Source organism: Spea bombifrons, chromosome 4 (assembly GCF_027358695.1).
Source record: "Spea bombifrons isolate aSpeBom1 chromosome 4, aSpeBom1.2.pri, whole genome shotgun sequence".
Taxonomy (NCBI): domain Eukaryota; kingdom Metazoa; phylum Chordata; class Amphibia; order Anura; family Pelobatidae; genus Spea; species Spea bombifrons.
Genome location: NC_071090.1, coordinates 3382663 through 3526046, shown reverse-complemented (window position 1 = coordinate 3526046; position 143384 = coordinate 3382663). Strand labels below are relative to the sequence as shown.

The following is a 143384-nucleotide window of genomic DNA, read 5'->3' as shown; positions in this document are numbered from 1 at the left end:
ACACAACATGATTCACAAAGTAGCTGATTTTATATATATATATATATACCTTATTTACATTTATTTAATTTTTAACCGGGTTTTAACCTAGTAAGTTGTTATGTGATCAGTGATTAATGACTCTGGCACTGATCATTGATCAGTTTGATCGATCATCAGGGAGTGAACTAATCTAGTGGGTGCGTATTATACACAAGTACTTCACTGGTGGTATTATACCCCAGAATGTATTATATATATCTATATATATATCTATATATATATTTATACTGTATATATATTTTGATTTATATATAAATATATACATATATATATATTTTTTTTTATTTTTATTAATTTTTTCCCATTTTTTTCATTTCTAACTGGCTGAGAAATAGTTAAATGATTTTCTGTTGGTCTGAAGTACCGAAGGGTCCGACGCGTTTCACTGTTACAAAGGGGCTCGTTGATTCTTTAACCTGATTGATGACTTCATGGCGTTCTTTGCCTAAACGTTGCTTTCACAAACATTCCCCCCTCTCGGGCGCAAACCCGGGTCGAGCATTTTACTTTTAACCAAACGCGTTCTGAAAGGGCCGTACATTCAAAAGGCAAGAGAATACGGCGCTCTAAACGTTTAATGATGCTCAGCGCACGATCCGTCTCCCACCATAAAAATTTCTCTTTGTGTTTTTGACATCGGATCCAGGCTGCCGTTCCACCTGGCCGCTTTCCCAGATGGGATCGCGCAGGACTAAGGGGTACAGACATCCGCCGAATGCCCCCCCTCCTCCGACCAAGGAATTTATCAGGTGCTCTCTATCAGAAAGGGGAAAAATGATTTATTAAAAGCTGTAATACACGAATGACAACGATTCTAACCAATGAGATAAAAAGATACGTATATGGCGGGGATTTATGGAGCGTCTGACTTTAGTTCTGTAAATCACCATGCGCAATGACTCCTTCGCCAGAATCTATGTGTTTAAAGAACAGTTTAGACAAAAAGGTTACAAGGAGACTGTTTAAAGCTCCATTTATTTAAATCATTATAAGTCATCCTTTTCCTGCTGTTACGGCAACAAAGTCTTTCAGCCAATCATTGTTTAGGATGTCAGGGTTTCATTTAGGAAACCTCTTAGAAAACATGAGCGGCTCTAAATGTTCCCCGGCTAAAGAATTCCTTTTTTTGGGGGACGGGGCGCAGGATTAAAGAATTCCAAAAACTGCTGCAGAGCCACTCAGTGCGCTGATGAGGATCAGGTCGCTCCTGACCAATAGGAGTCATCTGATCATTATGACAGCCAATCGATGCCTCCGTCCCAGCTGTCACAGAGAGACGGGTTCATCCAAGGTAAAGAACCGTATTCGAAAGGCGCTGTGTGCCTTTAAAACATGGAGTGCTGGCTTATGACATCATATGTCATTATGTCTTAAAGGCACAAGCCCCTTTTAAGAAGGTGAAGACACATCTCTGCAACTTTGTGACATAGAATGTTTTGCTCCGTTCATCCATGAAACAAAAATGGACAGAACCGTCCCTTTAAAAAAAAAATGAGCCCAATATATATAGACATTTTTTTCCGCTCCATTGATTAACGCAGGGTGCTATTAAGTGACAGATCCACTTAAGTATGACTTTCGCTTGACGTTATGGATGAATCTACCCCTAATTACCTGCTTCGATCGCCGAGCTCTCTCGTTTTCTGTTGAATGAGCAAATTGCAGAGTAAAAAACTTTCAAAGTACCTTTTTTTTTTTTTCCTCCCCGGCGTTCCCCGCAGCCTCCGGCTTCTGCCGTTTCTTCCAGGTAATTATAGCTGTAAATAATCTTATCTTTCTGATCGATGTGTTCGTCTGACATCGGATGAGATTCCTCCCCCATGGGCCCCGGCGGAATTTATCAATCGGGTGTTGAAATGTTCTACCTAAGGCAGGTGTTGAGAATTTGCCACTTAACCCCTCGATGCTCTTCAGGCGGATATTTCGAGGGGTTTTTGCTACAAAAAAAAACATTAGCTCATTTTGTTAAATAATAAATCATATAATAAATAATAAATAAATAATCAATAAATCAATAATAATCCACGATTTGGTTGGAATGTTCTGATTTGGGAATAGAATATTACCCGCTCGTTCTGTATGCCGATACTTAGATGGGGTGACAATGTTATGACCACGTGGTGACATCATACAATGCTCCTCCCACATTATGAGATGGGGTGGTGACATCACATCAAGCTGGTGTATAAGAATAATGATGGTCTTTTGGGTTTGCCAGCCAACGCATTTCGCGCTTCGGATTGTCCCGAGTCGGTATTATTGGACGGTTTGGTTTCTTTCTGTCCGTTGGAGGTTGACCTCATTTTCTGGTCATAAGTCTAGAACCTATTTTTTGAGATAAACGTATCTTTTATAGAAATAAAGTGGCTGCTAAATATCGTTTTCAGGGAATCCATGCTGTGTGTTGTGCGCATTTCGCATCATTCTGCAGCCTTGTTACAGTATCACGTCTCTCATGTCGTTAGCCCAAACTGTTATTAACCGGCGGCTTAAACAGTTTGGGGGGTCCTCAAGGAGAGGCAGGGCAATGGCATGTGGCAGAGAAAGTGGGAATTTCAGCTTTAATTATAATTCAGTCACCTGTATTCAAGCAGGGATTTTTTTACTTAACAAGAGATGTGACAACAACATCCCCTTCAGATATAAAGAGGCTGTTGGCTAGCCGACCATAACCAGAGGTCTGCTACTGTTGGGTGCCTGAGCATCATGTGAGTTGCAATTAACCAGACTAAAGGATAACAAAAAAAGGACAAAAAGGGGGGGAGAAAAACATAAAAAGGCGTAAATAAAAAAGGCAGCCTCTCCAATGATTTTGTGTTCGTAGAGTCTCCGGGGGGGGGGGGTTTCCCCGTTTTCTGTAACGTACCCCGTCCTCTCATTGCTCCGGCGACTTCTTATTACCGAAAAACCCTGATGGAAAAATATTGTTTTGCGGGTATTTCTCCCGATTTACTCAATCATTGGATTATCGGAATTTCCACGGAGCGGCTGAATAAAATATTCCTGCTGGTGGATTTCTGTGTACAGTAAAGCTTTTGAAGGCAAAGAATAAATGATTTATAAACATTCATGATGCCTGTTACAGAAATGTCAGCCGCCGCAGCCTTGACGAGCTATTTTTTTTTTTTTTTTTTTTTGTTCGAGGGCTGATTTTTCTAAATAAACCTGGATACCTGAATAGGTGATTGTTCATTAAACTGCGTGATGGCCTATGGGATGTGAGAGACGTTTAAGTTGCCTTTAAATTTATTTGGGCTCAAACATATCATTAGCCCGGTGGGCCACTGGCCATGGGCGGCCCAGAGCCGGCCCTTACACAGGTCCCGATAAGTCCATGGGACCCAGACGGCACATTGACAGGGGCGGCAATTTCCCTTCCCAAGGCATGAAAAAAGAAGATAGAAGAGCAAGAAGAAGGGAAAGCTGCGGGAAAGGAGACAGAGACACAGAAGAGAGCAGCGGAGAAAGTAGGGAGACACTGAGAGAGAGCGTGTGAATGAGTGTGTGAGAGTGAATGAGAGTGTGAGAGAGAGTGAATGAGAATGTGAGAAAGCGTGAGAGAGTGAATTTATTAATCATGTGGGCTTGGTACCCTTGAGAACATATCTTAGGGTACTGTTTCTCACCCAGGTCCTCAGGACACACCAGTGGCCCATGGTTTAAGAATAAACTCATTGTATAACCAGATGTATATCCATAAAATATGGACCACAGAACACATTTAATACATTATGGGCAAGGACGACGAAGAAAGAACCATAGGAAACTTTAGTGTCTCTCCAGGGCAAGTGGTGGTTCCCACAAGCTGTCACCTACTCAAGGACATTCTAGAGAATGAAGTCTGAGCATTGGCAGAACCCCATGGAAGAAACAGCGCATGTCTGAGGACCCTAAAGGACATGTTGGCACTATAGCTTTTAGTAGCACTCAACCATAAAACATTCCATTCCTGGTGTATACTTGAGTAGAAGTCCAAAGAGGTCCACCTCATCCCGTCACTGTCCTCTGTTGTGATCCTGCTGATGTCTTGATGTTTTGGGCTGCTTCTAAATAATATAAATCAAATTATTATGAGAATAAAGGTGGCCAGATGACAAGACAAGTGCGTCTTCCATACTTCTCGAAGGAACAAAAACTTTCATACCACCGGAATGGAGAAAAGTCATCCATCGCCTTTCGTCTTCCTCAACCAGTGCTTTAGACCCCCCCACAACACACAAGATAATCTACAGCTTACAATGTTGGGTCTTGGGCTAATAAAGCTCGTTAATGAGTTTGCTGGACTCTGTGTAGATAGAACATTTCTACTCTCGTCCGTAGACTTGGCCAAGGTGGTCCTACGACCTTCACACGGCGGGGATGGAAGGAGTCGGAGCACCGGGTAGTGAGATGAATAGGATGTAGCGGCGTTACACGCGTGATTATTTTTACTTTATTAGAATGTCGATGCGGCTTCTTAAATTTAAAGGCCAGTTCAGTTCAGTATAATAAAGACGCGGCCGCTCCGAGTGAGTTAATGAGACGTACCGGGCCATCTCTCATCTCGCCGTCCGTGGGGGATGGTTTGCGGGCCGCTGACTAGGCTCTACCCGGAGAAGATCAGAATAAAGCAGAGTTTGGACATTTGGATTAGTATACACAGCGAAACATTTGCTTCCTTCTCCCCCAAGACCTCAGCCCCTCTCCGTAAAATAAGACCTGTCAGAACGAATTACCCACAAAGTCATTTTTAGACCAAAAAAAAAAATTCAAAAAAATGTTTCTTCCCACGTCGGCTGCAAAGAGTTACAAATTGACATCGGTTGTTGGGTTTTTTTTTTTTTACATTGATCAAAAAACTTTCATCGCAGGAATCTCCCGGTAGCTTTGTGCTTTGAGAAGTAATTCTGTTAGAAAGAAGTTTTTACGTCTCCTCGGAATTCAAAATTTATGGAACGAAAAGAAAACATTCTGGCTGAACAGAAAGATAGAATCTGCCGGCAGATCGGCCCCATCCGGCCCCCGTCTAGTCTGCCGATTTTTCCAGCGGCAAAGACTCAAACCTTAATCAGTCGTTGGTCTCGCCTTAGATTCAGGAGCCGTATGCCTATCCCATGTGTATTTAAATGCCCTTAATGTATTAGCCTCTACCACTTCTGCTGGGAGGCTGTTCCACTCATCTATCACCATATAAGTAAAGCGCTTTCTGCAACTCTCTCTATACTTAGCCAGTCAAAGGATTTGTCAAAGATCATAGGGGTTTTAATTTTTTTTTGCATACCTCCCAAAGTGCCTCTATTTAGGAGCGCTGTCCCTCTTTGCTCCTCTAGGAGCTTGGAATGGAACCCAAAAGTCTTGGTTGTCCTGAGCTCAAACACCACACTGAGCTGATGCTTTATGGCAATGCTAATGAAGTCCGTTGCCCCATAGACTTTCATTAGTCAGAGAGTCCGACTGAGTGATTTAGACCGAGCCATTTTATTGCTTCCCACAGGCAGTATGATAAGGAGTCGGGGGGTTCGTCTAGTAGATTGGGGGCTCAGATAACAGAGGGAGAACTCATACAAATAACTGATATTACAACACAACTGTTTAAAATACGAACCAGCGCCATATTTGTGATTTTTAATCGCCATGACGATGAAATTATTCTTATGTTTTGTTTGTTTAGAATCCGGTATCTTTCTCCATAACCCTATTTCTATATGCATTTTTATGGACTTACCCGCCTAGTCGGAAATGAAGTTGCTTGTCACCCGCTCGTCCCCATTGCAGGCAATATGTGTTTGAGTCTGCTTTTGAAAAGACACGCTAACACGCTCCGCCGGGTACCCCCCAGCCAACCATTCCTCAGGAATCCTCAAATATTTAACCCCTTAATGACAAGGCCCGTACATGTACAGGCTCAAAAAGCATTGTTTTCGATGGGTTTAGGGACCGCCCATTGTCCTTAAGGGGTTAAACACTGAGCTTTGAAGACAACAAGGGCCCAGGGACAGCTTCTGAAGACGTGAGCTATGGCACGGAGGAGACGGCGTTTCCACCTAATGGCTTCCATCGCATGATCTATCTATTTATTATAGCGAAGCTCGAGCGGCCAGAGGCGGCCGACAAAGCAACAGTTTCCATCTTCTTCAAATTGCCATTTTTTTTTTCTCCCCCGGCTGGAAGTTTCGTATCACCTGCCTGTCCAATTGATTTCGTAAGGCAATTAAAGAGAGTGTGTGGGGTGAGACGGTGTAAAAAAACAATTAGAGGTTGGTTTTATGCCTGCCATTCCGTATTAGTAGGTCAATCGTGACATATGCTGGATAAAAAAAAAATAAAAAAAACCCAGCGCTGCAGAATTATTGCCGCGGAAGCCAATGATCCGGCAACAAAGTTTCCTTTCCCGTTTGATTGTATTTTTTTTTCGATACATTGTTATTAAAATCATTCTAAAATAGGAATAAGGAATTAGAATGTTGTTTTATGCAGTTTCGCTCCCCCCCTCCCCCCCTATTTCTTCCCTTTAAGAGATTTCAGAGACGGAGAGAAATTGCTGACGGACAGTCATAAAAATTGTAATAATTGAGTTTATAATCAGTTCGGATTGCCGGGTTTTTATTCTGCTGATTCGAGTCACATTTCAAGTGGGAAAGTCTCCACGAATTCCGGCCAAAATTAATCAATAGAGCATTAAAAAAAAGTAACTTTTTTTTTTAAAAGCAGGTCTAAAGAATATTTTTTTATTATACGCCGTAAGGGAATCGCTGATCCGTAGAAGTATAGCGGACGTATGTGTGAAAAACTCTGTTTAAAGGGACACTCCAGCCATAATGCGCACTTTAATGAATATGATAGCTGGGTGGTCCCTTTAAATACATGGAGAGCTTTGTCAGAATCCCCCCCATATGACAATGATGAAAATAACATTAATGGGGGGGGGCACAGAGTAGGAGGGGAGCTACAGCTTCTCCCTAAGGTTAAGTGATTTTAATTTAATTTAATATGAATTCTTCTTAAGTGGGGCTGTCGGGGACAGTAAACTTTTCTTGACTGCCAAGAACTTGTTACAAAAAATGAAAAATACGGCAAGATCCAGCGGTGTATTTTTTGCCGACCAATGGGGCGCCAGTCCCTCCGCCACGTCACAGCATGATTGGCACTACTCAATTTCTCGGTTTGTTTTTGGCCCATTCTTTTCAGGCAATGAATTGCGTTGCCTGCCCGTTCACTTAGTTGCTCGGCCCCCACACTCACAGCCTCACGCTTTCACTCTCTCACGCTCTCTAAATGTTTCCCTAACTCTGCAGACCACTTCTTCTTCTGCATCTTCTTCACACTCTCACTGGCTCTCTCACGCTCTCATTCTAGTTCACGCTCTCTAAATGGTTCCTTACCTCTACTGCTGACCTCTTCTGCCGCCACTTCTGCTTCCACATCTTCTTGTTCTTCATCGTCTATCTTTTATCCTCTCTCTTTTATCCTCTAAATCCATCCACCTCTTAGCCGAAATGACAGCACTTTCAGTGACGTCCTCTCCCCCGATCCTCCATTATGGCAGAGGTTTGCGCCAGGTTACATCCACAGAGATGCAGACGAAGATAAAAGAGAGTGAGTCAGACTCTGAGCTGTTTGCTTCGCTTTCGTCCGCTTCATATGGGTCTGGCCTCGTTTCATGACGTTGTACCAATCGTTGATTTTGCCCAAGTTCTATAAATTTGCACAAAAAAGTAAATCTACATCAAATAACTTGGGTATTTGTTACAAAAAGTATAACGAATCGTTATACGTGTTCTATATTGTGTTCTCTTTTGATTCTTTTTCACATTTCTTCGCTCTGCGCAGGTTTAGACAAGACGTGTGAAATGTTTAATGGGAAATAGTTAGACATTATGTAACAGCATTGAAACGCGTACATTTCACGCGTTCAAATCTCATTAACACTTCCTTTGAGCGTAGAATGCACCGTGCCCGTTTATTTGATGCTCATCAAGTGAAGTGAATTTCATTTGAGAAGCTCTGACACATAATATACGATTCTTGAAAATAGGCCGACGCGTATCCGCCGCCCACCCCTGCAGATATAAGGGGGGGATTTCATCAGGGCCGGACCGGATAACTAGGTGGCCTTGGCACGTTTCAGAATAATTCTGTGTTGTCTTCCATTATGATTTAGAGGTTTATTAACCCTGTAAAAGCCCATCACTAAGATTCTTGCAGGAGGTCAAGATATTCTGAATGAAATCACCTGTATTCAAGCAGGGTTTCCAGCAGTGGGAGAGACACTGATTAGGATGCTCAGATATCAGAGGATAATTAGCGCTGCTTCCCTGGGTCACTACAGAGAATCTCCATGTCGCTGGAGCGGTGTTGAGGCACGGCCCACTCCCCGCCCACTTCCCCTCCTACCATTTTCCTTTTTTTAGGCATTTGGGGACTAGGTCAGAGGCCCCACCCACTGATGACCGAGGACCCCCCCACTTGTAGCAGTGGGACAGCCCAGTGACATCAGTAGACCCACCAGAATGTTCCCAGGTATGGTAAAGCCCCTAAAATCTAGACATAGGGGGCTTTAGAGAAGCCACACCCATGCCAGCCCCGTCCATTTTGGGGTAATCTCCTCAAACTTCCTATTCAATTTATATTGTTTATTGCGTAGTAGTAGACCCTTACAGAGATATTAAAATATATATATTTAATTAAATTTAATAAAATATATTTTTTGAATATTGCTAAAAAAAAATTATAATAATAATAATCAAATTTTATTGAAATGCCACATTTATATAAGAAATATTAACTGTAAAGTTACCTTGTTTATACTAGAAACATGTCTGCTCCCTGTGGTTTTATTTTGGTAATTTTTCTAACGTATACATCGTACATATAAAAAAAAAAAAAAAAACATCTCCAAAACAAAAATAAAACAAAATAAAATATACACCAGCGGGGAGATCCAAGGAAGCGGAGGATTCTGGGAATGTGAAACTTTGTTTTATAATTAAAATCTTTGATTTTTTTTTTTTCGGGGGAGGGGGGGGGCGATGCTGCGTTCTTTGTTGGCAAGAAGATTCTTTGCGTACGGAGGAAAGGATCAGACGCGGAGAGAGACAAGGAGTGGGCTTGATGATTAAGCTGCTTTCATAGTAACACGGCGGAGATGCAATATCACAGATGGTCTCTTAAGAGCAATTTCATTCCCGGGCTGGGATTTTTGACACAAGAATATAATTAAAACAACCCACATAAAATCTCCCCGCCGCAGCTTGACAGTATGCGGTTTCATCCATAATTGAACAAGGGCTAATATTTTGCAATGTAAAGGTTAGTTATATCTGCTCGGCGTATTGTTTGTACAGTAGCTATCCAGTGCAGGGGAGGGGAAAAAAACGGATTTCGGGGAAAAAAGGTTAATAATACAAATAATTTGTACTCTATTTCAGACGAGATTTAATCCCCTATCATAAGAGACTCGATTTTCCGTGTCTGGTTTCGCCGTAACGGCCAAATCTTTTAACCGTCCGCGCTCTTTAATCATAGCATCGAGTAATGGGTAGAAACACAAATGTTACAGCGAACACCCCAGTCTCAGGGTGACGGGACAGATTCTGGAGGTCACACAGTCTGACTCCTTCCTATTCCTATATGTGATCATATATAAGACCCACATTTGGTGCTTTTGCTCCCAGTATGTTATGGTTGAGATCCCTGCTTGAATACAGGTGACTCGATTAAGTGTGTCTTTAAATAATAAGTCAGGGTTTCCATGACGACCGGTATTAGAGCCATTTGGCGACTCGCTACATAGAATCTTTACGTGGCAACAGAATCCACTTTGAACGTTGTGCCAGAGGAAAGGGATAAGTATAGGAGACGAGGCACGGCCCCGAGGATATATTACGTGGACTGGATCCAACGGCCATCAATCTAGCAGAAAGAAATTGGAGAAATGCGGAGCTCAGCGTTCAGCCGGGGACATCGGATACGGACTGCATTAGCAAGAGTAACATTCTGATTATATGTATCAAACCTAAAGACTCCCGGAAAGCAGCTTGTATGTTAGACGTTACCAACTGCGTTATTACGGCAAATAGAATGGTCAGCCAATCAATTTGGGGCTTGATTAGCCAAAGTCATTTTAAAGTGTAATGTCACAATTTTGTTTGGGGTTTGTTTAAATAAAGTTTAAATAAAATGAACTTTAAAAAAAAAAATTAATTCATAAAATTAACCATTTATGGTAAATAAATGGTTAATTTTATGAATTCCTTTTTTTTTTAAAGTTAAATTTATTTAAACTTTATTCTCCTCGAATATCAAGAAAACAAATGTCGGTTCTCACTGTTTTTTCTTACTTTTTTTATCTAGTGAAATTATATTAAATTAGGAAATTATACAATGCGGTATATTGTTTTTTTTCATGAAATTAGCTAATTAGTTTTGAAATAAAGAAAAATCTCAAATACCGCTAACAAAATTCCAAACGTACCCTGCAAAGATACGGTATAGATCTGTATTTTTTGCTAAAGATATACTTTGTATCATTTGTATTTAAAAAAATAATAAAAATAATTTTTTTTTTATAAAATTCAGTATTCCCTGTACATTCAACGAAGCTCCTATTGAATTTTTTTTTTTTATTTAAACCACTTTGTAAATATATTTTTTTTCTGCTTTGATGTGATTTAGGGGTTCCCAGCATCATATTAAATACAGATGAATGGAAGGTAACATATTCCCTGATCAGATTAAATTCTATGTATATTGGTTTGCGGGATAGTAATATTTGCCATGATGTTGAAACAGTATTCCCCCCCCCTCGTATTTCTCAATATATGAACTATCAAAAAGAATTATATAAAATAATGTGAATTCCCATCATGTAAGGGAAAAATAACTACATTTACGCCGGTGTCGGGGAGTGGGGTATCCAGAGAGATTTGCTTTTTTTTTTTTAATCTCACAATAGGATTATTTGCTTGGAACTTCTAAGTGGAATTAGTGGTGCCCCCGCTGGTCAGAGCTGGAACTTCACCCCTGGTGTTGCTAGCCACACATATTAGATGAGAATTTTAGATCGCGCGAAGAAAGAAGACAGCAGATTGAAGACAGAAGAGAAGATAGAAGATGAAGAAGATGCGGAAGGGGAAGTGATTGGCAAAGGAGGTCGGGAAACATTTAGAGAGCGTGAGAGAGAGTAAACGAGAATGAGAGCGTGAGAGACTGTGAATGCTTTGGATGTTAAAGATGAAGAAGAGAGGCCTTAAAAAGCTTCTGCAACTCTACATTTTAGAGCGCTATGACAACGATGAGAGAAATTCACTTACTAAAAAGGGTATCTGTATAATATTCGGATAAAAAGCAGAATTTCTCCCCGTTCCGCACGATCGCTGCAGCTCATTAATCAGGCAACCCTAAGCACACCGTGGGCTAGCGCCATTAATCAGCTCACCTCGGCATAGATTCCTCTTAATGCAGAGGCTGGGGCCTCGCTGAATTCATCAGAAAATCTCTAATTAGACGACGGTATAAAAAGCTTTCCAATTTGAGAAGTCCTTGTTACCGGAGAGCAGAACCCGGATCCTCCGCCCTGCCTCCTCCTTGTGTTTTATAAAGAGAGAGAGCATCCGAAAAAGGTTTTGGGTTTGTTTGCTGCGAATTCAGTTACAATAAGCAGATAACATGAAGTTTTCTATAAAACACGATACATGCCAACAGCTAAGGTCTCTTTTTGGGTAGAGCCTTCTTTGGACCAAAATGGCCCTCGTCAACTAAGGAGCGTGAATCAGTAGCCGCCGTCAGTTCCAAATATATATTCACAGTGCATGCATACCTTCCAACGGTCCCAGTTTTTGCAGGACAGTCCCAATTTTCAGGCACTGTGTAGCTGCTCCCCTGTCCCCAGCGGAGACCATAGGCCGCTCCAGGAGGGAGCTGTCGCAGAAAGGCCCCCATTGTAGCTCCCATGTGACCACCTAGCGGCGCAGTAGCGGGCTGGCTCTTTAAATAAGGTGGGTTGCCACTCCTCTGACCCTGCCCACTTCCTGCACCATTCCCACCTACTTCCTGGGCTAGCCTGGCCCCTCTCAGCTGCTCGTCACCTCCCAACCCCAAATAAAGATGTCCTGATTTGAACACCCGAAATCTGGGGGATGGGGAAATGGTGCAGATACTAAAGAGATATATGTAGTGATGTCATACCATAGTCAAAAGGCAAAAGCATGACATCACTACATGCTCCAGGTGACATCACACACCGCTAGGTGACATTAAAAGCCAACAGATACACAACCCTTTTTTCTCTTCCGCTCTACATTTTATTGGATTTACTTTTTTAGCGTAAAACCAGGAATTTGTCGGTAATCGTTGTCCTTTTTATGGGAATTCATTCCTGCTGCAAAGAGCTGACACTTTATTCAGCCGATTATTTATTTATAAATGTATGATGTCACCACCCCTTCCCAACATTCGCTGCCAACGCTATGATTTCGGGACGGCGTGTAATGCGCCGATTTAATCCGAAATGCTCCATAATTGATGCGGCTGTAAATATTTAATAGTTTGTTTTTCCTTCTGTATCGGGAAGGAGACTGAATCAGCATGTTTGTCATCTTCAAAACATTATGTCATACCTTTTTATTTTTTTAGACGGCTTTATCACTCGTCGGTTGGCGGACTTCTTAACTCTTTGAGTGCCAGAGCAGGCAATGGAACAAATCAGTTAAATTCTTTTTTATTATTATTATTATTATTATTATTATTTTTTTTTTTTAATTTTTAATTTCTAATTTTGTTTTCCCCCCTAAAACTTTAACTTATCTCTCTCCAGTGAAGTTGCTGATTGGTTGTAACGCGGAGGGTTAATGCCTACCCCGGCATTTCACGGCCCCTAAATTTTTAAATCCCTCCAAAGCGATTTTTAAAAACCAAACTATCCAATCTGAATGTAATTCTCATGCTGAAATTATTAATAATAAAATAATCAGAATAAATGATTAATAAAAAATAATAAAATAAAAACGACGATTCCGCTTTAAAGTTTTTTTCTCGAATAATTCTTTAAAAAAAAAATACAGAAAAAAACATTTGACTTTAGTAAAGTCGATTCTTCTGTGACCTTGGTAGTCGAGGTTATATCAGAAAACTAGCAAAGTTTTCCGAAGCTTTACTTTTTCTACCTTTTCTGCGTTCAATGAATCCCCCGGCCTGATCTGGAATTATCGTAATCTGATTGGATACGGAATTCGGGAACCTTATATCCCACTTATAATGCAAAAAAAACCTCCGAATATAAACTCATTTTTTTATCATAAACCCCCCTGGATCAATGCAAGCCCTTTCCTGGCTCAAAGAAAGAAACCTGAAATCGTTTTACACGGCGGAACGTTTTAGATTTGACTTTGGAGGAAAAAGATAAGAAATGCTTTAGAAGTTTGAAACTTTTTGGAAATTATAATTATTTGCCCCAAAAACAATAAATTAATGAAGGCAACCTAGATATGTACGTTACTAAGAGAATATTACAGCATTAAAGTATCTATAGTGTCAAAAACATTTTAAATGCTCAAAGAAGGGCACTTTTGCTTTAGGGGGTGTGGTTAGGGGCGGGGCTTTGCCCTTTTTTTATGTGAGTTTGTGCCCTATTGCGGGGTATTTGTGTAACTGGGCGGGGCATTTAGAAGAAGAATAATGTATTACATAATGTAATGTACATATTTTATTTATAAAGCCGTTTCCTGCTGTTTCTATACACATTATGGGGGCTTTTAGGGCTGTAGAACCCTGCAATACCCTCATACCCAGAAAACATTCTGAGCCCCTAGAAAAGAGGGGCATCAGGGGAGGAAAGAGGAGCATCAGGGGAGGATTCAACCCCCAGTGCTGTATCCAGTAATATAACCCCCCAGCGCTGTATACAGTAATATAACCCCCCAGCGCTGTATACAGTAATGTCGGTCGGTGACAAAAACCTGGTTTTATCTCATTTTGCCCCAATAAACTCCCTTTATCTGCAGACCTGGAGCCGCCGTCGCTGTCAGTCATGGGATATTTTGGGTGACTTTCCCGGCTCAAACACCACACTGAGCTGATGCTTTATGGCAATGCTAATGAAGTCCCTTCCTCCATAGACTTTCATTAGTCAGAGAGTCCAGCTGGGTGATTAAGACCGAGCCATTCTATTCACAGGCAGTATGATAAGGAGTCGGGGGGGGGGTTAGTAGATCGGGGGTCAGATTACAGAGCGAGAATCATACAAATGGCTGATATGCAGCTGCCTGAAAACATCATATTCTACAAAAACTAGAACTGTTTTCCAAAAATGACAATATCACAATATTTAGATGAACATGCGCTGAACTCATTCATTTGGTACACGGTGGGCAGGCCCGGACTGTATAATTATCTTCGGCAAAATTCAATAAACATGTTATGTGGGGGGGGGATGTAAAACACATTGGCCTTCAATTCCGCCCGCGGCTATCTTGACGGAATCTGACGCACCGCTTATTAAATTGGATATCAGAGATCCCCGACGCTCGTTCTTGCTGCTTGCATTTCTCCGCCGCTCATATCACTTGTCAGCCTTGATGTGCCGCGCATTTAATGAAAGGCGGGTGTCTGGCGGGGCAGAGGTTTTGTGTCTAGATGGGAGAATATGTTTTCAGGAAGGGGCTACATCAGCATTTAATTAGAACTCGCCGCGCCGTGACCTCACAGACCGGTGTAATAACATTTCATCGTCGCTTCTAGACCTCCTATCAGGGGGGGCCGAAAGGGACAGCTGGGGTAAAATGACCACTTTAAACCAATTTAAGACTTTTTTTCCTTTTACTATTTTTATTAAGTATTTCTATAACGTTCCCCGTTTATTTTTAGTATGAGATAAACTCATAATATTCAAACAGTTGGATTTCTGATTCCATTTAGAATGTTGCTATTATAATTACTTTTGGCTGAATCTAAATTTAAAATTTTTAGGCTAAATTGGTATAAAAGGTATAAAAGTTCTCAGAATGACCTATAGTTTTTGTTCGCCAAGTGGCGAACTAACATAAGTTTCTTTAGGAAATTCACTTTTTTCTTTTATCTTCTTATTTTATCTTTTATCTGTACCTATGGAGGCCGTTTCAGCTCAGGAGCACATCGCGGTGTACACTGCCGGCGTTACCATAACCAAACGTGTGACCAGAAGCAGAGGGGATCCCACTAAGGTTTGAGTAGATCAATTCCAAAGATTGAGTAATCTGCTGAGAGGACACTGGACTGGCTTAACCCAAAAAATCCCAATGTTGTTGGGTTGGGTCAAGCGTTGTTGAGTTGGATGCATGGAATCTGTCGGTCCAGTTGGGTTGAGCTGCCATTGAGTTTGGCTTCAGTCTCCCGTTGGGTCAAATTGCTGTTGAGTAGAGTTGGTTCTGGGAGTCTCGAGTCTATCAAGTGACTCTGTTAGTTAGTCGAGATTGTGGTGAAACCTGAGGTCAAGTCTGTTGTTGAGTTCAGTAGCGCTAGTGAGTTTCTTGATGGGCCTGAGGAGTTCACTTGCGGTCCTTTTTCAACCCGACCCAAAATGATGTATATATGAGCAAGTTGGACACCATAGGGTCTACTCAACAGTTTGCATCATATCAAGATGGTGGTTGAGTTGAGTTGCTCATTCCCACTCAACTCAGCTGCCAGCTTGACTCACGTTGACTTGAGTTGGTCAACAAATCGCTCAGTTTCCGTCAACTTGAGTGGCCATGATCAACTCAACGATCATCTCGACCTAACTCGAGCTTCTGAGTAGACACCATGGTGTCCAACTAACAAATGTATCCATTATTTGGGGTAGTTATTGATATATAAAGACGATCGTTTTTCTGCCCATTTAAGTTTTAACGAAAATTGAAAAGGATTATGAAAAAGTAACGATCTATAAAGGTTTTCCCCGCCTGAGTGGCTGCGTGTGAGCCGTTAAAGCCAGGCGCGTTATTTCATGCGCGCAAACAAATAAAAGCTTCTAATAATAAATAAGACTCAGGAGACGCCGCTTTGGATACTTAAAGCATCAGCAAAATTCTCTTTATCTATAAAGCTAATAATTGCGGCGCTTTAAATCGCTACGCAGAGGGTTTCTCTAACGGCCCGAGCTCCGGGAAAAGACTCGGCGTAATTGAACCTGATTTCAAGCAGAGTGGACAGGCCAACTCCGATAACTAAACAATAACGAGTTTATTTCTCCGACGGGAGCTCAAAGTGCTTTTATAAACAGAATTCCGAAGCCGACGACTTTGGGCGTCCTCATTAAGCCTTTGAGTGCCAGAGGGCAGAGCTTTGCTTTGTTCGTCGTTTTATATATATAAATATACAAAGAAATGGCTCCCTGTCCATTTAAATGACAGCCGGGGCGATTACCCTCCCCTGACGCCGAAAAACAAACAAAAAAAAGCATATTTGGGACAAATGTCCAAAAAAAAATCCACAAAAAAACAATATATTGTTTAAAAATTTCTTTAGCGGGTTTTAGGAGCATAAAATTTTTCAGCAGCAGCGTCTGCCTTCCAGCCGCGGAGCTCTACAGACACGTTTCTCCAGCAAATAATACCGGATTAAACTGCAGAGACTCGGGCTGGAAATATTAGCATGGGAAATAGAAGGCGAAAGGAGAAATAAAGATTCTGGCGGGAGATCGGCCCCCATTCGGCCCCCGTCTAGTCGCCCGTTCTTCCTGCTGTAACGACTCAAACCTTAATCAGTCGTTGGTCTCGTCTTAGATTCAGGAGCCGTATGTCTATCCCATGCGTGTTTAATCCAGCTGTATTACCCTCTACCACCTCTGCTGGGAGGCTGTTACACTTATCTACTACCATCTCAATAAAGTAACATACCTACTCTACAAACTAAAACCTTTTAACATCCAATCTAAGCCTCTGACCCTCTAGTTTTAGATTGCGGCTTCTGTTTTTACCGTTTCTCCTCATTTGAAATAAACTTCCCTGTATTATTAATATTATTATTTGTATTATTATTTTTATTATTATTATTATTATTATTATTACTATTATGATAAAAGTATTTAAACATTTCTATCCAATCGCCACTCTCTTCTCTCCTCTCCCTCCAGTAAAAAAATATTAAAATAATCTTTACAGTTATATTTAACCCCTTAATGACAAAGCCCGTACATGTACGGGCTCAAAATGCATTGTTTTCAATGGGTTTAGGGACCGCCCATTGTCCTTAAGGGGTTAAATACGCAACAATTTGACAATCTGATAAATCTGATGTATTGATTAATATTATCGCTATTATCCGATCACCATTGATCTGGCCGAGCGTTTTTATGAGAATCCAGAATCCAGGAAAGGGTTACACGTATATATTTATATATTTATATATTTATATATATATTCTGTTCGTGTTCCTTCTCATTTGGAAATGGAAGTAATGTATCATGTTTTTTTTTGTTGTTGTTTTTCCTCCCCTGGCCTTTTCTGTGTTTTGTTTGTTTAGAGTCATTTTGTCTCGGTTAGAAGAAAAATCAAAGATTAGCTGCGGGCTTCTTCCTCCGTAAAACGCGTATTTGGTTTCACCGTGAATTTCTATTATTTCTTAGCATGGGTGGCAAAAATCTGACTCATGAGACCCTGACAAGGAAAAATATATATATACAGACTTTAAATAGAGCATAGCTGCCAAGGGACCCATATTTCTCAAGACAGTCCTGTTTTCTCTGTCCCAACCAGCGATTATTAGATAAGTATTCAGTAACAAAAGGGTGTTGGTAGGCAGGGTAAGCAAGCATTTCCTAATTTGACTTAATTTTCTACTCTGATTTCATGATATCTGAGCATCCCGATTGTTGCCTTCCTCGCCGTTGTATCACAGCAGAAATCCCTGCTTGAACACAGGTGACTTCAATCAGTATATCATTACCTCTTGCCAAAGTTATGGTTTATCAGAACCGTACGGGCTTTGTCATTAAGGGGTTAAAAAAAAAAGCATTTAATGGATCCAGTAACGTGTACGAAGCGGAACGCCGGGCTCTATTACATAATGCCGCTTTTATGCGGGGAACGGGGTTATAAAAGCCTTTAATGATACATAATGTTTAATTAGCATCTGTTTATAAATACTTCGGTGAGCGGAATATGCAGAACGTAACGAAGATTATTGGCCGGTGAGCAATCAAGGGCATTAAAAAAAAAGTACTAAAGAGGGATTCTTAAACTTAAACTAATGGGGTTATTTATCAAAATAAAAATGCGCGTTTAAATGAAATTACACGGGAAAAAAAAATAATAAGTAGGGTTTAATTACCTACCTACTGCCATAAGTGGGACTTAATTATCTTAAAACCTGCGCGGATCTATTTTTTTACGAGCACAACGTAGAAAAATATAACGTAATCATATTGTATTATCATAAAATGATTTCACATAAACCGACAGCCATCATGGTCGTCGGCCGACTTTTGTGAAGGATAAGGGGGTTTTGTGTAACGGTCAGTTCTGCGTCAAAGTTCGGGTTGGCGAATGTAACCGTGGAAACCAATGGAATGCTGATTGCTACCTTTCGTACCGTTCTGGAACACAATTTTATATATAAATAATAAATATATAATAAAGAATTGAAATCACCATTTTATTTCTTAAAGATCCTTCAAAAAAACATTATTTTCTTCTATCGTCTGTCAGTTCCCGGCAGTAAAAGGAGATTTAGTGAAGATCCCCTCTATCCCCTCGCTGTCAGAGTGAGCCACTGTCGGCGACCAAATTGCTGCAGGCAGGCAGTATTGGAAAGCAGTGTGTAACTTCTAAATTGTAAGCTGTTTGTTTGTTTTTTTTTCTATAAAATTTTGGGGGACGTTGTAAAAATAACTATGCATTCTTCCAGGGAAGCCAAAGGTATTTTGAAGGTATATCGACGATTTAAAGCATAAAGAATCGTCGCCCCATTGGATTGCAGAAGAAGACTTTCATCGCAAGAAGTCACCTCTGGAGAAGGTGAGGTTTTACAACTAGCGGCCAGGAAGTTGGGAGCCATGGAATAAAATAAATTATGGGGCTCTTTTCATCGCAGGGTAAATCTCTGATACCCGCCATATTTATTTCCATATGATGTGACTGTCCCACCAAGGTGCCCCCATGTCTTGCTTCAGCGGGGACCATGGGCTGGTTGATGATGTCCCCTGATCACCAAGGGAGCCGTATGATCAATGGAGGTCTGCGCTGAAGCTCCTACTTGGCCAGCTCACGACACTCTCTAGTCGAGTAAATCAGTCCTGCCCTGGATTTATCTCCGGCCCCACCTGCCCCTTATACGATCCCTAAATCCAACCACAACCCCCAACAAAACTGATCTGTTTGGGCACCTGATATGTTGGGTTTTATGACATCTAGTCTGACTATTTGGAGCGACGTGATGTTTCTTGTCTTCCACTTCTCAGCCGCCCCTTTCCAGAACCGTTCCAGCGTTGCCCGCGGTATGACATCATAGCTGGAGTGTACATGATATCATACGTATGATTGCTTAACCGAGGAACACCAAAAAAAATGCAGAAAAGTACATTTTCTTTCGCCATTCTGATTGGAGCAGGTATGGCGCAGCAACCAGTGCGGAAACAATGTTTTTATTTTATTTTTAATTTAAAATGCATTTACTGGCAAAAAAATCTAATTTTTAGGGTTTTTTTTTTCCTGAAATGTTTCGATGCAAAGTGTTTCTTTTCATCTAAACTCCAGTTGGATTTAAAATAAATTCTTACATAACATTTTATAGAATAAAAAATTAAAATCCCCCCCAAAAAATAAGTCCATACTGAATAAATTTACGTTATTTATTTCATTGCTTTTACTATTTTTTTGCATCCCAGGACTCGGTTTATTTTCCCAGCTGAGTGCAAAAAAAAAAATGTATTTATTTTAAATATTTCATATATTAACTGTAATGCAATTTGCTGTCATTAACCCTTTATGTAATGGGACAGGAGCTATTCCAGGGCTACCGTTTGGAAATGAGTTAATCCGACGTTCTTCTAATCAAACAAATGGTAAATTCTAACAAATACACGGCTTAAAAATATTTCGTTTTCCCCGCAGTAACGGGATTTGAATAATAGATGAATGGAAGTTCATCGGTTTTAATTAATTCGGTTTGCCAATTAATTGGATCCAATGTGAAATCCTCTAAAAATGTAAGCCTCGAACAGCAGAAAGTGATCTTACAAACAGCGCTTCTATTATCTGCACGGAGGCAGAGGACGCAATTAAACCAAACTGGACGGTTTCAATAAAATTTAAAAAGCGTGGCTGGCTGCGTATTTTCTCACGCCAAGCTTTCCGCTTCTAGGAGGCTCAGCGATAATCCCGTTAAAGTAACACAACATTTAAACATCAATGCATAACAAAGTCTCAACTCCAAATGTCTTTAAATAAATAATTAAAAAAAATAATAATAAAAAATAAAAAAAATAATAATAATAATTAAAAAAAAATAATAAAAAAATGAGGGGAATGGTGAAAAAAAATGCACAGGCCACAAAACTGGTGGGTTTTTTTTTCTTCTTCTTTTTTTTTTAACATATGCTGTGAACCGGGAGCAGAGCAACCTGATGGCAACCAATTTTAGCCTAAATTATTATTTTTATAATTATTATATATATATATATATATATATATATATATATATATATATATATATGCTGTTTCCATTAATAATATGTAAACTTTACAACCATGTGAAAACAGAAGTCTCTTATCTTGCAAGGAAAGAAACTTTTTGATTTACACTAATAAAGTTAAATTTATTAAGTATTTTTTAAGTTTAAAAATCTGATATATACAGAAAATAAAATATTTTAAAAAGTTATTTTTTAACTTCAGCCCCTCAGACTGTTGCTCAATGGGCTGATCCAACGGAGCTCATCGACCGGCTCATTTACACTATGGAGGATTGCAGCATCGGCTTCCCGACGTACCGAGGGTCCTTCGGAGACGAACATCAGGATATGACATCATATTCCTCCGATGAGAAGTAATGATGGCGTCCATGGAGGGCCTGTAGGTGGAGGGCCTGTAGGTGCAGGGCTAGGGTAGCTCCTAAACGAGATGGTTTCTTCTCCGTTAATGAGGAACGATTGCTCAACATTCGGGTCTCAACCACAGCGACCGGAAATCCTTGGAACGCTTTAGACGCAGAACTCTGATAGATAGACTCGATTTTTGAAGCGCTGGGTGGTCTAAGATCCAGAAATTAAAAAAAAGAGAAAAAAATAGCAAATGGAAATCTCAATGTATTGTCGAGTGGATGTAATCGGGTGGTTGTCGGGTGGGATTTGCGATGATCGCTCGGACGAAATGGTCTTTTTCATGCTGTCATTTCCCAGTAATTGTTTGAAGTACGGCTTACGGCGAGTCTTGAAGCCAAGCCATAGATTAAGCCCGGATATATACGCCAAGCGCGGCCGGTCCCCGGAGCTTCTCTCTGGCAGTATTTATTTTCTCCGCTAACGTCTTCTTCTCGCTGACCCGATTGCCACCTGAAGCATGTTCCACTTGTGCGAACTCCTGAATTGTAAGGTCTGCCATAGCAGAAAACGGGCAGAAGCTGATGGACAGAAGCTTGATGGTGGAAAAATAATGCTGTCTACGGAAGAAAAATGTGAGATATCTGTGTCTTCATTTATCAAGATGAGTAGAACCGGGTGAGATAAAACAATCTACCTGGATGAGCAGAGGTTACCATGGCATCATTGAAGGATTGAAGGGTGTATATGATGTATACATCGGAGGCAACGCAGGAACAAGGTCTTTCCTCTAATTGTTTCTAAGGATGGAAACTTCTACCGATCCTCGGCCACTAAATAATGTCCATGTGGCTGCTGGCCGGTGCTCTACTCTACGCTCATACACTCAACTTGCCTGTGCCCTCTTCCCGGGGTTTTGCCCATGGTATCAATGGATGGCCATTGGACTAATAGCGTATAACGAGAAGTGTTCAGATCTTCTTCATTTTATTTTTTTCAGGTTTTTTTTTCCAATAAATAAAATCGGACTGTGGTCTTTGGATCTTGCCACACAGCCGATGGAGCCTTGACATACAGAACACGCTGTCCCCCCCACCCCCCATCCTTCAAACTCTTTTTATTCTCACATCCTAGAAGACCTTCGGCTCCCGTGTTCCTTCCTGGCACTTGCTCCCAGCCATACTTGAAACAATTATAAGAAAAAAATGACAAAATGAAAAAGATAATTCCCTTGGGTGAATTCCAGAGTACACCCCATGCGATCGCTGTCCTGGCTTTTAAGACAGATACAGAGAAATAAGTCACTTTAAATTTCAAACTGGCTGTTAAATTGAGGACAGGAATATATATATATTTTTTTATGTTTTATTAATTTTTTATTATTATTATTATTTTTTTTATTATTATTATCATTATTATTATTATTATTATTTTTTATTATTGTTATTATTTTATTTTTATTTTTTTTTAAGGACTTGTAAAGTTTTGAAACTAAAGAAAAGGATTAAGAAAATCTTACTTATGTGAAATGTAAGGCTCACACAATTATTGAGTACAAAAGCAGCGTTTCTTGTCATACCGCCGTAGTAATGCAGCTTTTTTTTTTTTTTTTACTGAAGCACTTAAGGTAACGATTCCACAAATGCTGCTTCTCGTCTAAGAAAGGCTGGCTTAATTGTATTCTTAAGTGGGAAATACATCCTGCCGACTTTATAGTTTACATCTAAGTGCCGAGTAAGAACCGTGGTGTGTAAAACATTAGCCATAAAACAGGATAATAACCCCCAAAAAATAAAACAATTAAAGTGACTGAAAAGCAAGAGCCACACGCTATATGTAGCTTTAATTGTTGGATTAAGTTGTATTAAAGGGACACTCCAGCCATCGTATGCATCCGGTAGCTCTGCGGTCGTATAAAATATTTTCATGCTGTCCATCTTGTGATTGGGTGGGGGGGATTCTGCAGAATGGAGGAGGAGGAGGCAGCTGCTGCAGCAGGGCTGCATCTTCTAGCTTAGATAAGTGCTTTATTGGGGGGGGGTTGTTTTTGAAGAACACAAGGTGAAATACCCAAAGAGGGTTACTCACAGACTACATTACTATTTGGTACGCACTCGTCTGTAGTGGTAGTGGGGGCATCGGGGACATTAAATTGTCCCTTTAAATGGTTCAGGGAGCCTTGGAGTGGGGTGAGAAAAGAAGAGAATTCGGGAAAAGAAACTAATTTTGTATGCTGGGTTTTCCACATATATAATAATAATATCTCCAACACAATTACACCAATCGACCCTCCATTGCAGCCCCCACATGGCCACCTAATGTTGACCTAAGCAGGCGGGTGGCCAAAAACGACCCAGGTAGCCGAAGCCTGGATTTTCCCAGGTATAGTAATAATTAGCGAACAAAATCTGAAGACATTTGCACCTCCTAAGCGTCTAGATTTAGCTCATTCCCTCCCGCAGATCAGCTCGGGGGTAACATTTTAACCAAATAAACGCTTATTACACATAATAGATCCCTCTTCTGGTTGGATTTGGTGTTTTTCACGCGCTTTAAATGAGTTCCCCCAACAGTTGATCTTTATAAAGAATTAGGAAGTTAGGATACTGCTTATTATTTTAGCGTTTTTAGCCGAGGATGCATTTTAAATGGCTTCCTAAATAAAAAGGAACATTTTCATTAGATTTTATTTAGAAATTCTTTTTGAACGTACCAGTGTGTTTCTCCTTCGAAGCAGGAAAGGTCTGCATTTAATTAACGAATGTAGTTATTTTTTTAATAATATTTATTTCAATTTTAATTGATTAATTTAATTTTTGAAATCTACCTGTTTAAAAAGGGTTAACAATTCAATTTTATAAAAAAAAAAAAAAACCTAAAAAATGGAAGATTTACAAGGCAGGGCTAATTTCCCTCTGCTGGTTTTGTTGGTTTTTTTCTTGAAATAATTTTTGGAAGTATTGAACCATTATAGGATCTAAGAAAGATGAAGTCTTTGCAGTTCCTGCCAAGTTCTGCCCCGAGGACTTTAGCGAAACTATTTTCCATTTCAAAAAAAATAAACCGGCCCGTACGACATTACTTTTTCTAGCTTAATGGAACTGCAAGGCTGTGCAGAATTTGATAATTCCTTCCTTTTCAACTATTCTCCTATTAAAAAAAGGGCACTACGTTTTAACCGTTTCTAATTTATTGTGAAGCCATAGAATTACAACTTTTTGTAAAATGCAAAAAAAAAAATACTGTTAATTTTATTGTATTTTCTTATTTTCCAATAGGCATAGAGACTGAGTGCAGAATATACACCAAGTATTGTTACATTTCATTTGTCAACATTCTAATTAGGAGGAAGAATTATATAAAGACTTTGGGTTCCATGCCGATGTTAAGATTCTATTAAAGAATGATACATTAATATTTCTCATTTTTTCTAATAAATGGTTATTTGTAGCCATCATTTCGAGTAAGAGCTGATATACTGGGACGGCCCTTTATGTGCGAGATGTTCTGAGCTTTCGGTGTCCACCACATTCAATAGGAATCTCCCAGCATTCGCTGTCAGGGCCGCCATCACGGATCTTGGAACCCAGTACAGATCTAAAGATAGGGTTCCCCTGCCCGCCTTTACCCCATGCACCCACCCCTGCCCTGCCCCATGCTTGCCATGGGGCCATCTTTGGACTAAGCAACTACCCCCCCACCCCGAGGCAAGTGCTAAACAAGCTTTGACACCCAACCGCAATCATTTATCTAGTTCTCTCCCAGTGTTTATTCATTGTTTTGAGTATTGAGAGGGCAAGTTGGGACCAAGCAGGTTAAACTAAAAAGAATTCGGTTTGTGAGGAAGGTTTTTGAGGACTTCACTGACCTGGCTCGGCTTGAACCACGCAACCGACCAGCTCACCCGCCTCTACTCGTCATAATCCCTGGCTTCATAGTTTAAATATAAAATGTTTTAGGTCCTAGACAGCCATCCGAAACTTACAGAGGCTGCATAACCCACTTACATATTTAGTACTAATTTCCCACGTAATCATCAGCGCTTGGAAACACTTTAATCAGACAGGCAACCCGTGTCTACGCGGAGCGAGAATCAGCTTCACATTCAGAGAGAGAGCGAGCGAGACAGGGATTATTGATGGCACAATTCTGCGGCCGGGCTTAAAATAGATACACGTGGTATCGGGGGAGAGCGGAGAAATAGGAAAAGAGTAAGGAGATGGGAGGAGAAGGAGACATTAAGGAGCAGGATGAAGAACAGAAAGAAAAAGTCATGTTATGGAGAAACCACAAAAAGATACAAATAATTGGTGACAAATCCATGTGTGTGAGAAGTGGTCGTCCTGAGTCATTTGTGTTGGAACCACGAAAATGATCTGATACAACGCACAGTTGATGTTGAGAGCACTGCTACTGGATCTGCCTCTGGGGCTGTCTTAGGGTCGGTCTAGGTTCTGATCCCTTTTAACCCAATTGTTTTCATGTCAGTCCCTAAGGTCCCCAGGCTCTAAACACATCTTAGATCTTAGGTCTAATTGACTGAATTTAGTGCTTCCTCATTAATAATACGCATGACTCCTCTCCTCCACCGATCGCTCCCAGAACTGTGGGCCTGAAATGTTGAGTTTTTTCATAACAGGGAACAATGGAATGGCAAGTGTGAGTGTAAGTGTGCAGATTGGATACTTTGTAGCCACATCCTTATTCGCCAGCACAGGTAAGTTCACTTTTTGAGTGCAGTGTGTAGCTGAGTGTGGTGCGTGTGCATGAATGTAATGCGAGAATGGGGCTCTGTTCCATGGGTTGCATATTAAGAAATCTTTCATTTCTTTAGTTAAAAAAAGTCATAAGAGTTTGAAATAATCAACAAAATTTTAATCATTACATGAATATTTGTCTTATTAATTCAGATAATTAATTAATTTCCGTTCAAGGATCCAGTCTCCAAAACATTTGTATGGCAGATCCATTTAAATTGTTGGGCTTTTTTTTTTTTTAGAGAGAAGGATGCAGAACGCAAGAATGGGAAAGACTTTTTAAACTAATATTTGTTTTGATCTGGGCAGCGGGGGAAAAGAAAAGCGGACTGATTATTAATGATACCTATTCTCTCTCTCATCCAGCCAGTGCCCACAGAGACATCACCTGCTCTGGGATCTTGAAAAATCACATTACGTAAGATAAATAACACGCGGCATCCGTGCGACCTTCCGAAAGTCACGGAAATCCGAGCTACAGAAGACGACGGCGCGAGAAACGCTGTCATCCATTCTCAAAAACCAATGAAAAAAGAGAATGTTAGAAATGCAGATGTGGATTAATAGATGGACAATTGGGTTGCCTCAGGGGCCCTCCATGTTGGAGCCCTGCTTCGGCATACAAAGCCAGGTAGAGAGGAACGAACCGGTGGAAACGGGGCCCTGAGATAAGATTGAGATACACCAGACTTTGGTATGGCTTCGGTACATGGATGGGGTCATCCGCCATCTTGCTTCAACCCACACTGGAGTCCAGTTGGGTCTAGTTGGCCAGAGTAAGATTGGCTCTAAATTATAAAATGAGAAGAGCCAAGTGCTAGATGTTTCATCTTCTTACCAGCCCTTCTTTGATCAGCACGGCTTAGTTTGGAACCCTCTTTGGCGTCCTCCTTCCATTAGAAGGTACATGATGAAGTGAAGTCTCTAGACAAAACACGCTTAGTAAATAGAACACTTGTAGTCTGCAGAACGCGTGATTCTTCACTCAAGCCCAGTGTCGTACTACTCGAGTACAAATGACGTCTACCATGTGAAAAAGCATTAAACCACATGTCGTATGGCCACTTCTGATGAATAGCCTCGTAATTAGACAGTCCTTACTCTAACATCTCTAAAATCTCATCGTTAAGGCGGTTCAAAGGCACTCTGTACATTCCCCTGTACTTATTACACGGCTTAATATTCTATTGAAGAACCTTCAGAACATTTAATTAACCGAACCTTGGAAGTCGCCCTTTACAAGGTAAACATCTCCATTCGAGACATTGATGTAGCTGCTACGGCGATGGTATTGCGGGTCACCGGTCACCTATTAATCCCTCTTTTCCTTAATATGTCTTGTGGGTCATTAAACGCTATAAAATGTAATAACGCGCCGGAAAACACCCGTCGGTTTCTGTCTTTTCAATTAAGTTACAAATCACTTTGACTCTGGTAGGAAAATGTACAATTCCCCCGGGGTCCTAATTACTAATAACTCCTCTGCTTACTTGACTGCTTAGGCCCAGTTGCTCTTAACAACCCAATCCAACACCTTCACCCACCCACCGTAAATAAAGACATAACTCACTGATGTGGGTAAGGGCATTGGCCACAGCTTTATTAACAGATTCCCGTAAAACACAACATTGACATAACCATTAACAACCCGCCAGCTGCTAAGCCTAAGCCTAGCAGGCGGTTACAAACCACGGGATACCAAGAGTTCTGGCCCAGCGGGTGCCATCAGCCACCCGCTGGACCCGCCTCCCCAAGCCCATTCGGGCGCAGCTTCCAGATGTCACCACTTCCAACCAAAAAGGGGGGGAATCTTCCGCGCTGTGACTAAAAGAAACCACAAAGAAAACAGAAACCAACACATGCACAATGAAAAGTACAGTACAGCAAAATAGGGAGGGAGGGTGGGACAATGCCTGACCTTAAGCTCCAGGCAGGAAAAGAGGTAGGATTGCATTTGTTCTGCACTTTTACACCCTAGCATGCAACAATGTTGCGCCCACTAACCAATGAGGCAAAAGTTAACCTGACCTCCCAGTGACCTGACCTGGGCCAGCAGTCATATTCCCCCTTTCCTTATTTTCCAGGGGGGCCCTTGACTGCTTAGGCCCAGTTGCTCTTAACAACCCAATCCAACACCTTCACCCACCCACCGTAAATAAAGACATAACTCACTGATGTGGGTAAGGGCATTGGCCACAGCTTTATTAACAGATTCCCGTAAAACACAACATTGACATAACCATTAACAACCCGCCAGCTGCTAAGCCTAAGCCTAGCAGGCGGTTACAAACCACGGGATACCAAGAGTTCTGGCCCAGCGGGTGCCATCAGCCACCCGCTGGACCCGCCTCCCCAAGCCCATTCGGGCGCAGCTTCCAGATGTCACCACTTCCAACCAAAAAGGGGGGGAATCTTCCGCCACCGCAGCCCTGGCCACTCAGCTGGCCACCGGGCTGCGCCCCCCCCCAAGAGACAGAGCCCTGTCAATGCCGTCGTGCAAGCCCGTATTAAAGATGTCTAAACCAATCGCCGAGAGGTGCACTCCATCTTTACGCATAACATCGGAGTTGTCACCTTCCAACTCCCTGTGCCTTATTGCCACACCACCTATCCTAGTTATAAACCTGGAGATGGCAACATTAAGTTTTCTTCTGCAGCGTTCCAACGCCTTAGGGTTGTTGCAATTCCTCCAAATCGGCCTAGACACCACCTCTGACCAAACTAATATGACATTTTTAAAAACTGCACATAACCTAGCCAGATCTAACTTAATTAGGTGGATCAAATCCACCGTCCGCATTTTCCCAATATCGTTACCCCCGGCATGGATTACTAGAACAATGGATGACGGGACAAACCTTGAAAGAACACAACATTCCGGATAAACTTGCTCCCATCTCATACCTCGCAGACCCCTCCATCGGACATGAACCTTTTCAAGTGGAAAACCCAGATTCCTTCCATATACCCTGGCTTCAGCCCGGAGCGCTGCCCAATGAACATAAGAATGTCCTAAAATCCAAACAAGTCGCGGAGGGCCACCTAAAACAGAATACAATTACAACAGATGAGGACGGACATAGATCTTAAAGCGGTCCGATGACCATCTACCTATCCTCTTAATCCGCTCAGAAGAAAAACCACACCTAAATGCTTCGGTTGCGGCGCCAATACGGAAGGAGTGCGTTGAAAATTGCTTAGGCTCTAAATTACACTGAACTAAACATTTCCGAAAAACACTGGAAAACTGATATCTCGTAAGTGGGAGACCATCTAGGTGAATCAACAGATAACCCACCGTTTTCGGCCTAACCTCTAAGTACTCAGAAAGGAGTTTGACTGGACACCATAGTCCACCAATCGTCCTAACGCTCAACCAAGTACCCCTGGCCATCTGGTCAGTCTTAGAACGTCTGATCCATATGTACAGCACATCACGCCTAATTCGAATGTCGGAGACCATAAGACCCCCGGAACCAGCAGAGCTAGACGCAACCACTTCTCCTATCCTAAGCGCGCCAAAAAAGGCCAAAGAAAAGGCTACCCGAAACAGCAAAGTTTCATAACTGGAGAAACACACTACCCCCACTCGTACCAGAACCTTGGTAAGCAATTCCCTAGACACCGGACGACGCTTGTCAGCAGTCTTACTTCTTTTCCAGCCCTTAACCAGTCTACGAACAACAAAATCTGATGTAACATCTTGCCACCCTATTGTTCGAAAAAGGAAAGAAATAGCAGCAAGGTTACGTTCTACTGTGGACCCTGAAACACCAGCCCTTTGGAGCTCATCTAGATAAACCCAAAGAGCCCACCTCCTATCTTCCTCACTGTCCACGCCTAATTCCCTTTCTGCCACCTGCAGCCAGTACCTCCATATCCGGGAATATGAACGCGCCGATTGCTCTGATAACGACGCCCGAAGTAATCCTAGGAGTCTTGCAAAGCGAGGCTCCACAAAAATGGGGGGCAAGGTAGACCTGTTGAATTCGCACCTGGCGCCGCCTCCCTGAAGCGGTCGAGCTGGAAACGAGACAAAGCGTCAGCTATGATGTTTTGAACACCCGGAACATGTCTAGCTTTAATCCAAATGTTATACTGTAAGCAACGAAGAATCAAGTGTCGCAACAAAGATAAAACCGGACGAGAACCCGAGGTAGAGCGATTAATGACATGAACAACACTCATGTTGTCAGTCCTGAACAGCACCCGACGATTGGATAATTCCTGACCCCAGAGTTCAACCGCTACCACTATTGGAAAGAGTTCCAAAAAGGCCAAGTTCTTACAAATATCTGATCGTAACCAATCCTGAGGCCATCTTTGCGCACACCACTGACCTCTGAAATAGGCACCCATGCCAATAGAACCAGAAGCATCAGTAAACAACTCTAGCTCCTGATTATAACATTCCGCCCGTTGCCAGCAAGTTTGGCCATTGTACTGTTCAAGAAAATTACTCCATACTCGGAGATCCTCCCGTATACCTTGCGTAATACGAATAAAATGCCTAGGAGCCCTAATGCCAACTGTGGCCAGTGACAGGCGCCTACAAAACGCTCTTCCCATCGGCATTACCTTACAAGCAAACGTCAAATGCCCTAACAAACACTGAATCTGCTTCAACTGAACTTTTTTAGAACTACCCACTGACTGTAACAACAACCTAAGTGTCTCAATTTTGGCAACAGGGAGACGAAAAACCATACCAATGGTATCAATTTCAACACCTAAGAAAGAGATCACAGTCTGCGGACCTTCTGTCTTGTCGACAGCCAAAGGAATCCCGAAATCCTGGGCTACAGCTTTAAATGTATCCAAAAGCAACTGACAATCACCCGACTCAGAAGGGCCTACAAACAAAAAGTCATCTAGATAATGCAACAAGGAGGGGCAAGCAGCCTGGCGGGACACAACCCATTCAACAAAGGTAGCAAAAACCTCAAAATAATAGCAAGAAATTGAGCACCCCATTGGTAGGCACATATCATAAAAGAATTCTCCTTTAAACTGAATACCCAACAAATGAAAGCACTCCGGATGTATAGGCAAGAGGCGAAAGGCGGACTCAATATCCGCTTTAGCCAGAAGACATGAGCTACCCGCTGCCCTAACCAACTGCAGAGCTCTATCAAAAGGCGTATAATGGACCCTGGAATACGCCTTATCAATACCATCATTTACTGAGGAGCCATTAGGGTAAGATAGATGGTGAATAAGTCTATACTTTCCCACTTCCTTCTTGGGTATTAACCCTAAAGGAGAAACTCTAAGATTAGGGAAAGGGGGAAAAACAAAGGGGCCCGCAACCCGACCGGCCCTAACCTCTTTAGTTAACTTTTCTTCAACGATACCCTCGTTATCAAGAACCGACTTCAAGTTAGCAGCAAACACCGGACTATCCGAAGGACTGTACGGTATCCAAAATCCCCTACTAAAACCATCCTCTAACAACAACGCATCACGACGCTTAGTGTAACGCTCTAGCCATGGGAGCATCCTTTGAACGCTCACTGGTGTCCTCATGTTTACCCGACTCCTCTTTTCCTGACTGCTTGGAACCAAACTGCTTTGCTTTTTTAAAACAGCGAACCGCAGGGTGCGCTCCCCCGCAATGTGAGCACTCATGCCGGAAACGGCATGAGGAATACCACCTGCAGTGGCTCTCGTTAAAGAGCCAACACAAGCCTCGTCTGTTTCCACCTGCCGTTCCACTCCCGTGGACGGCAGGGGCTCCCTGAAAGGGCGTCGGGCGGGCCGGAGTCATCAACAAAAGCCATAAATTACCGTCCTGCATATCAAATCTAAGCCCTGGTCTAATTGCCATTTTTTGGCGAAATTGCTGGTCATATTTAAACCAGCATTGGCCACCATACACTTTATAAGCACCCCAAATTAAGTCCAAGTAAGCAAACAAAGAAGGCCCTTTATCCGGAAAACGCTCGCACATAATACCAGCAAAGGCAGCAAAACCTTGAAGCCAATTACCAAACGTACGGGGCAATTGCTTGTTTTTATCGCCGTCATGAAAATCCCCTCTCTTAGGTCTGTCAACCGATTCTCTATCTGGTGATACCAGGGAGAGAACATCAACATATTCTCCCTTCCAAATTTTATCACGGACCTCAGCAGACACTTGTAAACCTACCGGTGCAAGCTCACAAGTAGCAGCAGGAGCCGCTACCGTGGCAGAAGACTGTACAACACGCGGAGGGGCTGGTGGCCCTAATCCAACTGCCCTAGCCCCCTGACCACAACCCAAAGCACCGCTGGGACTAGCAAAGCTATCTACAACCGCTCTTAACACATTTAAAATATCCCTAGAACCACTACCATCAACCATCTCTCCTGAACCATCACCCCAGGCTCTACTACCCCAGGACTCACCCACTGCAACACTGGAGCTGAGTCTCGGCATACCAGAAGAGCTGGGTCCGGGATATGCAGTTGCAGGATCATCCTCCTCACAGGACTGCGACTCTGCTGACGAATCTGTATCCTCACGGCGTCCTGCAGCCCCCCGGCGATCCGGGTGCCTCCTTGTGCCTGCCTGCTGCTCCCTCGGTCGATGTCCCGGCTCCCTGTCGGCCTCCCGGCGTCCAAGGCCCACTCCGCGACGAGAAGCGGCAGTTGCCCTTACCCGCACGGCTTCAGCTGCCCTCTCCCGCGCGGGTCGCATAATCCGTGACGTGCGCGCATGCGCGCCGCACGTCATGTCGTCAGAGGCATCACCAGGCGTGCGCGGGCTCCTGGAACGTCGCGTTGGCTCCGCCCCAGGTCTGGCAACCCGGCTTCTTGTGGTGATAGCAGATGGCGTCGCCCTGCTCGTTGCCGGACTGGAACCGCTCCCTCGTCGTGCCGGTAGGCCTCGTTCTGCGTCGGCAGTCTCCTGTCCTGCATTGACCAATGCAGACACGGGATCCCTGGTACCTGCAGCACTCCTCCGTGGTCTGGTCCCTGTTCGTCTAGAAGGGCTGGGGCTGAGCCTAGAAGGAGGCCTTGACCTCCTGGCCCTCCTCCTGCTTCTCCCTGTAGCAGCTTCTGGGTCTTCTTCAGGTGCTGTCCCTGTGGAGGTCGTCTGTGCCCTCTCCAGGAGATCCTTCAGAGAGGCACATCCATGTTTAGAGATATAATCCCTCATCATAGCTTCCATTTGGCCAGATTCAGCCATTTAGAATGAATGAAAATCTTCTTTTTTTTTTTTTTTAGGTGAAGAGAGATGTACAATGCCTGACCTTAAGCTCCAGGCAGGAAAAGAGGTAGGATTGCATTTGTTCTGCACTTTTACACCCTAGCATGCAACAATGTTGCGCCCACTAACCAATGAGGCAAAAGTTAACCTGACCTCCCAGTGACCTGACCTGGGCCAGCAGTCATATTCCCCCTTTCCTTATTTTCCAGGGGGGCCCTTTCCTAACACTCTTTCCTGTGCTAGCCACGGTGACCTCACATCCTTCTTTTGTTTTTACATCACAAATGGCATCTTCTTACATGATTGCATCATCATCATGACCTCAGAATAAAGCTGAATACCCAGCGATCTCCTTAGATCTTTTTATATCTCTTTCTTACCCAGACTCTCTTTTTTAGGAGTTGAGAATGCTGCGGTGTGTGTTGCTAAACATCCAAGTGTCCCTATTTAGGTTGACCAGTCCCAATTCGGGCCCCAAATCCCTGCCCCCCCCATGCCCCTCTAGGAGGTGGTTAGCTTCTTCTTCGGGGGTCCATGACCAGCCCTGATTAAACAGATATTGAACTATCATGGTGCCTTCTGGAGAACCCCAAAAACTGATCTAATTTGATAGAACCTATAAAAAAAAAAAAACTAAAATGTGTAGGTTTTCAATTATGGAGTGTCAAGCCCGGTTTAATTTAGTATTACATTTATAGAAAAGGTTGTCGGATTCTGTGCTTCTGCGCCTGATTGCTTCTGATAGATAACGTACTTTCATTAAAAAATTAATTAGCATTGAAATTTCCCAGTAGCCTAAATTTCTTCCACCGTGATATTTTAAGTGGGTTCATCTGGCTACCCTTCCAGTACCGGCTCCGTTTCAATTTATTGACTACAAGAGAAATTACCTTCATAGACTAGATCAGGTGTAAAAAAAAAAAAAAAACTTTGTAAGAAGAAGTTTTTTTCCTAATTTTAGAGATAACCGTTGGGTTCTAACTGCAGTTATATTAAGAGTCCACCCGTGAATAGGCAGAGTATCAAGCCAGGCCAACCATGTTTGGACCTTGGTTTTTATAGACCTAGGTAAGAATATGTGGCCAAACGAGACCAAGGTCCAAGGTCTGGCGCCATCCAGCTTGGAAGGAACAAAGAAGGAAGAAAGGGAACAAAGATTAAAGTGCTTCTTCCTCCTGAAATTTGGTCCCCATGGGTGTCCAAACCGGAGAGTACAAATGGTTCTTACATGGACTTGGTAATTCGGGTCGAGGTCTGACCCAACTTGGCTTGAGCTCTTCTACAGCCATCTTGATGACCTCTGTGCTTGGTGATGTGGTTGGCGATCTAGCTTGTCAATAGCACCAACTGGCATAACAATGGTTAAACTTGGTACAGTTAATATTGGATGTTGGATGTTGAAATATTCACAGCAAACCCTAATTTTATCTGGTAATGTATTTACTACCAGGAGCATCACTCAAATCTTCTGCGCATGAATCGTTTCATACATTGAAGAGAACATCCTCATCCCTACCCTGTAAAAAGCCGTGGATAGTAAAAATAATCAAGAAAAAAAATACAGCAAGACAAAAGCCTTATAAGTAAAATAAAAAAAATAAATAAAAAAAAATAATAATTAAAGTTAACACATATATTTATTTTAGTCTGGAGTACAATCAATAATAAAAAAAAAACAGTAAAAACAAATAAATAAAATTAGAATTTATAACAGAGCCTCATGACACTGTATACCGAATATAATTCTTGATTTTAGAAGATCTTTTTCTCCCAGAATTAAGGACATATGGAAGGTTCCCACGCTTATCCGAGTGAAGATCTTAATAGAAAATTTCCAACGCGCGCTTCGCAGTTCGAAATCTGGATGCGCCAACGTGTTAATTAAAAGTTCTAAATCCATTAACCCGCCATAAGTGGAAAACATACGACATTGATTGTACTTTTTTTTTTTGCAACTTTGTGTCCAAGAGAAATTATGTTTTTTTTAGGGGATTATCAGTCATGCGAGGGTTAATGGAATACAGAAGCCTCTAGTTTTAAAAAAAAAAAAAAAAAAAGTATTTTTCTGTTTCTGTTTTGATTTATGGACATTAAATTCTTGTGCAAAAAAAAAATAATAATAATAATTTTGGGGATATATTGATGTTTCTTGCTGTCTTCCAACCGGGGGAAGGTAGCGAGCAGATTTAATAAAAATATCTTTTTATGTTGTACGCAAATGGTAAATGAGTTTACTAAATCGTCAAATAAAGAGAAACGCGTCGGATTCTTATGTGAAATGAGACTCGGAAGAACTATAATGTGTAATAACAATAGCCTTGGGTGTTTATAAGCAAATTATTGAGGATAGAAATGCTTTAAAGGACCAGGAAGGAGGTACCCGCAAAAAAGTATCCATATTTTTTGTCCATGTGTTTTCAGCGAATAAAATTGATTATTTTTTAAAGGAAAAATAAAAAGCTTGGATTTTAACCCCTTAAGGACAATGGGCGGTCCCTAAACCCATTGAAAGCAATGCATTTTGAGCCTGTACATGTACAGGCTTTGTCATTAAGGGGTTAATAATTGTTTTTACCATGATTACCATGGTGTCAACTTTTCTTTGTAGGTCTAAAGTGTTTTATGTAGTATGAAAACGTTCAGCTTTGTAGGGGGAAGCTTTTTAGACCCCCTTTCGGTGACCCCAATGCCCGAGCAAGCGCTGAAGTTGACTGGTGGTGAGGATAGCAAAGGGGTGCTGGGGTAAGTGGAAGGGGCAAATGCCTGAGTGGGGTAGGTTCTGTGGAATCCATTTGCAATGGGGACACCATGTGAGGTTAAATGGACCCATCCGCTGCCAAGTGTATTAAAGTGCGTATGATGGCTGGAGGGTCAATTTAAGTGATAGGAGGTATCGCTTTCGTGGCTCGAAGGACTAATTACGTAAAGCAGACAGTTGCAGGCCTGTGGTAGAGAAGGGGTTAAAGCAGCAGAAGGGGCTGCTTGGTTGAACCTAAAATATGGGAAGGATTTTCAAAAACCAAGTCGAACCAAGGAAAAATGTGCCTGTGTGCACAGCTCCCCCCGGTGGTCTGAGGCCGTACTACAGGTCGGAAAACCCCACGTGGGGGAGGGTAACCCTAAACAAATGAATTAGCTTCTACATCGTTATTAAAAATTCCTTTCTTAATTATTCTCCGAGTGAGCAGCAAATGAGCTATGGAGAGGAGAGTTAATTGGAAACGAGATAGCTGAGGTGGCAGATATCTCCTACGAGTGTGAGATTAGAGGAAAGGCGCATTGAGGTGATTGGATACACGCCTCACAGTAAGGCCTAGGGGGAAAGCCCTCATCTCTCCATCTTGCCAGCCTCGCAGTATGTGGATGTTCTGATATTATCGACAGCTAAATTGTAAAGAAACGGCTGGTAATTTCTGGTATTAAAAGGACGGCAGCTCCCATTGGACTTCACTGACATTCTTGAAAGGCATGGCTTAGCGGGAAAAGGTATATAGACCAACTATTTTTCTAGCAATGTCCTGCTGTCCCGCAGAGTCGCCCCCCTGTGGGCTGGAGGGTTAATGGGTTACTCAGGGGGAGATCCTCCGATCCCAGGCTCAAGGAACTGTAACATCAATGGAGGTCTGTGCAGTTGGAGCGCGGACCTCCGCAGCCACTCCCGGGTGACCACCTTGGGATTCTAGGTGGCCATGGGCAGAGGCGAGTCCAGATGTAGACCTCCTTGCTCTCGTGTGGCCAGAGTCATATCAACCGGACCCTACTGAAGAGGCTCTGGTTATTGGTTTCCTTGGGCAAAAGAAAAAAGTTTGCCTCGTATTTCAGATCTGGACTATTCTTGTAGGCAGGTGAGATGTCGATGGAGTTTGTTCCTCTGTCATGGCACACAAGAGCCAAAATGTATCCACACGCAGCCATCCTTGTCTTCTTGTCCATAGAGAAGTGCCAACTAGACTAGACATCTTGGAAAGTTGGCCCCCTTGTGCAGGTAAAAGTTACTTTGCACTTTGGTTCTAGGTAGCCATGGCGCTAGGGTCACCCTCATATCTCAATGAAGATTTTCCCTCTGTAATGACAGCTTGAGATGCTCCGGAACGCACCGTAGAACCGGTTATTAAGCAGCCGTCTGTCATCAGCCGCTTCGTCTCAAACTTTTTCTTTTATAAACTACGGCAGCCCCGGAGAAGCTGCGCCTCTTACCAGACCTTCCCTAACTATTGTCTCATCTTTTATTATTGCGCATGCACGGCGTGACCCACACAGAGTAAAAATTAATTGGTAAATGCAACTCCAGCAACGGGGAGAGAAATACGACACCCGAATCCTGCTTCATCACCAGCCGTGCGTTATTTCCATGACACATTTACTTAACTTTGTAATAAGGAAGAGGTGTAACATGGTTATGACTCATTTTATTATGTTATGTCATCATTAAACCAGCGACACGGGAAGTATTGTGAGTGACACGCTCAAAGCCATCAAAGCCGTTACCTTATGGAGAAGCTGCAGCAGAGAATACCTCTTACACGCACGCGCGCACGCACACATACGCACACTGGCGTAAAAATGGATTTATTGACTGAAGGAGCTGAAGCAACGGCACATTTCATGGAATGTTTTATGATCTCCTTTAATCCGGGACCAGCATGTGGCCAAACGTTTCCAACCAAAACATAGGCTAACCCCACTTCCCATGAGCCTTTGCAACGGCAACGGATCACAGCATCAAGGACTGGCTCTTTGTCTCAGCCTCGCCTTCATCTTCCAAAATCCGCCAGGAAATTACATGACTAGAATAAAAAAAAATAACAACAATAAAAATAGAATAAAAAATCTGCAACGTTTTAGCTTTCGTTCCAAGTCTTATCGAGACGCCTAATTAACAGGCGCAATTAATTAGTTTCTATCAGGATAACCTCGGATTTACAGAATCCCGCTCACGTCCCTGTAGCTGACATCTTTTTGGGGGAGATTGTGGAGAATCGGGGGATAAATCACTTTCTCTCGTTAAAACCGACCTGGTCCTGTCAGTAATATGTATAACGAGGCTAATGAAGGGGTTAATTTGTGTCCTGGTTATACGATAATCTCTAAGTGGTTGTAGAAATGGATATCAACATGGAGGATGGCCCTGAGCAAACAAGGCAGGGTTTGTCAACATAATTCCAACATAAAGATAACAAGGAAGGTAGACGGAGGAAGGAAGGGGAGCGGGACGGAGGGTTACCGGTAACGGAGAGAGAGAGGTGGCGTGGAGCAGTCCATTCAAATAATAATCATAATAATAATAATAATAAATAAGGGACTAGAGATTTAATAATAAGGAGAAAGGGAAGGCGAAGGGCAAAGAGGAACGTAAAAATAAAATGCCGGGAAAATACCGGAAAGAAAGAGGAGAGATAGAGAGGTAAGCGTGACTGACGGGTCGGCAGAAGCGGCGTACGGAAATATAAAAGGTTATATGGTGAAGATTAAAGAAGACGGTTATAAAGATCGGAGGAAGTCGTTCGTATTTCTTAATTGTAGAACCCGGTGTGGAAAGAGAAAAAAAAAAGAAAAAAAAAGCAGATTAAATCAGCCGGTCGTTGACCAGAAATGTATCAGAAATGGGGTCATGTTCACAATGTTTGCAAATCTTCGGTTAAAGCTGCAGGTGAATAAGAAACATGGCCGGTGTGTGTCTGTCTGCGTCTCTAAACTTATATTCTGGATTTACGTTTCTCTCTAAGACGTAATTCCATTTTTTGATCAGAAAACTCCATAAAAAACTTCAGCCGGACTCTTATTCTAGAGATTGCGCATCGTCCGTTGGTTTCGGGAAGTTACGTTCCCTTCTGATACTTTGTGACATTTCGACCGATTCGACAGGACAGCAGGAAGGATCTCTTCCCTTCCACTTCATCCCAAGCCATGGAGATCAACTCAACCTTGGAGCGTCGGACCTTCTCCAAGCCGGCTTTATCTTACTCAATAGAAGAAATACTGAAAAAACCAGCAAACCAAAATAAATCTAAAGAAACGTTGAATTTGGGATTCCATGGGGCCAAGGAATTGGCAATCAAGTCGCCTGTTAAGCTGATGGGTAAGCAGATGGAAAGAAAATGCTGCAAACCTTTTAAGTTCACCAAATTATGGGGAATTATTTATTATTATTATTATTATTATTATTATTAATCTTCCAAATGATTTTTTGGGGTGAATGGATTTCAAGATAAAAATTATCAGGGGGCCACACACCTATTTCAGATGGAATGGAAGGAAGCGTTACTCTACTGAGAGGGTAGTAGTTAAGTGGAACAGCCTCCCGGCAGATAGGAGAGGTAAATACAGTAAGGGACTTTAAACACGCATGGGGCTGATTAAGGTTATTCTATGTAGTAGGGTTGATGCCCAGTTTTAATCCCCGTTGTTTCAGTATAGTAGTTATTAGCTATGAATAGTTTTGTTTTCTTGCCAAAAGTCCCCAGACATTGAAATTTAAGATATAATTTATTAATAAAATCAGAGAGCAACAGCTGGCTGGTAGTTTTTATTCTGCTTATTAACTTGGAATTTCTTTATAATAAAGTCTCACAGCATCTGTACATTTTGGTTGTAATAATATATATATATATTATATATATAAATAAATCTATATTATATCTATAAATAAATATCTGTTATATCTATAAATAAATATCTGTTATATCTATAAATAAATATCTATTATATCTATAAATAAATATATATTATATATATAAATAAATATCTATTATATCTATAAATAAATATATATTATATATATAAATAAATATCTATTATATCTATAAATAAATATCTATTATATCTATAAATAAATATCTATTATATCTATAAATAAATATCTATTATATATAAATAAATATCTATTATATCTATAAATAAATATCTATTATATCTATAAATAAATATCTATTATATCTATAAATAAATATCTATTATATATATAAATAAATATCTATTATATCTATAAATAAATATCTATTATATATATAAATAAATATATATAATATATATAAATAAATATGTATACGGTATATATATATTATATATATATGGTTCTTGTTCAATCTGTAAAGCCATCTGGTAGTCACACGTGTTTTTAAATGGTTGGTACAGAAAGTAAAAAATAAAAAACATAATAAACTGCATTAAAAAAGTAAAGCTGTGCGTGGTTATAGACGCTATAAATGTTTTTATATACAAAGATATAACAGGTGCTGTTCCCCTTTTATAAAACATTAATCACTGTGTGAAGCAAATAAACCTCAGTGCTTCTGTCTAGTTTTATTTTCTTTAATCACATAAAACTATTTTTAAAGATTTTTTTTCCAGTTTCTGTCTCAACATCCAATCAGGGATTGCTTTTATGTCACATGACAATTAAATTATGAGTGCGGCAAAAAAATTGGTTGATTGGGACTGCGTCTTTAATCCACCCGCAACGCACGGATTCTGCAGAACTATTCCGATCTGCTCAAGTTAGTTCAATCAGTGCGCTCCTCACCAATTGAACTATCCAGGGTGCAGGGATCAAACTCCTTCTCTATAGTTAAATTGATGAGATAAAATGTTTCAACTCATGTTTGAGTCTATTCACTAAAAAATGAAAGTTTAATATTTCTACTGTGCATTATGAAGGGCCAACCTCCTTGGGCTTCTCCTACAAGGGCTGAGTAGGCCCTGCATAGTGTATAGGTAATATACGGGATGCTCGTTTGGGGTTTTCCATTGATTAATGAACAGCGATAACAGGGAGATGAATTTTAAACTCTCCCGAAAAACTCCCTCTTTAATAAAACGTCCGAGCGTCAGCTCAATGAATAAATATCATGTAAGTGGACCATACCATTTTCAAAGAATTCACGGGGGGGGGTTCAGCAAAGTGAGAATCAGCGGGTGAGTCGAAGTATTTCTTCTTGACATATTAATAAATTCCCTTCCCCCATCTCCATGCCCCAATTATTAAACGGGCAACGCGCGCCATGCAGGATTGTGATAAAATAATGAAGAATGGGCTTCCCGATGTCCTTTTTTCTTTGCGCGAGTCACTTAAATAGCAGTTAAATTCCTTCTAAAATGGAATCTTTTTTATGTTGTATTAAATGACTCGTTTATCTGGCAATATTCAGACAAAAAAAAAACCTTCACTCTCAAACTATTCTTTCTATGAATGCAGCCAGATATAAATATTATAATTAATACATTATTCTGCAAACACTCCATCCCTGGTCGGCTGCCCCCGAGTAAAAGCAGTCCGCCGTTTCAAATACCAATGGCCGTTAATGAATGGGGTGATAAGGAAAGCAGGCGGACAGAGGTAAGCGTAATCTCTACGGCCCAAAGTATCCGCCGGTGCTTTTCCCTGATTCACCAGGGGGCCGCGGGATTCGGGACCCCCTGGTGAATCAGGGAAAAGTTGGGAGGTATGGTTCTGCTTTTCAGTGGCAGATCAGGACCTGCGACGTACCACCATTAGCTGAAAGAGCCAACTCGGCCCTTTCCGTCAGGAGAAACTCACTGAGCTTGGCCCTTCATATCACAGGGTAAATTTGGAATGTTCAGCTTCGTGGCCGGGTTTCAGTGACTTTGCTCACGAAGGGAATAGCACAGCCTATAGTTATGCTTAAAAGGAGCCTTTTTACAGAAAAAAAACATATTTTGATAATATTATCGTTCTTTCAATAAAAAGAATTTTGTTATCATATTGTTATTGTTGTTATAACATTGTTATTGTTTTTTTTTGTTCTAGGTTCCATTGTCTGTTATGCTCCAGAACAAACTCCTCCATCCACAGCCAGTCCAGGTTCGCCCGGTGGGACATCGAGTGACCTCACGCTGAGATCCGTGTCTCGTCTCCATGAGAAAGGAAGTGAGGACAGACTCGAGACGGAAGATGAAGCCGGCGACCCCGTGCAGGACGGAGCTCCAAGTCAGTAGATTCCCCACCAATTCGTCTTCCTTTACACCGCGGTGCATTCAATGATCTGCCCTTCTTCAAGAGGCGATTCAGTTGATCAGTCATGTAGCCTTTATACCATAATTATTTATTTATCTAAATATATTTAAAATACATTATTATTATTTTTTTTATTTTATATAGCGCCATCATATTCTGCAGCGTTGTACAAACAGGAGACGACAAGTTGTGCGTCACATAACAATTTGGCTCCGTTTACAATCTACAAACGATGCTATATTTTTATAATGAATAATAATATATATAATATTAATATAACTATTAATTGTAAATAATATATTCATATAAATATTAATAAATAATAAATAATATAATATATTAACATTGATAAATATGCGTGTAAGCCGCTCCCACTGATTTCAACGTGGGTGCTTTCCGGCCACTGATTGGCTGCTTCACGCAGTCAGACTACGGAGGAGGTCAACAGCAGCAGCAGGGCTGCAGCTTCTGTGTCATATAAGTGCTTTAAGTTTTTTCCTTTGGAAGAATGCATATAAGAGTTACTCACAAAGTTCTGTAATATGCATTCTTCTATAGTGGGGGTGTCAGTGACCTACGATGGCTGGAATGTCCCGTAAACAGCAATTAATTTATGTCAATAATGACATTTTTACCTTACTTTTACCCGAAGGCAACGTTGTAGCAACTTGGCTTATTTGATAATGGCGCATACACATAAATATATATTTATATTACATTTTGCTACATTAATAAACGTACCAAACCCAGCGCTCCCGGTACACCGGCTTAACGCCTCTCCCTACAACAAGAAACGTTTATTTTTCGTATACGCCCGCAAATCAACGAAAAAAGCGATTTAGCCGGGTGCTAAAAAAAAAAACTTGTTTTCCCGTTAAGACTTTTTCATTATCTTCAAAATAATGGGTAGTTAACTGAATCCCCTGGAGATCCGGCCCTGTATCAACCACAAAAATAGGCAGCATTTTTTTTTGTAATATATACTGATTGATCTAAAATTGCAAAAAAAACTATAAAAAATAAAAAAAAAACAAAAAAATAAATATCAATTCACTAATAGTTCCGGCATCTAATAAAGCCGTTGGATATATAGAAGAATCACATTTGGAATTCTCTGAATGGTAAATCTTCTATATAGCGCGGAGAAGAGGAGTTTTTCTTCTGCTTCCAATTATCGGCATCGTTGGACATTTTCACATCGAGAGGTATTTCTCCCGTGGACAGCTCAGTCACTCAGCGAGCAGAATCTCACCGCGTTCTTCTGCCTTTTAAATTTATCACTCCAGTGGTTCCCAAACCAATCAATGCATTTTTGGAGAGCAAAAAAGAGTAATTTGTACGGCTTTTATTTCAAGGAGCGCACCAAGTATATTATTATGTGAAAGGCTTCGGCTCATTTTCACTACGCGAGCAAGAAAAAGCTTTATGGCCGTCAAACATGCCATACCATAACCCTCAATTCTTAGGAGAGAGAGTATCTATCTCACAGAGAGTTAAGGAAACATTTCACGGCGGTAGTCGGAATTCTTCCAATGTTTAAATATAATAATAAAAATAATAATAATAATAATTATAATAATAATACTTATTAATATTATTATTGATAATGTTTTATTTTTTTATTTATTATTATTATTATTTTCAATGTTTTATTTTTTACTTATTTTTATTTATTATTATTATTATTATTTATTCTTTTTTTAATTAATTTTTATTATTATTATTTTCAATGTTTTATTTTTTACTTATTTTTATTTATTATTATTATTATTATTTATTCTTTTTTTTAATTAATTTTTATTATTATTATTTTCAATGTTTTATTTTTTACTTATTTTTATTTATTATTATTATTATTTATTCTTTTTTATTATTATAATGACCTGTGTCCTCTCATTTTTCCCTGGAAATGTGAAGATGCCATTTTTAGAAATGTATTCGTAGGGGCCAGCGGAATCCATGGCGCTATTGCATACCCCCCAACATTTTTGGTGTCCAAATCAGGAAGGGTTGGCCCTGGACGTCGGCAGGCAAGAGGCAAATCCTACCTGCTTTACCCGAATAGCCACCTTGTGAAGATAGAGTCACGAGGAGGCCACGTTGGAGATGTGGACCTCCACTCCTTTTTTTGGAGGATCTTCCCCCGATCTCTACCCAAGAGGGAGATCTGCCCTGCGGTTTTGTAGCAGGGGGACTGTCGCTCCTGTAGACCTGCGGCCCTAGACCTGTATAGATCACTGCCCAGAGCAGTGGGACAGTCCCCTAAAAAATCTGGACTGTCTTGCGGGAACCAAGACTGTTGGGAGGTATGCAATCAAAATAGCGGACAGTGAAGGTGAAGAATAACATTACAATTGGGTTAAGATGGGTTAAGAGTAACGACCCTGAGACTGAATATCGTTCTCTGTCTAAGGAAACCTTATCGTTTATTTGCATTTAACAACTTTTTGCAGGTGACCGAAAAAGCAAAAGAAGAATTAGGACGACTTTCACCGTCCACCAGCTGAACGAGTTGGAGAGGGTATTTCAGGTGACGCATTACCCCGATGTCCAGACCCGAGACCAGCTGGCGGCCAAAATCAAACTCCCGGAAACTCGGGTACAGGTACGCTCCGAAACATTTCGTCCACAAAGTAACAGCAAGCGAAGAGTCTCCGTCTGATCATAAACGTCGGTGTTCCGGTTATACTACGCTGGCCAAGCAAGGCCAGTCCTAGGGGTTCCATCATCATCATCAACAGACAGCTGTCTAGGATGCCTAAATGGAGGGGTGGCACTGGCGTCGGTGGTAGAGGGCACATGTTGCCCCAATGGGCCAAGCCCCATATACATCTATATATAACGGACCAGATGCTCATGCTTACAATCCTGACCACGAGGAGTAGCGGCTCCAAGATAAACCCCTTCCAAAAGGCTTAAAATATGGGGGTCCTGTGTGATATCGGGGGGGTGTATTGTTGTGTGTTATACCCGGACCAGGTTTTTTGTGTGTGTTGTTCCGTGTGCTTTGGGCGCGGCGGGGTTAATGATAAATGCGGAGAATTTGCCTTCACCTCCATCCCTGGTTCCTCTCCGAGATGCGATAATCCCGCGGGGTTAATGATCTGTGTCACCGATAAGCGGCTCATTCTTTATGCAGCTGAGAACCAAACTAAACAACAACAAAAAAAAGGATGAAATTGCCGGGCGTTGGAGACGTTTCTCGCTGTCGGCTGAATGTTTATTCATGGAAGAAAATGTAGGAAGAAAAGGCTGGCGTTTAGCAAAAAAATAAATAAATAAATAACATGGACGTGGACGACCAGGCTTGGGGTAACATCGATCAATATTGATTGCACTACCCAGCAGCTTTGGCGCCAGGATTTTAAATGTCCGTACGAGCAACTCTATTGGTCGGCGGCAGGGGCCTCCTCTGCCATCAACCAATGAAGTGCACCTGCTGGCGACCAATAGAGTGGCTCGTACAGACTTTTTAAATCCTGGTGCCGCAATCACCAGCTCAATCACCACACTGAGCTGATGCTTTATGGGAATGCTAATGAAGTCCCTTCCTCCATAGACTTTCATTAGTCAGAGAGTCCCTCGGAGTGATTGAGACCGAGCCATTCTATTGTTTATCACAGGCAGTATGGTAAGGACTAGTGGGTTTTGTCTGTTTAGCTGTTTAGAATATATTCTGAAAAGCAAAGCACAAAAAGTGGCATAAAATGCTTTGCTTACCCCCCTGCCACGTTCCCGCATGAATATAACACTTTATGAGCTGTGTAATGCGTTATATTTCCAGCCCCGTTATTACAGCGAACCACACAACGGGAAAAGAACAGAATCATACATTTCCTGCAAATATAGAGAAATAAAATTAGATAAACAAAATAAAAGGGAGGGTTTTTTTATTATTTTACAATAAATGTTAAGCGGGACATAAATATGAAAAGCAGCTCTCCGGGGTCTGCTAAAAATAAGATTTTGAAAGTTTCATCTTAGCGTGGGAAAAATAACCAGATCTAACGGATGTGATGCCTACGGAGGGTTAATTGCCCTGTTTGGAATAAAAGGTATCACCATCATAGCTGAGCCCATATCTTAAAATTATATTTCCTAAACGGGGGGAAATAAATGTATATATGTAGGTCGTACGTCATGTAATAGCCTAGAACTTGTTTCACTTATGCAATATCCAAACAAAAAAAACATTTCATAAAATAAAAAATATATATATTACCTTCACTATATTCACAAATAATATTCTAACTGGCGCTGCGATCCGATATATGTCTAAAATCTATCTCATGCAGTAAATCAATTTCACTTCTGCTTTCTGGACACGTCTTACGTGTTTAGTGACGTCGGTTCATTCATGTTTTAAGAACAAGTTAAATGGTTTTATTGACACATCATATATAAAATCTTCTCAAAATGTGTGAAAATAGTTACTTTATGATCAGAGCTGTCATCAGAATCAGGTCTCGTCTTAGATTCAGGAGCCGTATGTCTATCCCATGCATGTTTAAATCCCCTCGCTGTATTAGCCGCTACCACTTCTGCTGGGAGGCTGTTCCGCATATCTATCACCCTCTCAGTAAAGTAAAAACGTCCTTACATTGCATCTACAAAAAAATTGGTGCTTCCGATTAAACAGATCGATACTCTAGATGCTCTAGATGTTCCTGATCACCCTTAGGCAAGCCTATAAAAAATGGGTGGGGCGTGGGGAGAAAATGGGATGGGCATGAGCAAAATGGGTGGAGCATGCCCAATGGGGCAGGGATACAAAAAAACTCCATAAAAACATTATTCATATATCTCTAGTGTAATATTTATAAGAAATAGAAAAAACTGTACATGAAGACTCTCGGCGACATTCTGTTATTGGAAATTATTGGAATTTAAGATGTTTCTAAACATTTTGTTACGTTTTTTTTCTTTTGTTCCCTGCAACAAAATAAGATTTGGTTCCAAAACCGTCGAGCAAAATGGAGGAAATATGAAAAACTCTGTAATTTTGGAGGCCTTCAGCACCTGACAGCCGTAGACATGATTCCTGCCCCGAAACCGGACTCTACGGTAAGACGTTGAAGATGTAGATTGACTTGGCCCAAGTTGGTTGGCGTAAACGTCCAACGAGCTGCAAGCAGCCAACCATGTCTAGGCCAACCATGGAGTACCAACCATGGAGTACCAACCATGGAGTTCCAACCATGGAGTACCAACCATGGAGTTCCAACCATGGAGTACCAACCATGGAGTACCAACCATGGAGTTCCAACCATGGAGTACCAACCATGAAGTACCAACCATGGAGTTCCAACCATGGAGTACCAACCATGGAGTACCAACCATGGAGTACCAACCATGGAGTACCAACCATGGAGTTCCAACCATGGAGTACCAAAGAGCATGTTGACTGGAACAGTCATAGAATGTCTGGAATATTGCAGATTGTAGAACACATACCAAAGGTCAGAGTGTTGGAATGTGTCGATAGTTTCCAAGATTAATTTTTGTGCAACAGACAAAGATCGTTACGGTCATTTCGCTCTCATATCCAAAAGGAGGCAAAAAGCACCCAATGGAGCAAAACTGTATAAAATAATAACGTTGGCCGAGTTATTGAGTGCTGCGACACATTTCCCCCAGCTGGCCCTTGAGGATAATGTGATCACAGTCCTCCGTGGTTTCCTTCCACACGTCCTTTAGCAGGTCTGGGTTAGGCCTAGGGCAGCACCAAAGGCAAATACGCCACTGGTGCCAGGAACCAATTTCTTAAGGAAATCCTTCTTAGCACCTCAAGGCAATTGAGGCAAGATGGCGGTCAAGAAAATGATAGGAAAGTCTCTCCATTGGGAGAACATGATCAAATCTGACCAAAGTCTTGGTGGAAAGAATTGGAATCATGGACTCTCCAGACCAACCGACCAAGAGTTGTCTTGGAACTCATTGAGTGGGCAATCTCCTTGGCTTTGTAGAGATCAAATGAAGGAATATATATATAAATATTAATAAATAAAATCTGGTTACCATTTCACTCGGTCTAGCAAACCCACTAAAATATTATTTTCCATCAAGTTGTCCAATTACTGTACAATGATCATGTTTTTATCTTCCAATAACAGGCTCCGAACATTGACCCGACATCGAGATATTACTCACCCTTCCAAAGTCACCTTTCTTCCATGGTGGTACCAGACCTTGGGATAATCCGACTCCCGCCTCCGCTGCTTTTCCCCCCACAGTTATCTTCTTACCACCTTCCTCGGAGACTTGACTATAACAGCGTCCTGGCCACCCCGACATAAAATCAGCCAATCACTAATGGATGTTCCTGCCCATGGGGGATAAAGATCCGGTATTGCCTACGCTTCGTTCGGCACGGTTTGTTCACAGATGAATCTTAATTGCACAACAGATGGGAGCTTCACTCGATCAGCAGAAGAAATATTTCCGAAAATTACAGCGAGCGTTTAATCGTTTCCCCCCCCCAAGAGGGTGAGAATACTTTGGTTGTCACAAAGAGTCATTCGTCTGTTGTTTAAAAAATCGCAAGGAAACCGTCGGCGGCATCAGCCGAGGACTTAGGAACAATTCAAGGAAATATCTCATCGCTTACTTATGTGTATGGCAGAAAATAAGGAAAGAAAAAGCAGATGTTCCAGAAAGTCCATTTGACTCGTTTTCACGGGAAGAGTAATCGAGTTGTCGGCTCCGTAAATTGCTTCGACTTTTAGGTGGAAAAATTAGAACTTGAGGATCGGGGAGAGGGCATTGGATGGCAAAGTCATGAAGACTACAGGATCCCGTTTGCCAGACTTTGTCCCCATCTTGGCTCTTCTACTTGTCATTTCGCTGGCCAAAGGGTGTTGGACAGGACTAGAGATAATGTATTGAGCTTGTTGGTAGATATTGAACCATGGTAGCTTCACGGATCCTTGAAAATAAAATCGCATTGTCCTTTTAACCCAATAGGCAGGAGGTAACGCCTTAGCGACGGACTTGGCCATGACATGGTGGCCGTATTAACTTATTTATCCGGGCCAGACTGGTGAAGTCGAGGCGACCACCGGCACTTTAAGGCCACCGGACGCCTGCGTGCTGCGTTCTTGCGCTACGTGCAGCCAGGGAGTGTTTGGCGCTGTTGGCCACTGTCCCACCGGGCCTTCTTCTGGTCAACCAGACGGCCAGTCCGAGCCGGAATGTCATTAATCTCATTGCCTCTCCTTATAACACGAAGTCTAACAAACTCTGCTGCTACCCGAAAGTATCCCGTTCTAGAATGATGTGTTTTATTTAACCCTTTCTACCTGAAATATTGTAAAATGAATGCGTTTTACTTTATCATGTGTATTAAAGACGTGTATTGTATATTATAATTTATTATGCCTTTTTTATTTCGCTGATAAAAACCATTGAAATGGAAAAGAAAATTTGAAATTTCTGTCTTCTGAGCGCTTTTCCAATTTATAGAATTTAAATTTTAGCTGTATCTATTTTTTATTATTATTATTATTTATAATATATTTATTATCTTCTCTCTTTTCCCTTCTTGGTACGCGGATCACAAACCATTGATGATTCCCCCAACATGTCGAAGGTCAATTTAAATGAACATGGCGGCGGCGGCGGCGGTAACGCTTTCCTGCCGGGGGTCTGCGATACACAAACGCGCACCTGTTACGGGAGAAAGGTGAAAAATATACATTTTATAAATATCCTCGTCGGCGTAACCGCTTGGAACGCTTCGCTGTAATGTGTCGGCTTCAGACGCTTCGTCTCCTAATTAACAAGATTACATCTGAAATCAGCCTCTACGTTACCGCCACTTTATAAATGTCAGCCTCATTCCTCAAACAAAAACGTCCTTCTTTGGCCAATTCGAATGTCCGATCCGGAAAACCCATCTAGAGCACTGAAATGAAAGAGTAGTTGATACATGTATGTATGCCCGTTGCCGAACCAAAGGAACAAAGTTTCTCCAATTAATTGCATCGGGGGTCCAGGATTTGGAGGTTTTCAGGGTCTTGGCACATCTTTCTCGGCTGCCTTTGGCCCAACAGACCTTTGAAGTTTGGACCTTGTTTGTTGAGACTCTGGAAAGGCGATTTGTATCATTAATAGATTTCCGTCGTTGAGGCGAGAAGACTCAGAAACGACCGACCTGGGCTCATTACCCAACGCATTGCACGGCACAGGGGCCCACTGGCCGTCTCCGCGGCCGGCCAACAGTGGAGATCTTCAGAAGGACCTGATGTGTGATGGATCCTCGGAGCAGCCGATGACCTCCTTAGTTAAATCGCCGCTCCGCGCTTCCAAACAAGCATTCAATCAACTCATCCCCCGCCGGGTCCTCGTCGCAGATAAAGCGAGCGAGAGTGGAGCGAGAGTGGAGCGAGAGAGCTCTTTTGTGTCGCGGCTGTCAGACGGCGTTTCGGGATGAAATTAAATTAGTCTCTTACAACGGGATAATCTTCGGCAATGAAACAAGACGGGATAAAAGCTTCCAGACAAATAAATATCGGGTTCCCCTGGTTGCTATCTTTTTAATTAAACCATTGTAATTTATCAAAGACGCGGAGACTGACAGGTTTTTAGAGGAAACCGAGAGAGAGAAAAAAAGGAGAAGGAACTCTGTTTATTGGAAATGTTAGCGTGATATTGTGCATTCAGATGGAATAAAATGTTTATTTTTTATTTTTTTTTATATTGTTACAAAAAAAGTTGTTTGTTTGGTACCTTTAGGTTATATGCGGCTTGGAGGAGAGAAGCGAGAGAAAAGGGATTGGATGGAAACATTTAAATACATAAACAGAGAGGGTGGTAGATAAGTGGAACAGCCTCCCAGCAGAGGTGGTAGAGTGTAATACAGTGAGGGTATTAAACATGCATGGGATAGACATACAGCTCCTGAATCCAAGACTAGACCATAAGATTACTTAACGGGCAGGGATGATCGTACATTTAGAATGGCTGCTACTTTCTATAGGCATAAGTTAGATTCCTAATACATAGATATTTTAATGTGTAAATAGCATTATATAAGGTTTTTTTTAGTATATATAGGTTTTTTTGAAAAATGAGAGATCTGCTTTAAGGAATCAGCACATTTTTGTCCATTTTGCTTGAATAGCGAAACGCGTTGGTTTCTACTGCTGGATCATTTCTTAAATTTAAAATATAAAATTAAAATATAATAATTTAAAAATAATAATAATAATAAATAAAAAAAATCAAATATAATAATTTCAAAAAATAATAAGAATAATAAATAAAAAAAATCAAATATAATAATTTCAAAAAATAATAAGAATAAATAAATTAAAAAAAAAACAAATATAATCATTTCCTTTGATTGTAGAAAAGGAAAGGTGGTTATCCGGTTGCCGTCCACGCTGTGCCGTCGGGGGAAGCCATGGCTTTTACATAGGGCTGTATTTCTTAATAGGTTTTATGAACATACAAGATATTCTAAGACTTGGGGTTATTGGATGTGTCATGAGACAGGTCCTATGACCCAATGCCCTCGTCTTATCACCTACCTGAGCCCTCGACCGCTCCTCGACCTCTGCTGCTGTGTGAACAGCAAGGGCAGGAATGGCCCCTGCTATCTTTAGGACGCCATAAAACCATCTTGTGGTAATTAGAAACCCAACAAATTCAAAGCCATTTACAACCAGCCCTGGCAGCTACACCTGCCTTATCTCCCGCGTAGATGGCCCTATTTCTCTGAGTCGCCATAAACCGGTCAATGTGAAACCAGTCACGTATCAGGCTGCTGGCGTATAAAACGGGACTGGCTCAAAAGGCAATTATTTTAAATTAATTTAAATATTAAATGTTGATCAGTCAACATTTAAACATGATCTACATATGAAAGATGCTATTTATTGTTTTTGGTTGTTTTTTTGCTATTTTGTGTCATCCCTGTGTGTTCACATATGCAAATAACCTTGAATGTACAATATATACATAGGAATTTTGTTACGCAGATCTTATTAATGGTACCCTTGTGTCTTAGCGCCTCCCTTTAAAAAGAGGAAAAAAAGACTTAAATTCTTAAAAATAAAAAAAAAATAAAAAATAAAAAAAAAACCCAACTGCGCTTCCCCGCGGTCATCAAAATCCCTTAAAAATTCTAATTTGTGCCAATTTATTCATTCCATTCTTAAAAAAAAGAATTATCATAATCCTCTCCCGTGTCTGAATTTGGCTTTTTTTTTATCCTGCACATGAATCTCAATGGAAATGTAAAAAAATATTCCGTTTATTCAAATTATTAACCTAAAGCGCATCTGATGTTGCATTCATGACCCGTAGAAACACTCTCGCTTTTTCCCCTGAGATTACAATAAAGTGCAAAGTAGAATGTGCGATATTGGAAACCTTGTCCTGTGTGTAGCCTTTGTTATTTAACGCAACGTGTAATCTGCCGTAAATTAACTTGTTTCGAGGAGATAAGATAAATTCAGACTGAGGAATACTAAAGGCAGCCCATCATAGATAAATGGTTTGAGAGCCGTGGATATTTACGTATGGAGTCATATCAGCGCTCTCTTTTATAATCAATAAAAACAGTTATTTTAAATATTTTTTTTTGAAATCCTGGTGTGTAGGCATCCATTTTGGATCTGTAAGCCACGCCTCCTGCTCCTTCCATTACCAAAGCGTTATGGAGCTGCGTTAACACGAGTCTGTGGTCTGGATTTGATTATAATTTAACAACCATCACTTTACTTACAGTCCTCAACCAAGTACGGACAGCGCTTAATGTGACCCTGCTCATGTTTTAGCTCACTAATGCCATCATAGAGAAAAACCTCCATCAACAGCGTCCGATCTTACCCCCAGAGATAATCTAGAACCAAAACACAAACCGTCTTTCCTCTGCATGAAGGAGGCAACAATCACAGACACATTGTGAGGCCTCATTATTGGGACATAGTTGGTATCCTTCTAGGGACAAGTGAGCTGGAAGGCCCAGCTGGACTCAGCTTTACACTTGAGGTGAACACCAAGTTATCATCAAAGGGAGAAATGAATACCAAGAGATATGAGAACTACTTTCCCTTTGGTGAATCTCTTGGTGCGAGTGTAAAGGAGAGACCAGACATGGACCCTCTTCCTCACTTTTACCTAAATACCAACCATACCCCACTGGTAATGTCCATGATGGCCCAAATGTTTGTCTAGGGTTGTTGGTTCCCTCGTGCAGAAGATGTTTGCCTTGCATTTCAGTTCTTGGCTACCCTTGTGGGCAGGATCAGACAATGGAAGTTGTTCTTCTGTAATGGCAAAAGTAAGCTTAATTGTGAGATAGCTCCAAGTGTGTGGGGGGGGGCATAGGCATACCTAGGAACTCTCCGGGTTTTGCCCTGAGACTCCGGGAGAAACTGTGCTTTTCTGGGTCTCTAGGCCGCGTCTGGAAAACTCTGGGTCGCCATAGCTGCGTTCTGACATGCCCTACTCCCCACATATTGCCCCCTTAAATAGCGTCATGTCCCGCAAGTCCTCCCACTGACCTCAGCTGGAACACCCGCGACATCAGCAGGGCCGCCTACAACATCAACGGGACCACCCACTGATGTCAGAGGGACTTCCTGCCCGCATCCCGCAAGGGGGTGCTCCGGGATAGCCAAAGCCATACAATTCCCAAGTATGTCCACAGGGAAGGCTATTAAATTGCCACCTGTTTTTGGTTGAGTTGTGTTCACATCTCTTTGTTTGGTCTTATTTTGCATTCGCCCCTTTCGCATTTATATTCTTTTAACGTCTCCGCCCGCTGTCACCTGCGTATCAAGGTGGAAAGGTTTTCAAAGATTATTCCCAAGTTATCTCTCGGTGACTTTGGTGCCAAAAAAGCAGATTGTGTTCCATAGACACAGTACACATTGTGCTCGAATTGTCCTGTGAACAGCGCGATACAAGAATAACAACAGAATTACTAATCTACGATCAGCGTGCGCGGCTGCCAAAAGGTAGGAAAAACGGTTCTCCTTGGAACATGGTTTGACCCAGAAAACTAATCTCCGATTCTCTTGTCTTCTTGAGTTAAGGGAAGGCGGCGGATTCTAAACTCACTTCAACTTTCCAACATATCACATCCCTGCTTGAATACAGGTGACCTCATTCACAATGTCTTTACTTCCTGACGGGTCGTGGGTTCCATAAGGACCATTACAAGATCCATTTGGTTGCAACCATTAGCAAGTCCAACACCAACACCGTAGGTCTAGTCTTGTCTCAGTAGACTGGCTGGTGGTCTCCATACCCTTATTGCTTATCAGCCTATCTTCTGAGTGAGGCTCCTGAATAATGCCCTGTCATTCATCCACCGCTACGTGACCCTCAAAATCCAGGATGGAGATCACGTCTGAACCTGAGGTCTTCTGGAAAACGACTCCTCCGCCCAACGCATTTTGGCACCGGCTTGGCACATGGAGACTTTCTATCGACCTCCAGCTCCTGGTGTAACATGAACTTGTACACTTCTTTCACCTGTATCTGAACCTCTCTAAATTACTTTACAGCTCATATCCACTTTATCACCCAGGGCTATAAATTCTTCCTTATATTACATTTTATTACCATAAACAAGAGGGGGGGGGCATCTTTGGAAATGATTGTAAACAATTGATTTCGCCCTCTTTCTTTCCATTGCTGAGTCGTAGAGTAAGAGATAACGCACCGCGGTTATCGGACGGTAATATTATTGACCGGTGAATTGACACAAGTTACATTTACGAAATGTGCACCCCATTGTTTGTCTATGTACAGCGCTGCGGAATATGATGGCGCCATATAAATCAATCACTAATAATTTATTAAAAGGACACCCCAGCCTTCATATGCAAGCGAATGCATTCAAGAGGCCATTGTCCACTTTAAACTAAGTTTATGTCCCCTTGCAAATGGAGACCATCACAGTTCCACCCCCACCAGTGGTGTAGTTGGGAGGGGGGTGGTCTGCCCAGTGTGCCACTCATCGGGGGGGTGCCACACCGGCATACAGAGGTCTTCTTTCTTTGTCCGCTTCTCCCAGGTTTCAGCCCCGTTGACCAGGGCTCCTGGAGTACTTCCGTAAAAGGGTGGAGCCACAGCATGCGCCACATGGACTGCCTCTCCTGAGTTCCTCCAATCAGGGGAAAGGGTGTGCGCGGAGGCCCAGCCCTTTTGAGAAAGCGCTCCATGAGACCTGGAGCTGATACCTGGGAGAAGAAAAAGACGAAGACAGAAGGAAGAAGACAGAAGTAGTAAGAGAAGAAGAGCAGCTGTGTAAAAGGAGACAGGCATACGGAAGTGGTGGGAGGGAGACATTGAGTCAGAGTGTGAGAAAGCGTGACTAAGTGTGAGTGAGAACGTGAGGAAGCGTGTGATAAGGGGCTTACAAGAGACGAGATTTGTGGCAAAACTAGCATAACAATTACAATCCTATCCTAATCTTATATATCTTCCCTCCCTGCTTAAACCAAGCAGCTTTCACTAAAGATTATAAATGACTCAATTGGGAGGAATAATCATGTAAATCCTGTTTCGTTCCCAGATCGTACTGTCTCGATGTTATTTCAATACAACGGCATGCCAGGACACGGGGGGAACAGCGAGGGTCCATAATTTGGGTTTGCACCCCTGTTCTAAAAAGATCCAAACTGCAACATTGAACAGCAAGGAGATTACACCTGAAACAAAGCCCTGCTGTTCTATAATAGAACACAGAACGAGATAACGGCACCCGGCGTTTGCATTTGGCCAGACAGACGGCGAGTTGTCTCTGTGCGCAAGCTGTGTTTATTGTCGTCTGAAGCGCGCTGCCGAACCGTCTTTTTTTTTTCCTCCGGTTTGATACAATTTAATTGTTCAATCCGTTACGGCTCAAGCAGCTGGCAGACTTCCGCCGGCATGGCTGAGAACAGATGCTTTGTATTCTCAACCGGGGGGCCGCCGTTCAGGAGGAATGAAGGCATTGGAAGGGCCGGTATACAAAAAAAGTTGGGTAAGCGCCGATAAGAAATATGGTGACGATACCATAACTAACTTTATTGTGTTTTACAAGGATTGGGAAGTTCCCTCGGTGAGCAGCCACAGAGAGAGCCTGGAATGGCAACGACTGGGTGGTGCTGGCACTTTAAGGCCAACGGTCAACAAATTATGTCATCGCGGCACCCAGCTGGATACCAGCCGTATGTGCAGCCTCGCGTATCCAGAATGATGCCCATGGGGGGGCCAGCATGGGCTATAGTGGGCCTTGACTGTTGTGCGGAGGAGGGGTAGGCTTTTTGGCGGGAATTTCGGGGGTGGAGTTGGGGGAAGATTATATAAGTGGCTGCTTTCCCGGGCTCAGGAACCATTTTTTGTGGTTAGCTTACCTGGTTGCGTGTACCACCCTCCCCCCCTTTTTCTTTTGTTTGTAGGTTTGTGTCGTTTGTCACAGTCTGTGGGGCGGCAGCTTGCCAGGTATCCAGGGGGTTAATGTGGTGGTAAGTGAATGGTTGGAAACATCTGGTGGGAGGTTCTTGGCTGTCAGTGCTGGAACCTCAGGTCAGGGTGGGGGCATCTGGGTATGTCCCTTCCTTAAGTGGTATTTGGTTATGGTACCTGGATTACTTGCCCTGCCGGCCACGGGTCCAATGGGCATCTGCTCTGAGCGCCAGATGGCCAGTCTGGGCCTGACCACTGGTCCCTTCTATCTAAACAGTGATTTTCCAAAACAAAAAATGTTCCAAGTCGCTCGATTCTGGAGCCATTGGGCATTACTTAAGTTTGGTTTCCTCTCTGGCTCACTAATATCCGCACTAAGGCATGCCTTGCCAGGCCCACCAGCAGCCTTAAATTTGCTAGGACGGTCGGCTGTCCTAAAAACGTCCCGTCGGTTGAGATTCTACGGTCCGATCCATACTGAGAAGCCGTATGCGTCTATGGGTGGGTTACAGGGAAAGAGACCGATCTCCTTCAACTACAACTCCTGCCAGTTTGTCTCTAGATGAGATGGGTCATCAACCTGGTGAGACCCTACTGTAAATAAAGCCTTGGACCTCTCTGTTTTGGTAGTAATAATGGCAATAATGGGGATTCCAGCCTGCAAACGTAGACCTGGAGTCATCTGTACCTCCTAGGGCTACTTATGCCTGGTATAGAAGGAGAACGGAGAATGGGCAGATACCACCTTGTAAGGTGGACACATCGTGATGCCTTCATGCGACGTGGACAGAGACACATTCCGTTACATCGGTATTAGAAAGAACGTTGGTGTTGCTGCCTCTTGACAACCGAAGGTCTCCAATCTACCAAACCGTGTACCATATTGACCGGCCGCCCGGTATTAACTACAAATAATAATAAAAAAACTTTCCTTCGAACCTCTGCGTCTAAAATGAATTATAGATGTCTCTTTTCTCCGTGGGCAATTAGTGGTAACTTTATGTAACTCTCTTTATAACTTTGCCTAAGGATTTATGGCAAACATTTCGTTCCTGATGTAAACGGGCTAATGAGGTCATCACCTTAATGAGCCGTTATGAAAATATATTTTCCGTCAGGGTACATTTTGCTGGCTCCGTCCCGCTCTCACGCCATCTCTGAGCTAATCATTGCTCCGGGTTTTCCTTTAGCGAGTAAACTTTTCACCTCTCTGCCTTTTTACCCCCGCGGTGTTTTTTTTTTTATCTCTCGATCTGTGAATTTATTACCCTCTCAGATAAACCTTCAGCCTGATGAAGTCTAACACAAGCTACTAATTGGAAAAGCTTCAGTAGATAGTCGTTATAAAGGCTCCTTCGTTTTCTAAGTATCCTATCAGGAATATAACGCTACTCGTTCCATCTCGTTGAGAAGCCTCCATCTTGTTTTGGCTAATGAAGCCCCCCTAGCTGTTTGGCTCAGCTTCCTATAGGCTAAAGGAAAAGACCAATAGGAATACAGCTATCAGTTGAAGCCAGCCAATGACAGAGGAGCATACCTGGAAACTTGTGGCTCCGCCTACCCTGAGTCTACCCTTGCGGGGCGCAGCCGGGCCTGCCCACTGGTGATCGGTCCCGCTGTCATTGGGGGTGTTTCCGATTATGTCAGTGGACGTTCCCATCATGGAAAAGACCCCCATTTAAAGGGGAAATGGGTGGGGAGTGGGGTGTGTCAAGACCTTGATTCCATGACCCGGTGGATTCCAGAGAACCGGAGAGTTCCTATGTATGCAGAGGAGACATGGTGGCCCTGTGCCCTTTGGGGCATCACCATGTGGCCCTATATGCAAATTATTCTCAATAGTAGTAGCTAATTTGCATACAGTGTTGTATGGTCTTGTGAGAAAAGGGGTTGGGTTAAGCACCTTTAAATGTCCCTAAGTCCAGACCAAGTATCGACTAAGTTTTGAGCCTCTACAGCAACAACAATGGTCAGAAATGGTTCTTATCTGCTGTCTCTGCGTCTATATCGTTATAGGCAGGTAATAAAGTTACTAATGAACCAGAACATGATGATGTCCCTGTTTCTTTAAAAATTTACAAGCCATATTATCGCCAATAACTAATTAGTTAATTTCTAATTTGAGATACTCATACCCTGACTATCTCAGCTGTGGTCTGCTATTAAATTTATAGCGCTCTCAGTCCGGCTCTGTTGATAGAAGGCCGGATAGCGACCCGTGACGCAGGTAATCGAATAGGGGAGCAATAATTCTTAATATAGATAAAGGATTAGAAATATATTTAAAGAGTTAGACGTTTCTTAGATAAACGGAGACCTTTGACAATGGGCTGTAAATTGTGTATCTGTAAATACATTCTGTTTTTAGATTGGCCGTAGGAGAACTTTGGAACCGCGTTTCACAAGAAATTTCAAAATTTCTTTGAATCCAAAAAAATTGAAAGTGCAAAAAAGTTAATCCCAAAGAAAATAAAATTAAATGGGCTTCGCCAATGAAGAAGAATTTAAAACGATCAAATTTTATTCAATTATCATATTTGGGGAAGCAACAAAATGTTGGGAGGTTGAAGGGAACAGAGTAGAGAAGTTAGACCTCTATGGTCTGAGTGTGTGGTGTACCTGGTGGACTCGGGGGAATGGTGGATATATAGCCAGCTGTGGGGAGACATTAACCGGAGCAGGCTACAATCTGGCCTTGAGAACATTAATGGTGCTCACCTAGAATGGTCACATGGAAAGCCATGGTGGAACACCATTTTTGTAGAGGTCCACCACAAGGACCACCTGGAAGCAGGAGGCACCTACCTTCTGATGAGGATGGGACAGTTGACCTGGTTGATGCACTGGAGGCCAAGGTTGATGGAGGCTTTTTCTCCATCAATGGAACAGCTGGAATGATACTGGTTGGAGGATCCTTTTGCCCGAGATTGTCTCGCCCAGGAGAGGTCAAGCTTTTAGTTTTGGATTAAGTGTTAGAAGAACGCGCAACATGGATGAAAAGATGACATGGGATGATTAGGCAGATTTACGGTGGTGGGCTAGAGGTCTACTTCCTTTGCAAAGACCATGAGCATGGTGACCCTGGGTTTAGAAAAGATACTTCTTAGGAGTATGTATACTGTATATGCTATTACTTTCTAAAACATAGTCAGTGTCCCCTCTGCATTTTAAGGTTGGTCGGAGATCTGAGTCAACCCTCTCCTCCCAGCGCTGGGATTAAACGCCACTTTCGCGGAAAATGCCGTCTTTCGGCGAATTACAGGAACTAATGCTTCAAGGATCATAAACCTGCAAGAAATGAAAAGGCCTCTTAAAAACGACCATTTGTTTCGGCGGAGACTCCTGCCGATGAATTAATTACCTCTTTAAAGGTAAAAAAAAACGCTACGGCCGTCTACGGGAGCCCGTGATGAGTACGGACGGCCCTCTGGCGCAGAAGGGGTTAAGTTCTCAGACTCGCACCTTCTATCGTTGGCTTATCGCGTTGAAGAGCCGGAATCTTACCTCTTCACCTCTCTCTGCCCTGTGTGTAACGTAAAGTTTACAATATAATTACACCTCACATGCCTTAAATTGCCTCTATCGCAGGGCTGATTGCACACAATAAGCCCTCCCCCCCCCCGGCGCACACACAGGCTGCCAGGATCACTCTTAAAGGTACGTTTCCTATTAACGTCGGGTTTATAAAGCCGTCTTTTGGCTCCCATCTGTTCCCTTCAATGGAATTATCAGCTTAACCCCTTCATTGCCAGAAACGGTTATTTAAACCGAGCCTTTCGCCTACAGGACACTTTACCCGCATCAGGGGCGGGCACCGACGTTACTCGTGGTCTGCGGTGGACAATTTAATGATGTCCTATGGAGCTTCACAAACGGGAATAAAATGCACCTTAAAAAGCTGAAAGAAACCTGCGCAGAAAGAAAAAAATATACCTGTTTAATATATATATATAAATGCATATTAATTTAACAAAAAAATAAGGGTATAAAAGCTATATATATATATATTTAGCACAGGGTTAAAAAGACATCAAAAGAAATGTTAGCAAACATAAAAAATGACACAGGCCGTACCACATTGACTGTAATGAGCTTCTGCTGTGGCGATAAGCTGCGCTAAGGTTAGACTTTTTACTCTTATTAGGCATCCAGTGGTTTAGAGACACAAATCAGGTCACCGGTGTCAGGGAGTGCGGCTAAAGGTATGAAGTAGGCGGATGGAGGCAAGAGTGGGCGTGGCTGCTCTTCCACCTCCCCCGAGGAGCCACCTTGCTGCAATGGAGGTCCGTACCACAAAGGCACAGACAGCCACTGGTTTTAAAGCTCTCTGGGCCCATCAGAGGAGAATTAAAAATCAACCTACAGGAAAAAAGGCAGACATTAGGGTAGCGATGCAGGAGAACGGCCAGTGCCTGAAAATCTGGACTGTCCTGTGAAACCCAGGGTACTTGGTGATAGGAATGACAGGCAGACCGTATGCGGGGATATCGAGGGCAGCTAACGTTCAGGAGCTTGCGGACTGTTTGCAATTATTTCCATTCTGTGTGTCATGGAGAAGATTAATTGAGAATTATGGTTACGGCTTCACAATGGATAACCGGCCATCTGCTCTATCCTTTTTTTTCATGGATAATTTATGGATTTCCCTTAAAAAAAAACAAAAAGCTGCACAGCTGTTTCTTACCGCTTCTTATCTGGAATCAAGCAAAGGGGTTCGCGAGAAGCTTGAACCTGCGCAGCAAGCTCTGAAATCCTTCCATACATGCATTCAGTCTGCATCTCGATAATCCAACTCTAAGGCTGCGTTTCTTACCCTTCTAATGCCTCTCACCCTAAAAGTCTTTCTAACGCTAAACAGACTCGGTGATGTCATAACACAGGAACACAGTTGGATGTGGCAAACACCGGCGCCACCTAGAGGTATACATGAGATTGTCATTATAGCCCGGATATTCCATATGTCTCTGATGTCCCTGGGGTAAACAGACATCAAATGTCGGCAAATATAAATGTCCCACTGTTCTTACCATATTGGCTGTAATGAGCTTCTGCTGTGGCAATGAGCTGCTGTCTAATCAGTATTTCATAATCTGTTCAGAGGATAAAACTCCCACCAGGAGAGGAGCTTTTTCATGACATAGAGGAACAGATTTGTTGCTGAAGGATCAGCCATGTGTATTTTTTTTGTTTACGGGACTTTTCTTTTATAATAAATATTGCAGCCCCCCCCCCAGCCGACACGGGTTTACTACCAGCTACTGCAACATATGAGAGATTCAAAAGTGTTCCATTAAAAAAGAAGAAGCACGGAGTCTGGGAAATGACCTTTTATACCTAATTTCAAGCCAGCTTTCCAAGGGCAAACATCCACTCGTCCTCGTTCCTTTATTTTATAGACGAACATCCTGTGTGGCACATTAATGAACTCCAAATAGAGTACGTTTACAGCAATGCCGTGAGCTGACAGCCCCCTCGCTTCTTCATTTGCACCCTGGAGGTTAGTTTGGCAAGATCGCAGCTACATAAAATCATACAGTATGAAAATATTTGCCGCTGGAACGAAATCATAGCTGCGTACTGTCACGAGTACCATATATATAACAGTATGGCAGCTGCCAGGACCGAAGATGAAGGTTTATATTCCGTCGATATGAAGTTTATTATCCGAAAGTCAAATAACATTCTTCACCGGTTCGTCACACATAAGAGCAAACGTTCCGACTCTTCTGTTTTCGAGGAACAGTCCCGATTTTCGGGGGAACTGAGCTGCCGCATTTCAGTGGGGGTCATGGGCGGTTTTGGGGTGACCCTCTGATCCAATGTCTTGTTAGATCCCCCCCGCCGGACCGGTCGACGAGTCAGTGCCGGGACTGGACAGCAGTAGGTGTCAGTGTTGTACTTACTTTTCTCACTGCCCCCATTCGGCCCTTAAAAGACGTGCCGTGTCTTTAAGACACACAGCACTGGAGTATGACATCATATCCTGTCGCCGTGTGTCTTAAAGGAACATAGACCCTTCTAGTGCAGTCTGGGAAAAAAGTGTGAATGGGCCAGCTGGGGAGATCAAAGATCCCCCTTGTAACCGGCAGCGGGACACGGGGGTCCTGATCAACCAAGAGGGATATCTGCCCCCTGGCTAGGCAACGGGGGGGACTGCGGCACCCCCTGGACCTGCCACCTTAGATCACGTGCCAGGAGATGGGGTCCGAACCCCAGCAATTATCTTTGGGGGGGTTAGGGAAAGGGGCAAAGAGGTAGAGCTCGGCAGGACAGTGGGCTAGAGTGGCAGAATCAGGACTGTCTCATGTGCAAAGCGGGACAGTTGGGAGGTATTGCCGGTGTATCCCTTTAAATGGCATACGAGTATAAAATAACAATACAGGAGCGCATATTATACCCAAGATTATATGGCAACAGCTACCCCAGCTATGGCGACACATCTTGTTTTGCCGCTTTCGATAAATTCATTCGTGTCCTTTGAGTCGGTTCCCATTCATGCGCAAAATAACTGGCGGAGGAGGAGGAGGAGTCGGACAGCTCGCGACCGTTCTGCATTATTGGTCTTATGAGGCGGTTAATGGCAAATCCCCATCGCGGACGGCTTGTTCCTCGGCATCTGCGGCCCATCCGTCACTCGTTAATGTATTGCTTGTAAACATAACTGGCCTGTTTATATTATCATTCATCTCATTCAGCCTCTGGAATAATGTGGCCCCCCCGGGCCGCGCGTAAATCAGGAGAGCGCGAGCGTTCGTGGCCAGCGTGTATTATAAGCGCTCGTCTCGCCCCCATCGTCCTGAGTGACGGCCTCGGCTACGTGTTGAGTTTTATCGCACGCGGCTTGATCTGGCGAGAGGATGAAACGCATCGTTCTGTTCTTGTCGCCGGTGACGGTTGTTGACGTGTCCTGGCGGTTAAAGCGGCGCTCCCACCATCCTGATATTCTTTTCTTAATGTCCTTTGGTGGTAAGGAATGTATAAATACAACATTTAATAAATTTATTCGATTATAAGATGACCCCCCCCCCCCAAACTTTGGGTCTTAAAGAAAAAAGAAAAGTCTGGAATATAAGATGACCCTATTGGTAAAAAAAAATCTAAACCATTGTGTTTGCTTTTGTTGCTCCCACTCTCTCTCTAACACACTCTCTCTCTAACACACTCTCACACTCTCTCTCTAACACTCTCTGACACTCTCTCTCTAACACACTCTCTCTCTCTCTAACACTCTCTCACACTCTCTCTCTAACACTCTCTCACACTCTCTCTCTAACACTCTCTCACACTCTCTCTCTAACACTCTCTCACACTCTCTCTCTAACACTCTCTCACACTCTCTCTCTAACACTCTCTCACACTCTCTCTCTAACACACTCTCTCTCTAACACTCTCTCACACACTCTCTCACACTCTCTCTCTAACACACTCTCTCTCTCTAACACTCTCTCACACTCTCTCTCTAACACTCTCTCACACTCTCTCTCTAACACTCTCTCACACTCTCTCTCTAACACTCTCTCACACTCTCTCTCTAACACTCTCTCACACTCTCTCTCTAACACACTCTCTCTCTAACACTCTCTCACACTCTCTCTCCAACACACTCTCTCTCTAACACACTCTCACACTCTCTCTCTAACACACTCTCTCTCTCTCTAACACTCTCTCACACTCTCTCTCTAACACTCTCTCACACTCTCTCTCTAACACACTCTCACTCTCTCTCTCTCTCTCTCTCTCTAACACCCACTCTCTCTAACACTCTCATTGACTCTCTCTTAATGGGGGAATCTTTGGTGAATCTTTAGCCCATTCAGTAGCCAGTGGCAACTGAAACATATTGTTAGAGAAACGGGGATTGTCTTCTCACCTTCCCCCTGGCTGCTTTCTCAATACGGTGATTGACAGATTATACGGCCAACCACCGGATAAAGGGAATAAGTGAAACGACCGTTATGGCCAATGATTGCATGACTTTCCGGACCCCAATCCACAAATCCTCTTGTATTAAGACTGATAGTTTCTCTATAGGCAAACACAGGGTTAATGAAACCCACCTAACGTGTTTAGAGTTCTGGGCAGAAGAAGCAGCTCCGTGAGTGCCCAAAATGCTCAGCGAGATAGGCAGATCGGTTATATGGGTTGATGTTACGGGACAATTAAGGGTCACGTGACAATTAAGTTTTCCAGCAAAAAAAAAAAATTAAATGACAAAAGAACTTTTTCATGACTTCTGGGAAAGTTTTCTAGCCTAGCGATGATGTGTCTGAAGCTGCTTTTGGCTGCAAAAGTGTTAAAATCGTCATAGTAGGTGGAACAGCCCCTTTAATATAAAAAAATAAAGAAATTCTATAGATTATAAACGATCTACGGTGAAGTTTAAACGCTACGAACACAGCCTTTTTCGGTGATAAATAACCCCTACATCCAGCTGGGATTGTGATGCTGTTACATATGGATGGCTTTCTGTTTAATAAAGAAGCCATTAACCCCTGATATATCATGCATTGAATTCATCGATCTCCGTAGCGACACAAATACTTTGTTTGTAAGTCCAGGACCCTTATAATGAGACCCCGTCACCCCCAGATTTACATACTGTGTCCAATAGAGTCCAGAAATGGATTTCTTTATTTTTTTTTTATTATATTTACTTATTTTCCAATAATATTAAATGTAACTTAAAGGGACAGAAAATGCTGGGACAAACTAGCTTCTAAAACGAAAAAAAATCCCCAAACGCTGGATTTTTAAGTTAAAATGTTAAATATTTACATTCTAAACATACAGTAGATTGCAGCTGGTGCTGAAGTACAACTCCCAGGACCTTCAGCCGACGATTGCCTGCATGAAGGGAGGTTTAGATCATGGGAGAAGTACGAGAGCCGAATCTCAGATATTCCGTATTTGGCTCATTTTTGTGCCTTTTGCACATGAATGGGGTCCAGACTCCGCCCATATGCATTTGCCCCTCCCCTTAGAGATCTCCAGCTTACAGGGCGGGGGTTTAACCCCTGTTGAAAGAACCCCCATTTATTTCAACGGGGCGCACTTTCCTGCCACTGCTTGGAGCAGCCAATCAGTTGACAGAATGGACGGACTATGGCAGAGGAGGGCAACTGCAGCAGCAAGGCTGCAGCTTCTGCCTCACGTGTTAGGATTACTAACAGAGTACTTTAATATACATTCTTCTTCAGTGGGGAGGGTGTTAGGGACATTAAAGTTAAACCGTCCCTTTAAATCTCAGGGGAAATGATTCTGAAATGTTACTATCCCTTTAAAATTGCGCTCTAATGGATAAGGAAGACCAGTCGACAAACACAAGTGAATACAATGAATACACGATCAGAAGCAGATGGTCGCACCAAGGTCAGGGCGGGATGCAGAGCGGAGGTTTTGAAGAAGGCAGATTATCATTAATGGGTGCGCGGGGAGCGGGCTGAAAGCGTCTTTTATAGCCGGATCTCGGCTCAAAATCAGAAGGGGTTTGGTGGGTTTGATCTTGTTGGATGGGAAGCTTCACAGGAGGAAGCTCTACGGGAGAACAAGCCCAGGACTGGAGAGAGAGAGAGAGAGGGAAGGAGAGAGAGAGAGAGGGAGGGAGAGAGAGAGAGAGAGAGAGAGAGGGAGGGAGAGAGAGAGAGAGAGACGGAGGGTAATGGTCCCGGAGGACGGGGGAGTGAGATGTGAAGAAGATGTAAATGCACATCAATAGCATAAAGGTCCAATTATTATTATTATTGCTACTATTAGGAGTGTTTGTATTTATTGATGTGAAATTATACGTTCTATATATATATATATGTTATATGCAACACTATATGTTATTGTCACCAAGGGAAATAAATATAGATGTATTTCTATACACATTATCGGGGCTTTTAGGGTTGTAGAACCCTGCGATCCCCTCATACCCAGCAAACATTCTGACCTCCTAGAAAAGAGGGGCATCAGGGGAAGAAAGAGGGGCATCAGGGGAGGAATGAGGGTTACGGGGGAAGAAAGAGGGGTATCGGGGGAGGAAAGAGAGTCACAGGGGAAGAAAGAGGGGCATCATGGGAGGAAAGAGAGTCACAGGGGAAGAAAGAGGGGCATCATGGGAGGAAAGAGAGTCACAGGGGAAGAAAGAGGAGCATCAGGGGAGGAATGAGGGTTATGGGGGATGAAAGTGGGGTATCAGAGGAGAAAAGAGGGTAACGGGGAAGAAAGTGGGGCATCATGGGAGGAAAGAGGGTTACAGGAAGAGAAAGGGGAGGATCATGAGAGGAAAGAGGGTTACAGGGGGAGAAAGAGGGGCATCAGGGGAGGATACCTCAGATATTGCAGATACCGCAGAGGGTATCGCGGTAAATCCATGGGCAGAGTATGACATCATTTAATTGGAGCACAGCATGACATCATGCACCACTGGGAGTTTTCACAAGCGGAACCCAGAAGATGGCCAATATTTATCATATAATCTGAAAAAAACGGAGATTTAATAAATTCTTATTCTTCTTATATTTCATTTCCTGTATAATACTAAGATGTATATCATGGCGACCTATATACACGTATATAATTTATACATAAAATATATGTTCCTAAATCTGAAGACCCTCGTAACTTTATCCCATGATTACTTGCACAAAAAAATAATCATCCGGTGGCCGTGTCCTCTGAGCTGGCCACGCGCAGTGAATTTGTAATAAGGAATTAATTAGAAATTAAGCTTTGCTTCTGATTGATTTCGTTTAATTCGGTTATTTATTTATTTGCCCCCGCTGCTGGAAGGAATATGCCGTTTATTTATTTATTTATTTCAGTATAGATCGCCGGGATGAAAGGGATTAATCTCGGGAGAGTGCATGGAGTCGTCATAAATCGGGGATTTATCGTCTAACGAGAGGATCCATCTTCATGAATAAATTATTGATCGTCTACCATGGCGACTGAATTCTCACCCCTACAGAGTTAACCCATTCCTCGCCGTACCGATGTAACATCATCAACGCAAAATTTCTGCTTAATTAGACTTCAAAGTAAAAAAGTGGGTGTTGTGAGATGGACTTCGGGTGCAGAGGAGGCGCTACCTACCATATAGCCGGATTATGCAGCTGCCTAGGGGCCCCTAGGTCTAACCCAGGGCCCTCTGCCACCCCCTCCGCACAGCTGTTCTTACTACTGGCTGTTATATCCCAATGGACACTTTGGAGGAACGGTCGTCCGTAGCGTTAATGGGGCGGTTGGGGGGATCGGTGATCCCCCTTTTATCCGGACCACTGAGAAGTGGCGCTGCGGGGAGCCTGATCGCCCCTGTCATGCGGCAGAGGGGCTGCTGCCCCCTTGAACCTGCCATCTATGCGTAGTCAGGCTAAGCCAGAATACGCCACTGCTTATGTTGCTATAATTATTATTATTTATTGCTTTATATAGCGCCATCATATTCCGCAGCGCCGTACAATGTGTCCTGTTCTTGTAACAATGTAACATTATAATATTTTAGTTTATTACATATGTGCGTCCAAACAATAAACAATAGCGATGCTGCTGTAAGACTACAACTCTCATCATCCTTAGCCACGTAGGCCCCCCCCAACTATATCAGAGTGGAGAGGCAGGGTCCCCCTGTAGTCCAATGGAGCTCACGTGTGCTGCGACGGCTGAGCGTGATGAGCGTTGTAGTCCAAAGTTGCAGTCTGGATTACCAGATGTTGCCTGCTTGGCTACAAAAGCTGTTTGCTGTCCTGTGTTAAAATCATGTTTCCATAGAAACCCACGAAATGAGTGCCAGCCTGTGTGTGCTAATTCTCTGTGAATCCCACTGGGTCCGTGTCATTGTTTTTTTTCTGGGGGGGTTATCTTAACATACTGGTGCAATTAATGTTGTGGAATGTGATGACAGATCGACCCCATTTTATCTGCAGTAAAGACTCAAACCTTAATCAGTCGTTGGTCTCGTCTTAGATTTAGGAGCCGTATGTCTATCCCATGCATGTTTAATACCCTCGCTGTATTACCCTCTACCACCTCTGCTGGGAGGCTGTTCTACTTATCTACCACCCTCTCAGTAAAGTAACATTTCCTCCAATTCCATCTAAGATTTTTGAACTCTAGTTATAGATTATGTCTTCTTGTTGTAATATTTCTCCTCCTTTGAAATAAACCTCTCTCTTGTACTTAAAGTATTTAGATGTCTCTCTCCCATCCCTTCTCTCTTCTCTCCCCAAGAGCTGCCACTCTAAACTGTTGACATTTTTATGACCAAAATGCTTTAGAAAACAACTAAAAACTGCAACTTTGACACTGAATATATATAATCAGACACACAGAATTCCTTGAAAGATCCAGAAGCCTCTGATTCGCTTTTACTAGCCATTTTTCCAACTCCATGGTACAGAAATCACTTTATTGGCCATTTGCCCCCCTGTAACACCCATCTGGGGCAGATATTAAACACACTCAGGGCGCTGGAGCTTTAAATCCCACGTGCTGGGCGCTTTAACTTAAAGTGGGCGGTGTTACGAGTTCGAGCCAATTAGAAAGCCGCACCGGGGGGGTTGTTGAAACGCAGAGTTTGTGTGATTGCCATGGTTACGCTGTAGCCATGGTCACCGGTATTCCGGTACACAGAGCTGGCTAAGAGCCCCGGAGGCAGGGGAAGAGGGCGTGTCCGAGGGAGGGGAAGGAGGCGGGTCCTCGGGACATCGTGCGGTGTCCCAGGTGAGTCCTGCGCCGGGTACTTAACCCTGGAGACAGAGGAGGAGAGGGAGCCTGCCACGGAGAGAGTGATGGGAAAAGCCGAGTGAGGGGTAAGGAGAGGGACACTGGGGGTGATAAATGCGTGTGTATAGGGGGGAGTGTGAGGGTAAAGGAGAAGGGCATTGGGGCAAAGTAAAGGTTACGAAGATGGGATAGGAGGCAGAATTAATGGTAAGGAAAGGGTGGGTCAGAGTGAGGGGTAAGGAGAGAGTCAGAGTGAGGGGTAAGGAGAGAGTCAGAGTGAGGGGTAAGGAGAGGGTCAGAGTGAGGGGTAAGGAGAGAGTCAGAGTGAGGGGTAAGGAGAGAGTCAGAGTGAGGGGTAAGGAGAGGGTCAGAGTGAGGGGTAAGGAGAGGGTCAGAGTGAGGGGTAAGGAGAGAGTCAGAGTGAGGGGTAAGGAGAGAGTCAGAGTGAGGGGTAAGGAGAGGGTCAGAGTGAGGGGTAAGGAGAGGGTCAGAGTGAGGGGTAAGGAGAGGGTCAGAGTGAGGGGTAAGGAGAGAGTCAGAGTGAGGGGTAAGGAGAGGGTCAGAGTGAGGGGTAAGGAGAGGGTCAGAGTGAGGGGTAAGGAGAGAGTCAGAGTGAGGGGTAAGGAGAGAGTCAGTGAGGGGTAAGGAGAGGGTCAGAGTGAGGGGTAAGGAGAGAGTCAGAGTGAGGGGTAAGGAGAGGGTCAGAGTGAGGGGTAAGGAGAGAGTCAGAGTGAGGGGTAAGGAGAGGGTCAGAGTGAGGGGTAAGGAGAGGGTCAAAGTGTCCAAAGTGTGCAGAGAGAGAGAGAGAGAGAGAGAGAGAGGGATCTGCAATGGAGACAGAACTGGTTTAAGGAGCTGCCAATAAGGAGAATCATAAGGGATGGACATGGAAGGAAAGTATGACCCCCGAGGGCTGGGTGACAGATTAGGGGCCGTTCACTGGCCAGGGAGATGTTATGAGATACAGGAGCGGCTTCTGGCGGGATTCCTGGTTGTACGGAGGAAACAAAATATAATTTTAATAAAAATATACAAAGTAGAAAAAAACAAAATATTTACAAAACAATCGACAGACAATGGAGCTGCGTACAGAGATCATCTTAACCCTTCAGTGCATTATCAATATCCTCTTGGACCGGCTCCTTAATCGTCAACCAAATAAAACATGCAGCTTGTCAGGAGGTACTGATTCCCGGAATGAAGTCACCTGTATTCAAGCAGGCATTACAGCTGTGGTACGGCAGGGAGAAAAGCACCAATCAGGATGCTCGGATGTCATTAAAACAGAGGAGAGTATGACGGAGTTGGCACCAGGAGAATCTGCCCATTCACCCCCCGAGACCCTGAGACTGGGGTAAAACCCCTGAGATGGTAAATGGTTGGAATCGGTTAATTTTCTTTGACAGCGCTAAATAACCCTTTCTGCTTTTAGATCTCTGCTTATGGAAAGTACGCCATGTGTGACGGCAGCAGCGATACGGTACGTAGAGACTTTCCTCTGACTTCTCATAGAATAGTCAGGGATGCCCTGAGACAGTCGCGTGGGGGTCTGTCCCATCTGAGACCTCCCAGCCGCAGCTCTCCTTCTTCAGGGGGAGAGCAGCTTCATGGAGCGGGTTTGACTCGCCACGTGTGGCGTGGAGACGCGGAGCGGCTCCCGGGTACGGACATCACAGATCCAGCAGTGAAAACCATCCCCTGTCTGCCGCTTATTACTCTTATTTAGCGGATTATTTATTTATTCTTCGCAGTTTAAGTGATTTAGAGTTATTTTTTTCTGACATCCAATGAAACGCGAAGAGACTTTGGGGATCGGACGTCACCTCCAACAAATAACGTATTATAATTAACAATAAATGACATAACGGTGCTTAAAAAAACATCTGGATTAAAAGCTCTTTTCTGATTGGCTGATAGCACTATATATAATATATATATATAATAATAGTGAGATATTCTGTCATTGGAGATCTATGACATCATCCCCGTAAGTGTAGCTAATTAGACAAATTACATGTGAGTGCCACAGAATTTAAATGCAAGTGCTTGTGAAGCTACCAACACCCATCACTCTCAGCCAATTGTTACCCCGTCATCCTGCTCCTCTTCTTTCTCTTTGTCCCGCAGCTCTCCCCATCCAGCTAGAAAGATTTAATGCGGTCCTTTTTCTCGGGGGGGGGGGGCAGAAGCCGTAAACGACCTCGTTAAGGGAATGTTTGTTTGTCAGGCGTGTTTACCGAGTCACGCCGCTTCCCCTGTAATTATTACCGAGCCGTGAAGGGGTTAATCTCACTTTGCGTAATGTGAGGATTGCCCGAGGCCCCGGAGACTGCGTGACGCTCGCGGTTTTAGGGAAGCGCGATCCGTGGCAGAGAGATTTAGCGCGAAGCTGAAGAACCATTTATTAACGTCGCAGACGTTCCACCGGTAGCTGAGCTACTCCAGTGTCCAAGGGGGCCGTAAACAAACAGGGCATATGAAAGTACGGTGTAAGCACTTCTAAATGCATCGCTCAAACTTAAAATATACATATATATGTGCTTACTTTAGGAGAAGCTGCAGCTTCCTACTCCCTCCATAGTTTCGGAAGTCTTGTCTCTTGAAGCAGCCAGCAAGTGGCAGGAAAGCACTCTCATTGAACTCATTAGGAGTGCTTTCCGCGCATGCGCACGGGGGTCTCAATAGACCCCTGCTCGCAGCTCTCTGGACCCAGTGCTGGAATTGACTAGCGATAAGTATATCATCATACCGGGGAACTCTCGGGTTTTTGCCCCTTCTCAGGGTGAAGGGGCAGATTCTCGGGGTCACACAGTCTGGAGCCGACTCCTTCCTAGTTTCACCCGCTGTGATCATATAGAAGACTCCCAGTTGGTGCTTTTGCTGTAATATGTTACGGTTTATTTCCCTGCTTGAATGCAGGTGGCTCAGTTAAGCGTATCTTTAAATAATATCAAGGTTTCCATGAGGGCCGGTATTAGAACCATTTGGCGAGTGCTACGGAGAACCTACATGGTGGGCTGTTAAAGAGTTAATATTTCCTGCACCAAAAATAGCATCTGGGAAGGAGTAAGGGGCATATGTATATCGGGGGGGGGGTCTGCAGGATCCCCCCCCATGTCCTTGCAAGACGGATATCATGTAAATTTAAGGGGTCTGTTGATGTTGTGTTCTCTCTACATAGCTGCTAACAGTCCTAAGTTTAATTACCGGGGCAGCATGCCCCCCCCCCAGGTAAGCAGACTAGGTGAGCCGAGCTGCTTCTCTCTGACGCCAAACGTTTTGTTCTTGGCTTTCGTTCCACCGCTTGAAAGCGTCACGGATTGATTGCGGGTCACGAGCCTTGACGGAACTGTATAAAACCTTTGCCAGCGCCACTAAAGCGTGAATGCGAGTGCGTGTGTTTGTATGCGCATGTGTGTGTGCGTGTGTGTGTGTGTGTGTGTGTGTGTGTGTGCGTGTGTGTGCGTGTGCGTGTGCGTGTGTGTGCGTGCGTGTGTGCATGTGTGTGTGTCCGGGCTGTCGTGTTTGCAAGTGTCGTACAACAAACACAATGTATCAGTTTACAAACATGAGAGAATTCCATGTAAAGTATTCCATTGTCCATCTAACATCGGGATCGGGGAGCAGATGCCCCCCTGGATGTAATGCGTTACCAGATCCCCTCCATCCGCATCAACAACTTAACTGCAATATCGCTATTCATTGTTAAGCCTATTGATGTTAGGCGTTGGATTATGATGTCATACCCCAGCTCACCGCAACATCAGGTTTCTTTAGAGGGGAGAAAGCTAGCCGGTATCTTAAAGGGACCCTCTAATGCCCCAGGGAGACCCCTAAACAACCAACACTTACAAAAGTTCCTTCATATGCATTGTTCAAAGTTTAAAAATATACATATTTTGCGGAGAAGTTCTATTGATTTTTTGGGGATTTTTTTTTCCTTTTCTATTAATTTATTAATAAAAGTAATGTGAATATTTTTCCCTTACATTATTTAAACTTTTTGTTCTTCTGCAGGACAAAGACCTTTATGGATTTGAAGATGAGCATCAGTACAGAATTTGTCCAGGTAACTTTATGAATGTTTATTACTAGAGCTGACAACCAAAATGAAAGAACCAGCAAAAAAAAGTGACAAAACCCTTAATTTTATGGCGTATCGTAACAATTTTGCTAAATTGCGCAGGGCTCAATGTTGAATGCATTTCGATGCGTTGGGAAGACTCGTTGTATCTCTTAGGCATCATGCAAGCCAACGCATTCCTTCTTGCCGTAGAAATTCCACCGAATTGGTCCTTCAAGGTTTATTTTTAACTCTTCTTTTTTAATTTACACAATTTAATTTTTTAAAGCCATTTATTGCTGCTTCTATACACATTACTTGGACTTTTAGGGCTGTAGAACCCTTTGGATCCCAAAAAGGGACCGTTCCTCGTAATTAGGAACCCTACTTGGTGAGTTGAAAATAAATTATCTCACTCTATATATAAACTAGAATTGGGCAGAAAACTTGTGTTAGTTTTGGGGGGGGGGTGTTCTTTGTATTCGACAAAATTCATCTGTCTCCGTGTTCGATTTGGACGAAATTCGTCCAACGTTGTCGTTTTATGAAAATTCAATTTGTCCATCCGGTTGCCATGGAAACAAGAAATAAACTCGTAGAAGAAGTCCAATAGGGAACTTGATACCAATGGATAGAAGAAAGTTGGTTTCAAAGTAGCTTAGAGTTATAGGGTTAAGGATAGTAGTGGGCTGGTTAAAAGAGCTTAATTGAATTAATTAATAATCTTAATTAAATCAAAACTTTAGAGAGACACGGTGAGAAATGACAGGCTGAGGCTCTCCGAGTCTCACACGGAAGAATCTCACTCAGACGCAGCACCGCCGCGCCACATAAAGCAGTCGCAGTGAAATGAACGGATCCCCGGCCTGCTCTGCTCCTATATAGGCTCTCTCCATTACTGAAAGATGCAGCCCCGCCATTGGACAAACCCTCAGCGTGATGTGAGAGGAGCGAGCTGATTGGACAAACGAAGACTCAATGTCCCTCCTCTTCGTGCAGGCAAAATGGCGAGATTCTCCTCCTCTTAGTGTAGTTAAAATGGCGGCCACGGCGATGGAACAAATGAACAAAGATTTTCGTATGGCGCACATTTGTTTTTCCTTTCTGTCGTCGCTGGGGGAGCCTACAACACTCAGGCGTAAAAGATAATACCACCGTCTCATCTCTCTAAATAAATGATACGTGAAAGAAAAGGTGAGAAGTTGCGCAAGCGCGCTCGGTTCTTGAACGGGAACGTTGGATCTGTTTCATTGCTCAAGGTCTTCCCGTGGCTTTCGAGCGCATAACCCCATGAAAAAGGTCTACGAGAAGAGGTACATGTTTGTGTCTAACCATCCACGCTTTCACGAGAGCTTAATAAACGATAAGGAGAAGATTCTACAGCCAGACCTTCGCTTTCAGGCTTTTATTATCGAGTCTTTTTTAACCGTTGCGCACCAGCCGAGCGAGGTCCCCGCACCATGGCAACTGTAAAGTGGTATAAAAACCCCCGTTTTTGTTACAATGGCTTTTATTTTTTTCTCCCGGTGATGGAATAGTTTCAGCTCTACAGACTGCAGGCGCTCTAATTGGATTTCTGAATATTACCGGCAAGACTGCAGGTATATTACAAGTCCGCGGACGCCTAGGGGCTTAAATATATCCTAAATAAGAAAGAAAAAAAAGAAATTAAGCCCAGGAAAAGTCCGAGGACTTGGATTTGAGTCTCCATCGTCTCGCCCAACATTATTTTGTGATGTCGATAAATAAGAGTGTTTGGCGCCTGGCCATGGCACATCGCTGCACAAACTCAGCGCATATAACTATATTTCAGGCTGTGCAAGGGGCTTCTCCGCGCACCATGAATCTTTTTGGGACCCCACCAGGGATACGACTTGGCGCTTTCTCCTGCCGGTTCTGCTGTCTTAAACCTGTCTTATGAGAAGTTACTGCATCATAACGCAGGTGATTGAAATATACCGTAAGACTGTAATTCAAACCAGGCGTTCTCTTTAAAGAACAAAGTTAACATAGACTCTGCCGGCAGATCGGCCCCATCCGGCCCCCGTCTAGTCGCCCGTTTCTCCTGCTGTAAAGACTCAGACCTTAATCAGTCGTTGGTCTCGTCTTACATTGAGGAGCCGTATGTCTATCCCACTCGGCTGCCCCGCATTGTGAGTCATATAGTTGGTCATATATAGTGAATCATATAGCGTACGTATAGATACTATGTTTCGTAGCCTTCAGTTGGGTTGAGCAGTGGAGCTATCCGACCTTAAAGTCAAAAATATGGAAACTGCATCAGTTACGTTAATATGGACTCTTGTCGCAGTTTTGACCTCTTTGACGCAGAAAGCATTCACGGACTTATTTCTATCCACGCTTCTACCCTGCTGCCACGGCCGCTACTCCCACAAACATCACCCCGCTACTACCCCTTCCCTACAGAAAGCAAGTTTTCCCAATGTTTTGCCCCCACCAAGGCAGAAGGTGGCATTGTGTGACATCCTAAAGTCCCATTAATCACATCACAAATACAGCTTCATGCTGTGTCTGTTCTGTTTCAGAGATGAATTTAATATTAATAGTATCTGTGACTTGACCAAAGCACTTGCACTCGCACACCAGGATCTCCCCGTCCTTTGCCATTGGATGACCATTCAGTAACCATCAACAGAGGTGGCTATGGAGCCATTTCCAAGCTTTCCGGGTGACATCGCATCATGGGAGTTGTAGTCCGCTGCAGCTTGAGTGCTGGGGGTGACCTGTTTCCAAAAATGCCGATCTAGCAGTTATCAGTGCCAGGTAAGTATTATTGGGCCATGTTCACTAACTGCAGCCCAACCGTACTATTCGACATGTTCAGGTTCGAGACTGAGGACCAGTTCGGCGGACCTTGGATGGCCACTTAATAAAGGGGGGGAGACTTGGAGATTTGACAAAAGGGAGTCAATAAGAACTGTTGAGCCATTAGTTTCTGATACACAAAATAATCCGAGTCCCGGACTCAACCCACCGTCGCCGTTAAACGCAGTCGCATTGCATTCATTTGAAACCTGCGTGCGTGCGCCTGTGTGAGCTCGGAGCTGGAGAGACAGACCGGGAGATTGATGGATATACTTCGTTTATTTATTGTTTAGGATCGAGTGATTAATGGTCTTTCCCGGCTTGTAATGTAGTGCTCATTTTCCTCCCCGTAAAAAGGGGCGAGTGATTTATTTCGGCTGAGCGTCGGCGTTGCATTTCAATAGCCTGACAGTGATAACGCCATATCCACATGGACTATCAATTAGGTAAAAATATAACACAGCCGCGTTCCGTAGCAGAACCGCCGACCCGGACGCAAGATTTAGAGGGGAGGAAGAGGGCCGAGACAGCTGACAATGCTCAAGAGTAACTCTGTCTTTGGATATACGGGCGCGGACTTCAATAAATGAAAGCAGCTTTACATCTTCTAGAGCCGCGCGGTGCGCTTGAGACACCGGTTAGCCAAGAAAACAATTAACCGAGAACAAAAGGAGATAAGGAACAAAAGTACGAGAAACTGGGCAAATATCAATGGCGTGGGAACAAGAAAGGGAGGAGAGGGGCAAAAGTAAGAGGAATTAGGAAGAGGATGACGAAAGGACTGAAGGCCTGGGAAGGAGGAGAGTGGCGAATACTGGGGAGAAGGAATAAAGAAGAAAGGAGACAAGAGTAGACATTATATCTGGAATGTTAAAGTAAAGAAGATAAAGAAAGGTCTGAATGCTTGGACGGGGAGGGGATGAAAGGAGATAAAGGGGGAGAGTGGGAAATGCAGGAGGGGAGGAAAAGGATGATGAAAGAGATGAAGACTAAAAGGAGACAAGGGGAGGAAAGATGGATAAAAGCTGGCAAAGTGAAGAAAGATAACAGGGGTAAAGGCCGGAGAGGAGTGAAAGAGAGAGGTGTTGGGTAAATCTTTCGATTGGGAAAGTAAACCAATTCCAAGAGGTCTCATGATTGGGGAGGTGTGGAGGAATAAAGGTTGAGGAGGAGGAGGAGCAGAGAGGAAAGTGTTGGGTAAATATCTGTAGAATAGAAAAGTAAAACAGAACAAAGGCTTCAGAGGGGGTAAAATAAAATACAGAGGAGTGGGGTAAATGCGGGAGGGTAACATTATATTTCATACAAAGAAACACCCGTCATCCTGCAGGGGGCAGCACTCCAAATATCTAAACATTAACCCGATAATCCCCAAGAGCCATTTGGATCCTTATGTGTGGCTGCTTCCTCATTCCTTCTCTAAATCCTTGGGATATCGGAGCGAATGTAAAACAGATCCAATTAAAAACTTTCCAAATTAAAAATAAATAAAAATGAAAATTCTCTTAATTAAAAAGCCCAGGTTTCCGTGCCTTGTTAATTAAGAGAATCCCTTCTCTTGGTCATTATGGTTTTAACTCCTTTATAGCCAGATCAGCGAGCAGTAATACAGTAGTACCCCCTGCGCTGTATACAGTAATAACCGCCAGCGCTGTATACAAGAATAAACTCCCTTTATCTGCAGACCTGGAGCCGCCGTCGCTGTCAGTCATGTGATATTTTGGGCGACTTTCCCGGCTCAAACACCACACTGAGCTGATGCTTTTTGGAAATGATAATGAAGTCCGTTCCTCCATAGACTTTCATTAGTCAGAGAGTCAGTCTGTGTGATTAAGACTGAGCCATTCTATTGTTTCAGGGTATTTGTCTAGATTGGGCTGAGATAACAGAGCTAGAACTCTAATAGAACTCTAATGGCTAATATGCAGCTGAAAATATTATATTGTGGGGCAAAAACTACACCTGTTAATATTTTTTTTATATATTTGAATCTGAAACGAGTAAAAAAGAAAAAAACGGTGGTTCCCCTTTAAATTCCTCTTGTGAATTAGTCAACGCTTGTGTGAACACCAAGGACGTGAACAAACATACCTAACCCTAAAGGTCTGCCACAAATTATCCTTCCGATGTCTCGGTTTTCTAAGTACAATCGTCTGATTGACTTAAGATTCCTGCGTCTAGTTTTTTTTCTTTCTTTTATTTGGTAATTAAATACCCCGGGGGGGGGTATAACGGATTATACTTTCTACATCACATACAAGTGTTTGCGTTGCACGAGAAACCTAGCAGTCTTTGGTTACTAAAACAGAAAGACAGAACAGAAGAGCTCATTTCAGCCTCTTATCTGGAGTTCCTATCTAATTGCAGGCTCGGCGTGCCACTTATATTGGGAGTTTGATCTCCTAGCGCAGTGCATGCCTGGATTGTTAAATATTAATTTGCCTCACAAAGTGAACCGACCAACGCATCGTGTTATTTTTAATCTAAGACGTTTCATTTATAAAGCCGTTCCCTGCTGTTTCTATACACATTATCGGGGCTTTTAGGGCTGTAGAACCCTGCAATCCCCTCATACCCAGCAAACATTCTGACCTCCTAGAAAAGAAGGGCATCAGGGGAGGAAAGAGGGGCATCGGAGGAGGAAAGAGGGGCACCAGCGGAGGAAAGAGGGGCACCAGCGGAGGAAAGAGGGGCATCGGAGGAGGAAAGAGGGACATCGAGGGAGGAAAGAGGGGCACCAGTGGAGGAAAGAGGGGCATCGGAGAATGAAAGAGGAACATTGAGGGAGGAAAGAGGGGTATCAGTGGAGGAAAGGGGGCATCGGTGGAGGAAAGAGGGGTATCAGAGGAGGAAAGAGGGGCACCAGCGGAGGAAAGAGGGGCATCGGAGGAGGAAAGAGGGACATCGAGGGAGGAAAGAGGGGCACCAGTGGAGGAAAGAGGGGCATCGGAGAATGAAAGAGGAACATTGAGGGAGGAAAGAGGGGTATCAGTGGAGGAAAGGGGGCATCGGTGGAGGAAAGAGGGGTATCAGAGGAAGAGGAAAGAGGCGCATCGGAGGAGGAGGAAAGAGGGGCATTGGGGGAGGAAAGAGGGGCATCAGGGGGGAAAAGGGGCACAGGGATCTAGGGTTCAAACAGCGACTGGCTTAACTAGTTAGGGCACTTAACGTTTTAACTCTGACCTCTCATTCTTACACTTCTGCTGTCATTCTTTACATATGTCAAGGAAGCGTATTTATTTAATCAGTGTGTACATTGAGACACGCGTGTGCGGCTGGTCCACCTCAAACATGGACACTTTCACCTCTTAAGTTATTATTATTTATTGATTTATATAGCGGCGTCCTATTCCATAGCGCTGTACAATGGGCAGACAGGACATAACAAGTGGATTATGACATAACAATCTGATTTACAGAAACAACAGGTGGCCCTGGTCACAGGAGCTTACAATCTAGAGCTCTTTGAACAGTCCAACAGTCTTTGTAAGTCCAAATTGTTATGTGATGCGCTGCCCCGGCACTTTAAGGCTTGCGGCCGCCTGATGATGTCACCGTGGCCGACAGCTGGATATGCGTGCCGACATGTGATGATGTCAGCACATCAAGACCACATGCGCAGCAGAACCCCGGTACCTATGTGGGGGCCAAGCTTAGAAAAGGGCTTAGAGTGCTGCCCAAAGCCTCTGGAACGTCATTCTTCGCATCTTTTATCCAGCAAAAGGGATCATTCTTTACTCGTCTTGTGTTCGTTATTTCACCCGATCTCACCTAATGTAAAAAACATCGATGGATTGCAGATGCGCTTCCAGACCTTCTGAATAATTGATTTCTCTTAATTACAAACACACGGCAGAACCAAGGCGGTATCTCTAATTCATGATAACAGCAGCGGCTCAGAGGATATTGTATACCTGGCGACAACACCGTGCGAGCGTCCCCTGCGTCAAGACACAAACGTACCGAGCGTGCGGATTACAGCGCCGTTTAAAGGGGAACTCCCATGAAAAAATAACCCCCAGCCCTGTATACAGTAATAACCCCCCAGCACTGTATACAGTAATATAACCCCCAGCCCTGTACACAGTAATATAACCCCCCAGCGCTGTATACAGTAATATAACCCCCAGCCCTGTATACAGTAATAACCCCCCAGCGCTGTATACAGTAATATAACCCCCCAGCACTGTATACAGTAATAACCCCAGCGCTGTATACGGTAATATAACCCCCAGCGCTGTATACAGTAATATAACCCCCAGCCCTGTACACAGTAATAACCCCAGCGCTGTATACGGTAATATAACCCCCAGCGCTGTATACAGTAATATAACCCCCAGCGCTGTATACAGTAATATAACCCCCAGTGCTGAATACAGTAATATAACCCCCAGCGCTGTATACAGTAATACCCCCCAGCGCTGTATACAGTAATAACCCCCAGCGCTGTATATAGTAATATAACCCCCAGCGCTGTATACAGTAATATAACCCCCAGCGCTGTATACAGTAATATAACCCCCAGCACTGTATACAGTAATATAACCCCCAGCGCTGTATACAGTAATTAGATCTGGATTGTCAAAAACCTGGTACGAGGCCACTGGATAACTCAGTTATTAGACTGTAGGTTATATCAGGATACGGGGTATAGATACCTGCGGATGGTTATCGTAGGGCACCACAGTATACCGAGGACCTTCTTACTGGGAAGAGGTTATGAAGAAGACGACGGCCGGGTTCTAACCTTCACGTGTTTGTTTTCTCTCAGGAAAATACCTCTATAGCCCATATTCCAAAAAGACCACCCAGATTGTGTTTGATACCCAGTCTGGGAAGCAGGTGGCCCGGCTAAAGGAACCTCGGGACCTCTATGGGGTGTCATCAAACAGCTTCCACCAGCTGCCAAGGTGGCCCTACGAATGCGAGGTGCTGAAGGAGAAAGTTCAACATCTTGGTAAGTCCTTTTTAATGAACAGACAAACCAAAAGCAAGAAAGATACGCCTGTTGGCAGCAGGGTATCCCGGTCTAGACCTGAGACGGGGGGGTTTGGACGGTCAGATCTCCTGGTCCACCACTGCTCCATGGGCTGGTTGGAGGGATTGGACGTCTCCTCTGTAACCGGCCAACATACATTAAGGAGCCCTCCATAGTCAAATTGTTTCCCCACATTTACTTAAAACCAAGTAATTTACGGTGTTTTGAAAACCATCCGTTATCTTCAAAGGCGCTTTTTGTTTGTCTAGTAAAATACGCCTTGACCTACAAGCTGCTCTGTTTCCTTCCGACCAAAACAACGACACAAACTTTTCATTTGATGAAAGGTTTCAGCGAGATTCCAGATGAAAGCTCCTTTCCTTTCTTAGTATTATAAGCGGTGATCTATAAAAGTAGAGGGTTTGGTGCCCGGGGGGTCGCGAGGAGCTGCAGATCTGTGACCTTCCGGTAGACGTCGTGTTTTCCGAGGACGGCCATGGAATTCGAAACGAGTCGAGGGATTCAGATCACAAAGCGAAACGCGAAAGAAAAAAAGGACATCGCCTCGGAATTTTCAAAAGAAAATGATTATTATGGAACGTCTTTTTTGTTTGTAGATTGCACTTTAGGAGGCTCACTTTGAAGGGCCTTGGAGGTTCTTGCTATAAGAGATTTTTAGCTTTCCAGAACATTCCAAGTTCTGTATTTAATTCATGGGAAGTTCTATTCTTTTTTTAGGGGCTTAACGGGAAAGTACCATAAAAAAAGGCTTTGCTAGGGGCAAAATAGAGAAAATCTAGAGATCTTAGAGAGGGGCTCCAGAGACCACCACCCCCCTCCCCCACATAATCATTCCAGGATAAGCGTTTAATGTAAATCTTCGTTCTTCTCTGTGTTCCTGTATTGTTGATTGTTTATTTGTTTGTTTTGGTTTTTTTAATTTATTTTATTAGACTGGAGCCCACCCACTCCAGAGCCAATGTACAAAGCCACGGGGCAAGAGCAGGAACCACCGTGTGTGGAGCCCACGGTGGGCAAGGTGGTCTATCTAGCAAATGAAGGTAGGTAACATGCGGCAGAGAGAAAGCAACATAACCCGAAAAGTAAGCAAGCCAATCGAAATCAATGGGAGAGCTTTCTGCGCATGCGCACAGCTGGGGTTAGGGTTTCGTTAGACACACCTAGATCCCTTTCCGAGACAGTTCTAGAGCATATCACATGGGCACGGGCAGCAGGAGATGTGTTCTTGCAAGCCTAGGATCTGGAACCTATGATCCCAAGGGGGACCACATGAACATTTAAAGGGACCGCTGAGCATTAAAGTCCGTATGATGGCTGGAATGCCCCTTTTAATTGAAACTGGAAAAAAAAAACCCTATCTTAAAAAAAAAACGTAGTTTCTAAAGGCTTTGTTATTTTGTGTTATTATATGCAAATGAGGAGTAGAAGAAACGGATCGCTCCCTAGAGACAGAATGGTATCGTTTTGGTAGATAAACTGATTAAATTCTCCATGGTGGCTTATTATTGCAAGAATCATGCCACGAATAAAGAACGCAGCGTTCCATTGTCACTCATTTGTTGTTTTTTTTTTGCCATTCCCCGTTCTATTTTTAGGCCGATCACATAATTTTATGTATTTTTGGAAAATAATTGCTCTATAAAACGCTCGTTGAAAATGTCAGCCATTGTGAATTTTCTCGCTGCTTTCCCGAAAGCTGCGCTCATAATTTCTAATATTGTCTGCGATGTTCTGAGATCATTTCAAGAACAAAAAAAATACGCAAAAAGGTGCCACGCTGAGCCCCGAGGGTGTTGGGATTGGATATTTTTGTTTTTCCGCAACCAATTTAACCCCTTCTCTACAGCGCTACGGCATATGCTGGCGCTATATGAAACAATAAATAATAATTGGGAATAAACTTTTGTGTCTTTGTATCTAAATCACGTTGTCCTTTGTCTTTTAGGAAACAAGGAGCCCTGCTACATGTATTCCAAAGCGGGTGGGAATCGCCCCCTTAGGGACGTCACCCCCGAGAGCTGCAGAGACCTCGGGGACACTTTGGCTTTTGAGGCACGTTTTGAGAGTGGGAATCTCCAGAAGGTGGTCCAGATGTAAGTTCCATTACTTCCCCGTTGAAATCTGATCCTTTCTTCAATAACCAGCCGTAGAACAGCATTTCTTAACAAAGACGTACCAGGTACGTCATGTGTCCTCTAGGAACATTTTCTGGTGATGTTCCTGGTATGTCTTCCATTGTTCTCTGCCTTCTCCTCCCTCATCCTTGAGCTTCCTAAACCAATCAACAGCAATTAGAAATTTAGCAATAGGTGAGATAAGTCAATGGGTGGGGGTCATACCTGGAGTCTCCAGGTGAAGCCGGTAGAGTTCCCAGGTATGGCGGGGATAAATATGCATGGCATTATCATGGAAGTTAAGATGGCTTCTCCCATGGTATACACACAGGGTAGGTATATATTGCTTATTTCACACAAAATCTAGGCTTATTTTGTGTAAAGAACAAATAGTAACAGTTCTGTTTCATGTTTTTTTTTGTTCTCTGCCCCCGCAACCTCTCCTGTCAGCTCTGTATTTAGTGAATAAGCCCCCCTGTAACTTGCCTGGGAAAAGGGACCAGGTACCCTAAGGTGGCAAAGTAAACTCTTACAGCAAGTCCTCCGTCCATCACGAACGCCAAACTTCACACGTTGACAGCACTTAATTCGCCACGCGCGTATCCAAACCAGTCAGGTCCATTTCGGAAATCTATTACCCGTATTAGCATTTTTATTCTCTCGGCAGGATAGCTTTTTTTCCCCCCCTCACTCGGTCGAGCTGCAGCATGCTCTTTATAGAATAAATTGCTATAAATTCACTTAGTAGCTGTGCATAATAATGGGATATATCAAACTCTCCACCGCGGCTTTTGACAGCCCTTATGTGCGTCTGGATGAGGGTATGGGTTTCGCGATATCCGCACTATGTTTACCGCCTGCCCGAGTTGCACGTTACAAATTGGAAGAAAAATTGATAGTTTGTTGACAAGAGTTGAGTTAAGAGGAATTTACCTCGAAAAACACGGTAATGTAACTCCCCTGCGGACATAAATAAAGCTTCTCTGTATGTTCCTATAGAACCATCTGATCAAATTGACTTCCTTCATTGAGCAATTCAATCGCTCCCATCCCCGATTAATGTATCCGTAAGAAACACTCTGCGCCTACATGGGTAAAGCTGTTATTTTAGTGGTAAGGGACAGACTGGCCGCAGGTATTAAGCAGATTTGGCCTTTTTTTTTATATTTGCCCTCAATAAATGAAAGTAAAATGTTGGATTGTGTGAAGCTCCAAACTCATCCCACCTTGGCCTCCATTTTTCAGCGGTGAACATGACTACCAGCTGACGCTCCGCACCGACCTGTACACCGAGCGTCACACCCAGTGGTTTTACTTCCGAGTGAGGAACACGCGGGCCAACGTGCTGTACCGCTTCACCATTGTCAACTTCAGGAAGCCCAACAGCCTCTACAACCAAGGCATGCGGCCCCTCGTGTACTCCGAGATAGAGGCCAAAACCCACCGCGTTGGGTGGCACAGAGTGGGCGAAGAGATCAAATACTACAAGAACAACCTGAGTCAGTACGGGAATCCCTGCTATTCTCTCTCATGGACCTTCAAGCTTCCGCACAGCATGGACACGTGTTATTTCGCGTACAGCTACCCGTACACCTATTCCAACCTTCAGGACTACTTGGCCGGGATAGCCACGGACCCCAAGAAGTCCAAGTGCTGTAAAATCCGACTTCTCTGCCAATCCTTGGCTGGTAACATGGTGTACGTGCTGACCATCACAAACCCCAACGCAACTACCATAGAAAGGAAGAAGAAGAAGGCTGTGATCGTAACGGCCAGAGTTCATCCAGGGGAGACCAACAGCTCATGGGTAATGAAAGGGTTCTTGGATTTTATTCTGAGTCCCCATAAAGATGCCTGCCGCCTGCGAGACGCCTTCGTCTTTAAGGTTGTACCCATGCTGAACCCTGACGGGGTGATTGTGGGGAACCACCGCTGCTCTCTCGCCGGCCGAGACCTGAACCGGAACTACAAGTGCAAGCTGAAGGACATCTTTCCTTCGATATGGTTTACCCGCTACATGATCCAGCGGTAAGAATTTCGTGCATTTCATAAACAGCTGGCTCTGAATCTTACATATTTCGGGTTTGATCATATGCCCGCCATTGGAGACACATGGAGAGTGGTGGGGATTTTACCAAAAACCTTTTTTTTTTAGCTAAAATTAACTCTTACCCAGTTTTCCGACAATCTGTCCTTGGAAGGCTTGGATCTACGTTACAGAGGTATCTACGCAGGCAAATTATTAAATATAATAGAGAAAATATTTTTTTTAACATTCCAGCCTTAGGGTATTTATTTTATACGGCCACAGGGTGCGTGAAATAGATGTTGCCTATAAAACGATAAAATGTATCCACTGAACAAGTGAAAAACCCATCAGTTCTCCGCAGGTACAACTAATCTCTTGACCTCACATTGTCCGAGGAACCTATGGCTCGTTGGCAGATATAAATGTTGCGCTTGGGGTTCTCCGCGTGTTAAACTCGGTCTCTTAGCGATACTAACTGTTGGTTATCCGTACGACCTTAGCGCTCATGGGCCAGCAAGCGGGCAACCTCAGCCTGGCCAACAGAGCCATGTCCAAAACGGGGTGACCTGCGCGGGAACCTGGGGCTTTAAACAGGTCCTTAGGGGAACCCCCCCACATTTTCTACGCGTAACCAGCAACTTGTGAATAAACGCGATATCTCAGACATTAGAAAGCTTCAAATAAGAATTCTCAGACACATCTTCCCGTTTTTTTTGTTTTTTTTATTATTATTATTATTTTCATCCAAGATGAATGCAGCAAATCAGCACTTTGTGCCGTCTGCCGGATCCAAAATTTCATACGTTACATATTTTATTTGGTTTCGCCGCAGAAATAGAAGGCAAGTTGGCAGCGCATTATAAATATAAAAAAGAAGAAGATAATAATCATTATAATAATAGCCGCAGAATACAAAGTCAGCGCGGGCTGATGTCCCTTCCACTCGAACGGTTTAAATCTCTCGGCGTAGCCTTGATTACCTTTAATAGTTTGTCTTCTGCTGTCACTCAGTTTGATGGGAGCCCGGCACTTATCACAGCAAAGATTATTTCACTTGATAATGTTTAAGAAAAATTGTTTCTTCTGCATAAAAAAAACCAAAAAACCCCAGCAGATATGCCCTGTGAGTTGCGCTGTCCCATAGCGCCCTCTTCAGGCCAGCAGAGTTATAGCAACATCACGATTTCAACGGATTCTCTCCTATTCTACCGCACAGACCTCTTTGATTTATTAGTCGGGGGCCCGAAAAAAATATGATTAAATTATTAAAAAGTAATATTTCTATTAGAGCCTTTGATACAGATCCGCCAGGCTCACAGCTTGGTGACGTCTTGTTAGGGGTGACCGTTTAATGCCGTGGTAAGGGAAATGATGACATTTATTGTATTAGATAAATTCGGCGCTTGCTGATAAATGCGTCTTCTCTCCGACAGCGTGATGGAGGAGCGAGAGGTCCTCTTGTACTGCGATCTTCACGGGCACAGCAGGAAGCAGAACGCCTTTATGTACGGCTGCTCGGCCAAACGCGGCCAGTCGGCAGGGGGCAACTTGGCCGAGCGGATTTTCCCGCTCATGCTCGCCAAGAACTGCCCTGAAAAGGTAAGACAGCATCGTGTGCGCAGGGGAGACTCAACCAAGCCAATAATTTCACCATCGGTGGGACCTCATCCCTCCTCTGTGTACAGGTCACATGTCTGATCGAGACAGATGGCAGCTATGAGAGTGTTCCCAACATGCTGATTGCTTACCTTTTACATTTTAATTGATATATTACCCCTCTCCAGGGTTAGTTAAGGGTTCTTACAAGGATGTTGGTACCCATGACCATGTAGAAGCCAATGGTGTCTTGGGGTATTGATGAAACAAGTTCTTACCCCGCTGGCACCATCTAGGAAGTTATCTGCTGTAGACGGAAGAGAATCTTCAATTCTACTATTTCATTGATAAAAAAACCAACAACTTATTTCTTTGCTGGTATTTTGGAGTTGGATACATGTTCCTAGAGGTTATAATATGCAAATTTCTTGATATCCTTCCTGTTCAATGCAAATAAGTCTAAATATTCTTTTGATGTTAAGGTTGGTCAGCGTATCAGACACAAGTCCTCACCGGCAAAGTGTTTAGTTTTCTTTCTCAGACTGCAAGTTCAAAGTGCAGAAGAGCAAGGAGGGCACCGGCCGCGTGGTGGTGTGGAGAATGGGTGTGAAGAACAGCTACACTCTGGAGTCCACGTTCTGCGGCTCCACGCTGGGTGAGTAGGACAACTCATGGTTTAATCGTCGCTCCATGACGGGTCATTTTCTTCCCATATGGGATGTTAATAAACACCTGCACTGAGCTCTGTTTTGGGGGATCTGGGGGAAGCAGACGAAGAGTAAGTAACCAGATGTCACCAAGAATGGCCTTTGCTCCTTCTTTGAGGAGATAGGGGACACGTTTGGGATTTGGACTGCAAACATAACCCAGGCGGGCTAACTCACCCGGACACAAGCTGTACTCACTAGATCAAAATGTCTAAAAGGAGTAGACATTGTAGCCGGTTCACTCCTAGCATCTCGGGAAATCGGACACTAAGCCTGACGCTGGACTTAAGCCTGGCCGTGTTCGGGAAATACATTTTCACTTCTTGCAATTTTTGGTTTGTAATTATAGGGAAACGACGCGGGACCCATTTCAGCACCCAGGACCTGGAGTCCGTGGGACATCATTTCTGTACCACTCTGTTGGATTATTGTGATCCAAAGAAAAGGACGGTAGGTGTTCGGCAGTCTTTATAAATCTGATTTTGCTTAATAATCCATAGATTTTTAATCTATATATATATATTAATAATATAATAAATAATATATATTAATATATAATAAGTAACAGTATCGTTTTGTTATATATTATTATTATTATTATTTTCACATTGAAAGTGTTCCCGTCACCCCCATTTTTACATCTTTGTAACGTATTTTATTTCTGACTCAAAGAGCACGAAATCGGAGCTGGCTTAGATGAGAGCCCAAAAATACAAATTCAAAATATGTGAAAAACTGAAAAATCAATAAAACACAAGCTGCATAGTAGGTAGAATGGTTTACGCTCTGCTGATTTTTAAGCCCTGACCAGAACCCGATTTTTCCTGTGGTCCTTCCCTATAGCAAAACAAAAGATTTGAGATAATATTGCTTATTTTTGCTTATTTTGCTTAAGGAACTGGAGGAAATGCTGAAGCAGAGGAAACGCCGGCACAGCAGCAGCTCGCCCTTAAATTCCTTTATAGATGTTCTGTCTGATCAAGATGAGAGGTAAGGGGGACGCCATATAAGAACAGCCTTATAGAGCCTTATAGGCCGGTCTCCGGCCGGTGCCAGGGCCAAGGTAGCTATTCACATATCAGCCAACTACATGTCCTATGAAGCTCTTCCGGTTTGATGCTGGCGAAGCATGGTGGGAATCGTTGCTTGTCTTGGAGAACCTTAGTGTTTGCCAACAGACATGATGGCCAGCAGGGTAGGGTTGGTGTAACAGATACAAGATTACCAATTTCAAGGTACATAACGGGAGTTGTGGTTCCATAGCTACTCTCTATTGACCGATCTCAGTGTCCATTATTCATTCTTCATTTAGCAGGCGATTTACCTTTAACGTTCCTCTTTTCTTTTTCAGCACTGATGGCTCGGATAGCTCCGATTCTGACGGACCTCCTGCCCATCTGATGGGCCTTGCTGATAAGGTAATCCCATTGACCAAATTTAAGATTCCTCTTTAGAACGTCATCTGCTCACTAGAGTGCTGGAAGCTGTTAGAATTGAACCTTATAATGATGGCTAAATAGGAAGGACATTTGATTTATGGATGTTGGCTTTGGCCAAGCACCAGAATCATAGTCTTGCTAGGACATGGTTATGTTCTGTGGTCTATCTGCCCTAGTAATGCCTGTTGATGTTTTGCTTTCTCTATAACTTCACTGTTACTCTGATCGTCATGGATCTTATCGCTGGCCTGTAGACCTATCAGAGGTAATCAATCACTGGGCAAATGTCGGATGGGTCCCTAGCCATTGGTGCCCCATACTCGTCCTCATTATTTAATTGATACAAATATTAGCATGTATCTTAAGAGTGTATATTTTAAAGCAGGGTTCTGTACATTTATGTTCCATATAAAACTAGTTTCACGGTGGAATCTCTGCGTTTATAGGTGATGCCCAAGAAGAAAGTACTGAAATCAATAAAAGAAAGAAATGCCTCTAAGGACGCAAAGCAACGTTTAAAGGTAAGAAATGTTACCCCCACCTGTATCTTGCAAAGCACCCAAATCCTCAAACAGCTTCTATCTCCAGGTACTTTTGGAAACATTTGGAGACCTGTAATCATTTCAGGAACTAAAAAAAGTTGATTGTAATGAAATTGTAGTGCATTTGGTATTTTAATGTAAATATCTATATCTATATATATATATATGACCGCGAGACGCTATTAGTAAGTGGGTGGTTTTGGAAGGGCAACTGCAGGAGGATTCAGATATTGGACGCTTAGTCTAATTGTTACACTGAAAGTTTTGGAAGTCCTTTTTTTCCATAATGTAGACGGACCATTTGCTGCATCGATGCAATCATTTTATTACTTGTTACGCTTGTTAACCAGGACGAAGATGAAACCACGGTGGGGAGGAAACTCTTTATGACTGTGGATGGAGGATTGAGCGCAGTCACTGTAAGGATCAATTATCTGCTGATTGATTGATATTTCACATCGTTCCCATCTGCGGCAGAGTTACTGAATAGATTGTCAGTTATACAGGAACACATTTAATAGTGGGGTTTATTTGGTGATCCGATTGTAGATCAAAAATGTCTGTCCTTCAGCGAGTCCCTGCAAAGGAGCGTCTCAGGTTCTAACTCCACAACTTAGGTGTCACTCAAACTTACTCTGTATGAGAGAACCGACTATCCTAGATTCCTTGACCTGGGTAGTCTTTGTCAGCAGGGTGTAGTTGGTATCCCCTTTAAGCACAAGGAGGTCCATGTGTGGACCTCAAGAGACCCTCAAAAGCACACAACAAGAACTTTGAGAACAGACAGCTGCGTAATAGCATCACCAATCGGAGGTGTCTTAAGGTTTAGATCTCTTGTGCCATTACCGAGGAAAAATCTCGTACGGGCAGTCCAGAACCAAAATGTGAGACACAAGGCCACCAACAATCTCAGATTTGTGTCTTCCGCGAATTGGGACCTCATCAGTAGGGTGCAGTTGGTATTCTTCTAGATTCAAGTGAGCAAGGAGGTCCACATCTAGACTCACGTTGAGGTAGAGCCCAAGAAATCCAATACCAAAAAGCTAAAGGACACTCCTGAGGGAGTGCACACTCTTAAGATAGGCTGTTGAGTTGTTCTCAAACTTTTTGGTATGTGATTTTATCCTTCTGGAGGTCTCTTGAGGTCCACCATTAGTGTAAGGGAGTTCAGATGAGGACCTCCGTGCTTACTTGGGTCCAAGAGTAATACCAACTGATGAGACCCATGGAGGCTGTCCCCCGTTAGGAGGCAGACATATGGCTTCTATATATTTCATTCTCCCTTGTTTTTAAAAAAATAGATAATTAGAATCAATATAAAAATGTATATCAGAAGAGTGTTCGGTTGACAGATATGCATGGGGGATATGCAAGGACCGCTGCCAATTTTCATCACAAATTCAGCTAATAGGTAAATGTATAGGATTGCAAACTAATGCTTTGATTTCATTTTTATGGAGTGGGTACTTGAAACGTAATTTTATTTCATCGATATCAAAGACAGAGATAATGACGCAACAGAGAAGGACCTGCGAATCCCTAACGTGGCCGAAGTGGACGATTTCTGACTCCAATAATCTAACGTTTAATAAGGAAGGTTTCTCCTTGTGATGTGTTCTTTGCGTTCTACCGATTCTTCTGTAATATTTGAAACAAGACCACGTGGCCTTTTGATACATTTTGATAAAGTTACTTAATTAGAACACTCTCTTAAGTGCGTTGGGTATCTGCCGAGGTAAACTTCCATACCCAACATTCCTGACCCAACGGGTTTATTCACTTACCTTGTCCAGGAGGTGCCTCCAACATAAATAACCAACATAAATAACCAAGCCTTCTTCAGATTTCACTCCGACACGAGACATTTTCTTCCCTGGATATTAGAATGGGAATACTTTCAATGATGCTGGGGGCCTTAAACTAATTGGCTGCCCCCTGCTACTGGGAGAACGGACTCATCATTGTGAATGATTTCTTTACGTGCGCAAGCGGTCTTTGGCCGTTCACAGCATGGTGATGTTTCAAATATTACGTAATATTGTACGTGTCATCTATTATATCTGAACATTACGGGAAAGGTTCAGCTATATTCATTCAGAATATTTTATGGGCCACAGGGATCCTTCATTTTTAAATCTCCATTTCACAAATTCTGATGAATTAGTTGAACCAGTGTCCGATTTCCTGTTTGTTTCTGTCCTTTAATTTAGTAATATATAATATATATATATATATAATAATAATATATATATATATAATCTGAACCAATATTTAACTTGATGCCATATTCATTAAGTGGAGCATTTGATGCAGGATCTATAGGTATACTTATAAGGTTTGATTAATCTATATGAAAAGGCTACATTTTTTTTAATATAACTTCGATGTAAAATAAAAACATGAGTGCCGCCATTTTGTGTCTCACAAGCCCCGCCTTAATTCCTCTGTTATGGGTTTACTACAGTTCAGTCTTGCCTAATGGCTTTCCTATAGTTCATATTTCCTTTATCAATTGTCATCATGTCTACATTATCAGCCCCGTGTAACTTTAAACGTCCGTCTTTCACATATAGCAGTCGGACAAAAAGGAGGTTAAACTGACGGTAAGTAAAAAGTGCCACCTGTTTTAAATTTGTTATGCATGATGTCCATAGATTCATATTTAAAGTGCAGCCGGTGTTCCCGCTGGAAGATCCTAACGATGATATATAACATTGTAATATTTTTTTCGCCTGATGTTCGATCAGAACTTTTCATTCCTCCAATTTCCACCAAAAGATATATAATAATACAAAAAATATTAATAATATTAATTATAAATTATATTATTATACTGAAATTTAAACGACAATCTCAGAAATCTTAGGTCTAACTATACAGTACATGGTACAGGGCCAGCTTAGTCCTTCTCCCAGGAGAAGCTCCCTGGGGGTTGGTCCTTCATAATGTCCAGTGATGTTGGTGAGTTGATATTTGCTGTTAAGCCCCAAAAGTATGAAGAGTTCAGCAAAGGCATACGTAAAATCTATGTTTCTCCTTATAATTAAAACAGTTGACTCCTGTTTCTAGAAGCCAACGGGAACGCCGGAGAAGACAGACTCCAAACAGAAGATGGCCCAAAGGAGCACTTTTCCTAAACTTCAGGGCGGTCAGTCCCACCAAGATCCCAGCAGGAAAAAGGTACTGTCCAAATCGGTTTTGATGTGTTTTGTAGAAATATCGGGGCGTCTTTGTTTGCTTTATTCGCCAGTTGAGTGTTAAACGGATAAGGACACACAGCAGCTTCCATACCCCCCGGGACTTGAGCGGGAGGTGGACAGTCCGTTGGCCCCAGCTGGCTAAGCATCATGGCAAACTGAATTTATATTTCTTAGGAAGCTGCTTGCTTTTATAGACTGATCTCACAATTATACTTTATTATTTACCAATGATTGTAAAAAGCAACTGCAAAAAATAATGCATGGGATAGACATACGGCTCCTGAATCTAAGACGAGACCAACGACTGATTAAGGTTTGAGTCTTTACAGCAAGAGAAACGGGCGACTAGACGGGGGCCGAATGGGGCCGATCTGCCAGAAGATTCTATTTTTCTACTTTAGTGGATGATTATTTTACCTGCTGGTTCTACGTGCGCAGATCACGCGAGTGGAGCTCCGCAGGGTCATCAGGACCCTCAACGTGGTCATTAATTGTTACATTTCTATATGTCACTCGTAACAATGTGACAAACTTCACAACATTCTGAGATGGAAGCCCCTGACAGCCGAATGAGACGAGGCGAGCGCAGACAAGGCACGCAACCGGTGAATCTTTAGCCCTTTCAATAGCCAGAGGCAACTGAAAAATATTGCATGTTGCACCCTAAGGGTAGGAGAAACAGTGATTTTCTTCTCACCTTCCCCCTGGCTATTTTCTCAGTTCGGTGATTGACAGACTATCCGCCCAACCACCGGATAATAGAAAACTAAAGAAAATCCTCTCATTTTTCAGTAGTAATAAAGTTACCAATTATTGGTGGCGCAGCCTGGATCGGACTCCTTAATATCCCCCCCCCCCCGCTGTGATCATATATAAGACTCCCAATTGGTGCTTTGGCTCCCATTGTTGATATCCCTGCTTGAATGCAGGTGACTCAATTAAGTGAATAATGACGAGTCAAAGCTTTCGCGAGGGCCGGTATTGGAGCTACTTAAAATCTTTACGATGGGCTAATGAAGGGTTAATATTTCCAGACTCTCACGGTCCGCTCGTTTACAAAGTTCTCAGACACGATGCAAAGAATCCATGCAAAGTTTGGGGGCCCTTTTTTATAGCAAATGTTATAAACCAGAGTCCTCTCTGATCCGCGAGCGTTTTTATTCGCGATCCGTGGCAGACGCGGCAAAGATTAGAAAATCGACAGTAAATGTGGAAATAAGCATTTGGTGTCTGCGCTTTAATCAATCGGTAATTCTGTCTGCTTTAAAGTAAACCATTTACATCCTTTGACGTAAACCCACAGAGAGTTTATGGTCCGGCTTTTCTTGGATTTTAATGGTTATTGCGGAGTCTCTCTCTCTGATGGCTAATGGAAGCCTTTGAAGCTAGTGATTTGGGACCCAATAATCATTTAAGCAGAAATACATCAAAAATATACCGCCATTTTGCTCCAATTCTTGAAATTCCGTAGCTGAAAAATTGACTTGGGATCTAAGCGTTTTTTTTCGCCCCAAACTATTACCGTGTTACATCCGCGTGATGTTACCGTTCCATTCCATAAAACGTATCGTTGATTTCACGTGGAATTTAATGCAGAAATTGCGCAATCGGTCTGCATTTATGATGTCGTGATACCCGCAGGGAACGATGCTTCGTAATTCCCGTGGATGGGGTGATCATCCCATTGGGTGATTTCGTACTTTTAACCCCTCAAGGACAATGGGCGGTCCCTAAACTCATTGAAAACAATGCATTTTTGTCATTAAGGGGTGAAACATAGCTGTTTTGTATTTGAACAAAAAAAAAAACGCTGTTTAACAGATTTTGACCCGGGATGTGTTTGCAATTCTGGAAGCATCTATGGTGTCCAGGGGGGTTAGTTACCCATCATCATCATCAGTGATTTCCCACAGCCAATGGGAAATAAGCGGACGGAGACTCTGTATCCAATCAGGTTTCGTATAGATCGGCCGATCTCGTCTGCTCACTTTTCCTGCCATAAAGGCTTAATTGATAACTGATTGATGAATTGATTAAAGACGTTAATTAGTTATTGGTCTCATCACATGCCTGTCCGATGCGTGTTCACTGTAGTAGCCTCAAGCCTTATTTATTGACAGAATTAAATTCTGTTTGCACAGGTCTCCGTGGTCCACCTGGTGTTCAACTCCAAAGGAGATGTCATTACGACCAAGGTGAGAGAAGTCACTTTTATCGGAAGGGTAATAATCTTGAAATGCTTTATTATTTTCTTCACAAACCCCGTAGATATAATTGGCGGAGGGGTGGCTGAGGTCTCCCTAGGCAGGAGGTCAGCAAAGTCCTGGTGGTGGGGCATTGATAAGTGATGGGGCAACAACCCGGCTTCACCTACCCAGAAAATAAGACAGTGTCTTAGAATAGAGAAGCAAACCACGATACAGAAAGGAAACCAAGGATCGCTCGGATTGCAATCACATTATATTTAAAGTACTATCGTCAGCCCTTCTTCTGGGTACCATTCCAGCCTAATATCACCCATATTGGGCACTAGGGGCATTCATGTTGCTTTTGGTCCTCTTTGGGTATTATATCCTGGGGTAGGACTTTTAAAATTTCGTAAAGGCAGGGAGAGGGCAGAGGGAGCTCAAATATGCCCCTTCTTAGAGCTCCATCTCTGACCTAAAACGTGGCCTTCATTATGAAATGTAAATGCTGTTTTTGCCAGGAACCACCGGATCACGCAAATAAGAAAGGGGTCATGTCTGTAAACGGTGAGTAGATGCAGGGTGTGGAGCTTTTGGTGATGGGTCCTTAAACATTGAGTGCCGGTCAGGAACCTGTTCTCCTTGTTTAACATTTTGACCTTAAAGAGTTTTGTGATAAGTCCAGCATATCATTCGCAAAAACATCCTTTAAAAAGGGGGCTTTCTTCCACCAGGCTTCAAGTGGGACATACCTGCACCTTTATTCAAAAGTTTCTTGTTCCAGAGACTCCCTGTTATCGGCGTCTTTCAGCATTGTGGCTATTGTGACGTCCGAGTTGGCCACAGCGACTCCAACGCGTGCCGTGAGTACCGGTCCGCAGAAGACGGTCCGTCCACGCGTGATCCAGGTGGGTACAGCACTTGCGATTCTCAAATTCTGGACCGAGTCGAACCTCAAATGAAACCAAGTCACTTAACTGGCTTCATTATTCCGCTGCTGGAAACTTGGTTCCGTCTCGGGGGCCACAACACGCGTTGGTCATGGTCTTGGGAAGCATATTTGCGTAGTGTGCCAAGGGCATGAATTGAATTTACCTAAACAAGGCTGTTGGACTGTTTTATGCCAACCAATATTGAGAGGATCGTAAACGCATGGGCATCATGCCAATATACACCCATGGAATGCCCAGTCTCTGCCTCTCTTTCTACACGCGTGGTACATGATTTGGATATTTTCCATGGAGAACTTCCGATACCAATATCATCATCGCTTTGCATAGGCGTAATCATGTTGTTTTTTGTTTCGTTTAGGAAAAAATCAGTTTTCATATTTTCCACAAAGACAAACTAAATGTCCAAGGTATATTGATGGCATTTCACATCCTCGATTCGGTTTTTTAACCTTGAGAACAAATACATGCAGTTACAAAGCAGGATGGAAAAGAACCCCTTTTATTATTATTATTATCTTTTATTTGTTCTCTTATATTACCCTTTTTTTATTGTTGGAGGATGAGTGTTAAAATAATTTTAGTGGTCTTTTATTTACTTCAGGTTTTTTTTTTTATATGGACAGTGGACCAAAAATTAATGAAATTACAAAAACTAATTTTTATTGAGAGGGGAATGCGGAGTTCATAAAAGATCTGGGATCTGGTTCAAACCAGTCTGAAGCGACTCTTACCACGGTGACACCTAACACTCACGCTCGCACAGAAAAGGCTTAGCACAAAATCAACCAACGGCATCTTTCTGCTGATTGGACAGATCCATTTTTTGCTATAAGACTTCATAACTCTTTTTTTATTAATTATGATTTTTATTAACTAGTTGCATGTCTGTAGCAAGTTGATATTTAAGTTTATTCCCTTTTACTCCATTGCAGGTCATTTCAAAATGCCTTTCCCCAAATGGTGACCAAGCCTGGTGCAGCAGGGCCTTTCCCACCACCCACTGCCGCGCAAGTCCCAAAAAATTGGACGATACCGTGATAACAACGAGTACAACGGGAACCTGGGTGATGGGATGTCACCATACATTACATGGAATAAGACGCTAAAAGAATGTGTCAGACCCCAGGTGGTAACAAATCCGATCAGAATGTCTTTGAAAGTGCTTGAGTCTAGAGCGTCACCATTACCAAGAATGCCACACATCGCGGGTGTTCCATCTAGAGTGCCCTCCATGAAGTAGAGGACTTGAAACAGCTGCCATAGCAACACCGGACACTTTGGATCAAGTATTGGGCTGCACTGGTAGGAATCACCCACAACCTCATCAGGACAAAATCATATGGATTTAGTTACAGTTAGGAATACAGAATGTACAGTATAACAATGGGCATTGTATGGTTGAAAGACAATAAACTATAAGTATTTTGGACTCCAGTGTGGATGTATAGCTCTCAAAGTCATTGGTTATACCTTTTAGTGGAGCATCATTGATAAAGTAAGATGCAGAGTCACCTCCAAGCAGCTGTAGATCTCAGAGGTCCTGTCTTGAGATGTTTCTACCCTGTGCTCCTTGAGGCATTTGAAGAAGGGCTTCCACATCTTTAGATAGTTCTGGCCAGGAGGACATAGTGTTTATCTGAGAACCTCCTGCATGGTTTCCACACATGGTGACCAAACAAGCCTTGCAGGACATATCTCCCAGTTGACACAACTAATTTGGTGTAACCATGCGCCTCATGCATGAACCTGAACGAACATTCCATGCTCAAAGGTCCATAGAACGCGGTCAACTCTGGGTAAAACTGAGATAGGTATACTAGATACATCTTCCTGGGATCTTTTTAAATGAGCTTAGACTTTTCAAATAGTAACCCTTTAAGGATCCACCACAAAGATTCTATTGTGGTGGCTCACTAAAGGGGGCAACAAAATGGTCCTTTTAATAGTTCAATATATTCTGAATAAAGTCACCTGTAGTCAAGCAGGATTTTCAGATAAACGTCAGCTGAGATGCCCAGATATCATTACATCAGAGTTGAGTAAGAAGGCCCCAGGCTGTTCCTCTGGGTACCGAGCTGCCACCGCACCAGTTACCTAGGTATGAGGAGGTACTCGTCAGCTGGATAGGTACACAGGAACCGGTGTTCGGGTTGCGGTTGTATGATAAACGTTGCCAAGGGTTCAAGAGAACTCGACGTCAGAGATACGTGATGTCAAAAATAATGATGGCAGCCGAGGCGTCAAAACCAGATAGATCAGCAAGTCCGTAAACCTAAGAAACCCGGCTGCTTGACTGGGTGCCAAATAGTTTAAAAAACCTAACGAAATGCTTTACGTTTCTGCGTCACCATGCGGTCGGAGCCTTGACAGCTACAAACTCCAGATCAGCCTGTAAGGTGAAGTTAATGTGTCGAGTTGTGTAAAACAGGTTTTTTCCTGGAAATTATGAAGTTTGTACCTCGCCCCGGAAACACGAGATCCCGGTTTCACAAACAAGCAAAGAATAACAAATTATACCAGCGAGGCTTATGGGTCCCTGTGTCAGGTGACAGTGTCATGTGACCTCACCCAAAGACAGTGTTTTGCAGATGGGCTGAGAGTTCTGATCATCTCTTGTAATGTAAGTGACCCTCGCTCTCTGTGCATTTTATACGCTCAGTTTAACTCTTTCAAGCGGTGATTGTGCAAAAACGTAAGAAGATAGACATTAAAACAAGCAGAAGAATATGATTTACAAGGGGATTACTCTGTTAGTAAACACGGTTTATAGCCCAAAACACTCATTTACCTATTGCGGGGTATTTGTGTGACTGAGTGGGGCATTTAGAAGAATAATGGGGTTTATTTACCCCATTTAATTTATAAAGCCATTTCCTGCTGTTTCTATACACATTATCGGGGCTTTTAGGGCTGTAGAACCCTGCGATCCCCTCATACCCAGCAAACATTCTGACCTCCTAGAAAAGAGGGGGCATCAGGGGAGGAGAGAGGGGATCAGAGGAGGAAAGAGGGGCATCAGGGGTAGAAAGACAGGAAAGAGGAACATCTTGCGTAAAAATAATACCATAATAACTATAAAATAGAATGTTTTTCTGTAATCAGAATTTCCCTTTAAATCCCATGACCGTTAAACATTAAACCAACAATGTTATTTCAAGCGGAGGAAGGCAGGCAGGCAGGCAGGAAGCGTGAGGTCCCGATCGCTAAGTTAAACTCTTAACTTGCAAATTCAGCAATTTCTCCCTGAAAACCCTGTTGTTTTTTTCCCCCGTTGACACTTTCTGCAGGGTTAAATTACCTCACTTCTGCTGGAAGGCTGATCAACGTATTTACCACCCTCTCGGTGCAGAAAAAACATTACACGTAATAATAACCTGACCCTATTTTTAGACTAAGACCTTTGTCCTGGCTTTTAACGGAGCATAAGACAAGGCTGGCAGATTTGCCCCCGAAGCTTCGGGATTTATGGAGGTGCGATGAGCGGATCACAGCTGTGAAGGCTGGAAGTTACGTCTTATTGTTGGTTCTGTGAAATCATTCCGCAGTCAGCTGGTTGTCATGAGAAGTGAAAGTGAAATTCTAAACCTGTTTATGTTTATTTCAGTCTGGGAAGCTGCCGGGTCAACATCCCCAACCGCGATCACTAGTCCCGGTACAGCTGATGTAGGTTCGGTTCGGTGGTGATATTTCGGACTCTCATCGCAGGATCTCCGGGTATGTTGCCAGATTTCTGATGTCCCGTACACCATAGTTTATCTTTCTATCGTCTCTAAAAAGGAATGACATGTACCGGTATATGTCCCTTTTCCACAGTCTTTGACCTTCATGACTTATCCGGGTCCGACTTGGATCTGACCGCTAATGTTCCCCAAATAACTCCATTGAAGTACTTCTGATGCATCTTGGAGAGTGTCAGAAATTATTAAATGCCAAAATTTTATGGAATTGTCTTGGAAAGAGATACAAGAGGGGTACTTATTGTTTGTATATTGGGGTTGAGGGACCCTGTTCTAGGTTACCCTTGGTTGCAGACCGGTGGTTCACATGCGTTTAATATATAGGTTTATCTTAATATGTTTGGAGCAATGGGAACTCCCAGCCCTGATACATTAACATGTCCTGATCTGAATGTTCCCAGTTAGTTCCGATTTAAAAAGTTCCAGTCTGCCTTTGTTAAAATGGCAGAATTTTGGAACATTTGGGTCTCCAAGACCCTTCAAATAGGGAGCGGAAGCAGAAATGAATAGTTTCTTAACTAGAACTTTCTACCTTTTTATGTTAAATGTAAGCTTTGTTGGAGCCTACAGACGAGGCAGGTGTCCGCTTGTTGCCCAATGGATTTTACAAGTGCTCCCTAAATATAAAATTCTCAAATAGGGGATAAATTCCATCCAAGAACCCTTTGTGAAAGTTATCCAAGGTTTATCCAAAACCGTGTCTGCAGAATAAGTGTTGCCATGGATACTGGATATTAATGAGTGGAGAATTAGTGGGTGCCGATACTCCAAGGTGAGCACTTCAGTTTGGACTTTATAGGAAAAATGTGCACTCTTTAAAATTTCTCTTTATTTTTTTCCCCTCTCCAGAATAGGGTAAAACGTTAAAAATGTTTGGATTACGAAAGTTCTGCGATGGTCACAGACTGGTGAAAAATTTGACGACGATTCTTCTCAGCGGAATCTCCTGCTCGTTGATCGTTTACTCTCTGATTGTCCAAGCTGGTGACATCATCACTTCTGGTTGTAAGAAGATTGGGTTTTATAATTACTGCTTTAACAATGAAACCAGCGCTGGATGTTACTGTATCACCCAACTTAAGGACCTCCACGCGGTGGGTTTTCCAGCCTCAGAAGGGCTCCTGGTAGCTCTTGTCTTGACGTACTCTTCCCTGGTCACTTCTTTCGCAGGATTCCTGGTTTTAGGGCTTGCTCAGTATTTTCATGACTGTACCCTGTGGATGTTTGCGCTTGTGTGCCACGCTTTAGGCCTCACCAGTCTCTTCTTGGGTCTGATCATGAAGCTCATCATGATGGGCAGGTTTCTGGAGCTTTCTCAGCTGAGCCAAGGTTTCTTGGCTTTGCTGTTGGCCATCGCTGGCCTTTGCGTGCTCTGTTTAATCATGAGACATTACGCTAGTTTGAAAATGAAGAACTTGGAAATCTAAGCAAAGACACCAGGATGGAGAAGAATGATTTCTGACTGGCGATACCAGCCGCTTCTCATACGACACTCTGTGGCCGCGTGTAGAATTGCGTGTGCGTGTTCCTGTATTGGTAATGTACCCAGGTAATAGTGATTATAGGATGAAACGATTACTGTACATGTATTAGAAACACGACTTATGTGTATACCATGGGAGCAGCTGTCTTAACGTCCGTTTCTCGGGATCTCCATTGTTATTCCTCCTGACGCTATCGCTCCCCTATTGATAAGTTGCTGATAGTTGTGGTTTGGACCAGGCAGCCTTTGTAAGGTGGGGGGAGTGATAACTACGCAACAAAACGTTAATTAGATAATGCCAATTGTGTCATATTTTCACACAGATCTCCGCTTCTGTGATTTACGTTTAAACCAAGTATCACCGCCTGCCAAACTCCTTTTCCGCAAAGAACAATGGCCTCCGTTCCTTGTCGACAGTTCCCAAAACTGCTAACCCTTTACTATCCGAAGAGAATCTTTACATTGTGAAATTACACTTTCAGGCCGGAGTCATGTTCTTAGAAAAAATTTAGAAAAAATGGTTATTTGGGTTTTCTTAATTATTTCAGAATTGACTCTACAGAATGCTATAAAACGGCATTTATTTAACTGGAGCAACTGAATTAAACTTAAAAAAGAAAGGTTAACAGAATTTTGATAAATGTTTTTTTTTTTAACTCATGTACTAATACACTCTGTATTAAACCCATGTTGCTATAAAAATAGTTATTTATTTTGAAACTGATTTTTATATTGCTGACATCGTTCATGATCTTTTCTGGTTGTGCAAATAAAAATCCGAGTGGTCTTTAAAAATGATAAGCGTCCATTTGTCTTCAACTTCAGTAATCGCTTAATATCAGCTGAAAAAAATCTCTCGAACAAATTTTAAAGGGTCGTCATCATCATCATCTGAACGCACTCCTGCCGTTGGTTTTCTAAAGCCTTTGATGGGTGATCGGGGGTTTTCTTTGTTGGTTGGTGGGGGAATGTAGGTGCTACTGGTGCCCGCGGGTGTACCGGCTGGCAGATCGTCACTCTGCTCATCTAAACCCACCTCTTCCGTATCCACAAACCTTTTACCCTGGAATAAGAACTTCATTAGCATGCGGTCGAATTCCAAGCAATTTCCAGGTATGGCTGCATTTCCCAATAGTTCCTGGTTCAACAGTTACAGTTTTTAGTCTTTCCTTACACCCCCCATCCCATCACCAGCAACGTCTCCGGTTCTCTATATGCAGAAATAGAACGAGGGCATTTTCTTTTAAATCTCTTAAATTTCATGTCAAAATATATTAGTTATATAATTATTTATTTATATATTCCCTATATTTATTCCCTATTTTTGGAGAGTGGGTGGTTATTGTTTGCATTTACATGGATTTAACAGGATGGGTAAATTTAAGAAAGTTGTTTTTAAAAATGGGAGATCTGCCCAAAAACAAAAATATATTTTTTTAAATCTGATATAAGAAAAATCAAATCATAGACGCCTCCGAGATCTTTGTACCCCAACATACACCATGGGATGATATCACTATATGATACACACGGTCGCTTTGGTATAAATAATCTGACTTACCTGATTTATTATCTCCAAAGCGCACGCGACCAGCTCCATTTCATTCATACAGTACACGGGCTGTTTCCTGGGTGATCTAATTAAATAAATACCAAAAAAAAAAACATAAAGGTTTGACAAAGACGCGGCCATATAAGGATCCTGAGACTACATACTGCAAAGACACGGAGCCCTATGGCTACGTAATTCTCATAATTAACATCTCGGAGACCCCGGTGTGTTACTATCAAGGGTCTCGGTTCCTTACATCACTTTCTTCCTCTTTAAGTCCCTCGCTCTGTTTGAATCGCTTTTGGCGTCCGTCATCCACTGGGGAAGGACCCTCTTTTTCTCTTTGGATTCTTCCTCCTCCATTTCTCTTCTGACTGATGATGCAACAGCTGGTGAAAAATAAAAAGCCAAAAAAAAACATCTGTACCGTTAAAGCGCAGCCGCGACGCACCCCTGCGAGGCCGCAGAAAAAGGCACACAACCTTATCCCTAATTTAAGATTAACCCCCAGAGCAAAGGCTGCTATTATTATTCAACACATTCCGGGAAAAAATACAAGAAATTGACCACGATTTATTTATTGTTCTCGTGAATTATCTATATAAGGAAAGAAGCAGGACTATGAGGGGAATTGGCCCATTTAATGCCCCAGACTCATAAACTTTGCGCATGCGTGGGGACAGTTTGTCGGGATACTCTGACGGTGATATTATTATTTATTGTTTTATATAGCGCCATCATATTCCACAGCGCTGTATATTAAATTCTGCTCCGGGCCAAACCAGGACTGGCCATAACTATAGCAGCCGTCATCTTAATGCAGCCGTCCGGACCAGTATATATTTCCCATCAATCCCAGCCAACATCAACTGGGCAATTTAATCTTTGTAGATGAGGTTAGATATATCCCTCCCTTAATAATATAGAGGGTATCACACAGCAACCTTTCCACCAAAGCCCGCTGTTTATATCTGCATAGCCCACTGTCACCCCTGTATGCAAATTCTACACATATGATGATGATAAATGACTGCCAATAGAACATGTTATCTCAGATTTTGTAACCAAGGGGTTAAAGAGGGCATTAGAGCGGGTTCCTCTCTCTCTAGAGATATGAGGGAACCTCACACTCAGCTCTGGGACGAAAACTCCGCTCACAACAAACGAAGACTTTTGAATTACCTCACCACAGCACACGACTTCCGCCTTGGCCGCTTGACTACAGGTCCCAGCAGTACTTGCGACAGCATAACGTGGAGGTGATCGCGGGTGCTGCTGGGAAATGTAGTTTTGTAGTTCCTGAACTGTGAATACAGAAGCCCTGTTTGTGGCAGATAGTGACAGTTATGGCTGGCTGTGTTCCTAGGAAAAGGGACAATGAAGGCCCCTTAAAAAGCACATAAAGCAATAAAATGATTCAGTTTTACTCCCAGATTGTGTTTTGTGACATTTTAAGAAATCTTAATTAAAGTCGGGAGACTTCTGAGGATTGGATCCTCTGGGCCTGTTGCTAGGCGGCTGTAATGGAACAGAATTTACTGCCCTTGCTTAGTTGACTAGGCCCTTTTTTGGTCCGCAAATCTTTCTGCCCCTCTACTCCCCCTTTTTTTTTTTTTTCCTAACCCCGTTCTCCAGTCTTCCCTCCCGGTGCCCCCCCCAAACCCCTCTTACTTCTGATGCCCTTTTTTTCAGAATGTACGGGGGCATCACAGGGTTCTACAGCCCTAAAAGCCCCGATAATGCTTATAGAACCCAATTTACCCCAAAACATATTTTTTATGTCCAACTTTATCAAAAGCATCCGACAGACAGATTCAGACAAAGCGAGTGGAGCATCGACGTGGAAACTTTAATACAGAATCCGGCGTGGAGCATAGAGTGTTAACGGGGGACTTTAAAAATTAATAGATATTAATCCCAAAATATACAGAATACATCGCTTTCTCCCTGGTTGAACAAAAGAAAAAAAAAAAAAAGTACAATAAAAATATATCTATTTCTCTGGGTTTAAACTATGTTTTGAAAAAACAAACATTAAGGGGAAAATACATTTCTATCCCAAAATTACTCATATTTTGTCGCAAAGTACATCTAGCACTTTCGTATATATATGGTTATCGTTATATATAAAGTAAATAAAAAAACTGACTTTAAACAATGACATCACCTTTTGGATAAGGACTAAAATGGCATATTTTAGAATTTGAATTGCTAATTTCAGATAAGCCCAAATATGTTTTTTTTATAAACGCACAGATGAAATTGGAGATGAAACAAACATTTGCATCGTTTGTATCTGTTTAAGTCTAATACATTTTTTTTTTTTATTATTCAAAAAGGAGATTTGGTGATTTGACTAAAAACAGATGTTCTCGTTAATGCACATTTTTAGAAACAAGTAGACATAAGGGAAGGGGGTTCTGAGGGTTAAATGGATGTATATGTTGCATGATGAAAAAAAAAAAAAAGACATTAAATTTAAAAACTAAATAGGGAAAAAAATGTTATAAAGTAATTCTGCATACGACATGATAACACTGATCTGGAATGTATAGTCGGCACGGGACTGGACTTTTTCAAATTAATCTCCAGGACTAAAATAACCAATATGGTTATTATGTATGTTAAAGCGCCGCCATTTGTAAAAAGTTTTATGAAGATGTTACATGAAAAAGTTATTTTCAGGGGTTAATGACTAAGTTGACTGCTACATACAAACTCTCAAGTAATACAAGTTTTCATTGGCAGCATGAGGACTTCTGTATTCAGATGACGTGGCAGCATTAGGACTTCTGTGCCAAGAGGGTGGTCAGTCTGATTTTTCCATCCATTGAGGCCGTCACACAAGTCCCGCACTCAACTGCCGTGCTCCAGTCTACTGTGACTACAGGGGCCCGATGTCCTCCCAGGGACAGGCAGCTTTCCATGGAGCTTCCATCGTTGTTCAGCTGCAAAACAAGACAAATATTGGGTATTAAACTATTTTGAAGGAAACTGATCATATAAATAGGTCATATATATTTATATATAACCTAAAAGACCATATAGCATATGCTACAGGAAGCCCAGAGTACAGTGCTGTGCACGTGTGAGGTGGGGTTGCCAGATAGTGTTGTGTGCATGGAAGGGGCTGCTGGAAGAGAAGAAGGTAAACAACATACAAGAGGCAACAAACGCTAATACCTTATATATGACACCTCCAGTACTCGAACATGTCAGCATGTAGTTTCCCTCTGAATCAAATGCAAAGAGTCTCCCGCGAGGGAACTGGACTTGTTTGTATCCACTGTATCCAGACAGCATGAAGGGACCGGTGGCGTCCGGTGGCAGGGAGTACTCGGACACTTTCTGTCCGCTTTTATGGATGTTCCACTGAATAAACTGTGAAAAACAAAATAGTATGGAGGCTTGGATTACCAAAAATTAGCCCTGCGAGGAAGGAAGGTTGGCTCACCAGCAACATTGTCTCTCGAGACTCACCTTCCCATCCTCTCCAATACTGTACACGGCATTCTCGTCGTAGCTGAAGTCCACGGAGTAGACTTCACCTTTATGGGCTTTCCAGGACATTGCGCACTGGTGCTGCTGCATGTCTGGGGAAGAGAGAACGTTTAAAAGTGAGACATACGTTGGAAATATAAATTCCGTGCCACATTGTATAGATTTAACCAGGCTATGGGTCAGAACCACAAGATCTCCCCTCAACAGAGTAGCTCAAGTTTGTTTAGGAACAGCCGATATGCTACAATTTCCACTGCAATTCAATGCAAGGAGCTGAATGGATCTTAAATGTGGTTGAGCTGGAAGGTAAGCTCTGTTTGTATACACCAGGGTTTTTGGATGGCGTGGAAATTCTTACCAAAGAGACGAATGAAGCCGTCAGCCGCCCCAGTCACCAATAGGTTTCCGTTGTGATTGAAGGAAGTGCAGTTTATTGCTATTGGAACTGGTTCCAAAAAATACTGGAGCTGAAATGGAAACCAAAAAATGGCTGATGGGATTAACTACTTAAACTTTCTGTTCCTAAAATTCATGCAATACAGTGTTCAAAGGAACTCAAAATATCATAAATTTTGCAAATGGCTGAAGTCAGCCTATTACATTCATTAAAAGATGTTAAAATAGGAAGAGAAGAAAAGAATCACATGGGCTGTTGGGTCCACTTGTGATGTGTAAGTTGAGCTACCAGGGTAGGTTAATTGCATGAATGGGCAGCTTTGCATGGAGGTTACGAATGGAGAGAGTTTTACCTGCTGCTTCATTGTTTTTGTGTCCCACAGCAGTAATTTTCCAGGGACCTGATTTCCTCCATTTTCCCCAAAGCTTGGAATTGCTGGGTCTAAATGACTAGGAGAGCTCGGGGCTGCAGCAGAGCAGACAAAGGACGTCCCGCTTGGATTACACGCTAGAGACAGGATCCTACAGGAAAAAAAAAATATTCACTATCACTGCCTGGTACGGGAAATCACAAAATATCATTCCGGTTTGTCCAAAGTTCATATAAACCCAAAGCTCGCTTGGGATCGAGAAGCTGTAGATGGACTTCATCAAGCTAAACACGTGCAAGGAACATAAGAAACAAAGCCGTTACCTGGGCATGTCGTCGGCTATCCCAATCTCACATAAATTCTTCTTGGCTTCCGTGTCGTACAGCCTTACTGTGCCGACTTCACTTCCCAACAGGAGCTGGTTCCATTCCAACATAGAATGACAACGTTAGGCTGAAATGCACCAGTCTACAAGAGGCATAATCCTCTACACGGACAAATTCTATGACGCGACAGAGAATGGAAACCCAACATATCCCTTGGAGCAGGGGGAAGATGTCTTTGTGGTCAACAGAAAAATATATAAGCCTGATAACCTCAAAAAGTGGATTGGCTTTGCTGTACTAAAAACGATGGCACTCACCAGCCTGTCTCTCTTTGTTGCCCATTCCAGGGAAAGAAGAGCCGACTTGGAAATGGAAGACGCTTTGGTCTGCATGATGCCATCAATGGACCACACCTTAATGACTCCATCAACGTCCAGACTCGCCACCCGACGTCCTGAGCAGTCCACCCTGGCAGAAAGAAGACACACTACATCAAAAAACATTGAACCGCGGGAGAAGCAGTCAACGAGACAACGACAAACAAATAATCAGCAGTTTGGGGCTCTGAAATATATCTCAGGGGGTAAAAAGCAAAATATAGTGTTTTGACCTTAAAGATAGATTCCTTAATCACGGAATGACAGATATTTTCTATTGCTGTGTCTGGTTAATTAACTTTGGAGGGCCACAAGAAGCCCTCTTGGAGGCAAGGGCTGGCCCACAAGCCCAAATAAGGTACCTGCAGTGCATTATAGAGGAGTGATGTTCTCCATACTCTTCTTGGCTCAGAACGATGAATGGCTGTTCTGGTTTCTCTCCTCCGCTTGGAGTGCGAGTGACTCCCTCTGCCAGGTCACAGTGTATTTCAGGACGTCCGGCGTCGGATTCTGCGTCTCCGGCCTCGTTCTTCTTTTCAATACTCTGATTTCATTAGGCAAAAACAGACAAGGAACATCAGACCCATTATCTAAGACTTCATTTCAAATCTATGGATCCACACACAAGTATAGTGAATGCGAATCGCCCACCTGTGATGACGTCTTAGACAATAGCTCCTTCCTCTCCTGTAAGCGTCGCTGTCGCGCAAGGTTTGCTTCAGGGGTCCCGACGGCAGCGAGAACATTCTGAGAACTTTTGGCTTCCTTGGTCACATTCACAACTTCTTTTGCTTTCTGGATTTATGGAGGAAGCAAATAAACCCCCCCCCCCATTACTACATAATATCAATTAATACGTTGCCATGTCTCCCCAAAAGCCTTTCCACGATCAGAACATTGGTTGGTAAGTAAGTATTCTCCACGACCATATCCATCCACATTAACACGCTGACTTTACCTGACTGTTCGTAGGCTCTTTCTTCATCGGCAAGACGGTGGCAGTCTGCGTCGGGGATGAGACGGAGGTCTGGGGAGGTGGCCGGGGGGTAGGTTTCTTGCTCTGCGGAAGTAAGGAGGAGAGGAACCCGGAGGTTTTCTGAGACTGCACGGCCAGGCTGGAACTCCTCTGACTGGACACCATGTCTCTAAGACGAAAAGGAAAGCGAGGATGCATATTGCATGCTTTTAAACGGCACAGAAACTTTGTGTAATAACAGTAAGTACGTGAAGTTAAAGGAGACCCGTCACCTAAATCAGTGCGGAGCAAGCCCACATCAGCTACAGAATTCAATCACACCAGACAGAGGAAAGACATTTTTATTATATTATATAAATATAAATATATATATATATATACACATACATACATATACATACATATACATACATACTAACCTAGAGGTTAGCATTTTTTTTTTTTAGGGTATCTGAAAAGGACTCTAAGATTTTATAGTGTTTTCTTAAAATCACTGAAAACGGTAAAGAAAAATAAAAAAAAATACCGCCCTTTTCTAGTTGGCGCACAACAACAAGTGGGTTGTATCTTTGGTCAAGAGAATAACTTTGTCTCGCTCCTCCTGTCCTGGTGATAAAAAACCGCCTGACACTTTGCCAACCCAGCAAAAGGCAGATTCGAACAGAAGAGGGAGCTTCCAGCACTAACTACGCGCCTACGGGAAACAGTTATTCTTTTGTTGCGCCCTGAGATGACCGAGGATTTAATCCACTAGCCCGGCACGAGATAAATGTATATGCTTCGAGACAAATAGGGAAGCGATAAATATGCTGCCCCTTCTATATTTTGCACACAGGCCCCATCAGGTGGCTTTTATCAAGTTGGTTAACTTACAGTTCTGAATCCCCAAGGCGATCCATGTTGGAAACATAGTGGGGCAGCCTGTGGTGGGCCGAAGGACCATCTTCGACCTCCTTCCGCATCCGGTGGGTCTCCGCTTGTAAAGCAAAGAGCTGAAGGATACAGAAGATAGGCGTGGAAACGTGGCCAAACTGCCCCAAAAGTGATCAAAGAAAACTAACATTCCACTAACCTTCTGTCTCAATACCTCGTTCTCTTCCTGCACTTGAAGGATCCTCTGACATTCTGCTTCAAAGCTCAAAATTGTGGGGACGGGTGAAAAGTGTCGTTAAGGAAAGTAGGACAGGTTGGAACTTCATTTAAATAGAATTCATAAAAACAGTCATGCATAATAAAAAAGGGGCTGATAACTGGAACTCAAACCCACAAATCAAAGAGTTTGTTGAGGCTTATTACTCATAGCATAAGGATTTTAGCTGAAAATAAAATTAATAATAAAATTACTAATATGTCTCCAATAATGCCTTCCCATTCACATACACTAGCGTTTGGGGTCCCTTAGAAACGTCTTTGTTTTTTTAAATTTTGTCTACTAAAATAACATGAAATGGGTCTGAAATCCAGCGCAGGCGGGGTTAATGCTGTAAATGACTATGGTAGCTGGAAAAGGCAAATTTTTTGTGGAATCTCTTCATAGGCATACAGAGGCCCTTTATCACTCCCATCACTCCTGTGTTCCAATGGCCCTTTATCACTCCTGTGTTCCAATGGCCCTTTATCACTCCCATCACTCCTGTGTTCCAATGGCCCTTTATCACCCCCATAAATCCTGTGTTCCAGTGGCCCTTTATCACTCCCATCACTCCTGTGCTCCAATGGCCTTTTATCACTCCCATCACTCCTGCGTTCCCTGATCCAAGTTTAAAAGCCTAAGTGATCTTTAGAAAACCCTCCTGCAACTATGTTACAGCCAGAACTGTTTCCCATAGAAACAGTTAAGTGACCCCAAAGCTTTGAACGGTACCGTTTGTTATTTCTTACAACATATATACAATTTTTACAGCTTTTGAAAAATATGTATTTATGTTTTCTAATTTGTATATAACTTTGCCGCTTTTAACGTCCTGCCTTTGCAGTTTTAAGCCGTCTAAAGATATGCTCTTCCCGTTATATTATCTCCGGATGGAGCCAGACGTAAAGGGTATGCATGCACTGGAAGAGGACGCTGAGGAAGTTGTGCAGCGATACGGTGAAGGTATCTGCCCATTGCCGGGAGAAATACGTGGCAAAGGTCGGGTTTCCTTCAGGAGTCGGGATGAAGGGCAGAGCGAACCACTCCTTCCACTCCGCTTGGTTCTGTAACTCCGCGGCCTGTTTCTGGAAGAACTCATGCGCCTTGTCTGTCCGGCTTGTCTGTTTGGAAAGGGAGAACACCGCGTATACCGTCAGAATTACACATTCTACGAGAAATGCCCCAATATCCAAGGGGCAACACGAAAATTGCAAAAAAGAAAGTTTTTGGTAGGGATTCAAATCAGGAAGTCAACTTAAGGAAACATTCAATATACATGGAACGGTCCCCAAAACAACCCAGTGTAGGGTTTTCGGAATACTACAAGATGAATATTCTCTGCTGATATTTTATCTTTTCGATCGGGTATACAAATGTCGAGCCCAAAAAAAGATGTCCGCCTGAATAGTCACCCACCTGCACCGTATAGACCAGGTAATACCGGAAGAGGCTGGTCTTCAGCTTGTGGATGGTTGGCCGGTATACGTCCTCCAGACGGCTGAAAAGGCGACGCTCCAAGTACGCCCAGTAATCCAGCATCCCGTTAAGATCATAGCACTGGATATACTGCAGAAGCTGCTCCACGATCCTATCCACCTGCCAGTAACCATGTATAGCGTATTAATACAGACCAAAAAAAAGGGGTTTTAGGCAATTAATGAGACAAAAGCCCATCTGTCTACAAATAACGTTCTCGATTGACATCAAGGGACAGAGGATCAAGGAACCTTTAATGTATCTGCGAGTTGCAGTGCTTCGGGGTAATTAAAGGGACACTCCAGTACCCGGGGGGGGTTAGTTAGGGCTCTGCAGGCCTTTAAGACATGGAGCGCCGGGATATGATGTCATAGCCCAGCAGCGTGTCTTAAAGACACAGCACACTTTTTAACGCAGGGGAGAAGCTGCCCAGCGGAGGGGGCGCTGCCCTAGGCGGAAGGCAAATGCATATCTGGATGTGATTGACAGGTCAGAAACGCAATGCACATCTCACATGCATGCAAAAAATAAATAAAAAAATATGAAGGCGTACAGGGGTGATCCGGGCGAAAGCGACAGCCTGACGTGTCACCCAACTAATGTTACTCCGAAACAGACTTACCCGGAAGCCCTTCTCTCTGTCCGCTTTGACGTCAGCCTCAAAATGTTTCAGGGTGTTGGTGAAACCTCTGAAGGTCAGGTATTCTCTGACTAGATCATCTGTGCGTTCCACCGCCGACGTCATCACGGGGATCTACGCGGGTGTCCCCAGAATAATAAAGTTTTTTAAAAAAAAATAACATATTAGCCAATATCCCAATCTTAATGTACCGCTCTACTCCGAACAGCTGATACACAAAATAATTATTATATATTCTCTATTAATTTCCACCAACAAATATTCCTCTAAAAATCTGCAAATACAGTGTCTAAAAAGAGCACAAGGCAGATTATTGTGTAAAAAAAATGTACTTCTTGTCAATTAAGCGCAGAATTTATATTTTCACTTTTAATAAACCCAATTCCCATGCCTGGGAACTTCCAAATAGGAAGGAGTCAGCTCTAGACTGCGTGACCCTGAATATCTGCCCCTTCACCCTGAGACTGGGGCAAAACCCCTGAGAATGCATAGTTACATAATCAGTAGGGGACCCTTTGTAGACTGAAGGCTGCTTCCAGGACATGTGGAAAGAAAATGCCTAATATGCAGCACCCAACACCCACTGCACCCCCTCCCCCCCAAAAACCACCCACTGCACCCCACAATCAGAAGCAGACGATACCTCATGTAAACTGCCCAGGGTCCTGTCACAGTGCAAATCGGACGGCTCGGGTCACATGACACGAAGAGGAAGCGCTGGTCACGAGGGGATGTGAAAGTCCCCTATACAAACAGACAATACTGCAACTCCAGTACGGCAGCATGGCGTAGATAGAGGGCTTTCACATCCGCCATGTCTGTTCCAAAACGAGGCTGAGTAGCTGTCTATACTACTATACCAGTAAAGAATGAGAATAGTGGCAGATACGCTTCCTGGTCAATTTTAACATTCCTTTTATAATAAAATGCGTAAAGATTGCTTTGTTTTCTTCATATTAAATGTAATTTGGTTTCTTTCTTTTTCAAAACAAGGAGAGCTTTATTCTTTTGACACTTGCTTTTATTGATTCATATTTTGTGTATTGATTATTTGATTGATTGTATACCTTGATTTTAAATTAATGCAATTGAAGAATGAATTGTATTGGAATATAATTCACTACCGAGAATTAGCGCCGTGGTGTATTTACCTTTCTGGCATAGGGCAGCGCCACCTGATACTGACGCCGCGGCTACCATCTTTATTACAGGGCGCCAGGATATTACATCATATCCTGGCGGTCCGTGGCTTAGTGCAGTCTATGTGTAAATGGATCAGTTAGGAAGATCAGAGACCAACCCTGTAACCAGCCTACTGAGGAGCAGCATACTGGGGGGCTGATCACACAATAGGTCGATCTACCTACTATTTTACTGGCACTCCAATTACGACCCCACGGAATCTACCAATACTAACAACATGGAAGCCGTCTCACTAGCTCACTGAATATACATTTGGAACTTCCCAGGCTTGGCCACCTCTGGGCGAGTGGCTTCATATAGGGTGACACAAGCCACACATACAGGAAAGGGGCCGGTCGCTGTGGGGGCGGGAACTGGGCGGGGAGCAGCAGAAAGTAGTCAAGGAGTAGGTGGAATGTGGCCGTGGTCACATACAGCTCCTCTGCCTGGAGAAACAAGAAACTGACCTGGAGACCCGGGAAGCAGAGCTTCACCCAGAGACTCCAAGTCAAACCCGTAGCGTGCCCAGGTATGTTTGTGAAATAAGCGTGCCTCTCCTTCCACCCCTGATGCCATCTCTCCCCCCCTCTGATGCCCCTCTTTTCTAGGAGGTCAGAATGTTTGCTGGGTATGAGGGGATCGCAGGGTTCTACAGCCCTAAAAGCCCCGATAATGTGTATAGAAACAGCAGGAAATGGCTTTATAAATTAAACTGTAAATAAACCCCATTATTATTCTTCTAAACGGCCCACTCAGTTACACAAATGCCCCGCAATAGGGCATAAAGTCATATAAAAAAATCTTGATAGAACCCCGGCCACGCCTTTAAAGTCTGATCCCTGCTTTGGCTAAAGATCAGGCCAGGCCTCAGCCCTTTCTCCAAATGTTAAAATTATGGAAATGTATAGCATTTATATTAGAATTCAATAACAATAAAACATCTAATGATTTAATGATTTGGATATGGCCAATAATAATGGCATTGCCAGTACACCCCTCCCAGACAATCCCAAGATATACCATATATGGGCAAGTAAATAATAAACACATTTTGCTGAAAAATTTGCTTGCAATAATATTAACGACTTTTAATGTTATTTATAATACATTTCAGTGCAGGCTACTGTATAACTAGGCTGGGTTTATCCGCAATTACTGTCAGTTTACAAAGGGTTAAGCCGCGAACCCCTCGGTTTCCCCGCCCTCCTCATTCTCCCGCCCTTTCTCCGCGTTCTGCTGCGCCTTCTAGAACGTGTTACATTGTTTCTAGATTTCACTCTCCGGATTGGCTGTAGCCTCTGTCTTCCCTCCGCGCTGTGATTGGTTTGGCGGGATCAGTGCGCGTTTTCATTGGCTGGAGATGTTTTCTCTTGGGCCGGAGATTCCAGCTGGTAACTGAGTTTGAACTGGCGGCTGGGAGATAGGCGCGCATCGTTCCATAATAGGCCTGTTATATATAAATATATTACCTATATATACATATATAAAATATATACGGCACCTTTTATTGCGATAATGAATATAAATAATACAAAAGCAATATTAGTTTATTGTAATGTTTTCTTAAGCTCAATAATAGTCACTTTTAACTAGAACTTAAATAAGACGAATATTTATACATATATACAATATATTGCTTAGGTACCTATACAGGTATCTAAGAAATATATTTTATTGTGTGTGTGTGTATATATATATATATATATATATATATATATATATATATATATATATTGTTACCTAAGCAATATATTTTATTGTGTGTATATATATATATATATATATATATATATATATATTCTAAAGAATATTATATTAATATTAATAAATGTATTAATTTGTATATATATATATATATGTAAATTAATAAGTTTATTAATATATATAACAGTATCTAAACAATGTATTCTGTAGGTTAGTGTGTAGGTAGATATTTTATTATTATATATATATATATATAGTCATTATATATATATATATTATCTATAGCAAATAAAATTATATTTTATTATATTATTCTTATATATTTAACTTAAAAATATATCTTTTTTTAAGTTAATTTGATGTACTATAGGGCTAGATAAATATTGGATTAAACTGCCGGCTCCTAACTTTCTGTGCTCTCTTATTCTAATTTGTGACGATATGTTTATTTCTGGCCCCTAAAAAATCATAGTCGGCTCCTCCAAAATAATATATCCGGAGTTGGGTTTTTGATTATAATAAAGCCCCCCTTTGGTATTATAGATTAACCCTTGTGTTTGTTTCCAGATTCAAACATCACGCTTTCACTTTTGAATGGACTCGGCTGGAGAAGGAACCAGCGCAACCGCGAGGAGAAAACAGGAACGCGACAAAGCGCCTGCGCAGAAGCGCCCGACGCGCTCCCAGAAACTCTCCCCAGCGGCACGTGTTATCCGACAACTGCGGGAAACCGTCTTCCTCCATCCCGATACCCGGGCGACCAAGGTCAGCCTCAGCGGGTCCCTTGCAAACCCTTTCAATGTTTCGGAGAAGTCCAGTCGACCCAGCAAGCACTGAAAGTGGACTTAATCCATAGTTCCCAATATTTATCAATGTGATTGCTTATAGATTTAGATTGACAGCAGGGATGGGTTAATTGGAAGTTTTACTCTTCTGAGAGGGTGGTAGATAATTGGAACAGCCTCCCAGCAGAAGTGGTAGATGCTAATACAAGGAGGGAATTTAAACATACATGGGACAGGCAAACGAGAACAAGGACTGATTCATTACTGTTATAGTGTCTAGAATACATTTCAATCTGATAATTGTATCTTCTCCAGCGCCAGGTCCTTCATCAGTCCAAAAAGTATATAGAAGAGCTTGAAAACACGCTGGAGAGCCTGCTGAAGATGAGAGGTGAGACCGCGAGAGCACCGAATCCAGACCGTTTAATAATAAGTCAACATCTGAACATGGCTGACCTTGCCATGGCCCATCTCCCTTGATCTGTATGTTTAAAAGTCGGTGGGTGTCAATGGATTGTGTTAGCGTGTGTGAGCGTATTGTGTTGTGTGTGTTACTGCATGGCATTAGCATGGCAACATGTAGTGTTAGAGTGTCTGTATGTGTGTGAATGGGGTTAGAATGTCCGTTAGAAAGGGTGTTAATGTTTGTCGTGTTAATGTTAGCATGTGTGTGTTACTTTATGGTGTTAGAGTGTGTATGTGTATGTTAATGTATGGTGTTCGCGTGTGTGTATGGGTTAGTATATGGTGTTAGCAAGTGTTTGTGGTTGTCAGTGTATGATGCGTTTCTTTGCTTTTTGTCTCTTTTTTCTCTCCTAATCTTGCTTTTAACAGATCATTTCCACCCAGAAGACAAAATACCTTGCAGTTTGGAGGACGTCAAAGAGGAATATCTGCAATTTTATTACAGTGACCTCGGGTAAGATGAACTTTAATCATAGAATTAGAATTATTCTCCATCATCAGGTATCAGCGTATTCCTGCACGGTTAGGATATAGACCTACTTTGACAGCTTCCGGCCATCATATATTTAAAGAAAGCAACATTTATTCTCCTACGGAGATCCCCAAATGTGGAATAACCTTCCAGAAATCCTCAACTCTTAATAATAATAATAGTAACTATAGTTACTAGTAATAAACTAATATAATTATATTATATATATTATAATATTATTATTATATAATAATATAATAATATATATCATATAATATATCTGTTTATAATTATTTTTATAAGTTTCTTTTGTAACTGTACATGTCTTTGCCCGCCAGGACATAATTTAAAGCAAGATATATCGAAAAGAAAATGAATTATTCTTCCTGGTTAAACCTTTTATAAATAAATAAATAATTATATAATAATATAATAATAATAATATATATAATTTTTCTTAATTATATATTTGCTATATATTTTTTATTTTTTCCTTCCTTTGGAAACATATAACAAGTACATTGTACTATTTTAAACAATTTAATTAATTTGTAGCTTCTTTAAAATACATTTTCAATGAACCATTACAAGACTTGTATACTTAATCCCATCGTATCTGGGATTAAGTATACAAGTCTTGTAATTGTTAATTGGAAATGTATTTTAAAGGAGATACAATCTGCAGATGGATTTTCACGTCGCAATAACGATAATAAAATCGGAAATAAAATGTAGAATAAAGTGACATTTAATGAAATCCAGGAATAAATCTGCGTTAAATGTGCGTTTAACAGAGCCAGCCCTTGCAGGCATACTCCGTGTAGTTGGCTTTCCCTGAGTGTTACTCTTCCCAAAGCAAGTTCTGGTTGTTGAATTGTTTGCAGAACCGTACCAAGCCTCGAAGCGAGGTCCGAGAGCGAGTCCGCCGTTTGGTTCCTTCAACACCAGTGCGAAGGGGACCTCCGGAACGATGAGGAGGAGCTGAAACCCGAAGAGACCCTGTCTCTGGAATGTTCGTCGCCAGATCTGATGGAATTCGAGAGGTAATTGCAGTCATGGAAGTTCCGCGACCAGCGTTCTGATGAGGTCACAGCCAGCCCTGTTTCTGCGATGCCCTTCGGGTCACATACATGTTTTATGTCGGGAATGTCCAGAATTCCGTATTTATCGCGCAGGTATCTCCTCTTCTATAAACAAACGGTGGACATGTTGGTAGAGAGCGGAGTGGTGGCTTCGGAGCAAGTCACCCACCCTGTGGTTTCCAAAACCATCTCGTGCCTCTGGCAGGACCTGTCCCAGGAGGGCAGAGCGGACCTGTACCAACGCTGCCGTCAGCGAGCCGACAGCATGGCGTGCTCCCTTTCACACACCAAGGAGCCGGGCTCTGCGGAGGGCTGTATAAGAGACAGCGGGGCAGAGAGCCAGGAAGCCAGTGGTTCTTTTGTTTCATCTACCCCCGAGGAGGTGAGCGCTAATTTCATACGTGTCACTATCCTTACGTCTCACGGTATGGATTGCTAAATCCTGCTCTACTACTATGGTGGTGCTATAATGGTTAAAAGTGCCGCTCTTACTCCGTGCCCTTTAACAGGACAGCTACAATCATCGTTATATTGTTCCAGCCCAAACGCATGGATCAATGTTTAGTATGAAGGTATAGGTTTTGGGGGGGGCATGCATATTGCATAGTGGGATTGCGAGCAATGCGTTCTGGGATACACATGAATGCGTGCAAACACCCGCCGGCATAGATGCAGTTAACGCTTTAGATGTAACGCCGACGCTCGTATATAAATCACGCCGTATTTAACGAGATAACAATGTAACGTTTTAACTCTTTGTACATCAGATCCTTTTTGAAGATGCGTTTGATATCGCCGCCAGCTTCCTGGAGAGCGGCGCAGTACAGAATACGTCCAGCCCTAGGTAACACATACAATGTAATGAAGTTTAAATTGCCCTATATGCCTGCATCAGTCAGTGAGCCCCCCACCACCACCACCACTATATTACACCTGAGCCCACCTTGTATGCCAGAGGTGCTCCCGGCCCTCCCAGGCCCCTCGGTTATCGAGATGCAGGTAAATTCCAGCTTTAACATGTTTACCATTATTGTTTTTTGGGAAGCTCCGCGCATGAAAATGCTCCTTGGGAAAGTCCAGAAGTCGATTCCCTGCTTTATGGGCAAATCGTGGGTTTCCTGCGGTCTCGTTTCTGTTCTTACGCGAAGGTAACAATATTCCCAATCCTTTCATAATATCAATAAAGCTTATTATTTAAATAGAGTTTTGTTGCAAATGGATGAAAACACCCTAAATATAAATACAGAAACGCCAAAGGGTTTTTGTTTTTCCTTTTTTTTGTTTTTTTCCTTTTCTTTGACTATTTTTGATAAGGGGTCTGGTCCCAAAAAGTTCTGCTGACCTCCTTGCAATGCACAGAAGCGCTGACAGGTGGCGGTATTGCACTGAGCAGAAAGTAGGGGCAGGTATAGCATATGTATAGGGACAAATGTATAGTCATCACCACAGACTCATGGGAACTGGAGGGTGCGGGAGTGGAATCGCCGTATTGTGCTGTATTTATTGTCTGTAAGGGTATTCACTAAGACTAGGGTTTGCACAAAAGCGGAGCGCCTTTCATATTGTATAGTAAAAGGGGAGCTCCCGCCAGTGATTTTTATCAGCCATTTGTATGAGTTCTCGCTCTGTTATCTTAGTTCAAGCTGCTAGACAAACATCCCGACTCCTTATCATACTGCCTGTAGGAAACAATAGAATGTCTCAGTCTTAATCACCCAGTCGGACTCTCTGACTAATGAGAGTCTATGGAGGAACGGACTTCATTAGCATCGCCATAAAGCATCAGCTCAGTGTGGTGTTTGAGCCGGGAAAGTCACCGGCGCCTCCAGGTCTGCAGATAAAGGGACAAAATAAGAACAAAAACAGGTTTTTGACCTTTTTCTGATAAAAAAAAGAAACAATTACTGATAGACCTCTCTATTTACAGGAGGAGGCCCTGCAGTATGATTACGAGACCGTGCTGCTGAGATGCACGGAGACCTTCGATGATGAAGACGATTTGTGAGCTTTTACCAAAAGTTTGGGTAAAACAAAGCGCGGGGAAATCAATAACCCTTTAAATGTCATCGCAAAACAAAGAGCTGCGCTAACAACGGAACGTGTAATTGGGCGAGAACGTCTGTACCCGTTCGTCTGTGACGGCGCGGGACAGCGAGGCTCCATTACCGTGCCCACCGGCGGATACGATGAGCCTTTTTATGCAAAACTAACCTTTTTTTGCAAATGTTTTTAAAGTTAATTCCGAGGGGGACTCTACTATTCTGTTTAAGAACCGAAATAGAGAAAATAACTTGTTTTATTGTTCTATAAGGGGTTAATTTTTAATGAGTGTTTTAATGCGCAAACCTCTTCCTGCAGCAAAAAATACTGTTTTCTAAACGAATGTCATAAACCCAGTGGGTCTTCCACGTTGAGAAAGTAAAGGGCAATATTGTTAAAGAACAGTTGGGTTTGGTACAGAGCTCTAAGTGGTGCAATCGCCGTGGAGACCGTCAGAGACGTTCCCGCCGATAGTTCCACTTTTAGAACTTTGCCCCAGGTTTGCCCGTAAGAAAAGCGAGCCTGGCTGTTACTTTATAACATGTCTTTGTAATAATTCCTTTAACACAGCACTAGAAAAGATAAATGCCCCCAAAAATATATTTTTTGGGGAAAAAAAATATATCCGGGAACAACATAGTTCACTTGCGGAATAAAACTGTTTGTTTTTGTATATTTATGTATAGATACGCGCAGGAATGTCATATTTAATTCGTTGGTCTCCGTTCAGATAAGTTATTTGGTTTTAAAGAGAAAAGAAAAGGAGGGAATATAATAATAAGCAGTTTATTAAAAAAAAAAAAGCAAAAAAAAAACAACTTTAAATATAGTGAAACTACGGTATTTAAAAAGCGTGTACAGATTAAAAAATATTTATGATGTTGAAAACATGTAAAGGAATTCTATTAAAAATTATGTTTATTATTATTATTATTTCCTTTTTTGGATGTTCTAAATGAAATGAAAAATGTGGTTATATGAAGAGATTGAGCGGCCCCGCCAGGCATTTGCCAGATGGCCGGTCCTGGCCCTGAACATTATGACTATTTGACTTCATTCTATAGAAGCCCCTCCTGGAAGAACTGGCCCTGCACTATGTATAGGTAAATCAGCGGGACGACTTTCAAGAAATCTCCCCGCCTGAACTACGCATGATAAAGGCCCCTCTCGGCCCTTCTTGCAAACTCGATGGCGGTGGCACTTTCATAACCCACAGCAAAGCCAGCCATATCAAAAAAAAAATTTCTTCTACAACTTATAACAAAAAAAAAAAATTATAATAAAAAAAAAAAAAAGTGATTCTCCCCCCCCACCGCTGCAAAAATTCTGGGAATTTTGAAAGTTAAACACGAAGCAAACAAAACGGACATCTCACTCATGGAGAATACGGACGGGGAGTCTCATTACCATCGTACGGCCTGATGAATATTTGCCGTTCTCTAATAAGACGCAACAAATCGTCTAAATGAACAGAAAAATATGAAAACCGCCGTTTTTTGGTACAAAAAGGAAAACTAAACAACTCTTTTGGATACAGTTTATTCCAAAACAGGCGATTGAGGGCAAACCTTCGCTTATGAAACATCTCTAGTGATTGTTGAGGAATAAACAGTTTAACGAGAGCAAGATATACATGGAAAGGCAGCATCCCTCTCGCTACACCAGCCATCCTCTTCACCCCCCGACAGCCACGTTTCTCTGGGATATCGTGGGTCGGGTCTTAGAACCCGAGCGTCGAAAGAATTCTAATTTAGAATCCACAGTTCATCGAACCTTGTTGCCAACGGCAGGATTTTGATCTTTTTCCCCCCCCATCAAGAAAACCCATAAACGGGAACACGTAGGACAAAGGGGTTTATACGATAACATCATGAAGAAAAGCGTATAAATATTATTTCTCTTCTCATTAAAATTATATTATTTTTTTTTTTAAATTGTTGCTTTCGGTTTTTATTTATTTTTTGGGGGTTTTTTTAAACCAAATCTGGAATAACTTCACTTGAAGGACGGCGGAAAATACATTATTTTCAGTGTTTTGGATCCAGATGCCAAGGTTTCGAGTCAGCCGCCAGACTTTACGGAGCTGTCCAAGGACACAATGCCAAGAGCGGTATTCACGCGGTCCTTTTGTGCCACGGGGTGTAGATATAAGTCATACATGTTCAGAGGTGGTTCTCTGCGTATTTTTCTAAGTGCCCGTTTTCTTGGGCAACGGCAAAGTTTTGCTTTGCGGGTTTCGGGCAGAACGGGATGTATCTGATCCAGGGGGGCGAGCAGATCTTGGTGCCGATTCCAAAAGGAAGGTCGTAGACATCGCTGACGTCCGGGCATTCGTCTGACTCTTCACCGTTGACTTTATTCCATGCGTTTATTCCTCGTTCTTCTTTGGTACCTGCCAAGCAAGAAAGTCAGGACAGAAAGTCAGGACAGAGATGATTATAAGGATTCCATCAAAGGGAAATAAAAATTCAGAAAAGTAGAAAAAACATATTAAAAAAATAAATAAATAATAATAATAATAATAATATATATATATACTTATTTTTACCTGGTATGGTGTTATCCAGAAAAAACCCAAAGAATCCACCAACGAACATGCCGGTGGTTAAAAGCACCAAAATCACTTGGTCCAGCTGAACAATTCCTGTGGAGCAGAAACATTCGGTTAGAAAAAGGCGCCCTTGAAGAGGTAAGACTTTAACTAAAGAATCCTACTTTTAGGATATAGTGTTTGAATTTTTCATAATTGATTTTACCATTTTTTTTTTAAATAAATTATTTTTATTTATATTTCCAAATAAACATTTATGAAACGCAAATATCTGCAAAAAAATAGATACAGATCATCACTTAAAAATAAAAAATTACCTGTTTGCAAAAGTTCTGTATTTTTATTAACCCAGTTGGGAATTGTAAGCCCGGCAAAAATAGAAAACCCAACTATAAATATGTTTCTTGAGGAATTCATATCTGCAAACTGTGAAAACAAAATTAAAAATATGCTTAAAAAAATATTTCATGTATTAAAAGGCTATCAAGAGGGAGCAATGGGTATTTTTTTTTTGCATAAAATATATGATTCTTGCTCTTTTACAGTAAAAATAAATTGTGTGTTTTTAATTCCTGCATCGTCAATGCCAAAACGAACAAAAAAAAAAAAATGGCAATATCTGGAAAAACAATTGAAAATGCATTTTATTGAAATTGAAACTAGCGGTTTATGTTATATCTGAGCCGAAGATCTTCATAAGAAAACAAACTCATTTTGGAAATGGAGACTTCTGTTTACCTGCAGATTAGAGATTCCTACAGCAGCGATTACCCCAAACATCACCAGGAACATCCCTCCTATCACTGGGGTGGGAATAGTGGCAAATACCGCACCGATTTTACTGAAAACCCCCATCAGCAGCATCAGAATTCCTCCCGAAACGATAACCGCTCGACTTCCAACCTAAAACATACAATGATACGTTGTATCCGCATGAGTTACCATATTGTGGGGGAGGGGAATCACAAACAAGTAAATTGTGGATTGTGATATAAAAATTGCAACACACAAATTAATTGGAATTCACAAGAATCCAGACAAAAAGCGGCAATGAACGAGGCCGGCGGTTTTCGGCAGTCACTAAGCGTTCCTAAGGCTTAATTCTGTCTCAAGTTTTAAGGCAAAATACTGCATTTTTGGAATATAAAATGGGCCTGGTCATCAGATATGCCAATTGTTTCAGGAAAAAAAAAAAAATTTTTTAGGGTTATCTGGGGAAAAACAGGCAATTTTATGCACTTACGCGGGTGATTCCCAACGCACCAACGTTCTCGCTGTAGGAGGTGGTTCCGTTTCCAGTGCCCCAAGCTCCGGCCAGAAGACACCCGATCCCTTCTATCCCTATGCCTCTATTAATGGCGTGTTTCGGAGGAGGGGGTGCCCCGGACAGACGCGCACACGCGTGGTAATCCCCGACGGACTCGATCATGGATGAAATCACGCCGGCTAAGATCCCAAATACTCCAGCAAAGCTGATAGTTGGCAGCCCCCACTGTCCTAAAATACAAGATTAGAGTTCGTAAGGTTATTGGAAATTAATCAAAACCAACAATATTAGCGAATACGAGATGGGATTTAACGATGGACTCTAAAGGATCCAGTACTTCCCAGATGCGACTACTCAAAATTTAGAATGGGGAAGACTCCGAAGAATTTAAAAGGACCCTGTCCTGAGACATCAGTCAACCAAGTGTGATGGCTTCTACCAAGGACACGATGCAAGATACATTTTGGTAGAAAATCAAGACTTAATTGGTCTTTAAAGCGAATAAGGATCTGCCAAACCAAGGCGATAACCGGTACCTGGGTAAGGGAAGCGGAACCACGGAGCTTGGGATAGGACATCTCCCTTAACATCCGTGCGAGCAAAGTATCCATAGCTGTCAGGCTTGGAAGGAAGGGCGTTGGTGAACGTCAAGATGAAGCAAATGAGCCAAGAGATGGAAATTCCGAGCAGCACCTGTTGGAGACACAAACATGGAGACCCGTCACTCCATGACTATTCCAAACAGACCCAAAAGGAGTAGTAAGAACGTCCATCTCTGCAGAACCTCCGGCATCGGCACCTCCAGCATCCCGGTTAGCATACAAGAAGGTGGTTCTTGGCTCAAAGTGCTGACCGCCATGATGTCTTAAAACGAATCAGAACATGCGATAACGGTTATTGCAAGATAAAGCTACTCACTGGAAAGATCTGAAAGAGGTAGACCTTGGAGATGTGGCATTTCTTAGCTCTGGAGTAAGACGGGACCGGCAAAGGCACGTTTCTCAGATACTGAGAAAATAAAACTATGAAAAACGTTGTCCTAGAAGAAGAAGAAGAAAACAAGAATGACGCTCATGAAAAAGAGAAGCTGTCTCGGAAAAAATATATTTTATTAGGAACATCGTAAACTATTATAGCGTGATGTTCAGAGAAACATGGAGGTCACGCGCTGAAAGGCACTGAACGGAAACCTTAATGGATTCTTTATCAGGTTTATGACAAAGTCTTTAGCCAGAAAGACACCGTGAGGACCATCTGTGGAAGTTGGCTGACACCTATTACTGGTTCCTACTCATCTCCAACTCAAGAGCCTTTCCCCCCCAATATGAGCCATGAGGTCCACGTTGGCCAACCTGGTGACCATGAGTCCCAAGTATGGGTTCTTACATGGCGGAAATGCCCCAGTGCGTTCCGGCGTCTCTCCCCGCAGACTCAAAGAGAGGCAGTCCGATGAGGGTGATGGTGGGAGCGATGGTCAGAGGGCCGATGAACCTCATGAGGAACCCAATCAGTCCCGAAAATCCCACGAATATTTGAAAACAGGAAGCGACCATGACGGCCCCCTGAACCTGGAAATTAAAGAGCAACATTACAAAGGTGGCTTCAGGCGACAGAATATGCTAATGAAGTCCATTCCTCCATAGACTTTTATTAGTCAGGAGTATCTGGTTTGGTGATCAAGACTGAGCCATTCTATTTTTTCCCCACAGATGTTGTGATAAGGAGTAATGTTTTTTGTCTAGTAGGTTAGGTTATAATCTCCCATATTTACTAAAAGGAAGACGGCAACTCAATTCTTATTATTCCAGGAAAAAAAAACAAAAAAAAAACATAAACCCGATCAAGAACAACAACTATATATAAGATGCATAAAAAACATGTTTTTCTTGCGCGGGTTATTTATTTACCTTAAACCACTTTATAGCCCCAATCATTTCTTTTATGACTGGAGCAACGTTTAAATTATTAATCTGGAACGTCTAGCGGCATTTTTTAGGCTATACAAAGAAAACATATGGGATTTAAACTCGGATATCCGCGGCGTTTGTCTGCAATCCACAAATTATCCAAAAAGTTTTTAGCTGCCACACCCCGGTGAACGTAATGGGGCTAATTCTCACCTTGTTACCCCCAAAATCCCCTCTCCAGGTCAATTTAGCCCTTTAGTGTGTCAAATAGGTGTAAAAAATAGTAAATATAATATAGTAAAATAATAATAGTAAAAAAATGGTAAAAAAAAAAAAAATAGGAAAAAAATAGGAAAATAGTAAAAGTGTAAAATAGTGTGTAAAATGTACTTTACTGAGAAAGTGGTGGATAAGTAGAACAGCCTCCCAGTACTGGTAAAGGCCAATACAGTGATGGCGCCAAGGATGACATTTTACCTCCCTTATCCTCGACTGCCAAAGCTCTACAAACTCCGGCGACGTGGCATTCACCATGGTGGCGTTTTGTGTCCATTCCGGGCATCTCCACTTCGGTAAAGACAGCATGGCCAGAGTCGGGGTCAGGAAAGTAAACGTCCCTCCCTGCAGGATCGGGAGCCTAGAAAACACCAAAGGGACTTCAGAATAATGGCGTCCGGAAAGAGCCGAGGACGATGGCTGAGAAGTAACAATGTATCCTAAAGCCCCCCCCCCCGCCATTACAATGGCTGCCAATCCAATCAAGAACCATCAGCAACTAAACAATAGTGGAGAGAAAACTTAATGGGGGGGAATAAATAAATGATATATATTAATTGTTTATGTACGATTTGCATGACGGATCAGCTTTACCGGTTTAATTTTCATACAGCTTCCTTATACAATAACAGCGCGAAGTTAATATGTGACGCATTTTACTCCTCGGCGTAGGGAGTAAAAACAAACCCGGAATACATTAAGCTACATTGTGGCAAAACACTCCAAACGTCATTCCCGAGGATCCTTCCTGCAGTCCCGAGGTTTCATATTTTTACGCATAGAGAAACCCGAGACTTATTTTAATGATCTGTTCTCGTTAATTAGAATCAGATCTTTCCTCCTCCATCTGTGGCATCTGCCTCGGGCGAAGTGTCCCGTTCCGTAGGTTATCAGGACCTCAGAGTTCTTTTCTTCTAATGGGACCAAACTGAACAGGAGACCTCTGAGGTCAACTAACAAAAGTCAAGAATCTAAGTTGCTATAGGTGGAAACATCTAAGTTAACCCAAAGAAGGACCACCCCCAGCTTGTCTTACAAAAACGGATAGCAATGGCCCCCGTAGTTAAAGATGCTGTTCCACTTGGGGTTCTCTAGAATGCGGGGTAGAACCCGTAAGGAAGCGTTTACCTGACTCCAAAGAGAACCTGGAGAAGGGTGCAGATTCCGGACACGAAGAAGATGGTGCTTATCAGGTGGGATTGCGTTAGAGGATCGTGCGTCAGGCAGAGATCTTTGGACAGGATTAACGGGATGGCGACGAGCCCACCCAGGGCGGTCAGATAATGCTAAGGGAAGAAAGCGCGTGGGTTAAAGAAACGCAACCGCTCGCTAATCCCCCCTAATCCCGCAAAAAATAAAATAAAAAAACCCCAACATTCTAAAAAGGTGGAAATCAGCCTATGATGGTTGATGAATCACTATAATGAAACTTCTCTACTGATAGGGGGGTAGATAAGCGGAACAGCCTCCCCGAGGAAGGTCAATGAAAACATAATGGCGGATAGAGGAAATTCTGACTATTTAAGTAACGAACGCTTGTCCAAAGTACAGATTCCACGATGTTATCTGCACGATGTGATGAAATACGTTGATTAAAAGTTACAGTAAAGAACATGGTCTCATTTTTATAGACTTTATAGTCTTTCGACACAATAAGCGAATGTTTCCGTCAATGAAGAGTCTAGTCTTCGCTGCCATATTTGTTTTGGGCCACGTCGGCCTAACCTGTCCATTTTAGGTCTAGCTCCACCCACTTCCTGCGAAAAACCGCGTCAGTCGTGTGATATTTCGGGTGACTTTCCCGGCTCACACACCGCACTGAGCTGATGCTTTATGGCGATGCTAATGAGGTCCGTTCCTCCATAGACTAGTCAGAGAGTCCAGCTGGGAGATTAAAACTGAGCATTTCTATTGTTTACAACGGGCAGTGCTCCGACCATGCAACCAGGAAGCAGAACAGCAGACGGCAAAACCGTCATTCTTGTACTCTTCTACACCCTGAATATGAATATTCATCCTTAACTAATATTATTAATCTCTGATTAATAATCAGGACTTACAATAAACCTTCAAGGCGGATTTTTTTTACCTGAATTCCCAAAAGTATGCAGAGGTACCAGGGAGGTACGTCGGTTACGGCATAAGCCAGTTTGTTGCGATCGTTGTCGGCGTTGCTTTCTTTGATGGATTGCATCTCTCCTGTGTGTTTGGTGTCGTACACAGACATGATATGATAATGGTTGGCATCTTCTACCTAAGAACAAGAAGGTCGTTGATTAGGGACAAATCAGGTAGAGCAGTGAAATGCGTTGGCTTGGCTCATGCTGGCCCCTGATTGGCTCACTAACCGCTCTCTCTCTATATATGAAGCATCATTCTATTATATATTATTTAGACAACAATCTGTGTATACGCAGCTGAGTAACGAGGAGACACAGGACCGTTGACTGTCTCCATCGTTGCTGGAGATGTTGGGATGGAGCCTCCATCAGAACAAAGCTTTCATCTCCCGTTAACCCAACGGGTCCGCACATACGTGCGACGAGTCAGAGCACCACGATTTGGCATCATAACCCCCTACCCTGTGTGCCTAGAAAGGGCAAACTGGCAGGGGACATGAGCAGGGGCGTAACTAGACCCCTCAGGGCCCGGGTGCGAGAATCTGTTAAGGGCCCCCCACCCCCCCCAAAAAAACATGATTTTTACCCAACAATTTTTTTTCAACAAATTCAATTTACATATTGAATCATTTCTGTAAAAAAATCAAAGAAAAAGGGGCACATGTTCAAAGGGCATAATCAAAGAAAAAGGGGCGCATGTACATAGGGCCCTTTTTGTACATGCGCCCCTTTTTCTTTGAATACATAAATAATCTTTCCACCAAAACAGCCTGACTGTGGCATTTTTGCCACCAAAACAGCCCGCCTGTGGCATCTTTGCCACCAAAACACCCCGCCTGTGGCATCTTTGGCCCCATAACAGCCCGCCTGTGGCATCTTTGGCCCCATAACAGCCCTCCTGTGGCATCTTTGCCACCATAACAGCCCTCCTGTGGCATCTTTGGCCCCATAACAGCCCGCCTGTGGCATCTTTGGCCCCATAACAGCCCGCCTGTGGCATCTTTGCCACCATAACAGCCCTCCTGTGGCATCTTTGGCCCCAAAACAGCCCTCCTGTGGCATCTTTGGCCCCAAAACAGCACTCCTGTGGCATCTTTGCCACCATAACAGCCCTCCTGTGGCATCTTTGGCCCCAAAACAGCCCTCCTGTGGCATCTTTGGCCCCAAAACAGCACTCCTGTGGCATCTTTGGCCCCAAAACAGCCCGCCTGTGGCATCTTTGCCACCAAAACAGCCCGCCTGTGGCATCTTTGCCACCAAAACAGCCCGCCTGTGGCATCTTTGGCCCCATAACAGCCCGCCTGTGGCATCTTTGGCCCCATAACAGCCCACCTGTGGCATCTTTGCCACCATAACAGCCCTCCTGTGGCATCTTTGGCCCCATAACAGCCCGCCTGTGGGATCTTTGGCCCCATAACAGCCCGCCTGTGGCATCTTTGCCACCATAACAGCCCTCCTGTGGCATTTTTGGCCCCAAAACAGCCCTCCTGTGGCATCTTTCCACCAAAACAGCCTGACTGTGGTATCTTTGCCCCCCCCCCTTACACATCCATGCTATCTCTCACACACACACACACACATATATATTAATTCACAAATATTTACTCACTAATTCACAGATAATCCATTCAATCATTCAGATATTCATACATTGATACTCATTAATTCCCTCATTCAGATACTCATTTACATATACTCATTCACAAACATTCATTCACTCACTCCTTCACAGATATTCATTAATTCTCTCACTCAATCTCAAATACTCCTTCATGCAGCCTCCCCTTACCTGAACAACCGAAGATGTAAAAAGTATGTGCCGCTCGGCGCTCGCAGACCAACTTGTTCAGTGCATAGGGGGAAGCAGATGCGCAGCAGGGTCATGTGACGTACGTCACGTACGTCACGTGACTGTTGGATTCCTGCGTCCCCCGGCATCCTCGTCTGCCAGTAAGTAGCGGCCCCCCGCGGAATTAATCGTGGGGGTTGCCCGGGCCCCCTAGAGTGGCGGGCCCGGTAGCAGCTGCTGCAGGGTTAAGGGGCAAGTGCCCCTTTTGCCCTGAGTTATAGACGGCCGTAGAGGCCGCATAGGCCCAGTCAGTCCGGTCCTGACTGGGCCTATGCGGCCTCTACGGCCGTCTATAACTCATAGACCTTGGGGCCCCTTGCCGCCGGGGCCCGATTTCGGGCGGCCCCTTGGCTTGGGCCCCCCTGCCACCGGGGCCCGGTCGCAGTCGCGACCCCTGCGACCCCGGTAGTTCCGCCACTGGACATGAGATGAGACCTTTACCAGGCAACTAGACCATAATACGAGTTCCCTGCAAGGGTGTGCAAATATATAATGTTATAACTCACATACATATATTTAAAAAAAAAAACAACTTTTTACATGGAACTCTTGATAGCTATTTATGTTACTGAATAAGTTATTCAGAAGAAGAAGTTTAATTTAATTTATAAAGCCGTTTCTATACACATTATCGGGGCTTTTAGGGCTGTAGAACCCTGCGATAGCCTCATACCCAGCAAACATTCTGACCTCCTAGAAAAGAGGGGCATCAGGGGAGCACAGAAGGGTTTGGAGTCCAAAGAAGGACTGGCCAAGCTAAACAGGGACACTTGACAAGTATACACCAAAAGTCGATTACAAATTCATTGTGTGACAGACACTTGTATGCGATTAATGAAATCAAAACTGTTTATCAGATAAAAGGAAGGGGTCTCTGGTTACATTGTAACTGTGAAGTAAAGCCCCCCCCAGTGAGTTTTTTTCCCCCAGTAGAACGATAATAACTGGGGAAATGCTGAAAACCGGAATATAAATAACACGGGAAGTCAATAATTCTTCAAACTGTAGTTTGTATGATTAACGGCCCAAAACGGTTAGTTGGGCGTTTTAAAGATTTATAGCTAAAGTTTGTTTGCAGTCATCTGCTGCTCCATCTCAGGCCTCGACCGGCCATCAGGCACACCGGGCAAATGCCAGCCGCGGGCACACCGGGTAAATGCCAGCCGCAGGCACACCGGGCAAATGCCTGCCGCAGGCACACCGGGCAAATGCCAGCTGCGGGCACACCGGGCAAATGCCAGCCGCAGGCTACGCGAGCAGGAAAACCCAGCGCGGGGTAGGCTACCTTTATGTCATCAGGCAGCCGCTGGCCTTAAAGTGACAGGGTCGCCCCGTTATTTCCAGTCCGTAACGCTACCTCGGTAGAGGGACAATAAAAATTCACAATAACAACATTATAACCCATTTACACCGGGTTCTGCACAAAGCCTGTACCTGGGGGCTCTCAGGTTTGGCCCTGAGTCTCGGTGTGTTTGCCCCAATCTCAGGTGGAGGAGGCAGATTCTCAGGGTCACACCGTCTGAAGCTGACGCCTTCTCATTCTACCCCCGCTGTGATCATATATAAGACTCCTAACTGGTGCTTTTGCTCCCTGTATGTTATGGTTGATATCCCTGCTTGAATGCAGGTGACTCCACTAAGCATATCTTTAAATTATGACAAGTCAAGGTTTCCACGAGGGCCGGTATTAGAGACGTTTGGGTAACACATTTGGCGAGTCGCTACATAGAATCTTCACAACGGGCTATTAAAGAGTTAATATTTCTAACTCATTTAGACAGTTCCCCGGTATGACATACATGTTATATTATTCATGTATAATAGCACCATCATATTCCATAGTGCTGTACAACGGACAAAAAGACGTAAAACACAACTATTCGACTTACAGAAACGACAGGTGAGGAGAGCCTTGCCCAACAAGCTTACAATCTATTGAATATTTATGACTTTAAAATCATTGCTGGCTGGTTAGGGTTCCCAAAGCAGCCCCCCACCCAGGAATCGACTTTTACGCGTTTCTGATCCCCCATCTATAACGTGCCTCCCCGCTTATGGGGGGGCTGTTTACTCTCAGTGAAATAATCAGCGTCCTTCTGTGCGTTTATACATCCCACATACTGCAGGGGGCAGCGCTGTCCGTGGTGGTCCGCAACATGTAGAAATTAGGGGGGGGGGGAGTGCTGATATGGCAACCCCAGCTGCCCCGCATGATGCATTTTTTGTATGATATATTTGTGCCCTGGTGTCATGGGCCATCATAACAAACAACTTGCCGGCATCGCCAGCAGTCAAGACAAATCTACAAATTACAAGCCAACCGTGCACCTGCACGCTCTCCTCTACAACTCCCAATATAGAACTGAAAACTCATACAAAAACACATATATATATTTTTTTTAATTTATTTGTCTATTTATTTATAAGGGAAATGGGAGAAGATAACGTCACATAATTAATTAGTATTTTTTTTTTTTAAATATTAAAAATTAGATAAAAGCAGCACAATTTATTTTAAATTCCATTAAATAAAGGATTTTAAGTTTAAAAATAATTCAAAGAAATCTGATGGAGAATTCCGTGCAGGAACCTAAATATTTGCTGAGATTTTGTGTTATTTTTATCCTTTTTCTTTGTTAAAGAAAAACTCACTTGAAAAGTTGGGTTATCCCGTCCTCCGGCGTCCATCGCTGCGCGTTTCTCTCGAGGGGTGGAAGGCATCCCAAAAAAAATAATTTGGTGCGACCCGCGGAGGAAAGATGTTTCAGGGAAGGTATTCACAGCGCAGCTCGAGCGAACAAGTGCTTCAGATACAAATCCCAACGCCGTCCCTTTAATCGCGAGCCCCTACCTCCTACAGTGCGTTACCCAACCCGGGGCAAGTCAATTAGTAACAGGAACAAAGCTCGGATTGTATTTCGTTTCGGATTATCCTCATGGAAGTGAACCTTGCGATGTTTTTTTTTGTTTGCTTTGGTGAGTTCCGCCTGTCTTTGTCGCTTTTTTCGAGTGTCTCGGCGCGTATGTTCCCGAGAACGCGTTCGAAGTTCTGGAACCTCATCAAACATCTGAAGGATTTAAGTCCGGATTATGAAACCAAATAGATCAAAAGGCTCACAGCGGAGACTTCAGTTATAGGAGCTTCACCAAAACTTTTCTACGTGCCCTATTGCGGGGTATTTGTGTAACCGAGTGGGGCATTTAGAAGAATAATGGGGTTTTATTTCCCCCTTTAATTTATAAAGCCGTTTCCTGCTGTTTCTATACACATTATCGGGGCTTTTAGGGCCGTAGAACCCTGCGATCCCCTCATACCCAGCAAACATTCTGACCTCCTAGAAAAGAGGGGCATCAGGGGAGGAAAGAGGGGCATCAGAGGAGGAAAGAGGGGCATCGGGGGAGGAAAGAGGGGCATCAGAGGAGGGGCATCAGGGATTTTGGGGCACAAAAAAAGAACTGCCTCTCTTACACCGGGACACATCGGAAGTATGAATCCATAGACTCCTAGAAGACACAGCCATCTAATTCCTGCTTTATAGAGTTCTCTGGCCACCAAGGGGTTAATCCCCAGGAAATGTTAGGGATGGTAAATGTGGGTTGATTCGCTCGTTTTCAGATCATTCATCGTTTTGGTACATTTCACTCGTTTACTCCCAGCCGCGCTGGTTTTGTTGAGCAGCATTGGGGGGTTTTTTTTTCTCGGAATTTTTTTTATAAACGCGTGAAAAGTTTTCTAACGGAACAAAATCTCTGTGTTTTACACAAAAAAAGGAAATCAAAATAATTCAGATCCAAAAGAAGTCGCTTAATCGAATGAATTCAAAAAGCTGATTCACTGAGGCTGAATGACATCGCCCGTATATCCGTTGCTCGTTGGGTCGTAAGAAACGCTGGCTGTGGGTAGTGGGAGTGGATGAAGAAGCGTCAGTGACAATCTATCGCTGCCATTCAGAAGTTTGGGGTCATTTAGAAACGTCCTTGTTTTTGAAAGAAAAGCAAATTTTGCCCGTTAAAATAACATGAAATGGATCGGAAATCCAGCGCAGACGGGGTTAATGCTGTAAATGACTATTAAAGCCGGAAACGGCTGATTTTTAATGGAATCTCTTCATAGGCGTAGCCAAGCTGGGTAAATGGGGGGAAAAAACTCCCCTTTTTGGGCTCTGTCCTAGATCCAGAGCAAATCCAGATTCAGACCCCCTCACCGGCCCACCTAAAGACCCCCTATATGACTCCTATAGATCGCTTTGGTGTTGATACGTCACGGATCATTAGAAAGACCCCATTGTGCCTGAAAACTGCCAGCTACGGAATAATTGGCCAACTTCCTATGTGTTTAACCCATCAATCCGGTATGAATGAGCAGCGACGTCCCGGCACAATCACTTAGGGCCCTCCGCTGGACTGGACTTCCCGAAAACATTCCATCCTCCGGAGAAAACCGATGTGAACTGATGTCTATATCCTCAACCGAACACTTAATTCTGTTTATCATTTCTATTTTTTTTCCTTTTCGCCCCAATAAAATGATTTACTGATTGGGTGGTAGTTACATGGAGCAGCCTCCCAGCGGAAGCGGTAGAGGCTAATACAGCGAGGGAATATAAACAGGAACAGGATAGGCTTTTTAATTGTTTTGGCTCCGGTGAAGAGAGCTGGAAAGCCATGAAACTGGCGATTTGCCCGACGTCCTCAGCGGGTTAATAATATAATTTTGTATTATATACACCCAGATGATATTAATGTTTATTCGGATGTCGCAATCAGCTTTCTATAAACTGCGTCTCATGTTATATTGACTTTATTTTCTGGAATTTAACACTTCATTTTCTAGAGAAGAATACAGAGAGTACAGCGCTACGGAATATGATGGCCCTATATATAAAACAATAAATAATAATAATACCTAAAAAGTCACCCGAGTCTAATATTCCAAAGTAGAATAATAATTAAGAAGCTTCATTCCTTAACAAAAAAAAAAACTATAAAATATTGGCCAAGTTCCTTTTTCCCCCCCCTACAAATCAGGAAATTATTATCATGACAATTAACGAAAATTCAAAATTATTGTTAAGAAAATCAACTCCTTTTCTGCGATTTACAATAGAAACCAAATCCATAAATCTTAAAGACTCAGTTTTTATTATTATTTTATATTTTATTATTAAATATTTTATATTTTATATTTTATTATTATTATTATTTTTTTTTTTGAGGATTTACCTTAAAAATGCCGTTTTCCGCCCCGTTACAAAGTTTTCCTTTCTCGGCCATCCTTCCGGCAGCTGACCGGCTCGCTCTGAGCATCCGATGCCGACTGAGCCTCTTTACGCCACATTAGTGACTTTTTAAACGGAGCCTCCCCTTGGTCGCTGTTAAGGGGGTCGATGCCCATGTGAGGGACATTATTCCGTTCCCGGATTAATTTCCTGACAGCAGAACCAATCGCCTTCCACCCGCCAGGGCGCTGCTCTAATGCAGAAATTTGAGATACATTGTATTTTATTTTATGTTTTTTCCCCTCGTTATGGATATTTTTAAATATTATGAAATATATCAGCACTTTAGACCACCCAAAGGATAACATGGAGGGCGTTGGTCCAGCGGGGTCTCCAGCTGCCCCCTGACCTTCTATCCCACCGAGGGGTCCTTCCGTGGTCTTCTTTGTGCGAAGGGCCAAGATATGGCCTCGTATCTCACCTCAACCCATGGGGTTGGGGGTCAACCACCCTATAAAGACCTCCGGAGTATTAACGCGGCCAATGACCCAATAGGACCCTCTACCTCTAGTAAAAAAGTCAGTAAATGTCAGCTTCCGCCCGCGTGCGTTACCACCCTAATTATACCCCGGCTACTAAACATGTTTATTTTAATAACATGGCCAAGTCGCCAGCAGGCCCAGCTCCAGCGGGAAGCCCAAAAGAATGCGTCGGTCGCTCATTACAACCCCCTAACATTTCAGACACCCAGAGAGGGGCACATTGGTTTTAGGGGGTGTGGTTAGAGGCGGGGCTGTGGGCGGGGCTTTACCTAGACTTTTTATGTGACTTTGTGCCTTATTGCGGGGTATTTGTGTAACTGAGTGGGGCAGTTAGAAGAATAATGGAGTTTATTTACCCCGTTTAATTTATAAAGCCGTTCCCTGCTGTTTCTATACACATTATCGGGGCTTTTAGGGCCGTAGAACCCTGCGATCCCCTCATACCCAGCAAACATTCTGACCTCCTAGAAAAGAGGGGCATCAGGGGAGGAGAGAGGGGGGGCATCAGGGGAGGAGAGAGGGGGGGCATCAGGGGAGCTAAGAATCTGGTGCGGTTGGAGGGGGGGTGAAAGGCACCCCAACGCCGGAGTCTCTCGTTGAAGACCCAGAGAAGCAGCTCTTCGCCTGAAGTCCCAGCTGGTTCCCAGGTGCGATCACCGGGTTCTACGGCCCTGGGGCAGAGGGAGAGGCGCGGGGCAGGGCGGCAGGAATTACCCTAATCCCTTTACTGCTGTTGTGTATTCGCCATTGTTGTCGGCGGGATGAGATGATGCTGTCATTGTCTGCGTAATCTACTGCCATTGTGTCGTGTGTTAATTGTGTTAATCTGTTCCTGTTTCTTGTTTGCCAACACACCTGGCAATGTGGTTCATGAACCATGGCCAACTTCAATAAAGTGTACGTTATTTTGCAGTCTGGTTCTTTAGAAGACTTTGCGCTCTGTTATCTGAGCCCCAATCTACTAGACAAATACCCCGACTCCTTATCATACTGCCTGTGGGGAACAATAGAATACCTCGGTCTTAATCACCAAACCGGACTCTCTGACTAATGAACTTCTGACTTCTCTTTCAGTTAACCTTTAAGAGTTAGCTTCTTTTTTTTTTGGTTGTTTTTTTTTTTTTTTAAAAAACTGTTCCACTGTATTCGACATCTTAGCACCAGATCTACAGCGCGGGTAAAATAATGTGTGTTTTATGGACTTAAATCTAATCAGAAGACCACTTCCTCCCCAAAATCTAATTATTCTTAAAGCGATCGCCTCACAATAGCTCTTTGTGTCTCTGAGGGCGATGGGTTCGGATGCGCTGCTTTACGCTTGTTGGTTATCTCTTTTTGTAGAAAAAGCTGTATTTCTTTATGGCTGCTAAAAAGGAAAGCTATTTATTATTATTATTATTATTATTATTATTATTATTATTATTATGTGCCAAAGCAATGCATTTTTGGGTAAGAATGTTCAGTATTTGAAAGGACAGAAAAGTCATTGAAAAAAATATCAAAGCATTGATTTTTTTTATTAGTAATAATAATAATAATAATGATAATAATAATATACCCGCTCACCTCTCATTAATAGTTACCGTAATTGTATATAAATGCATTTTGGGGATTTTTTTTCTTTAATATAGACAATAACGAATTTTCACCTCGATTTCCAAGCAGCTGCGTTTTAGCTTTTTTGTGCATTTTTATATCCATTACATATTTAAATGCAGAATAATACTGAAGCCCACCTTCAAAACTGATTCAAACTATTATTATTAATTATATTATTATTATTAATGGGTTTATATAGCGCCATCATATTCAGTAGAGCTGTACAATGGGATACTGCAGTGCTGAGTACCCACCTTTATATCTAGCTTAGACTCTTCAGTAAGTACGCTTAGTGGCACATTTTATATATTTATATTTTTATTTATATATATATATATTATAGAAGTTTAATAACCCTGGGTTAGTGAATACGGAGAACACCAACAGGAAATGTGCCTCTTGTAACGATGACGCTTTTCGCTCACGGGTCGATTTGGCAAATTGGGACGGAGGCCAACGCATCGCAAACGCCTTAATATCTATAGAAGCGCAAAGTAACTACCGTGTCACCCCCCCGATACAATGTAACATCGCACAGGATACATAGTGAGGATGGCCAGAAGCATATGGAAGGGTCTATCGAAGCATTAGGGCTATAAAGGGTTAAAATCTTAATTCTTGCTTCAGTAAAGAAAAACGTTTTATTCATTCTGGATATTTCTTGTGAGAATCAGTATTTTTTTTTCCTTCTAGAGGTTTGTAAGATTTAAATAAATCTCACTGTACAGCGCTACGGAATATGATGTCGCTATATTAAGCAATAAATAATAATAATAATGGGTCCGAATGGTTCTGAATGAACATGCTGTAGATATTATTTTCACGTAGGGTCCAGAATGTAGAATTCTACCGAAATGGACACGTTTATTGTGCGTTATTAATAATAAATAAATACAAGCATTTTGGGATCCGGAATGGCTGGCCAACAGGGGGTTAAGTTGCAATCGGTTTAATCATGTCACGGTTGTTCAGGGGAAAGATTTGAAGGACGCCACGCAGCATGTGACTCGTGTTCTTGTGAAAGGGGAGCCCGATTCGCAGCACACCAGAGCCACGTGGCTTTCATTGATAGGGATGCAGTCCGTCTGAAAGCCGCCCGTAATACGCGACCTCAAGCAGAAAATCATCTCCCTCCGGAAAGGGCCGCACCGCCAATACAAAATTGGCAGATTTGTGACCCCCCCCCCAAGGGTGCCCTTAACCCTAGAGAGGTGGTAATAATAATAATAATAATATATGTGGATAAACTCAGAAGGGAATCCACGACTCAGTTATACATCCCACATACTGCAAGGGGTCGCAGTTTACATGTATGTGCTGGGCGACACGTCTGGGGGGGGGTTAGTGGCTGATGAGGTCATCAGGTTAACCCATTAAGGTTGGCTATAACACCGCTATCGGAACTCTCGGGACCCAGGATCTTGAAATCTCTACCCGTAACCTGTAGGGAATTTGGCTCCATCAGTGTTTGATTTACTTCTAGCCGCTTACCAGCAACCTCCTGTCTCCAAACGTTCTTCTAAGGTGCAGGGGAATTCACTTTTTGTTTTACGAATCACAGGTTCCATTTAAAGATATCACGAGAATAACGAGACGGGCATCGAAGATGGCGGCGCAGGCACTGGCACCTGGATAATATAGACGTATAACTTGCATTTTCATTCATTTGTTCTACTTATACCTAATAAATCAGCATTTGGTGTTACAACGAGATGCAGGGGTGTAGCGTCCCCCGTAGAAGAGGACACAAGGAGGTAAAGGGTAGAGTGAAATCTCAATGTTTTTGTGCTTGGGGACGACCTCATACGATGCCCCATCTGTGTAGAGCGTAAGCTTCGAGGAACAGGGATTTATCGCCCTTTATTCCTGTAGCAATAGGCTGGCTTGTATTTATCACCAGACAGCGAAGCTCAGGGCCGGTGGACGCAGTCGCTGGTATTCGCTGCTCAGCCTGAAATAAATCCACGAAATAAGATTATTGTGAATGGAAAGAGGTTTACTTAATAAGCCCGAGAAGAAACACACGGAGGATTAATTCTTTTCAGTTGTCTTAAGGTTGGTTTCCTAATTAACACGCTACCTGCTAGCACGAGGGCTATTTCAAGTTCTCAGTTTCTAGACTAGGGTCAAAATCAGGAATTTTGCCACCACATACCCATAGAATCCATTATTCCCTGTGTCCAAACATCTTATTCCTTGTCTCCATTTCCTCTCTTCTGCCCCCAACCTACCACCATGTCCACACCTTTGCCGATGGTCTTCACAATGGCAGTAAACGTAGGCTGATATAAAGACGCTCATGGTCCCAGGCGCCATCATGAACGCAGGGCTACAGCTCGGTCGCCCAGTTTGTACTCACCCCACGCCAACGTGACCACCGGCCTAGACTTCTCCACTTTCAAGGAGCTTGGCCAAGCCAGACGTTTGGCTTCATTCTGTCCAAGCCAGCAAAACGCAACCCATGAAACATGGCAGACGCTTGGCGGCACGGGACAATAACAGAGGCCCGGCCAATCATTTTTAAAAGCCAATTTCTAGAAAATGGACTGCTGGCTTTACTATCCCTTTAAACCTCTTAGCTGTTTAGGATAATAGCCCGTTACTAAGCTCTGCCGTGTTCTCGCAGGTGGGTCGAGTTAATTCTCCAGTAGAAATACAGAGCATTGCTTGGGTCAGGTTATTCAGAGGGTTTTTTGAAGGCGATAGAATTAGAGAAGTTCTCTTGTTTTATTGAAAGCCAACGAAGCCGGTCTTACAGAGTTTGATGATAAAGAGAAGAATCAGGAGCCATTGTGGGAATACATACACCAGGAGGTCCAACTTCACCATTAAACGGTCCAGCTTAGCGATATGATATCGGTTACTGGACTATCATTAAGAGGTTGGAAAGGACACCACAAAAGCGTAAATGTTAACCGACGGTAGACGCGGCCAGAATCTGGTCACAGGAGTAACTTCCACTTAAAGTCTTAAGGTTAGAATAGTCATAGAATTAGCAGTTTTGGGTCAGACGTCACAGCACTGGAGCTCGACCGTCTTTACTGTCCCACGGCGGAGAAACATGAAGTCGAAAGCTGCTCGGCGTTGGTCCTCTTTCTACCTGATCAGCTGGAACCTGCTTTTCGCATTTGCAGGAAGCAAACGTCCCACCTCGACACCCGTAATTCCTGCGGATTCCGGGAATATGATTTTGGAGAACGAGTTTAAGATCACGCCAACTTCAGAGAGGAACCAATCAGGTATCGGACTCATGTATGTAAAGAGAATGTCCAAGGGAGTTCTGTTTGTAGAACATGTAACATTGTTTTTTTTTTTTGTTGGCTTTCTGATTATTCTTAGGACAGATCCTGGCCGATTTAGGATTTCTTTAATTAACAAGCGGTAACAACGTGTTGAACAGCGGGGTATTTATTATCCAGAAAACCTAGTGTGGCCACGGTTTGAAACTCAGGAACCACCCAGTTAAGATATATAATCAAATGTTCTAGGTTATACAATGCCCAGAGTTTCTTTTCCTCTAATATTTATAATATTTTGACAATAGTTGGTATCTCTACAGCTGATAAAGGACAGAAATTCTGTATATCCTTCCCTGAAATGAATATAATTCAAAATTAATTTTAAACTTGGGTGTCTGGGCTAAAGATGGAACATCCAAGATGTTATGGGTTCTCTGATGATCTAGAACACTCGCGTTCTGTATCAATGTTTTATAGAGAGAGCACCAAAGATATATGCCGCCCCCTAAAAAAATTAAAAAAATATATTTAAAATAAAAATCCTTGTAGAGTTTTAAAAAAAAATGCAATTTTCTGAGCATATTAAATCCAAAAAAATCAATTTGTGGAATGGTATGAAATACGGTCTCACGAGAACAAATTCTCCGGAGCACGCTCCGTAATTTCATTACAGTCTGAATTTTTTTTTTTTAATGAAAGTGGTGCTCCTTCTTCTCCCATGCCAGTCATTAAGAAATAACAGAAAGGATCAGGATTTATGGGAGAAACACGTGCAAACGGTTACAAAAGGAAATATGCGACCTCAAACATTACATAAGAAACGCTACAAATGAGCCTAAGTCTTGTAATCATGAGACCGTAAAAAAACTAAAAAATAAAAACAGTTATTAAAAAGAAAAAAAAATAAGAGTAAAATATTTGCCATTTTGGGCTGATTTCGAGAAAATACACTAAAAATAAAAATCTGAATTAAAAGCGGTTAAGAGAATTAATTTTTTTATAACGTGCTGCTTTGTGTTGGGTTACAAGGAGTAATTATCGGATTGTGCCCGGGACCGTCGTTGGATGTCCCCAATCTGATAAGGGTCATTTTTTTTTCTTTTTATGCCCTTACAAAGCTTTTGAACTTTGAATGATCCGATTCTTTTATAAAACTTGGCAGTCAAGAACAAAAACTCCAGATACTGCCCTAGTTCAGATATAAAAATTAAATAGTTGACCATGGCCTTTGCTTTACTTATTTATTTATATAGCACCATCATATTCCACAGCAATGTACAAAAATAAGTGCCATGTGTTAATTTATATACTTCGTGGAGTTATCTACAGGTCGTCTTCCGTTGGTGGATTATCGGTCTTAAGTGGCAAGAAGCTGGGGGCAATTTACAAGAGACTCTGATAATCAGTGATGTAAATAGATAACATTCGGTTAGAACTCTGGCTTTTAAGTATTCCGAGAAGAAATGTTGTTTGCCGTGATATAATATTCACAGAAAAGCAGGTTTCTCTGTCCCAAGTTTTAATAAAAGCTGTAGCAATAAACCAAAATTTTCGCTCAGCAATCCTTCCAGAGCCGCACAAAGGGAGAAGACTGGCGGTCACCGTCTCGACGGTCACATTCCTCCTCATCATCGCCGTCCTGGCATCGTTCACGATGTGCTGCGTTCGAGAAAGACACCTCAGCGTGGAGGAGGAGGCAGCTTGTTTCGGGTAAGGTGTGCTTCAGAGGACTCGCACGGGCAGAAACCCTAGAGGAAGGTCACTCGTCCCACAAGCCATGGTGGCTGGAGTGTAAATCCGGCTCGGTGACCTCAAACGACCGGATGTTAAAGGGGTAGCAGCTATGGCTACTTCAGGTCCAGTCTTTCCCAACGCTTGTAGTTGTTGAGCCAAGTTAAAGAAAGAAATCTTGACTTTGCAGTCTACTTTTCTAATAAAATTCCAGTTTGTGGCTCTCGTTTGGATGTTGCCGTATCCCGCGGGGGGGGTCTACCCCAACCTGGTCATAAACCAAAGCTACAGTCCCATCTTCTGTGTCCACCCAACAGAACTTTGTAGGAACTTCCCACACGTAGGGCCATCTGTAGATAAAATGTTTTGCGTCGGCTCTTGTGCTGGTAATATTCTTTATGTTCCTTATGGAATAGTTATCCTGACCAAGGTCACCAACCGGGATCAGCCAGAGAGGAGGACGACGAAAGGAGAGACGAGAACCTTCAACCATCCAGCCTTCTCAGTTCCGCCTCGTTCAGCGGGTCCAGAGGCTCAGACGCCGGCGCGTTTAACAGGTACAAAAATCTAGCAGTCAGAGTTTGGTTGGCGGACTCTTATTTAAGGGAGTAAAACGCCTAAAATTAAAACTCTGAAGGCAAAGTCTTCTTTCATTAATGAGATTATTCCTGGGAAGGGTTTGGAGATCCCACAGTAGAAAGTTTCTTAGGTGGAATGACAACCTTCAGCATTCTTCTTCACGGTTTAGCCACAGATCATGTCTGACCGTGAATCGAGATATGCCATTATGGCACAGGATCTTTCCAAAATAAAAAGGGCCATAAATGCATTCAGTTGACCCACACAAGGGTTTAGGAAAATAGGATGGCGTAAACACCAACAATCAATTTGAATTTGGCGCCACTCCATTAGGACGTTGGAACATCCATGAAAGAACATACGACCCCATGGCTGGATCCCTCCATGACGCACCTGCCCAAACCACCATTACGAGTCAGTGCTGGAAGAAAACCAGTAAGGTTTACCAGTATTGTGCATTTGTTGCCACTCATTTTGATAACACTACAAAGCCTTTTTAATGGGGTAGGGAGATAAGGTAATTTATCCCTAGGGGGGCATCTGGGGTACAAAGCTTCTTTTTGGCTCAATAAATAATAATTTGTCTAATTAAAAAAATACAGAACCCGGTTTGTATGTCCATCGGTACCATGTGGGTAATTGGTACTACGTGCCTAGGGGTTGTCTGGGACGGTTAATTGAACTGGAAGTTGCAAGTAAATCCGGTAAAAGGAAAATTTATCTTATTTGCAGACCGCATGCAGCCTTCCAAGAGATACACGCGTGTCCCGGGATCCACAGGCAGCCGCTTTGAAAGCTTCGCCCTGTGGGCATATGGCAAGGCGAGGACCAACGCGACCAGGACGCGACCTTCATTGCAGAAACGTGCGAATGACAAAAAAAAAAAAATAAAGGATAAAAATATATCAAATATAACTTACCTTTTAGTTTACCGAGAGCGACGGAACCTCCCGATATATCGAAAACGTCGGGGCTACAAAGAAGCATTTAGCAAGCGCTCCCGGTCCTGTACTTATTTAATGTATAGCGGTAGACAGAACACGGAGAACCTTCCCAAAACAAAAAGAAGCCACGTAACATCATCAAGTTGTCTGTTTTATTTAAGAT

General features: G+C 42.8%; 7 protein-coding genes across 9 annotated transcripts; 4 read left to right on the top strand and 3 right to left on the bottom strand.

The window, feature by feature from the left end:
* Positions 1-38727: 38727 nt before the first annotated feature.
* Positions 38728-48234, top strand: ISX (intestine specific homeobox). The gene is made up of 5 exons (XM_053463010.1): positions 38728-39041; positions 41730-41909; positions 44390-44541; positions 46884-47000; positions 48050-48234. Exons 1-5 carry the CDS (start codon positions 38870-38872, stop codon positions 48230-48232), a joined length of 804 nt encoding a protein of 267 aa, XP_053318985.1. The 5' UTR covers positions 38728-38869; the 3' UTR covers positions 48233-48234.
* Positions 48235-69033: 20799 nt separating this feature from the next.
* Positions 69034-97130, top strand: AGBL3 (AGBL carboxypeptidase 3). Its single transcript, XM_053465162.1, has 19 exons — positions 69034-69133; positions 70480-70527; positions 73065-73116; positions 80708-80893; positions 81868-81975; positions 82881-83028; positions 84295-85077; positions 86512-86677; positions 87203-87329; positions 87731-87831; positions 88277-88371; positions 88733-88799; positions 89267-89341; positions 89713-89781; positions 92432-92542; positions 94704-94757; positions 95270-95315; positions 95483-95656; positions 96634-97130. Exons 2-19 carry the CDS (start codon positions 70504-70506, stop codon positions 96663-96665), a joined length of 2418 nt encoding a protein of 805 aa, XP_053321137.1. The 5' UTR covers positions 69034-69133; positions 70480-70503; the 3' UTR covers positions 96666-97130.
* Positions 97131-99349: 2219 nt separating this feature from the next.
* TMEM140 (transmembrane protein 140) lies at positions 99350-101552 on the top strand. Its single transcript, XM_053462705.1, has 2 exons — positions 99350-99415; positions 100288-101552. The coding sequence occupies exon 2, from the start codon at positions 100308-100310 to the stop codon at positions 100863-100865; it is 558 nt and encodes a 185-aa protein (XP_053318680.1). The 5' UTR covers positions 99350-99415; positions 100288-100307; the 3' UTR covers positions 100866-101552.
* On the bottom strand, positions 101486-103696 carry LOC128490694 (cell cycle regulator of non-homologous end joining-like). 2 transcript variants are annotated; one of them, XM_053462707.1, is made up of 4 exons: positions 103656-103696; positions 102730-102862; positions 102483-102558; positions 101486-101984 (listed from the first exon to the last, which is right to left on the bottom strand). In XM_053462707.1, exons 2-4 carry the CDS (start codon positions 102834-102836, stop codon positions 101760-101762), a joined length of 408 nt encoding a protein of 135 aa, XP_053318682.1. In that variant the 5' UTR covers positions 102837-102862; positions 103656-103696; the 3' UTR covers positions 101486-101759. The 2 variants fall into 2 exon arrangements, with proteins under 2 accessions (XP_053318682.1, XP_053318681.1); XM_053462706.1 differs by lacking the exon at positions 103656-103696 and having other exon boundaries at positions 102730-102995.
* Positions 103697-104842: 1146 nt separating this feature from the next.
* On the bottom strand, positions 104843-112386 carry WDR91 (WD repeat domain 91). Its single transcript, XM_053464810.1, has 16 exons — positions 112312-112386; positions 111651-111782; positions 110969-111148; positions 110466-110673; positions 109493-109575; positions 109294-109412; positions 108403-108589; positions 108096-108239; positions 107807-107988; positions 107385-107535; positions 107065-107159; positions 106724-106892; positions 106333-106441; positions 105954-106066; positions 105657-105854; positions 104843-105421 (listed from the first exon to the last, which is right to left on the bottom strand). The coding sequence occupies exons 2-16, from the start codon at positions 111771-111773 to the stop codon at positions 105257-105259; spliced, it is 2226 nt and encodes a 741-aa protein (XP_053320785.1). The 5' UTR covers positions 111774-111782; positions 112312-112386; the 3' UTR covers positions 104843-105256.
* A 2762-nt stretch (positions 112387-115148) lies between these two features.
* STRA8 (stimulated by retinoic acid 8) lies at positions 115149-119363 on the top strand. The gene is made up of 8 exons (XM_053462125.1): positions 115149-115319; positions 115655-115730; positions 116189-116258; positions 117161-117319; positions 117452-117740; positions 118126-118202; positions 118404-118506; positions 119286-119363. The coding sequence occupies exons 1-8, from the start codon at positions 115149-115151 to the stop codon at positions 119361-119363; spliced, it is 1023 nt and encodes a 340-aa protein (XP_053318100.1).
* Positions 119364-120921: 1558 nt separating this feature from the next.
* Positions 120922-134951, bottom strand: LOC128490446 (solute carrier family 23 member 1-like). Of its 2 annotated transcripts, none has more exons than XM_053462313.1 (12): positions 134592-134951; positions 127489-127653; positions 126528-126685; positions 125601-125760; positions 124603-124784; positions 124135-124255; positions 123753-123909; positions 123193-123446; positions 122688-122852; positions 122267-122375; positions 121947-122042; positions 120922-121790 (listed from the first exon to the last, which is right to left on the bottom strand). In XM_053462313.1, exons 1-12 carry the CDS (start codon positions 134673-134675, stop codon positions 121561-121563), a joined length of 1881 nt encoding a protein of 626 aa, XP_053318288.1. In that variant the 5' UTR covers positions 134676-134951; the 3' UTR covers positions 120922-121560. The 2 variants fall into 2 exon arrangements, with proteins under 2 accessions (XP_053318288.1, XP_053318289.1); XM_053462314.1 differs by lacking the exon at positions 134592-134951 and adding an exon at positions 132021-132189.
* Positions 134952-143384: the final 8433 nt, after the last annotated feature.

Excerpts from the sequence above, each read along its gene's own strand:
- WDR91 (XM_053464810.1), bottom strand. The coding sequence starts at position 111,773 with ATGACGTCGGCGGTGGAACGCACAGATGATCTAGTCAGAGAATACCTG. Across the intron at positions 111,149-111,650 it reads ACAGAGAGAAGGGCTTCCGG|GTGGATAGGATCGTGGAGCA; the intron begins GTAAGTCTGTTT and ends GGTTACTGGCAG. Across the intron at positions 107,536-107,806 it reads TCCTCTATAATGCACTGCAG|GGTGGACTGCTCAGGACGTC; the intron begins GTACCTTATTTG and ends TCTTTCTGCCAG.
- LOC128490446 (XM_053462313.1), bottom strand. The coding sequence starts at position 134,675 with ATGCTCAGAGCGAGCCGGTCAGCTGCCGGAAGGATGGCCGAGAAAGGA. Across the intron at positions 122,853-123,192 it reads GTGCGTTGGGAATCACCCGC|GTTGGAAGTCGAGCGGTTAT; the intron begins GTAAGTGCATAA and ends TGTATGTTTTAG. Across the intron at positions 121,791-121,946 it reads TCTGGATAACACCATACCAG|GTACCAAAGAAGAACGAGGA; the intron begins GTAAAAATAAGT and ends CTTGCTTGGCAG.
- ISX (XM_053463010.1), top strand. The coding sequence starts at position 38,870 with ATGGAGATCAACTCAACCTTGGAGCGTCGGACCTTCTCCAAGCCGGCT. Across the intron at positions 39,042-41,729 it reads GTCGCCTGTTAAGCTGATGG|GTTCCATTGTCTGTTATGCT; the intron begins GTAAGCAGATGG and ends TTTTTGTTCTAG. Across the intron at positions 44,542-46,883 it reads TCCCGGAAACTCGGGTACAG|ATTTGGTTCCAAAACCGTCG; the intron begins GTACGCTCCGAA and ends CAACAAAATAAG.
- AGBL3 (XM_053465162.1), top strand. The coding sequence starts at position 70,504 with ATGTGTGACGGCAGCAGCGATACG. Across the intron at positions 86,678-87,202 it reads CCAAGAACTGCCCTGAAAAG|TTTTCTTTCTCAGACTGCAA; the intron begins GTAAGACAGCAT and ends CAAAGTGTTTAG. Across the intron at positions 95,316-95,482 it reads AGGGGTCATGTCTGTAAACG|GCTTCAAGTGGGACATACCT; the intron begins GTGAGTAGATGC and ends TTCTTCCACCAG.
- TMEM140 (XM_053462705.1), top strand. The coding sequence starts at position 100,308 with ATGTTTGGATTACGAAAGTTCTGCGATGGTCACAGACTGGTGAAAAAT.
- STRA8 (XM_053462125.1), top strand. The coding sequence starts at position 115,149 with ATGGACTCGGCTGGAGAAGGAACCAGCGCAACCGCGAGGAGAAAACAG. Across the intron at positions 116,259-117,160 it reads TTTTATTACAGTGACCTCGG|AACCGTACCAAGCCTCGAAG; the intron begins GTAAGATGAACT and ends AATTGTTTGCAG. Across the intron at positions 118,507-119,285 it reads GTTTCTGTTCTTACGCGAAG|GAGGAGGCCCTGCAGTATGA; the intron begins GTAACAATATTC and ends CTCTATTTACAG.
- LOC128490694 (XM_053462707.1), bottom strand. The coding sequence starts at position 102,836 with ATGGAGGAGGAAGAATCCAAAGAGAAAAAGAGGGTCCTTCCCCAGTGG. Across the intron at positions 102,559-102,729 it reads TTAAAGAGGAAGAAAGTGAT|ATCACCCAGGAAACAGCCCG; the intron begins GTAAGGAACCGA and ends TTATTTAATTAG. Across the intron at positions 101,985-102,482 it reads CTTTGGAGATAATAAATCAG|GGTAAAAGGTTTGTGGATAC; the intron begins GTAAGTCAGATT and ends TTCTTATTCCAG.